Raw genomic sequence first — 121975 nt, 5'->3', positions numbered from 1 at the left:
TTGATATTTTCCTTTTATTTATTTGATATATTAAGTATTTGATTAAATTGATGTCATAAGTTAATTGAGATTTTTTACAAAAATAATATAAAAATAATTAATTACGAAAATAGGTTAGAGAAAAATTATTTACGAAATGTGTGTTTTGAATAGTCCCTGTCGGTGCCACTTGACACACCGATGACACCACCCCATTTTCCCCATTCATTAAACAATTATAAGTTTTTTTTTCTTTTAAAATGGTTCTACCAATATAGGTTGAGTACTTTTTGTGATATCCTAAAAATTTCTACGGTGAGATATTATTCTTGATATAGTAAAATAAGGAAAATGGATGAATTAAGACCAAATTGAATAGATGAAGAATTATGAGGGACTAAATTGTAATTTTATCAAATTAAATAATGACTCGAGGATGAAATTTTAAAAATTATGAAGGGCAAAATGGTCAATTAGAAGAGAGAAATCTAGAAGATAATGATGATGTTGGAGATATTTTAGATTAATTAAATAAATATTAGTTTATTAATATTTTAATTTAATTTTTAAATGATATTTTATTATTTTATTATTATTTTATTTAGTATATATAAGAAAAGGAAGATGAAGAATTATCATCAACCTCCCATGCATTCCAACGTATGGGGAGAATTGAAAGAAAGAACTTTCTTTTCTTTACAATTTGGTCCTTTACTATGAAATATCACATTTTCTCTAAAATTCTTTGAAAATTTTCATAACCACCCAAAAGAAGAAGTGAAGTAGAGACATTAGAGAGTTAAAATATCATCTTGGAAGAGAGAAATTGGAAGTGAAAGTGAAGAAAATGGTAGAAAAAGTGAGGAAATTAAAGAGACAAGGTAAGTACTTTAAGAAATTTACTTTATTTAATTTTAATCAAGTCTAGAGTATGCTTAATTAGTTGAATTAATTGTGAATGTGCTAATATTATGTATGAAAATTAAAATGGTATATTGAAGTAGTAGAAAACGAGAATAAATTGTAAAGTAAACAAAATAGGTTATGTGAATTTGAATGTTTAAAGAGAATACAAATGAAGTTTGATGATATAAAAAGTGAATGTGTGGGAAAATTTCAAATTACATTAAATATTTTATAATAAGGACTAAATTGTAAAGTGTACAAAAATTTATGTGTGAAATAAAGTATTGTGTTAGGATGTTTAAATGGAATGTTAAGTTTTAGTGAATTAGTTACAAAATCAAGTTAAAGATTTAAATCAATAGGACAAGGTAAGAATATCAAGATTTCAATATATTTTTAGTTTGATATTATTGAATAAGTATGAAATTGATGTTAAAGTAGAGTTTTATTATATAAGATTCTGTGTTCTTGATATGTTAGTGAAGGAAAATAAAAGGAAGTGATGGAAAATATTGTAGAGAAAGGAAAGGAGGGTGTTATAAATTTGGTTATCAACATTTTACACTAAAACAGTTTTGGACAGCAACAGTAGTTTGAATTTGAAAATTCACCAAAAATAGTAGAAATTGAATTAGAGGTCGAATAAAATATGAAATTAAATTTTATTGAGTCTAGTCTTCCATAGAATAAAAAGTGTAAGCAACGGAATTGTAAATTATGAGATATAATAAAATTTGTGAGACAAGATCAGAATGATTTCGGGTTCCCTTGTTCTGACTTTGGAAAATCATTAAAATTTTTTTAAAAATAATTATGGGTTATAATTTATATGTTTCAATAGAAACAAACAAGAACATTATACGAATCCCGTACGAGGAAATAATTAATTTTTAGTGAAGAAGGGTCAAAACTGTCAAACAGCAGAACAGGGATGACTTTAAAGAATAAACTGTACTTATTGGCTAAACCATAAATTCTAAAAATTTTATGGTAAGAAGATATGTGAGTCTAGTTTCAGATAAAATTAGCGGATCTCAATTCGTAGTTCTGTAGCTTAAGATATAATTAATTTAGTGACTATGACATCAAGTGAACAACTTGTTATGAGTATGCAAGTAAATAGTGGCATTATGTATATCAAGGATGTAGAATGGAGTGGAGGAGGTGGAAAAATATATGTGAATATTCAGCTAATATGAGTTTATTTTAAAAATAGCTAATTTACATGTTTTAGGTTCAGGGACTAAATTGAATAAAAGTAAAACTTTAGGGATAATTTTGTAAAAATGTTGAAAATAACCAAATTGAAGTAAATGAGTTGTTTTATTGTCTATATTAATGTATGGAAAGAAATTATAAATATCAAGTGAGTTTAGAATGCTAATTTTGTTGTATAATGGTGTATAATTAATTTCAATTATGAATGATTGATAATTACTGAAATGATGTGATATTAGTTAAATGTTGATGAATTATTGTTCTGAAATGAGTTGCAAGTCCGGTAATCCCTCTTAACCTATTCCGGCGACGATTACAGGTTAGGGGTGTTACACTTTTAATGCTTCTATTTTGTTGTTCAAATTTCCATGTTAAAATCCAGCTTATTTAAAATTTGACTGACAACTTGAATAGGATTAAAATCGTGGGCTTCATAACTTTCCTTTCTTTTATTTTTTTCTTTCTTTTTCGGTTCATGTTGAATGCTTCTATTTTTTATTTTATTTTATTTTCTTTCTCTTCTTCTCCTTAATTGAAAACCCTAGCTGACATATTCAATAGCCACCGATTTCAGTGGCCTTTTTTTACTAAGTTTTTTCATAAATCGAATATTGGTGCCGCATCTCTCACACCTTCCACCCTTAAAATATATATTTTTTATCCCATATCATTTTGTAATGATGTTTTGATGATTAAGTAAAAAAAAACATGTTGCCACATTTTCCATGCTCTCCACCCCTAACACTGTTGCAAACATACCACTTTAGTAAAAATTGTATTGGCATACCATTATGGTATTTAATTATTTATTTATATTACCTGTAAAAAAGCCACAATATTATTTAACTACATGAACAATATAATAGTTTTGACTTTTAACTTTAAAAAGGTAAACATTTATCAAAATGATGTAATAACTCGAATTGCGTATTTCATGTTTGAGTTAAATTGAAAATTTTGATTTTTATTAGAGTTATCCGAATAACTCAAATAACTCGAATTATTTAAATCAAAATTTAAATTTTTTATCAAATTTTTTGATTGAATCAAATTTTACTCATCCTTATATTATAATATAAAAAAATAAACTCTTATATTCGCAAGGGCTTCAAATGAAGTTGGGCAATACTATCTAGGGCATAGTACCAATAAAGGCTCATTTCTGAAATTATTTATGGAAATGGGTTGCTTCTAAAAATAATTATAGGTATAGATCGAAAACCCAAAAACGTGCTGACAAGGACACGTTTTTCCTCGTGTCTGGCAAACACGCGCTGACATAGATGCAATTTTTTGAAAATTTATAAGAATAAGTCTATATAAAGACCCAAAGTGGCAACATTATTTTTTTGTGTGCCACCAATTAATGTGGAAATAAAACTTACAAAACATATCTTTATGTAGATCCAAAGTCTCATTCCCCTTGTTTTCATAAAGCAATGTGGGATGTTTATATAGATTCATGAATAAATTTGCAACTTGTTCCTAAATAATGTAGAATTCCTTCCTCTTTTAACTAACAACTTAATGATACATTATGTTTTATATCTTTTACAAAACAATTTCTCTTTTTTTATTTTGTTAAATTTTTCTCATATTATAAAATTACCTTTTGAGGTTTTTACCATAATAAAAAAGAAAAGAAATACAAATTGCACATATGAAACTTGTACATGCAATAATCTTCTTATTTAAATGTTCAAGTTAATATTCATGCAATTCTATTTTTAAAATAATTTTCCATTATTTCAATTTAGAAGTTATACATAAAATATAATAACTATTTTTCATATTTTTATATCTACATTAAATTACATTAGTAATCACTTAACTATAATTTTTTACCATTGAATTATAAAACTTACAAAATGATCACTCATTATTAGTATTATTTTTGGTCACTCAATTATCCTGAACTTTGAGGTATGCAGCAACAAAAAATAAAAGAGGAAGAGAAATTTGAATAATTGAATGACAATTTTGTAACTTTTTTATAAGCAGATGATTTAAAAGACATAATTAAATGACTATTTTATAATATTTTATAATTAAGTGATAAAAAATTTTAAATATTTTTATTATTTTATTATACTCATTAATTTTAATCTAAAATTTAAAAAAAGAGATCAATTTTTAAAATTACAAAAAGAAAATACTATCTTTGTACCAAACAATTCTAAAATGCAACAAGATTAAAGATCTTAAAAGATAATTTTATAATATGAGAAAATGTTAACAAAATAAAAAATAGAAATTATTTTGTAAAAAATATAAAATATAGTGTAGCATTTAATCTTATGTTGTTAGTTAAAAGAAGATGAAATCTTATATTGTCTTGGAATAATCTCTAAGCCTATTCATGACTATATAAAAATTTGTTTTGTAAGTTTGTGACACCAAATAATTAACAAAAGCAGTGCTATCACTTTGGGTCTTTATAAAGATTTATTCTCGTAAATTTTTAAAAAAATTAGTCTATTATTGTAATATTTTAAAAAATGAAACATTTATTAAAAACTCAATTTGAAGTATGTCCATCAGTACGTTTTTTTAGTTTTCGGTTCGTTAATAATTTTGGAAATGGATCTTACTATGGCCCAGTATCTGAGTTGAAGGTGACGCATCGGGTGTGCACTTGAATGGAAGGTGAGTCATCTTGGAGAATCAATGGAGAAGAATGCAACAACGTGCAGACTGCTATTTTTATATTTCATTTTTGTTGACTGGGGAAACTGAGATAGTGATGTTCTTCTTTTTAAATTGGAGCACATCTATCAACATATTTTTAAATTTTAACGATAATTATTTTTGGAGGGGTCCATTTTGGTAAATAATTTTAGAAATTGACATCATCGGTACTATGCCCCTACTATCTAAGTGGAAGGTGAAGCATGGATGGGTCGACCAGCTCTGCCCTGTATTGAGTAGGCGACAGCGTGCAGACTGCGCAATTTCATTTTTGTTGATTGTTTATCTTTTCCTTTTTCTTTATATTTTCATTTTAGTATTTCTTTATATATTAAAAAATATCATTCCATCCCACTGCCTGCTTATAAAAGGAAAAGAAGAGTGGCAGCCTATTTACAAAGCCATCCTTGTAATTTCGTATTTGCACTCATTAGCCTGTCCCTCATGGAATCCCATCTTGAGAAACAAAATGGAGATGTGCTTCAAAAATCTTTCAAAGAGATGATATCTACTCTCCCTAAAGAGAATCGTTGGGGTTTTCTTGAAGATTATTATCAATATCAAGGTTTTTGGATCTCCCCGTCTTTTCTACAAGGAGCGTTGTCGGCTCAACAACAATTCCAGGCTCAACCCACTGATGTCATCCTTTGTAGCTCTCTAAGAACAGGCACAGCCTGGTTAAAATCCCTCACTTTTGCCACTATTACAAGAACTTTATACAATGATTCCCCCACCCCTTTACTTTCCAAGCTGCCTCATGATGTTGTGCCTTTCATGGAGTTCAAGCTTGCCCAGTTTTCCACTAATCGACATCTTGGAATTCCTCTTTTAGCCACTCATCTTCCTTATTCCTTCTTACCCAGATCTATAATTGATTCTGGTTGCAAAATTATTTACATTTGCCGGGACCCCAAAGATACATTTGTTTCATTATATCATTTCATTGCACGGCACTGCAAATCCCAAAATGCTCAACCCATTCAACTTGATGAAGCGTTCGAATTGTTTTATGAAGGTGTAAGTCCGTATGGGCCATATTGGGACCATGTTTTGGGGTACTGGAAAGCAAGTTTGGAACATCCAGACAAGTTAATGTTCTTGAAATATGAAGAACTGGTTGAAGATACTGTTTTGTATCTTAAGAAAACAGCAGAGTTTATGGGTTATCCTTTCTCGTCAGAGGAACAACAACAAGGGGTGCCTGAAAACATTGTACAGCTGTGCAGTTTCGACAATTTAAGTGGCTTGGAAGTAAATAAAACCGGGAAACATTGTCGAGGGCAAGGAAATTGGGAGATGGAAAATAACATTTTCTTCCGGAAGGGGAAGGTTGGAGACTGGAAGAATTATTTGACCACTGAAATGGCTCAACGTTTAGACCAACGAACACTGCAAAAGTTGAGCGGTTCAGGTTTAAGTCTCTAATTGAAGATCTATAATCTATTTATCATCCATTGTTGACTTAAACTTGATCAGAGTTCGTATTTATCTCTTTTAATAATATTACTTTCAAATAAGGTCATCTTGGCCGGAATTTGTAATTAATATTAGTAGTCTCATCTAAATCTATTGTACTATTTCTTCAATCTTTAGTTGAAGCTCGTTGGCAGTTAAATAACTTCAAAAAAAGCTAAACATATAATAAAAAGTTGTCTTCCCCATATGAATATTGTAACAAATATACAAATAGGACAGACAAATTATAAGGTAAAATCAACAATCTACTAATAACAACTCCACCTATCCCTTCTATATAATAATAAATTAATAATTAATTAATATTAGATACAAAGAAGAAAATTTGCAAAAAAATCACCAAATCTTTTCCCCTTTGTTTTTCCACTTCAATGCCCTGTTGGTGAAAAGAAGCATCAAAATTAAATTTGATAATCTCCCCCTCTGGTGGCTTCCAACTAAGAGGCCTTGATGTATGCACAGGACAAGAAAACTCATTTAACTGCTCTATTTCTAGCATGTATAAACCCGATAACATCTTGGATCTGATCCCTAACCCCCTCATTGTACAGGAAAATTTTGTTACGGTTATGCCTGATAGCCCAAAAAGAAATAACAAGCAATCTACATACCATTATACTGCATTTCATTACCTCCTCCTTTAACCATTGTTTCCAATTTTGTTGCATGTTTACTGCTAAGAGCTTCACCCCAATTCCCTCCAGCACTTGCTTTGATGAGGCACAATCACGAAACAAGTGAGCCATCGATTCCTCCTCTGCCTGACAAATAGGACAAAGCACATATAGATAGCAAGCTTTCGCAAAAAATAATGATTTTTTTTTTTAAATTTATATTGCTTGTGAAATTTAGAAATATATATATATATATATATATATATATATATATATAAAGAATGAGTGAGGTGAGAAAAAGGTGACTCACTTTAATGATTATTCATACAATACATTCAATAAATGTGATTTTTAAATATATATATATGAGGGTGAGAGAAAATAGCAAAGTGTGTGTTTTAATATTATTTTAATATATAATTACTTATATAACTCTATTGATATTTTACTTTTATTTATTTGATATATTAAGTATTTGATTAAATTGATGTCATAAGTTAATTGAGATTTTTTTTACAAAAATAATATAAAAATAATTAATTACGAAAATAGGTTAGAGAAAAATTATTTACGAAAATGTGTGTTTTGAATAGTCCTTGTCGGTGCCACTTGACACACTGACGACACCAACCCATTTTCCCCATTCATCAAACAATTATAAGTTTTTTTTTTAAATGGTTTTGCCATTATAGGTTGAGTACTTTTGTAATATCCTAAAAATTTCTACAGTAAGATATTATTCTTGATATAGTAAAATAAGAAAAATGGATGAATTAAGACCAAATTGAATAGGTGAAGAATTATGAGGGACTAAATTGTAATTTTACCAAATTAAGTGATGACTCGAGGATGGAATTTTAAAAATTATAAAGGAAAAATTTTAAGAACATCAAGATTTCAATATATTTTTAGTTTGATATTATTGAAAAAGTATGAAATTGATGTTAAAGTAGAGTTTTATTATATAAGATTCTATGTTCTTGATATGTTAGTAAAGGAAATAAGAGGAAGTGATGGAAAATATTGTAGAGAAAGGAAAGGAGGGTGTTATAAATTTGATTATCAACATTTTATACTAAAACAGTTTTGGACAGCAACAGTAGTCTGAATTTGAAAATTCACCAAAAATCGTAGAAATTGAATTAGAGGTCTAATAAAATATGAAATTAAATTTTATCGAGTCTAGTCTTCCATAGAATAAAAAGTGTAAGCAACGGAATTTTAAATTATGATATATAATAAAATTTGTGAGACAAGGTCAAAATGATTTCGGGTTCCCCTGTTCTGACTTTGGAAAATCATTAAAAATTTTGTAAAAATAGTTATGGGTTATAATTTATATGTTTAAAATTCTTGATGAGTCTATTTTCAATAGAAACAAACGGAACATTATCCGAATCCGGTACGAGGAGGTAATTAATTTTTAGTAAAGAAGGGGCAAAACTGTCAGATAGCAGAACAGTGATGATTTTAAAGAATAAATTGTACTTATTGGCTAAACCATAAATTCTAAAAATTTTATCGTAATAATATATGTGAGTCTAGTTTCAGATAAAATTAGCGGATTTCAGTTTGGAGTTCTTTAGCTTAAGATATAATTAATTTAGTGACTATGACATCAAGTGAACAACTTGTTATGTGTATACAAGTAAATAGTGACATTATATATATATATCAAGGATGTGGAATGGAGTGGAGGAGGAGGAAAATATATCTGAATATTCAGCTAATTTGTTTTAAAAATAGCTAATTTACATGTTTTAGGTTCAGGACTAAATTGAATAAAAGTAAAACTTTAGGGGTAATTTTGTAAAAATGTTAAAATGACCAAATTGAAGTAAATGACTTTTTTATTGTCTATATTAATGTATGGAAAGAAATTATAAATATCAAGTGAGTTTAGAACGCTAATTTTGTTGTATAATGGTGTATAATTAATTTCAATCATGAATGATTGATAATTACTGAAATGATATGATATTAGTTAAATGTTGAAGAATTACTGTTCTGAAATAAGTTGCAAGTCCGGTAATGCCTCTTAACCTATTTCGGCGATGGTTACGGGTTAGGGGTGTTACACTTTTAATGCTTCTATTTTGTTGTTCAAACTTCCATGATAAAATCCAGCTCATTTAAAATTTGACTGACAACTTGAATAGGATTAAAATCGTGGGCTTCATAACTTTCTTTTCTTTTATTTCTTTTCTTTCTTTTTCTTTTCATGTTGAATGCTTCTATTTTTTATTTTATTTTATTTTCTTTCTCTTCTTCTCCTTAATTGAAAACCCCAGCTGACATACTCAATAGCCACCGATTTTGGTGTTTATGGTGGCCTTTCGTGCCAATTTTGACACCAAAGAAGAGATTTTCTTCTTCTCGTTGACTTCTACTGTTCAGATCTCCCAATAGCCGGCTCCAAATCTTCTAAAATAATGACCAAAGCTTCGAACTACTCTTTCTTCGATCTTCATTTTGCACTACCGAATCTTCACCAGTGGGAGATATGTTGTTCCCCGCAGTTAAACACACCGCCTCACCGTTCAAATTATCGAATGAAGTCACGACGCTTTGAACCCAAACAGAGTTACGGGCTTCGACCCCTAACACCTTTTTTTTTTCTTTTTTTCATTTCAGACCACTTTTTTTAAACACATCGATGCCACTTGACACACCGATGACACCATTAAAAATATATTTTTGTTCTCTAGTATTCGCATATTTTCTCGGGTATTTTTCAAAAAACACATAACTATGCCACCTGACACAATGGCGGTGCCAAAAAATTTATTATTTTTTAAAAAAACTCATGATTGCCTTGATTTTTTTTAAATAAATATCCCGTTTTCGTAAATAATTTTCCTTTGACCCATTTTTGTAACTATTTTTTTATATTATTTTTGTAAATAAACTGTTAATTGGATAGTTAATTGTATTATTTTGGGTTTTTTTACCCCAATAATACAAAAAAAAGTTAATAACTTAAATGGTACGCCCACCAAATTATTTACCAAAATGGTATGGCTTGAAAAGTAACCCAAGCTAGTGCTTGAGAAGGTGGCGACACCACCCAACTTTATCCCTAAAATCATGATGCCATCATTAGGCCATTATAAGGTTATTAAAAAACAAATATTTTATTGATGGTGTCAGCCTATACGACGACATCAGTATGAAGAACAACTGGGTAAAATACAGGGAATATACATGTTTTAAAAATTTGTTTTTAATGGGTGGAGGGGGAAAGTCAAGTGACACCATTGTTTGTACAAAAAATAGTAACTCGAGACAAGGAAGCATGAAAAATGGGAGTCAAAAGGGGAGATTTCAAGCTTGAGAAAGAAGAAAAAGGGGTGACCCCGTGATTCCGTGATTGTTCGGTCATGTTCACCGTAGGCGGTCAGACCAGTGTCGCCTGACCCAATTTTTTGTGTTATTTTTTTATTCCCCTTAACCCACTATATATAACATGGTAAGCTATCGGGTTTATAAAACAGACATTTTAAAAACACTTGTTTATTTTTAATTGAAAAAAAAACCTTAGCCTATTTCTGAAAAACTTAAGAGTTATAAGAAAACCATTTAAATTTGCAAACTTATGTACATAAGTTTACCTTGTTGGAAACACAGTTTGAAAAACATAGTGGAAAATAAAGTTAGCGAAAAACCAAAGTTTTAAAAATTTTTCAAAACAAGATTTTGGTTGTAATATCTAAAATAATAAATACTTAATCAAAATTGTACCTTTTTTATTTGTTTAGGATGAACGCTTCGACCGAGTAATCTTCTCTGCTATCCTAGAGCTCACGTCTGCCGAGTGTGGGCTCACTTCGAATAAAAAATTCAAAAAAATTACCAGTGGGGTAATTTCATAATTTCTCTAAACTTTTGGGTCAATTTGTAAATCAGAAAAATATCTCTAGAAATTTTCTAGAGTAATCTCCTTAGAGAATTTTATTTCTACAATTTTCTCTTGAATTCAAGTGTGTCAAATTGTAACGCCCCAAAAATTTTGAGTATCTGATGGTTGGATTCAAGGGTTAATGTGTTTGAGGTCAAGGGCTCAAGTCAAGTTTTAGAAGTTTTGCTATTTTAATTTAAACTAACCTCTATTCCTAAGCTATTGACTTAAATTTAATTCTATGTGAATTTATATCAAGAATGAGCTTACTGGTTTAATGGTAAAACTTTTGTGTATCCTTTAGTCTGGTGCTTGAGTCTTGGTGTAAGCGTTAGAGAATATTTTTGCTAAATGTCAGAATTTGGATTGGTGGTTAAATTCAAATAATGTTTTTCCTTTCCTCCTGTTTTTCTTTTCTTTTTTTTTGTTTGTTTCTTTTCCTTTGATTTTGTTTTAAGATTTGAAATGATATAACATCAGTGACAAACTTACAGCATACAAGACTGCAAAAAGCCCAAATTGTGTTAGACTTCAGTATGTTGATTCATTCGTCATAAGCAATGTTGTTGCTACCATCAATACAGCACCAAAATGATAGGATAACACGGTGACAGATCCCAAAACAATAGGATAACAATTGGTCTCGCCTTTCCTACGGGCACCACCACCCAAACCCGTATTTAACCCATGTAATCGCATGGGAAAAATATTTTGGTGGTGCCTATCAACAAGGCTGCACCATTTAAAATTTTTTTAACTGTTAGTTGTTTGTGTCAAAATTTAGGGTGCATCACCCTCCACCACCCCAAACACCTCATTTCCATAATTAATCGAGGTGGTGTTCCATTTTAAATATTTTTATATTATATATGTAAAAAAAACCTCGCCTATCTCTCTCCCTCCACCCCACCTGCCACATTACAACTCCCCATAAATTTATTTTGTATTTAATGACCGTATATGGTCTTTTTTCATCAGGTTTTTTTATTTCCCGAATAATGGTGCCGCCTCTCTCACGTCCTCCACCCTTAAAAAATACTTTTTTACCCCATATAATTTTATAACGATGTTTCGATGATTAAGTCAGAAAAAAAAAAAATTGTGCCGCCTCATTCTTGCCCTCCACACCCATCACTTTTGCAAACATATCATTTTGGTAAATAATAATATTGGCATACCATTATGGTATTTAATTATTTATTTTATATTACCCAAGTAAAAAGGCCACAATATTTTTTTTTAAAGAAAACGGCTCGAAAGCCACAACCTCAATTAACAAGAATCAATAATTACAATATTGTGGATATCGCTCGGATAATCCCATTCAAATGACACATTACAATTCTTAGCTAGAACTATCATACTAAGATAATCTGTGGCCTTATTTCTAGACCATCCGACCCATTTGACTTCAACCTTTGAAAAAGAATCAAGCATACCCACAATATTATTTAACTACATAATAATATAATGATTTTACCTTTTAAGTTAATGGGTAAACTTTTATTAAAATAATGTAGTTTTACCTTTTAACTCAATAGTTTTTACTTTTAACCTTAGAAAAGATAAACATTTATCAAAACAACGTAGTAACTCGAATTGTGTAATTCATATTTGAGTTAAATCAAAAATTTAATTTTTTCGAGTTGATCCGAATAACTCAAATCATTTAATTCAAAATTTAAATCTTTTATCAATTTTTTAATCAAATCAATTTTACTCCCTCTGATATTATAATATAATTTTTAAAAAAAAATAAACGCTTATATTCACAAATCCTTCAAATGAAGTTGGGCAGTACTATCTGAGTATGATGCATCGGGTGTACAATTGAAAGGATGGGTCAGATCAGCTCTGCCCAATCTTCAATAAAATCTTATATTCGCAAGGCCTTCAAATGATGGAATATAAAATATAATGTAGCCTTTAATCTTATATTGTTAGTTAAAATATGATGGAATCCCACATTGTCTAGGAACAAGCTGCAAACATATTCATGAGTTTATATATACACATATCTTACATCCCACATTACTAAGAAAACAAGTAAAATGAAACTATGGGTCTATATAAAAATTTCTTTTGTAAGTTTTATTTTTCATATTAATTGGTGGCACCAAAAAATTTAAAATAAAGGTGTTGCCACTTTGAGTCTCGTAAATTTAAAAAAAGTTGATTTTTTTATAATATTTTAAAAAATAAACTTTATTAAAAATTTAGCTTGGAGCAGGTCTATCAACTTATTTTTAAATTTTCAATCCATAACAATAATTATTTTTGGAGGAGTCCATTTCCATAAATAATTTTAGAAATTGACCATCATTGGTACTATGCCCCTACTATCTAAGTGGAAGGTGCTGCATGGATGGCACACTTTTCAATTTCTTTTTTGTTGATTGGGGAAATAATTCAGATAATGATGTTTATCTTTTCCTTTTTCTTTATATTTTCATTTTAGTATTTCTTTATATATTAAAAAATATCATTCCATCCCACTGCCTCCTTACAAAAGAGAAAGAAGAGTGGCATCCTTGTAATATCGTACTTGCACTCATTAGCCTGTCCCTCATGGAATCCCATCTTGAGAAACAAAATAGAGATGTGCTTCAAAAATATTTGAAAGAGATGATATCTACTCTCCCTAAAGAGAATTGTTGGGGTTTTCCTGAAGATCAATATCAATATCAAGGTTTTTGGTTCACCCCGCCTTTTCTACAAGGAGCATTGTCGGCTCAACAACAATTCCAGGCTCAACCAACTGATATCATCCTTTGTAGCTCTCCAAGAACAGAGCATGACTGGTTAAAATCCTCACTTTCGCCGCTATTACAAGAACTTCATACAATGATTCCACCACCCTTTACTTTCCAAGTCGCCTCATGATGTTGTGCCTTTCATGGAGTTCGATCATGCCCGCTTTTCCACTAATCGACATCTTGGAATTCCTCTTTAGCCACTCATCTTCCTTATTCCTTCTTACCGGATCTATAATTGATTCGGTTGTAAAATTATTTACATTTGCAGGGACCCCAAAGATACATTTGTTTCATTGTATCATTTCATTGCACGCACTTTGCAAATCCCAAAATGCTCAACCCATTCAACTTGATGAAGCGTTCAATTGTTTTATGAAGGTGTAAGTCCGTATGGGCCTTATTGGGACCATGTTTTGGGGTCTTTGAAAGCAAGTTTGGAACATCCAGACAAGTTAATGTTCTTGAAATATGAAGAATCGGTTGAAGATACTTGTTTTGTATCTTAAGAAAACAGCAGAGTTTATGGGTTATCCTTTCTCGTCGGAGGAACAACAACAAGGTGCTGAAAACATTGTACAAAGTATGCGTTTCGACAATTTAAGTGGCTTGGAAGTAAATAAAACCGGAGACATTGTCGAGGGCAAGGAAATTGGGAGATGGAAAATAACATTTTCTTAGGAAGGGAAGGTTGAGACTGGAAGAATTATTTGACCACCGAAATGGCTCAACGTTTAGACCAACGAACAACGCAAAAGTTGAGCGGTTCAGTTTAAGTCTCTAATTGAAGGTTCAATAATCTATTTACCGTTTTACCCTTTTAATGTCGTTTTAATTAGAGTTTGTAATTTTAATGATATCGTCTTTTAAAATTTTCGAAATATTGTTTTTAAATCATTAAATTTATTTGCTTGGTACTAAATATTATATATTTTAAAAATTAAAAATTAAAATAATAGTATAAAAATAAATTGCCATTGAAGTAAAAACTAAGCATATAATAAAAATTTGTCTTCCCCATATGATTTATTTTGATTTCAATTTTATTTTTTATTTTTAATTATGTGTTTTATTTTTCACGAAGAAATTGAGATTTTGCATGAAGAGGTCCGAGATAGTTGTCATATCGCAACAAAGAGGAGATCGCCCGACATAACTAGAGGAACTTTTCAAGCTAATCGGGTAATCTCCGAATAAAGTTTGTTGGGGGGGGGGGAGTATGTTTTTTTAGTTACTTTTTGTATGTGTTGTGTTTGTGTTCGAACTTGTAGAAATATGTGCGATTGGTTAAGGAGAATGTAAATAGGATTGATTCGAGGTTATTTAATTTTAAACTAATTAGTTCAATTTATTATATTGTGAATAGGTAAAAGTGTGTTAAGCATACCAAATGATAAATAAATACACAAAAAGCACGAAGGTTAATTGAATTGTAGGTTCTAAAAATGGATAAATTCAGTTAATTGAATCCATGTATTGAATCACCTAGGGATGACCTAAAAAATTGTTTGGTAGACATTTTCGAGCTAAAAAGCTAACCCGATAAAAAGCTCAACCCAGATTAAAATGCTGAACTCAAGCTTGATCCAACCCACCAGTATTAATTTTTTTAGATTATTTTTTATATAAAATAAATTTTAAAAATATAATACATAAAATAAAACTAAAAATGTTTTAAAAAATGTTTCCCAACAAATTGAAAATATTAAAAAAAAGTGTTTATACTTAAATAACACTAAGATAGTTGCAACTTAGCAAGCAAATTACTCTAAAATAGTAGCAAAAGTAACAATAAAACAAGAGTTATACAATATACAAACAATAATACTAAAATAGTAGTAATATAATAGCGAAATGACAACAAAACAACAACAAAACAGAAAGTTTAAGCTGATTCAAGTTGGGCTAGGGCCAAAAATCCTACTTGAGGCTCGGGCTTTTAGAAAATGGGCTTAATTTTTTTCCAAGCCCATTTTTTGGGGGCCTATATTTTACCCAAATCCTCCCACTTTTTGAGCGGGCTTTGAAGCCTAGGTAGGTGGCTCAGCCCATGATCAAGTCTAATTAGTACATATTAATTAATAGAAGAAGTAAGGTTGAAAATAAACAGAGCAGTTGATGAACAGTTTATGAATAATGCAGTTTTTGTTCATTTATGTTCGTTTATTAATCTAAATAAATGAACATGAACAATATTTTAAGGCTCTTTTATTAAACGAACTAAACACGAACAAAGCTTGTCTTCATTTATGTTCCTAAACAAGCTTGTTCATGTTCATCTGAAACTTGTTTAATAGATCATTTAAAGCTCGTTTAATAAATCATTCAAAGCTTGTTTATTGTTCCATTGATATAAATTAATAAAATTATTATGGTTTGTGTGCTTATTTTTTAGTTACAATATAATTATTAATATTTATATTTGATTATTTTATATTTAAAAATTATATATATGTTTATTTATTGTTTGTTTGTTTGCTAATATTCATGAATATTGTTTGCGAATATGTTCATTATATATTCAAGAACATGTTCGTTTAACTTAAACAAACGAATATAAATACACATAATTTTAAATAAACAAACACGAACAAGCATTTTGAAAGTCTTAACGAATACAAACTGAATACAAACAAGCTTAAAAATAAAGAAACGAACATAAATAGAGATTCATTCGTTCAAGCTCGATTCATTTACAGCCCTAAGAACATACCCTAGATTCAAGCTCGATTCGTTTCCTTTCCCAAAATTTTTTCTCTTTCCCCAACTCGTGAACGATTAGTCATTTCCGCCACAGGTGGACAATGGTCAGTGGTTTCGCTCATCTCTCTCCCTCTACCCCACCTACCACGTTACAGGTCCCCATAAATTTATTTTGTATTAAATGATCGTATATGATCTTTTTTTACTAAGTTTTTTCATAACTTGAATATTGGTGCCACATCTCTCACACCTTCCACCCTTAAAATATATATTTTTATCCCATATCATATTGTAATGATGTTTTGATGATTAAGTCAAAAAAAAAACATGTTGCAGCATTTTCCATGCTCTCCACCCCTAACACTGTTGCAAACATACCACTTTAGTAAATAATTGTATTGGCATACCATTATGGTATTTAATTATTTATTTTATATTACCTGTAAAAAGCTACAATATTATTTAACTATATGAAAAATATAATAGTTTGGACTTTTAACTTTAAAAAGATAAATATTTATCAAAATGACGTAATAACTTGAATTGTGTATTTCATAGTTGAGTTAAATTAAAAATTTTGATTTTTTTATTCGAGTTAATCCAAATAACTCGAATTATTTAAAGCAAAATTTGAATTTTTTATTGATTTTTTTGATCAAATCAAATTTTACTCATCCTTATGTTATAATATAAAAAAATAAACTCCTATATTCGCAAGGGCTTCAAATGAAGTTGGGCAGTGCTATCTGAGGAGTAGTACCAATAAAGGCCCATTTCTGAAATTCTTTATGGAAATGGGTTGCTTCTAAAAATAATTATAGATATAGATTGAAAACCCAAAAACGCATTGACAAGGACATGTTTTTCCTCGTGTCATGCAAAAACGCACTGATGTTGATGCAATTTATTGAAAATTTATGAGAATAAGTCAATATAAAGACCCAAAGTGGCAACACTATTTTTTTTTGTGCCACCAATTAATGTGGAAATAAAACTTACAAAACATATCTTTATGTAGACCCAAAGTCTCATTTACCTTATTTTCTTAAACAACGTGAGATGTAAGATATATGTTTATATAGATTCTGCTTCCTAAGAGCAGCGTGTCTACCGATTTCACCATAGCGGCTTGCTCGAAATCATAATAACCCATTTTTAGTCAATCGTCGAGATTGAAGGTGAAGGGGTCAATTCAATGTAAAATGTCAAATTTGTTAGGAAGCATTTAATTTTTATTGATAAATAACAACTCGTTGAAATAGCAATTTGAAGGTTCAAAAGGAATCTTTAGTATTTATTGTATCATTTTATTTATTTAATTATCCTTTCTATTTAATTAGGTAGTCAATAGAGATTTTTAGTTTGTGTTTTCCTAAAGAGAACTCCTTTATTGTAACTAAACTAACTAGTTGTAACTTCAATTCATAGATAAAATTCAACAAAACAAAAAGGGTTCTTTATCATTTTCATTTTTAACGATTCATTTCTCATTCTTTTGTATGATTTTTATGAATCTATAAAAAATGCTTATTAATTGACTGAATAAATGAATGAAAAATATGATTTGTAGAGATCACAATTTCAGCACCACCCCAACAATTTCAAAAGATTTAGGTCATTTTGTATTAATCGTTAGCATTTTGCGTTTGTTTTAAGGATTTATCAAACCAACTAGATATTGGGTTGTACCATTCGTTATATAAAAAGCGTTTGATTCTGTCATAATTGTACCATACTTCAAAAAGTATTTCAATTTTGAATTCCAAAATATGTCTTGATTTATTTTCTTACATTTTCTTATACAAACATAGGATTTCTTTAGATCACTTCAAATTGATACATTATTTGTATATCCACTAAATTAGAAAAGGGTTTTCTCCATTGGGTTGAAAACAGGGAAAGAGATATAGTAATTGGAGAAATAATGATTCATAAAGTTACAAAATTGAAACTAAATGGGTTAGTTTCGACAACCCGATTAAAGCTCTTATATATATGTGCTCATGATTCGCTATAGTATAAATAGAAAAAAAATGATTATTCTATTATTTAATTATTAAAATTGAATATTATAAAATAACAAATTATTATAACCCTAACATAACAAATACAAATGGGCGATGGGGAAAATAAGAATCCCCCACGGAAATGAAAAAAGATATTCAAAATTCAAAAAGTAAAACCTTTGTATCTTATTCGAGTTAAACCAATTCAGATTACTCCAAATTTATTTGGCGTACAAAAAACTTTTGAATTCCCGTAGAAAGAGATTTGGCTAATGAAAAAGCTTTCAAGGCCGCCTAATATCCTTTCTTTTTCCAAACATTTTTCAATACGCTTTTTGATGTAGAAATACGTTTTTTGAACCGCCATTCAAAAAAAATGAATAAGTTCTGATTTATTCCTAGATAATGTGGAATTCTTTCCTCTTTTAACTAACAACTTAATGCTACACTATATTTCATATCTTTTACAAAACAATTTCTATTTTTTATTTTGTTAAATTTTGTCATATTATAAAATTACCTTTTGAGGTTTTTAATCCTGTTGCATTTTAGAATTGTTAGCATATACAAAACGACCATGATAAAAAAGAAAAGAAATACAATTTGCACATACAAAACTTATACATGCAATAATCTTCTATTCATTTTAAATGTTCAAGTTAATATTAATGCAATTCTATTTTTAAAAATAATTTTCCGTTATTTCAATTTAGAAGTTATACATAAAATATAATAATTATTTTTCATATTTTTATATCTAGATTATATTACATTAGTAGTCACTTAACTATGATTTTTTACTATTTAATTATAAAACTTACGAAATGATCTTTCACTATTAGTATTATTTTTGGTCACTCAATTATCTTGAATTTTGAGGTATGTAGCAACAACAACAACAAAAAAGAAGCCAAATTTGAATAATTGAATGACAATTTTGTAACTTTTTTTTCGTAAACAGATGATTCAAAAGACATAATTAAATGACTATTTTATAACATTTTATAATTAAGTGCTAAAAAATAATTTTAAATAATTTTTTATTATTTTACTATACTCATTAATTTTTTAATCTAAAAAAAATTAAAAAAAAGAAATATCAATTTTTTAAAATTACAAAAAAAAAATTATCTGAGTGCCAAACAATTCTAAATGTAATACTTACTTCTGCTTCCGACCGTTGGTCCAATAGAAGCCGTATATCTTCAAGTTCAGACGGTAATCCACGATAACTCGCCGGATGGTTCCACCTAATTAAATAAATTTTTAGCATACTTTTATTCTTACAAAATCTACATAACAATTTCAAAATGTAATATAAAATTTACCTCGTTACGAGTGGGAATGTATATGGGTGGTTCACTCGAGGACGTAGAAATGGAAAGCGAAACCGTGCCCATGATTGCAGTAGTGACAGGCATCCTCCGATTTTTGCTCTCATCGGTTTGGTCGCCCCGTACATCTCCCGATATAATGTTGCCAAAACGGCAGACCCCCAACTAAATTCACCGGCTGCTCTAAAATCAACGAGTTTTAGTAGCCACCTTAGATGTACACGACTCCGTGACGTGTCGGCCATGAGATAGCCTCCAATTATTTGAAGAATGTATGATCGAGCATATCGGATTCGTTCAATTTCGGTTGAATTTTCATTCAGACCGGGGAAGGTGGCACGTAACCAGCCCATCTTCACCTTACCTCCATCCATTTTATCCGGAACGGCGCCCAAAAGCTCGTAGCACACCGCCTCCCAATTGTTAGATTGGGCAGACCAAGTGACTAGGTGCCCGTCCACCGGCAATCCCAAATGCAGATGGACATCTTCTAGAGTGATAGTGCACTCTCCACATGGAAGATGAAATGTGTGCGTCTCAGGTCTCCACCTCTCGATCAACGCACTGATCAGTTTCGTCTCCAACTTGCATCCCCGGCCTACCGTCGCCACGTGCCAAAATCCCGCTTCCCGCAGGTAGTTCTCTACTAACGGTGATGGAGGAGCATGCATATTCCGAATATTGCATTCCAATACCCGATCTTCAGCCTTTTATAAGAAAAAATAAATTAATAAATATCTAAAAATACATAAATTAAAATATCTTAAATAAAATTTAAAATTTAAATTTAATACTTACCATTTTCATTTGCTCCACCGAGATGTGATTCCTATCAAGACGAATCAATGATCCGGCCATTGTTGAAAATATTAAAAATTTTAAAATTATTTTAAAAAATAAAAAATTTTAAAATTTTCTTAAAATAATGAAATTTAATGAAAAAGAAATTTAATATGGATTTGGAGATTTTTTGAAGGAAATTGAGAGGATTTTAGAAGGAATTTGAGAGAATTTTGAAAGGAATTTGAGAGAATTTTTGAACGGAATTGAGAGAATTTTTGAAGGATATTGATATTGAATTTTTTTGTGAAAATAAAAGGGGTGGGGGTTTATATAGTAAAAAAAAATTACCGTTGGGGGGGCAACGGTCAATTTTTTGACCGTTGGGCACTGTTCACGCGCGCGGCCACATCGCGTCCACGTCAGCAGGTCGCGCTGACGTGGACGCGATGTCCGTCTCATCACTCGACATCGCTACCGGCGTGGACGCGATTTCCCGGAAAATGGCCCATTCCGGTAAATAATTAAAAAACCGGCCTATTTCGATAATTTTTTTAAAAAATTAGCTTTTTTTGATAAATTAGCCTACCATCAGCACGTTTTTTTAGTTTTCGGTTTGTTAATAATTTTGGAAATGGATCTTACTATGGCCTACTATCAGAGTTGAAGGTGAGGCATCTTGGAGAATCAATGGAGAAGAATGCAACAACGTGCAGACTGCGCAATTTCATTTTTGTTGACTGGGGAAACTGAGATAGTGATGTTCTTCTTTTTAAATTGGAGCACATCAACATATTTTTAAATTTTCGATCCATAAAGACAACTATGCCCCTACTATGTAAGTGGAAGGTGAAGCATGGATGGGTCGACCAGCTCTGCCCTATCTTCAAGTCCTTACAAATGGGTATTAAGTAGGCGACAGCGTGCAGACTGCGCAATTTCATTTTTGTTGATTGTTTATCTTTTCCTTTTTCTTTATATATTAAAGAATATCATTCCATCCCACTGCGGCACTGACTGCCTCCCTATAAAAGAAAAAGAAGAGTGGCAGCCTATTTACAAAGCAACCCTTGAAATATAGTATTTGCACTCATTAGCCTGTCCCTCATGGAATCCCATCTTGAGAAACAAAATGATGATGTGCTTCAAAAATCTTTCAAAGAGATGATATCTACTCACCCTAAAGAGAATCGTTGGGGTTTTCTTGAAGATTATTATCAATATCAAGGTTTTTGGATCTCCCCGTCTTTTTTACAAGGAGCGTTGTCGGCTCAACAACAATTCCAGGCTCAACCCACTGATGTCATCCTTTGTAGCTCTCTAAGAACAGGCACAGGCTGGTTAAAATCCCTCACTTTTGCCACTATTACAAGAACTTCATACAATGATTCCACCACCCCTTTACTTTACACGCTGCCTCATGATGTTGTGCCTTTCTTGGAGTTCGATCATTCCCAGTTTTCCACTAATCTACATCTTGGAATTCCTCTTTTAGCCACTCATCTTCCTTATTCCTTCTTACCCAGATCTATAATTGATTCTGGTTGTAAAATTATTTACATTTGCAGGGACCCCAAAGATACATTTGTTTCATTGTATCATTTCATTGCACGGCACTGCAAATCCCAAAATGCTCAACCCATTCAACTTGATGAAGCGTTCGAATTGTTTTATGAAGGTGTAAGCCCGTTCGGCCCTTATTGGGACCATGTTTTGGAGTACTGGAAAGCAAGTTTGGAACATCCAGACAAGTTAATGTTCTTGAAATATGAAGAACTGGTTGAAGATACTGTTTTGTATCTTAAGAAAATTGCGAGTTTATGGGTTATCCTTTCTCGTCGGAGGAACAACGACAAGGGTGCTGAAAACATTGTACAAATTGCAGTTCGAGAATTTAAGTGGCTTGGAAGTAAATAAAACCGGGAAACATTGTGAAGGGCAAGGAAATTTGGAGATGGAAAATAACATTTTCTTTCGGAAAGGGAAGGTTGGAGACTGGAAGAATTATTTGACCACTGAAATGGCTCAACGTTTAGACCAACGAACACTGCAAAAGTTGAGCGGTTCAGGTTTAAGTCTCTAATTGAAGATCTATAATCTATTTATCATCCATTGTTGACTTAAACTTGATCAGAGTTCGTATTTATCTCTTTTAATAATATTACTTTCAAATAAGGTCATCTTGGCCGGGATTTGTAATTAATATTAGTAGTCTCATATAAATCTATTGTACTATGTCTTCAATCTTTAGTTGAAGCTCGTTGGCAGTTAAATAACTTCAATAAAAGCTAAACATATAATAAAAAGTTGTCTTCCCCATATGAATATTGTAACAAATATACAAACAGGACAGACAAATTATAAGGTAAAATCAACAATCTACTAATAACGACTCCACCTATCCCTTCTATATAATAATAAATTAATAATTAATTAATATTAGATACAAAGAAGAAAATTTGCAAAAAAATTTCAAATCTTTTCCCCTTTGTTTTTCCACTTCAATGCCCTGTTGGAAACTCACAATTCCCATATGCTGCAATTAAAAAATAAATAAAGAAATTAGAGGTGTTTAAAAGTCGAATCGAGTGAGAAAAAATTATGAGAAAAGAATAACATACTAGGACGTTGGGTGACCACATAAGCCGCACCATCGAATTCGCATGTGCCAGTCGCACGTGTGTTCTTCTGATAATAACTATTGAAAGCGTATGAAGCATGTGCTTCGAGTGTGTTCGGGTTATAGCACGTCGCGCCAGGTTGAATAGGGCTACAATCAGCCTCACCCTCTCCGCAAGCATAATCCAACGCCGCTTGTAACTTCTTCTCATCGGCTTTCTCGTTCGCAACGCACCACGTCTGACCTACTTTTGCCTTCGATACTTCTCCGGCTACAGGAGCCGGACTCGTGTTGGTGTTGACCGGCGTTGACTCACCGGTTTTCACCTCCTCTTTGGTTAATGGTATGGTATATACCTTTTGTTCATTAGGGTAAAATAAACCGTAATTCCTTTCGGAAGTTGGACCGGGTTTTTGATTCTCATTAAATAAAGCAAATAAATAAACGTTAAGTGGATCTTGAGGTCTTAAAGGGGTCCCATTACCAGTCAATACTTTCCGTACTAAATTACCATTATACGACGCCGCATTGGATTCACTAGCACCTTTTTCGTCTTGATCTCCCATTGAAGGCCAACCCGTTTCGGTCACAATCATCTTTACGTCGTCGTATTGAATAGCCGACATAGCTGCAAAAACGGCGTCGATTTGAGCTTCGAAAAGGCTAGAATATTTCAACCCGTTACCCGAATCCACTACACCCGGGTTTTCCTTAAACAAAGCATAATCAAGTGAGATTTGATCCGAATTAGCCGTATAAGCAAAAAACGGGTACGCATTAACCATTAAGTAAGACCCGGTTTGTTTCAAAAAATCCAACATGGGTTTAATAACCGGTTCAATCAATTCCGGCTTAAACGAACCGGCCGATGAAGGGTACGAGGTTTTCAAAGCACTGAAAGCTATTGGAGAAGAGATTTTAATGGCGGAATCAAGCTTGGATTTAACTAACGAAGCGTGGATGTTCTTCATCGCCGGTACGAGGTATTTGGTCGTGTTGGCCGGATCGACAAACACTTCGTTACCGACAGCTATGGCTTCGATTTTTGTCTTTGGATAAAACTTTGTTATGTTTGCTTCAACCCAGTTGTCGGCAAACGACTGATCAGCGGCGGTGGATGAAAGTAGTTCATTAGGAAGTGCGACGACCACGGTTATACCGGAATCCGCTAACGCCGTCAAAACCGTCGCGCCGGTATCGTAAAGCTTCACTTTGTTTATTCCCTGTGATTTCAATAGTTCCACGACTTTTTCCGGTGACGGTAAGTTGTTTGCTACACGACCGTAGTTAATCCCGACCGAACCCGAACCTGTAATAAAAAAGGTTAAATTCTGCTATTAGTCCTTATACTTTGCAAAAGTTATAAATTTAATCCCTATACTTTTTCGAATAGAAATCTACGTACAATTGTTATTGAGTTCTCACATTTCGTTACAACTGAAATTTTAAAATTTCGGAAAACACGAACTCGACTTATTAGGCTTGTATTCAAACATTAAGAAAAGAAAAGAAAGGAGCTTCCTTTTTTGAAGCTTTAAAAGTTCATACCTGAGACAACAATGGCGGATAAGAGAACAATGATTGAAACAAGAAGATAAAAAGCCTGGGAAGCCATAACCCAGAGCTTGGAACAAAACAGAGATGAAAATTTATCGAAGAAATGAATATTTTGAGGATTTAAACGCTGTTTTATAGGGGGGAAGAGGGGGGTAAGTGGGGGATTGAAAATAATGAAAAGTGGGTTAGAAATTTAATCCAACGACACCCACCAACTCGACCGTTTTTTCGTGTTTTTTTCTTTCTTTAATCTTGGATTCAGATTTAGATACGGATATAGCATCAGGACCGTACACGTGTTTTGTTTATGATGATTTAGCAATCGGACGGTGATTAAAAGCCGTTCATTTTTGTCTTTATATGGATGGGGGTATTTTAGCAATTATAATGTTTCTGAAAAAATGTGAAATTATTTGCTTAAGCTTTATTTTTGTTTTGTTTTGCTCTAAATTTGAACGTTAGATTAACAGCTCTTTGTCGGGGATTTTTTTTTTGGATTAATGTGTGTAAATTCTTCAAAAACATGCTTAATGATGGGTAATTAAAAATTAAAAAATTTAGTCGATTGACTTTTAGCTCGATTGGTATATATATTGTTATCAATGAAAGGAGACGTGAGTGCGTTGAAGTGTATTATCTTGCTATTTATGGGTTGGGGTGAGGTTATCGGTAGTTCTAGGCTTTGTGTCAGAAAGAATAGATATGATCAAAATCTGTAATGAGATTATTTAAAAATATTAAAATAAAATTTATGTTTCGTTTAGTAGGAGTAGGAAAAAAATTTTACGAGGAAACAGTTTTTGAGAGATCAAAACATTAATTTATTATGTATTAATTTACGATTTCATCAATTTTAAAAAAAAAATTGGAGGAAGGGGTATTAGTGGATTAATCTAAGTAAATTCTTCCAAAGCATTCTTAATGATGGGTAATTAAAAAATAAAAAATTTACCGATTGAGTCTTGGTTCGATTGGTATGGGTATTGATGCTAATGTAAGAAGACGTGAGTTCGAGTATGTTGAAGCTTATTATTTTCTTATTTATGGGTTGAGAAGAGGCTATGAGTAATTTTAATTATTATGTCAAAAAGAGCAGATATGATTAAAAAATTTAAAAATTAAATTTTCTTATAATTTTAATTTTAAATTTTAATCCAATCTTAACAATTTATTTTAAAATTTATTTATTTATCAAATATGCTTATTTAGTTGGTAATGTTTTGCTTCCAATAAGTTGGAATAATTGCATCAATATATTAATGACAAATTTTAACCAAAAAAATTATACAGTTTTAAACTTTTAATACTGTTAAATTTTAACAAGGTCGTTTTTTAGTTACATACTCATTGAATAAGTTTTTTTTTTTTCAAAATATCATGCTAACAGATTTAAAAAGAATAACCGTTTTAGAAATTGAATCTGAACTTTGAAATCTATACAGGAACTTATCGCAGATTTTAACCACTGCGGATTTTTTAAACCCGAAAAAGATTGATTAAATGATACTTAAATATGTGAGAATTTATGGCGTAATCATAGCAAGTAGGCGAAAATTGCAAGTCAAGGAATGGCAATAAAATTTTCATTTTGTCCCCACAATACAATAAAGTAAAAGCAATTTTTTCTTAATTATACACTTAATTCACACTATAACACCTTATCTACAAACTATCTTAATCGATAGAACCATTTGTTCTATCCATTATTGCATGATTTTGATATATATTTAAATAAATATTAGAATATAACGTGTCGGTTAAGTCTTAATTCGATTGGTATGGATATCATTGTCAATACAAGAAGACGTGAGTTCGGGTGTGCTGAAGCGCATTATTTTCATATTTATGGGTTGGGAATGAGTTATGAGTAGTTTTATATATTTTGTAAAAAAATAAATATGATCGATATGACGTATTGACGATATGGGATGATAAAATTAAAATTTTACGATTTTAGTGTCTTAAGTTCAAATGAAGGTAGTTACAAGCGTACGGTATATTGTTTTCAGTTTATCGATGTTTTAAATATTTTTCATATATATATATTCATAGTTTAATTTTAGTTTCTTAATAAATTATATATATAAATATATCTCAGATACATCTATATAAATATTTATATGCAAATATAAGTTTTAAAATTATTAATTAGGTTGTATAACTTAATTTAATAATTATATTTTAATTTTAAATGTCATTATAAAAAATAAAAGTTAGGTTTAAAGTATCAAAACGATGTTCGATTAACTCGTGATATCAACTCAATCAAAATTTAAATATAATATAAGATATAATAGCATATTCATTGTAGGGTGAAATTTTAAATATATATTAATAACACATGAAAAATCAATTGAGTCTTATCTCGATCTTTAAGCATGTAATAATTTTTTTATTTTAAACATTAAAATTATAAGTAATTTAGGCAAGGACAGATCTAGGGGGCTGGCAAGGCTCTCGGCCTTCCCTAAAATCTTTTTTTTTCATTTAGGCCCTTTATAATAGTGAAAGACAAAAATGTCCTTATATGAAACGATCATGAGTAATTTGGATGTGGCTTTGGAATTATCAATCACTGCTCCAACTCGTATCATATCTAAAAATAACAAATTAAAATTCAAGGAAAGAAAAATATTTTCTAAAAATTACATATTTTATCATTTTTATATGAAATTTTCAAATTTTAAGAAGATATTTAATAATCGGGTTATATCGGTGTAAAGTCTGTATATTTTTGTACGATTAATAATTTAATAATCAACTTGTTGAATTTATTAATATAATTATACTTGTTATGCATGTAAATTTCGAATCGATCGATATTTTTATCATACCGATCTAAGATATGCATATATATATATTAATATTTATCGAACATCTAAAATTTTAACTTGATGCTAAACTTGACTTATATGATCTATATGAATGAAATATTAAACATTACGGTTGAATCGTTAAACTATTAATTATACAAAAATATACATACACGATGTAAAAAAAAGGGTAAATTTCATCGTATGTCACTAAACTATTAGTAAATTTGTATTTTGCCCATTTAACTTTAGAAAAGTTATAAAATAGTTATTAAATTATTCGAAAGTTTTCATTTAGATTACAAGACTATTATTTTATTTTTTTTAAGTTTAGCTAGCGAGCTCCGTGTGATAATTTGACGATTGGTATAATGGATCAGAGTACCTATCGATGAGTAGAAGAACATACATTGGATTAAAGAAGAAAGAGAGCTTTCGATTGGGACAAGTGGTGCGAATAGAAAAGACCATACGACAGAGATTTTTTTTAATCGTACAAATATTAAATTAATAAAACCTTATTAATCATATTTTATACTAACAATTGGCAATTAATTAATTAATAATCAAACAATTAGGTTATAATCAAATATATTTTCCTTCTTCAAGTTGAAAGCAATCATCGATCCGTACAAATTGAGCCGACTAAACAAAAATAAAAAATCTTACGTCTGAACTCAATTTGGCCACAAGAAAATTAGAATGGTTCGTGGATAGAATTAGATATAAGATTATTTAATTAATAAATACAGCTATTAATATTTTAATATATTTGAACCGATAAAATTTTTTGACTAATTAAATTTAATATTTTGTCGATTGAATCTTACCTCAATTGATATGAACATCGAGTGCGCTAAAGTACATTATCCTCCTATTTATGGGTTAAGGATGAGCTATGGGTAGTTCTAAGTATTGTGTCAAAACAATCAGATATGAATCCTATAATTTAATCTGAATTTTGATTAATGATTTATTTTTTTATTTTTTTAAATTAAATTAATATAAATTTACTTATAATATCAATTCAATGCGAAAGTGTTTACTTAATATATAAAATTTTAATAATAACCCTACTTTTTAAAAAAAATTAGGTTACTTTTGTCAATGCATAACAACTACTAGGTTTTCTTTTAATGGCTGAAATTATAAGTTTTCTAAAGACAACATTTTGGACTGACCATATATTATAGAGTTGCAATCTTTCACTCAATGTTGAGTTATATATGTGTCATATCCCATGCTTTTTTTTTTTTGTGTGTTTATATTGGACAATAAAATTTATAAAATTTCATATATGAGATTATACAAGTGAATTGTCGACTGAGTCTTAGTTAGATTGGTATGTGTATTATTGTTAATACGAGAGGACGTGAATTTAAATGCGCTAAAGCGCATTATCCTCCTATTTATGGGTTAGGGGCTATGGGTTGTTCTAGGCATTGTGTCAATAAAAGCAGATACGATCAGAACTTATAATTAGATTTATGTTTAAAATTATTAAATTTAACAAAAATAAATATATTTTTTTAATGGAGACCTTAGAATTTGGTGAATTTCAGATAAGAAAATTAAAAAATATTATTTTTTTAAGAAAGAAAAAATGAGTTGCTTCTCAACTCCATATTTGACTTGTTTTGAATGTTTCACACTTAAGACCCATTGTCACATTAGCCTTTGAAATTTATGTCCTTTATTTGGCAGTCTTAATAATAAAGTAATTTCATATAATAATTAATTGGTAGATAATGTTGTAGGGAATTAGGGCAGGTGAGCACTGGGGGTCCTTCAATTGATAATTTCAATGCCTAATAACACAAGTAGGCACATTTTTGTTCAACAAGTTTATCTTTAAAGGGTTGGCTTCTATGTTGACTTTATTCTATATTTAATTTCTAGGTTGGCTAATTGTTCCTAATTGTAAATAATAGTATTTATAAACTTAGAGTTCGAGATGATGATGAGAAGGAAGATAGGTCATTCGCAATTTGATTTTTTGTACATCATTGATACAGTGGGTCTCTTAGGGCTCTTGGCAATCGTTGGTCTGATGATGGTAGGGGTAGAATGTAATTTTCAGCAATTTGATCAAGTTAATGCACCAATCTAATGTTTCTGAATTCTTTTAGTGTTGCGATTACGGTAATTTTATTATTTTGCAGACATGACACTTATGCATCAATTTGTAAGGACTTATTTATCAGTTGTACTATGCGCCATATTTTTATATTATTATTAATAGTTTCTATTAATGATAGTATTTGCTTTTAAGAATTTTTTTTTTAGTTGGTTTAATGATAACGTTGAACCTCATGTGTTAGCCTCATGGTCAGGGTGTTCACTGCCTCAGGTGTGGCCTAAGTTCAAGTCGCATTATTATTAGAGCCTCTGCCCTCTTCTTGTAATTCACCGAAAAAAATTTGTTAGAATTTTAAGTTATTAGATTCGAGTTCCCGTCTTATGTAAATCATTTGTGGATTCTATTTATACGTTTATAATAATAATTATTCGAGTGTGTATTATTTTCGTTTATAATTGATATTTTTAAAGCAATTTCAACATATTCATTTGAACATATGTGAAACGTTGAGTTTAGATGACATATGTTTAGGTGGCTAATCTTTTAATTATTAAATTAATTGATACAATAAATATTGGTTGATGATTATTTAATTAATATATTAAAACTTTTTTAATATATTATTTTCTGAATTAAAAATATTTGATCATGTGTTACTTAATTATGATTGATCCATGGCCTCAAATGAGATATTACAAAATTGCTCACATCATAAGCATTTACAATTTTGTATGAAAAAATTTTCATATGAGTTTTTGTGATAGATATATTTTTTAGTATTTTGTGATCTAGAAATTAATTTATTATATTTTTAAATAGTTTTTTAAGAAATTAATTTCAATTATTTTTCAAAAATGAAAAGAAAAATAAATTCCAATAAGTCAAGTGTGGTACCTTAACAAAAAAAAAAAAGAGTAGTACCGAAGAGTTTATGGGCAAAACGACTCGGGTATCAAACCCTTTTGGAAAAAGGGTATGGTACTACCAAAGAGTGCGGTACCCAATATTTTCTTGTTAAATGCTTTTGGTTTCATGCTATTTAAGTTTTCTTGTATAAAAATCTCAACTTTCATATTTTTCTTAGACTATACTTTCATGGTTACCTTGTTTTCCTTTGTTATATTTATTGTCTTCACTTTAAGTAACTAAAGCTTTAAGGAGGTTGGTTGATGGATATGTGGATAAACTAAAATCTTTGGACAAATGACTAAATCGTAACAAATTGGATGAATTTGAATAGAACTAAGACTGTAGGTAGTGACGCCCTTAAGGGAATAGCAAGATAAAGTGAGACCGAGAGAAATGTTGTCCCGCACTCGTTCGTTAGTCCTGGATTAACTGGCGAGATCAAGAGATAAACTGGATTTAATTCATCTAAATCGATGAATCGATAGATAAAATGGAGTCACTTGATAATATAAGCGATTTATGTCCTTATTTTGAGATTTGGTGAACCACATCGAAGTTAACCAACCCCCATTAGTTATTTGCTGGACAGTCCCGTTAATTTACATTTTTTGCAATTTAGTCCTTAGAGTGGAATATTTAATTTTCTTGCAAAATCTTATTTTATAAATCAACGTACTATAAAATTATATTAATAGCCACTTAGACTTATTGTGCATGCATGCTAATCATTGCTCAATTGCCTCTTCCTTTAGGTTGGATCATTGGAATACTTTGGTGTTTTATTGTAACACTAAATATTATAACTGACATTGTACGCTTGTAGTAAAACTAGAATTCAAAAATATTTTCATAAATTCAGTGTTTTAATGCGCATGCGCGTAGCAAGTCAGAAACCCAGTGACCTTTGAATTGAACCGAATTGACCTGTTTGACCAAAAATCAGTTAGGTATAGGTCTGAAAAATAGTATTGGATTAGTTAAATCGCAAATAGGTATGGACCAACCAAATAACTGAAAAATCGATTAAATCAGATTTTTTAATTTTTTTTACTTTTCATATTTTTAATCATTTTTTAACCTAACCAATTGGATCTATTGAACTGATAATCTGACTTATTCAACCATCAATTCTAAAAACACCGGGAAATCAAACTTTTGTGGGGCTTATTCATATAATGGACAATAAATTTGAAGGTAAAATATACTAACAGTCACTCAACTTTTAACTCAGTCGCTCAACTTTAAAAAAATAATAAATCAGTCACTCACATTATCAAAAAGTGACAAATTGTCACCCACTAACATTTTTCATTACAGGCTTAACAAGGCAGGTAACATAATTAATTAACTAGCTGACATGACCAGTTAACTTGCCACGTTGGACATGAGGAGCAGAGTGTCTTATTCTTCTTTAACTAACCATTAAAAGTAAAAAATTGCCAAACAAAACCTATGGCATTTTTAAGGTCGCTAACCCCTACCAGTGCCATAACCACTATCGCTGCTCTACCTACCGTCTTTGTTTTCTCTTCTTCTTCTTCCTTCTAATTTTTTTTTCATTTACGCTCAATAATCATTTCTATTTTATCCCCATTGTTTTTCCCTTCCCAGACCGCATTTGGTAGAGTTTGATTTTGAAGTTGAAGGTTGGGGTTTTGTTAAGAAAAATCTAGAGAAATTTTTGAGTTTGCAAAACTGAAGCAAACTCCACTTCTACTTACTTTCTCCTCCATTTCTTTAAAAATTGTAAATTCTAGGGGAAAACCAAGCAAGAATATTCAACAATGAGACAGTCTTTCCAATTATTGTCTTCCCTGTAAGCCTATGGTTTCCGATAAAAATGTCAGCTACTTCTCTCTTTTTGTATAACTCTAGTCTGAATATGTATTTTTTTTAATGTTTACTGTCTAACAGCAAAAGTTCTCAATTATGCAGTTGTTGGAAATAGCTACAATAATGAAATGAAGAAGAGATCCATGTATTTTCTATTTTTTTTTTTAGAAAATTAAAATTGAATGTTTGTTGTAGCCAGGGGTGATCATGGGCTGGGCTAGGTCGGGTCCAGATAAAATTTTAGACCCGTTTTCTAGGCTCGGGTCATATTTGATTAAAAATAAAAAATATATATTTAATATATAATTCGGATTAAAAGTTCAAAAAAAAATATATTTAATAAAAAGTATATTTGATTAAAAATAAAATATAGATATTCAATATATAATTCAGGCCAGGCCGGGCCCGGGCCAAAAAAGTCTTACCCGAGGCCTGGCCCATTTTTTAAAGTGGCATTGTTTTTTTTGCCCAAACCTATATTTCGAGCTTATATTTTTACCCAAACCCTCCCATTTTCGGGCAGGCCGTCGGGTCGGGCAGGGTAGCCCAACCCATGATCACCTCTAGTTGTAGCCATTGCTAAGTAGGGGTGTTCATTCAGTTAACCGACCGGTTAACCGACCCGAAATAACATTAACCAAATTAACTGACCTTTCAAAAATTTTAACCGTTAACCGAACCGAAATTTTTTCCGTTAATTCGGTCGATTAACCGAATTAACCGAAAAATATATATATTTTTATTTTTGGTTAAAAATTAACTGAATTAACCAAATTACCCGAATTAACCGAATTACCCGAATTAACCAAATTGAATCACTACATAATTAAATTATTTTTAGACTTTTAGACTTTAGTTTTAGTTTTAGTTTTAGAATTTTATTTTTATTTATTAAATTATTTGTAATTTTTATGGTTGGGTTGGGTTGGGTTGAATACTTGGGTTTGGATTGGGTTTAGGTGAATAGTGGGCCTATTTATATATTATAATTTTATTTATTAATTTTTACGGTTAAACCGAAAAAATTCGGTTAACCGACCGGTTTCGAACTGAATTAACCGTTAACCGAAAAATCAAAAAATAATTAACCAACCTCCGACCGAAAAAATTAGGTTAACCGACCGAATTCGGTAATTCGGTCGGTTAACCGAATTTTTTCGGTTTTACCCGAATTTTGCACATCCCTATTGCTAAGGTATTGTTTTCAGTTTCGTTTCCGATGATTGGTTTTCAAGAGTGAGGGATTGGACAACATCTTCATTTTTTCTTCTTCTTCTTTTACTGCCCAGCTAGGTTTCTTAAATTGGGGGTGTTTAAATGACGGCATAGGCTTTAACGTCTGTAATGAAAAATAGTTACTAAAACTGATTTATTATTTTTTGAAAATTGAGTGATTGTTAAGTGATGTATTTTTCCCTAAATTTAACTAAACGTGGGTTATATTTCCATTTCACAATACAAAATTCAAAAACTAAAACTGTACAAAAACGACATCGTATGCTAAATGAAAAATATTTTAGTCCGTCGGATCTATCTCAGCTAAAACAAATCCTAACCGTTAATTTCCTAATCCGACAACCACTATAAAACAAAATCCCCCTATCGCGTGATTATCCAGCCAAGCGAAAAAAGGAAAAAGAAAAAGGAAAAACAATAGCTGATTCGGACCCCCGAAAACCGGATTTCGAAACCCTAATCGGATCTCCCAAATAGCTCCGTAGAAGAAAGAAGATGACGGGAGTAACCAATCAAGAGGAGGACAAGAAACCCGCTGATCAAACGGCTCACATCAATCTCAAAGTCAAAGGCCAGGTTCAAAAAAAAAAAATCAAATCCCCCTTTTTTAGGGTTTAAATAGATTTTTGCTGTGAGTTTTAGGTTTTAGGGATTTCTTCCTTTAATTGTGACCAAAATCTAAATTTTGGGATTTTTTTGAGCATATTTCCTTTTTGTGGGTTCCTATTTTACCTTAAATTGGACAAATTATGATTTGAATGTTTTTTAATCTATCAATTATTATATTTTTGAAAAATTTAATTATTATATTTTTTATTTTACTTGAATTGGTATGTAATTACAAAAGGAAATTAATTGATTCTTATATATGGAAGAGGGAAAAAGGGCTAAATTTAGATATTAGAATATATTTGAAAATTTGGAATTTTAATTTTATAAACATATTAGAGTATATTCTGGATAAATTATTATTATTTGGTTAAACTATGCCAGTCCCTGTACTTTTCATATATTTGAAATTTAATCCTTGAATTTTTATTTTCAAGAATTTAGTTAAAGCTATTAATTTTTATTCAATTTATTGATGTGACATTTTGAAATCTAAAAGCAAAAGTTAAAATCCTGAAAATAAAATTATAATGACTAAATTTTAAATTTACAAAGAGTATAGGGACTTATAATATATTTTAGCCTTATTATTTTTTTGTTCAATGATGTAAAATATGTGAAGTTACAAAATGCTAATCCATGTATGTTGTGTAGGACGGGAATGAAGTGTTCTTTAGGATTAAAAGAAGTACTCAACTAAAGAAACTTATGAATGCTTATTGTGATCGGCAATCGGTGGATTTCAACTCTATTGCCTTCCTTTTCGATGGTCGCCGTCTGCGGGGCGAGCAGACTCCGGATGAGGTATGTTTCTCATCCCTCTCTATATGTAGACCTGTTGATCTTGAACCAAAATGATCTAGATGGATCCAACCCAACCTGTCTGATTGATAGATTTGTCTTGTTCCTTGGTTTATATATATGTATATTTTATATATAATATAGCCTCCTCTCTTCATTGTCTTATGTGTTGTTCCTTGGTTTCTAATATGTGTTTGTGTTGATACAGTTGGAAATGGAGGATGGGGATGAGATCGATGCAATGCTGCATCAAACTGGTGGTACCATGGCCTAACTAGCTAGCTTATTTATAGGTTTACTACCTAGTAGGATTCAAATGGTAGTATTTGTAAGATTAGGATCTATATATATTAAACCTCTTGAAACCGTGAGGTCCGCTAGTGCAATGTGCCTCACCACTACTCTTCAGTATGAGTATTTACGAACTCCGAGTTAGGTAGACGTAGTTCATGTATTTATCTTTATGAAATAATACTCAAGAAGTTTGAGATAAAAGACTATCTATATGCACTAAGTCACATTTGTAATATGTGTGATATCAACTCAGTAATACACTTAAATATAATTATATAAATTAAAATATCATAAATTCGTAAAAATTGCACCTAAAATCTAAAGAGTAAAGATATAAATTCTAAATTTATAAAAAGTACAAAGATTTATAACATATTTCAACTTATATATTCTTATTGCTTTTCATGGTTTAGTTTGTCTCCAGTCTTGTGGTAGTCAGCCCCTGGTTCATGGTCCTTGTACCTATCCTTGACTGCATCAACCTTGGGATGACTATTGAGTGCCTCGGCCGCACCGTCTTGTACTTTCTCCACGGTCTGGCTAGCCAACCCTTGGTCTTGGTCGGCCATGGCTTCCTCGTTGGCTTTTCTTTTTTGGTTCAATTTCGAATCGATTGAACTAGTTTTCTCTGTTAGTGAATCATTGTTTCGGGCTAAATGAAGGAAATCCTCTTTGTTTTCTTCACCATTGCTTTGGTGGCTAAATCCCTGAAACTTTTTATCAAGACATTATAAATCTCAATAGTCACCTTAATTCGAATCGATTTAAAGATCATTACCTTAAAGAAATTGCAGTGATGGGCTGTGGAAAAAGGCATGTAAAGTGAAGGTCGAAAGGATTTTTGGAGGAGAAAGAGATTGCTGCTACCCATCTTTAAATAATCATCAAACTCCAAAACAACAAATATATATACACACACATATGAAGTTTTCATCATTGTTGTCGTGTAAGAAGATGAATACAAAGGTGAAACAACGTGTCTGCTTAGGCATGGATTTGGGTTTGGGTAGGCACGTGGTGGTGTAATGAAATTGATACGTGTATAACTAACAAAAGTTATATATTTTGATATTCAAGATTGACAGTGTTAACTTTTTAGTGTTTAATTTGGGTTTTAAGGTTGATTCAATGAATCTTATTGCTAAAATTATAAAGTTTGAAATTTTCATGATTCTGTTAATAGAATAAATTTAGTTTTAATTGTACAATTTGATAGATGTGGTTTAATTCGAGTTTTAGGGTTAGATTTGATGAAAGTTAATTGTTATTATTATTTTTATACAATACCTAAAAGTACTTATAACATGGGCGAAGCCCTGCTAGCGAAGGAATGCATCCAAGAGTGTTCTGTCTCATTGGTCCTCTCATGCCATAATTTTCTTCTCATAAATCCACTCCCGGAAATTTGAATACATGACTTATTTAATTAAATAATTAAAACTTTCGATCTGAGACCTATCGATTCTATTTTCCAACCTTTGAAGATAAGGTAATTGCTAATATTATTAGCTATATATTTTTATCAAATTAACTTTAAAACCCGAATTGAACACAAAAAAGTTAATGTTGCTGCTTTTGGGTACCAAAAGATGAAACGTTATCAAATATAGATACTAAATTGAACAAAAATAACATAAATACCATATTAAAAAAGTTAAACTTAAATATCAAATGATATATTAAACCTTAAAATTTTAATGCTATTTTATTAGTCGCAATGGATTAATTTTGGATGTTGTATTTGAAGAACCACCACAATCAGTTAAAAATTTAATTGAGATGGATTATGTTCTTGCTTTGAGTCATTAGTGTAATTTTTGAATTTTCGTTTTAAGCTGTTTTTTTTCTACAAAAAAAATCTAGGATGTTGTATATATATATATATAAAGAGGGTGGTATATGAAAACAAATTTATGATGAAACAAATCAATATCTAATCGGCTTATATGTAGCAACAGTTTCAAATTATTAAAATCATTTGATAAAATCCTTGTGGGTAAATTTTTTATTTTTAATTTAATTGATGAAATTTTTAATTTGTTTGTTTTGAATAGTTTAATAATATAAATTAACAACACAGCTCATATAATAATAAATTTAACGCATAAAATTCGATTAAAAATTTTATTTATTACATATATTATAATAGTTATACATAAAATAAAGAATAACGATCTGATTTAAAATTAGAAATATGAGTAATAGTTATTGTAAAAAATAAGGCCACGAAGTGGCTAAATATACTAGTTGAAATAGTTCATTACTAATCCATATATTAAAATATATGTAAAAATAATATTCCTATCAAGCGTAACATTAAAGTTGTAGTTATCACTAAATTTTTATATATATATATATATATATATATATATTACAATATTAGATTTTAGTTACCATCGAACCAATATTAAACTATTTGTTTTGAGATTGAATTTCAATATTCTTCTTCGTGTTGTTTCTGCCACCAAAAGAAAAGAATGATTTTTGCTCAAAGCTTTTCCGTTTGGAAACACTATTTATAGCAGATGCATTTTTTGTATGTAGATCATATTTAACTAATCTTTCAGTTCTATCAGCTGATCTAGATAAAAAAATCTACATGCCTACACATAAATATTAAAAACTTGATTAAAAAATTATATAAATATTCAAAAAAAATTTTGAATGGTTCAAAGGTTGATTTACCTTTGAACCCTCCCAAATTTAGGGCGGGCCATCGGGCCAAGCCGGGTCGCCCGGCCTATGGACAGGTCTAGCGAGCAATGGGGGTCCTTCAATTGATAATTTTAATGTCTAAACACAAGTAGGCACATTTTTGTTCAACAAGTTTATCTTTAAAGGGTTGGCTTCTATGTTGACTTTATTTTATATTTAATTTCTAGGTTGGCTAATTGTTCCTAATTGTAAATAATAGTATTTATAAACTTAAAGTTCGAGATGATGATGAGAAGGAAGATAGGTCATTCGCGATTTAATTTTTTGTGCATCATTGATACTGTGGGTCTCTTAGGGCTTTTGGCAATCGTTGGTCTGATGATGGTAGGGTTAGAATGTGAGCAATTTGATCAAGTTAATGCACCACTCTAATGTTTCTGAATTCTTTTAGTGTTGCGATTACTGTAATTTTATTATTTTGCAGACATGACACTTATGCATCAATTTGTAATGACTTATTTATCAGTTGTACTATGCGCCGTCTTTTTATATTATTATTAATAGTTTCTATTAATGATAGTATTTTCTTTTAAGAATTTTTTTTTTGGTTGGTTTAATGATAACGTTGAACCTCATGTGTTAGCCTCATGGTCAGGGTGTTCACTGCCTCAGTGTGGCCTAGGTTCAAGTCGCATTATTATTAGAGCCTCTGCCCTCTTCTTGTAATTCACCAAAAAAAAATTGTTAGAATTTTAAATTTTACATTTTTGGGATTTTTTTTTAGCATATTTCCTTTTTGTGGGTTCCTATTTTACCTTAAATTGGACAAATTATGATTTGAATGTTTTTTTAATCTATCAATTATTATATTTTTGACAAATTTAATTATTATATTTTGTTATTTTACTTGAATTGGTATGTAATTACAAAAGGAAATTAATTGATTCTTATATATGGAAGAGGGAAAAAGGGCTAAATTTAGATATTAGAATATATTTGAAAATTTAGAATTTTTAATTTTATAAACATATTAGAGTATATTCTTTATAAATTATTATTATTTGGTTAAACTAAGCCAGTCCCTGTACTTTTCATATATTTGAAATTTAATCCTTGAATTTTTATTTTCAAGACTTTAGTTAAAGCTATTAATTTTTATTCAATTTATTGATGTGACATTTTGAAATCTAAAAGTAAAAACGTTAAAATCCTGAAAATAAAATTATAATGACTAAATTTTAAATTTACAAAGAGTATAGGGACTTATAATATATTTTAGCCTTATTATTTTTTTGTTCAATGATGTAAAATATGTGAAGTTACAAAATGCTAATCCATGTCTGTTGTGTAGGATGGGAATGAAGTGTTCTTTAGGATTAAAAGAAGTACTCAACTAAAGAAACTTATGAATGCTTATTGTGATCGGCAATCGGTGGAGTTCAACTCTATTGCCTTCCTTTTCGATGGTCGCCGTCTGCGGGGTGAGCAGACTCCGGATGAGGTATGTTTCTCATCCCTCTCTATATGTAGACCTGTTGATCTTGAACCAAAATGATCTAGATGGATCCAGCCCAACCTGTCTGATTGATAGATTTATGTCTTGTTCCTTGGTTTATATATATATATATATATATATATATATATATATTATATAATATAGCCTCCTCTCTTCCTTGTCTTATTTGTTGTTCCTTGGTTTCTAATATGTCCTTGTCTTATGTGTTGTTCCTTGGTTTCTAATATGTGTTTGTGTTGATACAGTTGGAAATGGAGGATGGGGATGAGATCGATGCAATGCTGCATCAAACTGGTGGTACCATGGCCTAACTAGCTAGCTTCTTTATAGGTTTACTACCTAGTAGGATTCAAATGGTAGTATTAGGATCTATATATATTAAACCTCTTGAAACCGTGAGGTCCGCTGGTGCAATGTGCCTCACCACTACTTTTCGGTATGAGTATTTACGAACTCCGAGTTAGGTAGACGTAGTTCATGTATTTATCTTTATGAAATAATACTCAAGAGGTTTGAGATAAAAGACTATATATACCCACTAATAACTCAGTGAAACACTTAAAACTCAGTTTGAAGTATGTCATTTTTGGTTTTCGGTTTATACACATAATTATTTTTTCCCGTGATTCATTTTCGTAAATAATTTTGAAAATGGGTCTTACTATGGCCTACTGTCTGAGCGGAAGGTGACGCATCGGGTCCCTTACAAATGTGTGTTTAGTAGGGAGAATCAAACGGAGAAGAATGCAACAGCGTGCAGACTGCGCAATTTATATTTTATTATTTTTCTGTCTTTTTCTTTATATTTTATTGTTTTTTATATATATAAAAAATATCATTCCATCCACTGCCTCCTTATAAAAGAAAAAGAAGAGTGGCAGCCTATTTGCAAAGCCATCCTTGTTATATCGTATTTGCACTCATTAGCCTGTCCCTCATGGAATCCCATCTTGAGAAACAAGATAGAGATGTGCTTCAAAAATCTTTCGAAGAGATGATATCTACTCTCCCTAAAGTGAACTTTTGGGGTCTTCCTCTAGATCTTTATCAATATCAAGGTTTTTGGATTACCCTGCCTTTTCTACAAGGAGCATTGTCGGCTCAACAACAATTTCAGGCTCAACCAACTGATATCATCCTTTGTAGCTCTCTAAGAACAGGTACAGCCTGGTTAAAATCCCTCACTTTCACCACTATTTCAAGAACTTCATACAATGATTCCACCACCCCTTTACTTTCCAAGATGCCTCATGACGTTGTGCCTTACATGGAGTTCGATCATGCCCAGTTTTCCACTAATCGACATCTTGGAAGTCCTCTTTTAGCCACTCATCTTCCTTATTCCTTCTTACCCAGATCTATAATTGATTCTGGTTGTAAACTTATTTACATTTGCAGGGACCCCAAAGATACATTTGTTTCATTTTATCATTTCATTGCAGGGTACTCTAAATCCCAAAATACTCAGCCCATTCAACTTGATGAAGCGTTCGAATTGTTTTATGAAGGTGTAAGTATGTATGGATCTTATTGGGACCATGTTTTGGGGTACTGGAAAGCAAGTTTGGAACATCCAGACAAGTTAATGTTCTTGAAATATGAAGATTTAGTTGAAAATACTGTTTTGTATCTTAAGAAAATTGCAGAGTTTATAGGTTATCCTTTCTCGTCCGAAGAACAACAAGAAGGGGTGCCTGAAAACATTGTACAGATGTGCAGTTTCGAGAATTTAAGTGGCTTGGAAGTAAATAAAACCGGGAATATCGTGAAGGGCAAGGAAATTTGGAGTTAGAAAATAACGTTTTCTTTCGAAAAGGGAAGGTTGGAGACTGGAAGAATTATTTAACCACTGAAATGTCTCAACGTTTAGACCAACGAACACTGCAAAAATTGAGCAGTTCAGGTTTAAGTCTGTAATTGAAGGTTCTGGATTTGGGTTTGGGTAGGCACGTGGTGGTGTAATGGATTTTCCATTTCAGCTTCTTAGCTATAATCATGCATTTATAAAATTTGCTTAATATATCGTTTGGTATTTAAATTTGAAGTTGATACGTGGTACTTATGTTATTTTTTAGTTCAATATTGTACTTATAACTGATAAAAATTATATATTTTGATACTCAAGATTGACATTATTAACTTTTTAGTGCTTAATTTGAGTTTTAAGGCTGATTCAATGAAACTTATTGCTAAAATTATCAGGCTTGAAATTTTCATGATCCTGTTAATAGAATAAATTTAGTTTTAATTGTACAAGCCAATAGATGTGGTTTAATTCGAGTTTTAGGGTTTGATTTGATAAAAGTTAATTGTTAATATTTTTATACAATACTTAGAACTGCTCGTAACATTTTTAACCCTTGAAGATAAGGTAATTGCTAATATTATTAGCTATATATTTTATCAAATTAACTTTAAAACCCGAATTAAATACTAAAAGTTAATATTGTTGCTCTGGGTACCAAAAGATGAAACGTTTATCAAATATAGATACTAAATTGGACAAAAAATAACATAAATACCATATTAAAAAAGTTAAAACTTAAATATCAAATATCAAATGATATATTAAACCTTAAAATTTTAATGCTATTTTACCGCTCGCAATGGATTAATCTAGGATGTTGTATTTGAAAAACCACCGCAATCAGTTAAGCCGTTTTAAGCCGTTTTTTTAAATTTTCGTTTTAAGCCGTTTTTTTTCTACCAAAAAAAATCTAGGATGTTATATATATATATATATATAAAGAGGGTGGTATGTGAAAACAAATTTATGATGAAACAAATATCTATAAACTATATCAATATCTAATCAGCTTATATGTAGCAACAGTTTTCAAATTATTAAAATCATTTGATAAAATCATTGTGGGTTAAATTTTTATTTTAATTTGATTGATGAAATTTTTAATTTGTTTGTTTTGAATAGTTTAATAATATAAATTAACAACACAACTTATATAATAATAAATTTAACGCGTAAAATTCGATAAAAAATTACTTTATTACATATATTACAATAGTTATACATAAAATAAAGAATTACGATACAAATTTAAAATTAGAAATATGTGTTATAGTTATTGTAAAATAATAAGGCCACGAAAGTGGCTAAATATACCTTGTTGAAATAGTTCATTACTAATCCATATATTAAAATATGTGTAAAAATAATATTCTTATCAAACGTAATATATATATATATATATATATATATATATTACAATATAAGATTTTAGTTACCATCGAACCAATACTGAAATTGAAATTTAAAAAAATTAAGAATTCTCATAAAAACTATTTTTTAAAAAACATAAACTTTTAAAATAACAATATAAGGTTTTGTAACCTCACTACTGAAATTAAAATAGCAACCTAAAGTTTTGTAATCAAATCAATATTCGATTAACCTCCCTAATATTACTAATAGAATGAAAACTTAAAATTTTAAAATGGCAACATAACGACTAATATATAAAGTTTGGTTAACTTCGTTAATCTCACTAATAGAACTAAATATATCTTCACCGTTTTCGTCCAATTGTTTTAAAAATTGTCATTCTTGATCGTACTTAATTCCTATCGGATTCGGAACATCATCATTGGCTTCTCCAAGCCTTCCTGTATTCAAACAAAGTTACCCAAAATTCTCACTTTTCATTCATCTAATATTATCAGGAATTCTAGGCAGTTCAATATACACTTCAGGCTCAAAACTATTTGTTTTGAGATTGAATTTCAATATTCTTCTTCGTGTTGTTTCTGCCACCAAAAGAAAAGAATGATTTTTGCTCAAAGCTATTCTGTTTGGAAACACTATTTATAGCAGATGCATTTTTTGTATGTAGATTATATTTAAATAATCTTTTAGTTCTATTAGTGATCTGGATAAAAAATCTACATATCTACACTTAAATATTAAAAACTTGATTGAAAATTTATATAAATATTCAAAAGATTTGAATGGTTCAAAGATTGATTTATTATTTTAGATTTTATCGTAATTTATAAATTTAAAAGAAAAACATACCTTCGTTGAAGAGTAATACTATTATCTGTAAAATAGATAACTCTTTTATTACTATCAATATCTAACCCATTAGGTTTAACTATGAGAAGACCAAAATAAACATCACCAGTATAAAAATCGCAGGTTGCAGGGTCAAATTTCAAACCCAGTGGCCTTCCACATATTGGTTCAAGGTTAGGATTTGTAGATCCTCACACAACTCCCTAATACCATCTAGAATTTAGAGAGAAATAGCAGAAGAAAAGAAGAAAGAAATAGGGAAGAAAAACGTTTTTGTAATTCAATTCCAGATTTCACATAACCACTACCTTAACACCTAAAAACTTAAAGAGAAAAAGAAAACGGTTTTGGGAAATTAGTTAGATTTGCCAGCTAAGATCATTATTACGGGACACAGTTTCATTAAATCCTAGCCTAGGCTTGAAACTCCCCGTTTAACTAAAATTGAAACACATTATTTTAAACAACAAGAACTTCCTCTAAACTCATTGCTTCATCCCTATTATTTTATTTTCGAATTTTACCCCATAACACTCCCTTTTCCTAATAAAAAAGAAAGAAAGTCAATCCGTTAGTGAACTATTTTTACAAAAAAGATTATAAGTTGGCAAATGTCTAAAGATTATAAGTTAACAAATACTTAATTTACGGGAACACTTTTATTAATACACAATATAATTACAGAATGATACACGCTTATCTCACTCACACTCTATTGCTTATGGCTCTCTCTTATACATTATAGCAAGAATGAAAATTCTCACCCTTATTTATAGAGTTTAATGGTAGTTCGATTATTGACACATATCAACATCCTTGCCATTAATTTTACAAATATCTAATAGTTAGAATATTCATTTAGAATATATAATCTTCTAGATAATATCCTATTTCTTTATTTTATATTTTAGAATCTTCTCAAAGAAATATCTCTTAAATGATAAGTTTAGATTTTATCTAGAAGTTGTATCGGCACTTAACATGGTTAAAATAGAATTTCAATCCAAATTAAAGTACTAAATATAGTTCAAGTTGGTTTAGATATAATATATATTTTTATTATTTAATATAACAAAATGTTATTATAAAAATTAAAAACTTTGCAATATTTGTATAACTAAATTTTAAGTTAAAGAAAATAAATAATATATATTTGAAAACAAAATAAATGATATAAAATTTTGGAAAATTATTTTATAAACATTTTGAATTATTTTTAAAGGGTTTAAATTGCACATTTTCAAAACTATTAGGGACTCCAAGAGTATTTACATTAACTTATTATCTGGGTTATACAAGTAAACTCGATTCCAACTAAAAAATTTTAATTATTTATTTGAGATGATTAAAGAAAATGTACAACCAATTCTCTAAATTTATTGGATGTGATTTTAAGACAACCTTGTAAATAATTTGGTGATTGTCCCTCATAATTTGATTATTTGGGATTTTGATCCTCCAATGGAGAGCTTGCATCCATGGGCTGTGATATTTTCTATTTGTTTCTCAAATTCATTATTCTTGTTACTCTTTTGGTTGCCGCATAATTATAAATTTAGTTCTTCATTATTTACATATTTTATTAATTTAGTCCTCATTTTTTTAAAAATAAAAATAAAAATAAAAGTTCATTTTTAATAAAAATACATAAAATTTTATAAAAAAATACATATAAAATCATAGATAAATGAATTTTCTCTTTTTTTTTAACATAAAATTTATTTATTAAAATAATACATTTATAAATAAAATATTTTTTTATAAAAAAACCTACAAACAATACTTAAACCGAACTCAAATATTCATTTTTTTAGGTTATTTTAAAAATAATAAATTTTATTATATGTCTGGCATTACTCTTTAGTCCTCATCAAATTTGCTGAGCATTGCTCATCGCCTTTGCCCACAACCATTGGCATCAATAACCATTACTCTGAATTACTCAATTTTCACATCCTCCATCATTGTGCCATCAAACTAAGAATTGGTTGTGGAGCTGCCCATATGGCCTTACAACTACTAGATCTCCAAGACCTCTTATACATCCCTTATCATGCTCGCCCTCAAGCACAACCTCAAATGGAACAAACTCGTTCTAGGAAACAACTTAAAACATCGATTCTCACCCTTTTACTTTAAGTTGTAGTTTTTGACCCAATCTAAACATGGTGGTTATTAATATTGAAAAAAAAAAACAAGAGAAAGTTGAATTTGCATTAGTCTTCTTCATGGTTTTTTCCCCTTAAATTGTTTTATTTATAGGATTATTTATTTTTATATAAATGTAACCTTCCTAACCCGGCCTAGACATTACATCCAGATTTTAAAGGCTATATTAGCCACCGAGATGGCCTAGTAAAGTTATCAGAGTTTTTAAAATATTCTTTCTTTTTTTTTAACATTTGCTAACATTAGAAGTAGAGCTTAGCGTGTTATCTCCTTTTCACTAAAAGATACAATTTTTCCACAATAAAAACTGATTACTTTTAATGTTTATTTCGCGAAAGCTGTTTTCCAATTTGATTTTCTACTCAAAAATTCATTTATAATATTGCAGCGGAAAAAGTGATAATCAACAAAGTTTTGACTAAAAACCAAATTTTATGCTTCCTAAATTCAATTTTCAAATTTCAAAAGTCTAAACAATTATAATTCCATGCATGCCAAATTAACCCAAAGTTTAAGTTTCATGCAAAATTCATGTCGAACAACACAATTCTCAAATAACAAAAAATATAAATATCATGACTAGAATTCTTTTTTGAAAACTATCCGAGACAAGCCCCCTAAATGTTAAGTCTGTGTCCTAACCTTTCGGGTTATCTGTAAAGAAGGAAACTAAGGGGTGAGCTTAAGAAGACCGGTATGAGTCTAAACACAAGAAAATCAATGGAAAATAGTAGACATGACATACAAAATAACAGTTCACAGAACAATCACAATCGTATAGCAAAAACAATGTTTGACGGTTTATTTGGGCATGCTTATGAATGTCAATGCAATTCGTTTTAACAGAAAAAGTTCCTACCCATTATCCGCTGCACACCGCAATAAAAGTTCCTCAAAACTCATACATATACACCACAATATGGATAAACCACTAGTAATTACAGATAAATTTCCAGTAAAATAGTTGATGAACCATAATAAACTTTTAGATAAAAAGATTACAGTAAACTACCAGTAAGTTGTGGATAAATCACCAGCGTTTGCATATTTAGAATTATCAATACTTATTTATTTCATATCGTCCTAATCTCCATGCTATGCAATATGGCATGCTAGTAATAGTACAATATAGAATCAGTAGTCATGCTTATCATGCAATCAGTTTAACAGTAGTAACAATAGGCATGTTGATCATCCAATCGATAATATAGAAGTAGTAGCAACAGTAACAGATCATCGAATATACGATGACGATAGACACGCATCATTCACTTATCACATTATAACATAAACTATTTAGTCATTCAAATCACAAATTTCAGAATATTCATAATATCAGGGTCTCAATTGAGTGTACAAAAACTCTAAAAACAAATCGAGGGCTATACGAGGACTGAACTGAACATATTGTAAAGTTTTAAGAAAAAAATGTAAAATAGGAGTTACACAAATGTGCGGTCAGGCCGTTTAACAGTCTGATGTCGTGTATGCAACGTGCGAGTTCTCAACGATAAGGACATAGTCATGTGACAGGCTGTGTAACAGGCTATGATCGTGTGTTTCACGAACGTACCCTAACGTAACAGTAGCACATGGTCGTCTGCCCATCCATATGGCTCACACACCCATGTGGGAAACTGTGTGACCCAAAACTACACACAATTTGCTATCGATTCACTTGGCAAAGAACAAACACCTTCCACGACAAATTCGATTGACACCCCTCACGATCAATTCTGATTTGATTCACCTAGATCAGACCCTTCAAATGACAACATATGAGTATTTACATATTAGATTTGGCAGAATCCAAATGAGGTTGATTAAATGAACCAGAAAGATTAACATCGACTATGCAAAATCTAACCATTGAAAGCAAATAGTATTTAGCGTCCTTCGATAAAGATAGCGAACGCTACTGATGACAATCGAAATACTAAGAAATCAAACAATCGGGGAATGATTCAATAAGAGAAAAGATTTGGCAACACAAAAGATGAAAATAGGGTGCAAGAAAGAGGAAAAGAAAAGAAAAAGAAGATGGAAAGAAGATTAGGGGGATAAAAAAAAATGAAGGGAAGCGTTTGAACTTAGGTCTTTAAGATGGATATACTAACACTTAACCACAAAACTTATAACTCATTTCATGCTTAATTAGTCAACTAACTTGAAATATATTTGGGTGTGACAATAAAATTAGTTTTAATAATTAAATTTTAGGTAAACGAGAAAATAGATATTTATTTATATTTTTGTATTTTATTGAAAATGAACTTTTAAATATATTATTTTTATTTTTAAATTGTTTTAATTTCTAATTTTAAGAATCAAGACTAAATCGCAGAATCAGTAAAGTTGAGAGCTAAATTTGTTAATTTTTTAGATTTAGAACTAAATTGATAGAATTTGTAAATATTTTAGGCTTAAATTTGTTATTTAGCAAATTGGCCCTTTTTAAAAATCAAGCAATTTAATTCTTATCAATTTTAAAAGTGAGTAATTAAGGACAAAGAATCACAATGTTAATATATTCATCAATTTACATATATTTGATTGGTATAATAACAAATTTAGCTCTCAAAATTTTCGCATATTGTCAATTTGGTCTTAAATTAACATATTTAGCTACAACATTTGTGTAAATGCATAAATGTTGAGGCTAGGTTTGTTATTTTTATAATCAAGACCAAATTAACAAAATATGTAAATATTAAAGTCTAATTTTGTTATTATACCAATTAAAATTATGTACAATTGATAGGAAACATTAACGTTATTAAAGATAAAAATACCCTTATAATAATAATAACCCATTAAAGTAAGTGTATTTTAATAATTTCATAGCTAAATTGGTGTTGAGTTTACTCATGACTAGAAGTGCTCATATGTCGGGCCTAGGCATGATATTAACACAATTTATGTTTGCTCAAGCCTAGCACAATCCGAAATATGAGCTTAAAAATTTGTCGAAGCTCGTCCATATTTGTAAATAGTTAACACAAGCCCATTTTAGCCCTTTCCATATTTTTAAAAAACTAAAAAATATATATTTATATTATTATTTTAATATTTAATAATTTTATATATTTTTTATTTATTAAAATTTTATATATAATTATCTTAATATTTTTTAATGTTTACATTATAATACATTAATTTACATGTGTTATTAATTACATAATTTATAAAAATAGCACAATATAAAACATTACAAATTTAAAAACGAGTCGAATCGAGCTTGGGATTTGAATATTCAAGCTTGAGCTCAACCTATATTTTTAAATAGGCCTTTTTTTTTTTTTGCCCAAGCTTATTCCCGAGCCTAATATTTTAACCCAAACCCTCTCAAATTTTGAGTTAGTGTAACAACTCGTTTTCAGTTGTGTTAGAAACAGTGATTTCGGGACCATAATTCTGACAAGAGAGTCGATAAATATTATTAATTTAATATTTTTGAGTATTTATTAATGTTATACTAAATTTTTTCGTTAAGAAATTTTAAGGTTTGAATAGCTAATTAAGTAAAAAGGACTAAATTATAAAGATACAAAAGTTGATTTCTATTAGTTCAAAGGGTCAAATGGTTATGAAATCTTTTACTAGTGGATTTGATGGGTAAAAACACCATATTATAGGTTAGTGGATAGTTATGGCATGTTTTTTGTGTAATTTTAATGATTTTAAAGGTTAATATTGTAATTAGGTAAATTAAAAAAATTAACAAAAGATGATAAAAAAATTATCATCATCTTCTTCCCTTTTCTTTTGTTTAAAACCGAAACACCATAGCCAAGGGAGGAGCTAGCTTCGGTCAAGACATATTCAATTGCATGGTATGGTATTTTGCCTTATTTTTAGTAAATTTTATGTTTTTGAGTTTGTATTAGCTTAATCTAGCTGGTCTAGGGTCAATTTGTTAAATTTTTAAAGGTTAGGGACTTTCCATGAATGAGTTTGAAGTGTTTGTAGATTATTTAAGTTGGTTGTTAAATGATTTTAAGTAACTTTAATGTTTAGGGACTTATTTGTGAAAATAGTAAAATCTCATATAGATAGATTAAAATGAAGATAAATATGGGCTATTTGGGAACCTATTAAAAATCGGTTAGTATGGTTTTTGTTAAAAATGGTTAATTTGCAAGTTTTGGGTTTAGGGACTAAATTGAGCAAATGTTAATATATTAGGGGTAATTTTATAAATTTACAATAAAATGAGTTAAAAGCTTAAATTAATTATTTTAAGCTATCTGAATGATTTAATTGAATGAAATTATTATTTAGATAAAGAAATGAACAAACCAGACTTAAATCGAGGAAAAACTAAAGTGCCGGATTAGTCGCCGGCTTTGTTTTTACAACTATTTTTGTCGAGGTAAGTTCTTATAAGTATTAAAGTTATTAATTGATGTTTTGATTATATGTTAATTAATGTTATGCTATGTATAATTTAATTTGATAATTGCGATGTTGATTAAATTGGATGTTTAATGGTCCCGTTAGAACCCTGTGAATACTTAGGATACAAATGACATGTCATTAGGGATTATACAGTTTCAGATGCTAGTCTTGAATGTCTTACCCTGCATTTGTTGCGAATTCTAACTCTTTAATATAATAAAATTTTAATTTAGTTGATTTAGAAATTATAAAATTATAAGCTTATAATAAAAATTATTATTTAATTTTGATTTTTTAAAAATTCTAATTTCGTCCCTGAAACTAAGACCTGTAATCTAAAAAACGAATAGGTCACCCTTGCAACCAATGACTCATTCGCGTTGACACTATCATTATAGAAGTAGAGAGGTGAAATTAAATTTGAAGTATAGATATAAATATTGAATTTGATCATAGTATAGGGACCAAAACTAGAATTTGACCTAATTTCAATAGTATAAGATTCAAAATTCAAATGGACAGAACTGCCCTTGACCGGTCAATTGTAGTATGGAACTAAACTGAAAACATACGTTCAGCTGCTTGCTGTTTTAGGGTTTCTCTTTTTACTTTTAATTTCTCTCTTTAGTCACCGGAGCTGTTAAAGGATGGAGTCCAACGGCGGTGGCGCGTCACCTATCCGTCGAGAAATCGAAACTTTGAAGGAGGAAAGAGCCCGGATTGAGCAAAGGATTTCGTTCCTTGAAGCTCAGCTCCAAGAAGAAGCTTCATTAGCACCTCAGCAGCAGCAAAACGACGGCGTCTGCAATGGTTTTTGTCCTTCGGAAACATCCACCGTCGATGCCAATCTGGCTCACGGGTTATCTGCGGATAGTATTTACCGTTACAGCCGTCATCTTTTGCTTCCTTCTTTTGGAGTCAAAGGTAAAACTTTGGATTTTAGTGTTGAATTTTGTCTAATTTCTCGAAATTATGGCTGATTATGGCTAATCACGTTAAAAATTTAATGATAAATTTCTTGAATTGACTGCCTTATGCCCAGCTGTGTTTAAAAAGGGGAGGTTATTTGAAAGAAATTGGCTTCTTTTGTGTTTTGCTATAGAAGAACATATCTGGGTTTATTTTAATTCTCTTTGAGTTCAATCAAGGAGAATTTTTTTTTACTTTTGAGTAATTTATCTTCTTGGTGTGGTTTACAGCACAATCAAATCTCTTGAAGTCTTCAATATTGGTTGTTGGAGCTGGAGGTTTGGGTTCGCCGGCTTTATTATATCTTGCAGCTTGTGGTGTTGGTAAGAATAAGTCCGATTAGCTCTGTGACGGCATGACTGAAAAGCGATTTATCGTGTTTTTACTTTTTTCTTGTTTTGTTTTGTTCAATTTGTAGGTCGCTTGGGTATCGTTGATCATGATGTTGTTGAGCTTAATAATATGCATAGGCAGGTATAAGTTTTAGATTTATGTTATTATTTAAGGTATATGATGGCACTGTTTTTCCGATTCAAATAATATCTGGTTACGTTCTAATTGTGTTGTACTCATAACTCATGAATCATTCGAGATCTATGTACATGCCGTAGACATTTTATCCTTTGGCTTCCCACACATTCTTAAAATCAAACAAGTTGCACATGAGGGTCCATTTTAGGTAAAAGTACTATGGAGACCCTTAAAATCAAACAAATTAGTCCATGTACGTTAGATCGCCGAGCAAACTGATCTTTCTATTAAAAGTTTCATCCATTTCCGCTGTTAAAAACTGGCCCCTGTACATCAGTATAAGGTATATGTGGCATGTCACGTGTATTGTCTTGTTATTCTGTCAGGTACTCTAGTTTTAACCGTAGAAATGGATGAAATCATTAACAAAAAGGACCGGTTTGCTCTTTAATCTAACGTTCAGAGGCCTCTATGATATTTTTACCTCCATTGTACGATATTGAAGCATTAACTTAGTGCTTCTATTTATTTTTGTTCAGACAACATTTTTGTATCAGTCCGCATAATATTTCTTCCCTATGTTTCTTGAACTGTGACTAATGGTTGTTTATATCACTGTCGGTCTACTGTGCTGCAGGTTATTCACACTGAAGCATATATTGGTCAGCCAAAAGTGAAGTCTGCTGCTGCTGCTTGCCGCTCGTATGTTACAATAGCCTCGATTTTATGTTTTAGTGTTGAATAAAGCTTCGCTGCTTGTAGTCTCTCATAATTCCTTTTGTGATTTGGCTTTTATCTAATATAGAGTTAAATTCCAGGATCAACTCCACCATACAGATTGTTGAACACAAACAAGCTTTGCGCACGTCTAATGCTTTGGAAATTTTGAGCCAGTATCCTTTTCGACCATAGTGTTTCTTCATTCTTTCTTCATTTCTTGTTAGGTAATTCATGTGAGGTGTGATTTCCATGACTGTGGACATTTCTTAGATATGACATAGTTGTCGATGCAACAGACAATGCTCCTAGTCGATACATGATAAGTGATTGCTGTGTTGTGTTGGGAAAGGTACCAATGCCATTACCATCTCCTTAGGTTATTAAATATTTTCAGTGCTAAAGAAAGGTGAATTTACATGAGTGGTCCCTCTATTATAGGGACTTGATCAAATTAGTCCTATTATTAAATGGTTCAATTTAGTCACTGTACTATTAAAAAGAATCAAATAAGGCAAAATTGGATAGGTTTAACATTTACTATTTAAAAAATGCCATTTACTGTTTAACAGAGTTAAAATTTTTAAAGTTTTTATGGTTCTGTAAAAGAAATCTTTTGTTTTGAATTGAACTGCAATTGAAAAAAGTAATTTTCAAGACATTTTTTATACAATAAATGTTAACTCTGTTACAATTTGGATGTATTTGATTCTTTTGAATAGTATAAGGACTAAATTGATCCATTTAATAATAGAAGAACTAATTTGATCCAGTCACTATAATACAGGGACCTTGCAGGTATTTTAACTGCTAAAGAAATGTATCCTCAATTTGCAAGCTAGTTCAGCTGATATCAGTACCTATCTTACTTAGACTCGGGTTTGGATGTCAGTAGGTTGAAAATTTTTTTTCAAGTTTTTCCTTGTATTTCGATGGTTCTTGGAGGGTTATATCCCCATACTCATGTACAAATATGCATTGGTCATAGGTACTTAAAAGAAAAATAGAAAGTCGGAGTAACAAAGATTAGTACCATGTTTCATATTTTAGGTTATGTATACGCATGTGCACTGACTGGCTCAAGTACTAATTGTTTTGTGTTTACATGCAGCCTCTAGTATCGGGTGCTGCGCTAGGATTGGAAGGGCAGGTATGCTATTCTTGAGTACATGAATTAACTTTGATTTATATGTGTTTGAAACATCTTGCTCAGACCTCAAAGCCAATTACGCTGTTGGTTTATTGTATAGCTGACAGTATACAATTACAAAGGAGGTCCATGTTATCGATGCTTATTTCCGACTCCACCTCCTACAACTGCTTGTCAAAGATGCTCAGATAGTGGGGTTCTTGGAGTTGGTATGTGAAGATAATGTTTCTGTTTTGCAATTCAAGTCCAAAGAAACGACATTCATATTCATCTTTTTCCGTTCTAATGCTTATTATTCTACATTTTGACAGTTCCTGGAATTATCGGCTGTCTTCAAGCTCTGGAAGCCATTAAAATAGCCAGCGATATTGGTGAACCACTTTCAGGACGGATGCTTCTTTTTGATGCATTATCAGCTAGGATTCGAATTGTACGTCCCTGGTCCACCAATCCTTTTCTTTAAAATACCAATATCGGGCCATATGTTCTTCTTTCTAATCGTAAATTTCTTATCGCATATAGGTCAAAATAAGAGGCAGGTCTTTACAATGCGAAGTTTGTGGAGAAAATACGACATTTAACCAACAGCAATTCAAAGAACTTGATTATGAGAAGTTCACTCAATCGCCATTGTCAACCGTAAGTTTCCTTCTCTGCTCTCTTTGTTCTTAAGTCGCACAACCATAGAGGCCCCTATAATAGAAGTCAGATTGCAATTTATCATTTTGCTCAAAAAATGGGCAAATTAGTTTCTGTATGTTAGATTAAAGAGCAAATTGGTTTTTTTGTTAAAAATTTCACCCATTTCGACAATTAAAAATTGGTCATTGTACATCAGCATAAGATAAACGTGGAGCCTTATGATACTTTTACCCATTTTACTTGTCATTTTAATTTCAGGCTTAACCTTTACTTCGTACGGAATCACAATTTGATCCACACTCCCAAAGTGAACATTCAAATGAGATGATTACACCATGCCCCAAACAATAAGTTTTTCCAGTTTAAACAACGATACTGAATATGTTTGCCCTTGATTAAGAGCTTGTATTTATTGCTTGTACATGCAGTCTCCGCCAAAGTTGAAACTACTCGCCCCGGATTCTAGAATAACCAGTAAGGAGTACAAAGAGAGGATCATAAGTGGGGAGCCACATGTTTTGGTGGATGTTCGACCAGAACTTCACTACAAGATAGTTTCTATGCCCAACTCATTGAACATTCCGCTCGCGAGCTTGGTGACTCGACTGCCCGAAATATCTTCCGCACTTAAAGAACAAGAGAAGGAAGGCACCAGATCGGGAGCTAATCTATATGTAATATGCAGAAGAGGTAATGATTCTCAAAGGGCCGTCGATTACCTCCGAAACAAGGGATTCGATTTAGCTAAGGATATTGTCGGGGGCTTGGAGTCATGGGCCAATGATGTTGATCCCAATTTTCCTATGTATTAAGTACAAAAGCTGTTCCAGTTTTGCCTGTTAGAACTGAAATGTCTTGTTATAATCTCGGATTTATATTTATCTTCAACGAACATCTTTTACCTTCAAAATACAATCTGTTCCATCCCATCTCCTTAATGCCAGCAATTCTTGAGCAGCAAGCCATAAAAAGCTCGATTTAGACTCTAAATCTGAAGTTCAAAGTTGTGGCAATTAAATTCATTTTGGTATTTGTATACTTTTTGGGTTCTCCTTGGTACTTTAATTTAACAATTAAGTGCATTGTAATTTTTGAGCTTGAATCAGGCTCAAGCAATTTTTGGGTTAATTGGTTTGGTTTCTTTGTTCAAATCGTTACCGACTGATGAAGAATCAACGAATGAGTTGTGGTTAAGCATGAAATGCCACTTGAACTCAAAAGCTAATTGATTCTCCCCGAAATGTGTTGAGGCGCAGCAATTTGCTAGACATCTACCAAATCGAAGCAAACTCTGAATACTAAATATGACCTCAAAATAATGTCAAAATCGGCCAGTGAGACGATGGGAGATAAACTTCATCTCTGAGAGAGAAACAGCCCGGATCACCAACTAAAGCCCCTAAATGATCACTCAAAAGAGGGGGTGCAAAGACAATTAGGAGGTTTGTCGTATTAATCAGTTCTCGATCTATCCAAAACAATCTCGTTTCACTCGTATATGTCACTATCATATATTGACAAAGATCAAAGATCAAAATAAATCTAATTGTCAAGTTCAAAGACCAAAGTTAATAAAAACTACAAAACTCAAGATAAACTTAGTTGTCAAATTTTAGAGAAACAATTATATTTTTTTAAAATTAAAGCTAAAGTTTGTTTTCCAATAAATAACAAATTATTTCAACTTGAGCTCAAATTGATAATAATCAAATCGAATTTCAATTCCAGACTCGAAATTTATTAAATATAAAAAATGATTACATGATCTAATTCCGAAATTCTAATCAGAAAGGCTCAATCCAACTTAACATAAAGGAAATATTAAGAAATTGATCCTTTTTTTAGTTATTTGCTTCAGTTTCTCAAAAGCACAATGATTACCCTAATCAAGCTGAATTAAAAGATGCCAAATTTCCCAAAATAAATCCAAAAATAGCCCCTTCTTCTCCTCACCATCCAACAAGCAACAATTTTAAAAGAGCCATCCTTATATAAAGACCATTCTTTGCTTGTCTAAAATAAGCAGCTCTCGGATCGGCATCAACATCGACGGTAATCTCATCAAGCCTCGGGAGAGGATGCATTACCACAGCATGACTCTGCATTACCTTCAACACATTCTCATCCACTATATACTTACCACGAGCTTCTTCATAAAGATTGATCCTTTCTCCAAACCGTTCTCGTTGAATACGAGTTTGGTATACCACATCGCACTTAGACGCCACTTCCATTAAATCACCACTTTCTTCCCACTCGACACCCCTCCGTGTTAGATACTTTTTAATGTCGTCCTACAAAAAAGTAGGAAACAATAAGTGAAAATGAACAAAAATATGGTTAAGTACGAGTCATGTACAATACAAACCTTCATTTTAACGACGTCGGGGGAAACAAAGTATATCTTCACATCTTGGTACTCTGCAAGTAAGTAGGCAAGAGAACGGACGGTTCTCCCATTGGCAAGATCTCCGACAAGCCCAACTCTGATGCCATCTAGTTTTCCGATCTCTCTTTCTATGGTGTAGACATCTAAAAGGGCCTAAAACAACATCGAAAAAGAAACAATCTTTTTGCAATCAACGGTTCAAATATACGGAAAAAAAAAAACTCAGAAAATGTTAAACATACTCGTAGTAGATATATATCCGTATATGACACTCAACCTTAGATTCATGTAACATAGGATGCCAAATTGCCAATTAATATACTAAGAAACAACAAACTCGGATGTATCAAATAGAGAACAGACTTACACAAATTACATGTAAAAGTATCATGTAGGCTTTTGTACTAGGGTCAATTACATTTTGCCCCCTCTACTTAAAAAACGAGCAAATTAGTCCTTTATGTTAAAAATTTCATCTATTAGTACCGTTAAAAACTAATGTGCCTGACGTAATAACCAGATAGCGACACGTTACATACATGTGTACATCATGGTGATGTACAAAGACTAATTTTTAACCGTAAAAATAGATGTAATTTTTAACAAAATGAAGATCAAATGTACAGGGACTAATTTGCCAATTTATTTGAGTAGAAAGGGCAAAATACAATCTAACTCCTACCATAGGGGCCTCCATGGTACTTTTACCACAAATAACACAATAAGGAAATCAATGAGATACTTAGATTATAAGGTACCTGGGTAGGATGTTGACCCGGACCATCACCAGCATTAATGATGGGAATGCCTGCGGTAGCTGCCGCTCGTTTAGCAGCACCGCTTTCAAAGTGTCGCATCACAATTATATCAGAATACCCTTCAACAGTTCTAATAGTATCTGCAAAACACATTACTTTGTTACCGGAAAAACACCATAATCAAACAACTTCAAAGAACATTAACCGAAAAAGGTAAAGAAAATAATTTGCCTTCAAGGGTCTCCCCTTTGGCTGCCGAAGAAAATTCTCGAGCATTTTCAGTTGTTAAAACTTCACCACCCAATCGTTTCATGGCCGACTCGAATGAAAGCCTAGTTCTAGTTGAAGGTTCATAAAAAAGGGTGGCCATCAGGTAACCTTTGAGAATTTGACTTCCGGGTGAGTTCTTTTTGATATTCTCCATCTCTTTCGCAACTTCAAATATAGCATTTAAAGTTTCCCTATCGAATTGTTGAGCTTCAATCACATCATCGAGTTCAAACTTCTTCCCCATTGGATACCCAGGCATGTTCTTGACTTCCACTGCACAGCATTGCATTCGATTCCTTAAAAGACTCTCGTTTTGTCCCCATTTCAACGAGTTCTCACCGGTTAACAACAATGTAGGACTCGTAACAGGTAGCTTATCGAAGGAATTCGAAACATTAAACTTGAACTCTTTGTTCGAAGTTATCGTTTTCATAACAAACGAATCCCTTTTCATCGTGCTCATAGAAAATAATGGTGAAGAAGACATTCTAATTGAATATAAACAGCTTCAAAGTCACTGAAACAAAATATAAACCAATGGTTAAACCCATATCATTTCAACAGTTAAATTCTGCTCTTAATTTTGAAATTTTAGTCTGACCCAAACAGTAACAAGTGAAGTATAAGGACTCAATCAACAACCTTCGTAAAGTACAGGGACTAATAACAGAATTTAACCTATTTCTACACATAAATTTCTATGAAGAAGTGTACTAAAAATACCCACAATTCTCATTATTTGGATAATCAAAACCAAGAATATATATATGAAGTATTAAAATACACTATTTTTATATGCTTAGTAACATAAACCATGATTTCCAAATTGTAAGCATATTAAAAATCATAACTTTTTTTCAAGTAATCATCTATCACCATATCAAAAAGAAAATCCCAGTTTAAATTTCCATTATTTTTACTTTTTTTTTCTCATCAACCAAACAAACAAAAAGTAACCCAATAACATAAAACAAGTAAACATCACAAAACCGATAAAGAAGAAAGAGAAAGAAACAAGGCACCTGGGAAAGTTTTTTTTCCGGGAAAGAAAAAGAGTTGTGTTTGGATGCTAAGAAAAACAAAATAAAGTAAAAGAGGAGATAAGGATTGGGTTTTTTTACGTCTTTGGAGTAAAAGATACTATAAATAGTAAGTGAAGAAAATGAAAGCGAAAAAAAAGTGGAGAATCTTTAGAAAGAGTGAAAATTCATTAAGTTTTTTTTTGGCTGAAAATATGTAATATATTAACTTGGTTTTTCCAGTACTAAAGAAGAAGAAGAAGAGAAAAAGAAAAAGAAAGGAAAGAGCCGTACCTGGCAGTGGGGCGGTGGAATCAGCGGCGGAGCAAAGATGGGGTGGCGGCAGTGACAGAGGAAAAGAACGAAGAAGCCTATTTTTTTCGAGGGAAACTAAATTTTGGCTGAAAAAGATAAAAAAAAATGAAAGAATATATATGGGCTGGCTCAAATTAAAAAAAAGGTGGGTCCAATATTATATTTATTTTATTTTATTATACCCCATGGCCAATTTATTATTTATATCTTAAAATTTTATTTATTTTTCACTTAATCTTAATTTTTAAACAATCAAATTATTTTGTATGGAAAAGTTATTGAATCATTAAATTTTATTAGCACCGATATAGTAGCCTGCATGGTCATCTACGCGTACTTCATTATTGATATTGATAATTTTAAATAAATTTTTAATAATTATTATTTATTTTTATAGAATACACTTTGATCTCAAATTACCTTGCTAATATCGTTAAGCAAATTATGATATATAAATTTTCTCCATATAAAAATAAAATCAATATGACCCAATTATAAAATATAAAAAAATTAAGGGCATATCCTTAGAAATTATAGTATATATCAAAATATCTAAGGATATGCGCTTAAAATTTTGATATATCATAATTTTTAACGTTTACCTTATAAATTTTGGTATATACCAAAAATACCTAATTATATAATATTAAGGATTTTGGTATTTTGTATTTGAATCATACTAAGAATTTTTTCATATTAAGATTTTTTTATATCATTTGATTAAATAGTCATTTTTTAACTTTTATTAATCAAAACAACATAACTTTCTCTGATTTATTATTAATACTAAAATCTTTTAAAGCATTGAAAATTGAGTTCTCATTAGAATATCAAGATTTTTAATAGCATATCCATGAAAATATTGGTACTTCATTAGAAATTTTAGTATAAGCTTGTAAATCTGATTTTGGTATACTGAAATTTCTAATGAGATTTTATAGAAATATCTATACTCTATTAGAAATTTCGACATTTTATTAGAAATTTGATTTAGTCTTGTAAATCTGGAATTTGGTAAGGAGGTTCTATAAAATATTTGTGTTCCTTTCAAATTTTGGTATATACCGAAATATCTAATGATATGCACTTAAAAGATTTTGTATATATCAAAATATCTAATGATATGGTCCGGGAGATATTGGTATTTTGTTAAAATTTTGGGTATAATTTTGGGTATACAAAAACTTCTAATGACTTTCCTTAAAATTTTGTAAAATATATAAGGATATACTCTTAGAAATTTTAGTATTCCTCTTGAAAATTTTAAAGTTTTTCTTAGCTTTTTTTTTAAGTAATTAGGAAGTCCTCATAGTATAAGGATTGTATCAAATTAGTCTCTTTATTATTAAATGAATTAATTTAGTCCCTATATTATTAAAAAGAATCAAATAAGTCCAAATTGTAACAAAATTAATATTTACTACCCTCCCAACATTTAAATAGGAGAATAAATGTGCTTCACACACTTAAACCTACATCCTCCTATACTAATAGTAACACTAATGCCAACTAAGCTAATATTCACAGAAATTTGGGTCCTCATTAGAAATTATGTTATAAGTTGAGAAACCCATACAAAATTTGTAAAATATATAAGGATATACTCTTAGAAACTTTGTATTCCTCTTAAATAAGTTAAAAGTTTTTCTAAGCTTTTTTTGGGTAAAGTAATTAAGAAGTCCCCATATTATAAGGATTGTATCAAATTAGTCTCTTTATTATTAAATGAATTAATTTAGCCCTTATACTATTAAAAAGAACTAAATAAGTCCAAATTGTAACTGTATAAAAATGTCTTGAAAATTATTTTTTCAAATGCTTAAAATTAAACATAGCCCTCCCCAACATTTAAATAGAAAATAATACATTTCACACACTCAAACCCACATCCTCCTACACTAATAGTAATGCTAATGCCAACTAAATTGGCATAAATACTTAAAATATATTAACTCTATTAAACAGTAAATGGCATTTTTATAAAAAAATGTCAACTTTTAATCTAAAATAAACAATTTAATTAAAATTTTAAAATCAAAAGCTAAAGTAATAAAAAATTAGGACTAAAGTGAAAAATAAAACTAAACGTTCTCGAGCCAAACAATGGCATTAAAAAATCGTAAATTATTTTCATTATAAATAAAAATATATTTTAAAAAAACAAGAACATATGCCAAAACAGTATAAAAAAGAAACCCCAGATTTTTTTTTTATTAACGTACCATAATTATAAATAAAAAAGAATCCTATTTTTAGTTCCATATCCTCGATTTTTCATCAGTTTGGACCGGTTTTCTAATTTTTTAAAAATTCAATTTATATAGTTAAACCCGCACACCAACTAATTCCCGATTCAACAAGTTAAACCGGCCGCTTTAATCTAGTCCGATTTTTAAATCCATGCCCCCCAAGGGTATCAATTTCCACATTTACAATCGATATAACTTATGTTACTCGAACTCGAATGTAAGCATTAGATTCAAAACCCTAAACCTAAAACACAATAGTTAATGCCGAAGATAATGTCAAAAAGCACGGTGGGGACCTTGTTCCAGCATGGAGATCCAAAACCCTAAACTCTAAAACACAGTGGTTAACACTTAACACATGAGATAATATAAAAAAACTGGTCGTGAAGGACCTTGTTTTGGCCTGAAAATCCAAAACCCTAAACCCTAAAATACAGTAGTTAATGCCAGAGATATGTCGAAAAGCACGGTGGTGACCTTGTTCCGGCATGGAGATCCAGAACCTTAAACTCTAAAACACAGTGGTTAACAAGAGCGGTAATGTAAAAAACCTGGTCGTGACGGACCTTGTTTTGGCTTGGAGATCCAAAATCCCAAACCCTAAATCTAGCCCTACATGAGCTCATTACTTTCATACAGAACAAACAATTGGCTAAACAACTCATTTTAAGATGCAGAAAATCAAATAAGAATGTGGTCATATATAGGTAAAAGGGCAAATCTCTTTCATTAAAGTTTGAGGGTCTTACAAGCACTCATCGAAAGGAGGCCGAAAACCTCACCTTGATTTGGTTTTTGATAATGCATTTGCCAAAACAGAAGGGAAAAGATGCCCCATCGTTTTGATGACCTTCAAAAAGTCTACAAGAGACGCAAACTAGAAATCGATCGGTCCGACAGTTTCAACTTTCAACAATAAACCAGATAACATGTTTCACAAAGATCAACTTGAGACATTGACGAACTTATAAGCCAACTGAAAGAAATATCGATGCATAGAAGAAAGCATATGAAAACAGATAACCGCAGAATGCAGGTTATGGAACATTTACCAACCAGACAAAGCCCCAAAGTACACTATACAACACACAAAATCCAAGACTTTGAGGTCCAAATCTATGGATTGCATCATCAAGAACATGAACAAGATGAAGAACAAGATGAAGAACAAGTCAATTGATCACGGACCTGGATGCCAAGTCTGGATTAAACATGATCATCGAAAAATCAATTCATGGAAACATAATAGTATTCAACTACATTAACATTCAATTTCCATCCAATGAAAATCTGAGAAATGAAGAAACTTTTATAATATTATATATTAAAGCAGCAAAGCATCAAAAGAATGATCATCAAGCCACCTTCAAAACACTATTCTATGAAACAAGATGATGAACAAGTTGATCAATCACAGGTCTTGATTGAACCGTATTACTAGTTATCCCCAAAATGCCATTGAGTCTGGAACAGACATGATCATCAAAAACTCAAATGAATCATCAAAACAAACATTCGAATAATATTCGACTATGTTAACCTTCAATTTCCAAACAATGTATCAAATGCTAAGCATGCATCATAGTAAAGAAAGAACAAAGATCTGAAAAATGAGCATCTTATAAGCTACATTAAAGTGGCAAAGCCTCGATTTATGACCTCAAACCACATTTGAAGCACTATTTTATCAAAAAGGGGAAGTTCTAAGAACGAATGAGCTTCAACTAACTAACAAGAGTCAAGTTATTCCACAACATAGATACTTAAATTGAGCTATAAATGCCCAACATTGCATACCATGCATTTTTCATTTTTCATTTTTCTCGGGGTCCTCTGAGCCCTCCTGCTTCTCCAGCCCATACCGACGGTTGAACTTCGCAATTTGTCCTACACTTGCAGCCATTTGACGTTTTGCCCTTAAGTGATAAACTTTCCCGACACTATGTATTTTTGTCATCATGAAATTAATCAATCGACCACTCGGAGTCACATAAGATACCCATTGCATCTGAGGGTGCAACCCTTTCTTCATTTTCAATAAAACTACAATTCCAAAAACAAGCTCATTAGAAGAAAACTATGACAACGGTTAAATTGCCAAACAAGCCCCCTGTACTATAGGTTGAAAGCAAATTAGTCCCTCGACTACAAAACCAAGCAATTTAGCCTCTATACATTTAAATTTGAATAAAAAAGATAAAATTTTAAAAGACGGTAAACTTTAAAGGTTTAACATTGCTAATTTGCGGTGTTTTAAAGTGATTTGAGAAAAAGAAAAACCAAAAACAAAAATCATCTTTTTTTAAAACATAACAAGGACTAAATTGCTCAACTTTTTTCCATATCTAGTTCAATATTACTCCCATTTACAATGTCACCCATTTGCCACTAAATTGCTCACTTTTATAGTAGAGGGATTTAATTGCTTCTAAGCCTAAAGTACAGGATCTCCCAGGTAATAAGAACCAGTCAAAATCAACACTACAAATGCTCATTGCAAACAATTAATTGGGCAGCTTTTTTATTTTTTTATAAACCAAAAGCAGTGATTAAGGGGGGAAAACATCAACTTTGAAACTCAAAATCAAAAGTTAAAAACACTCAAATTCAACTGAACTATAGAAAATATGCTTACTTCGATTATGAAACAAATGTTCAATCCTAAGGTACCAAAAAAAAAAAAAGAACCCCGTGTTTTTTCTTAATAAATTTTAAGATTAACTAAACCCTAATTCTCATCTTTTTATACAAAAAATCTGGGTAAATAAGAATAAAAAGGGGGATTGTAAACAAGTTTGAAGTAGAATAGAAGTAAAAGAAATATATATTAGATTTAAAAGAAAATTATGAAAAGAGAAAAAAGAAAGAACTGTACCTGGAGGTGGAATCAGCGGCGGAGCAAAAAGGGAGCGGCAGCCGTCGACAGAGGAAAGAAGAGCAAAGCCTATTTTTCACTAGATTTTGCCAGAAAATAAAAAATGAAAGCATGTATTTGGGCTGACTCAAATTAAATTTAAGGTAGGCCCAATCTTATATTTATTTTATTTACCATATACACCCCATGGCCCGTAATTGAGAATTTAGGATTAATTGATGATTTGACCCCTGAAGTATACATTTTTCTCACTTTTGTACTTAGAGTTTTTTGTTCAAATTGGTACCTAAATATCCAAACATTAAGGTTTTTAGTCCAATCCTTAAACGAGCGACAGAAAAAGGTTTAGGTACTAAAGTAGGAAAAGTAATATACTTCAAGGGCTAAATCATGAATTAGTTTAAGAATTTATTGCAAAAATAAGCTAATGTCCCAATTTTTTGGGGGTAAATTTCATTGTTGGTCACTAAATTTTCATAAATTTTTTATTTTAGGCATCAAAATCCATTTAGGCACTGCGGTTAAAAATTTCGTCATTTGTCCTTAATTTAAGGTTTATTGGTATAATAAACAATAAACCCTCGAACTTTCTCAATAAATTCAAATAAACTCCTCTGAACCTTTTACAATATTAAACTTTTGAATTGACAATTTCGATCAACAAGACCTTTTTGACCAACTTAATCATTAGAAACTACTGGCAATGTTAACAAAACCGTTAACAGACGCCACGTCAACAATAAAAAATGTTGACATAAACTACTTATAATGTCACATGCTTTGTATATAATTTTGCATATTTAATTATTGGGTAGACTATAAAAAATTCTATTTTTATCACTTAAATTTAAAAATTTCTATTTTAGTCATTATCATTATCGAAATTTAATAATATTTGGTCATTCCTCTATTAAATCAGACTTTTTTTTATTGAATGAATAATAAATCAGCAGCAAAACAAACACTATAATTTACACAAATCACATGCATTTACTGCCCATAATGAGGGCACGCATTAAGTTGTAATTTACATCATCTAATAGACTTACTCATGATGATGAAGCAAATAAACATAAAAGTTGCACATAAAGAGTAACATCCTTAGAATACATACTCATATCTAACACTCAAATCTGAATAAGATTGCTTCTAAACATAATCCTAATCCTAGACACCAAACCGATATAATAGAAACCGAGCCCCAGATCCGATAAGCTGGAGCTCTAGTTATATTCCAGATTGTTACTGCAGAACAAGGCATTGTTGTGTGCCAGCCACCATAGCACCACGGTGGGAGCTTTTGGTGATGGCATCATCTTCTTCGAGACAAGGCTCCTCTAGCAAAGTCTTGGTACCATTTTTGATAACATCTTTGCTGCCTGCAATGGCTTCGAAGATAAGTGCATTGACTTCACAGAACCTCTCGTCCGAAAGGGAAACCTCAGCAAGGAGCCTCCAAGCATTTCCTTCAGATGCTTCATCATAGTCCTCCCTCCGTTTTAACACCATATGGCCACTAATTTCCCACACAGCTGGGTTTACCTGGGTGTCCAAAAGCTCCGGACTCACTTCCCCAAGAGCTTGTTTCTCAGCATAACACTGTGGAAGGAGAAAGATCCGTTTTCCACAATCGGAGATGAGGACGTTGTACGGTATGTTGTTATCTTGGAGGCAAATGCATGCATCAGACACAGCGTCGGACAAGTCCTGAAGGGTGTTACCACCGTCGAAGACAAGACCTTTGACTGGATACTTTAAAAGCTCCGAGACGATCACTCCATCGCTCAAAGTGGTTAACTCCTTTGTCGGAGCTCTCTCGATGGGAAAAGGCACAGCCAAATAGTAAGCCTGGAAATGAAGGTGATTGATCGTAGCAAACGCGCCCAAGCTGTTATAACCCAATCTGAAATATGGATTCCCAGCTTCAGCTGCCATATGAAGTGCAAGCAAGAAGCTCTCCCGGTCAATCCTCTGGGGCAAGCATTCAAATATCCGAGGGATCAACAGCACATGTCCGTATTCAATGGGACTAACCTGTTGAAACGTATACAAATGACATTAATCTTACCGAGTCTAGCACTCTTAGTCAAATCATTATTCTCTACAGAGAACAAGTAAAACTAACATACATTAATGGCAACGACACTAGGAGAACTTTCGACATCAATGGGAGCGTTAGGATAGAACTGAACTTCACCATCTTCACTTGCTTCAAACTGGAAGAGCACCTCTTCTTGCCCAACTTTGGTGAAGTTGAATTTGTTTCCATCAAAGGGCTGAAGTACCTTATCAACACGGAACTCAGTCGGCCTCTTCTTAAGGTGGCGACCCTCGTTCAGCTGGGCAATAAAGCCATATTCGCCAGGAATCACCTAAATAATGATAAACATGGAAAAAACTTGAGATAGTAGAAACAACTTTATTAAACCGTAAAATTCTATAATTTTAACTAGACAGACAATCCTGACCTGAACCCAAACCTGGTTTGACTATAAAAAATAGAAACTTGAACCTAAAATGACTGAATTTATTCAAATGATATGATTCAAACCATAATAATCAAGCCAGAAAGAAGAGCCTCAAACCCAAACACAAAGCAACTCAAACAAGAAATGAGTTGAACTCAAAGTGACCCGAACTTGAAAATCCAAATCAAAATAACTTGAAAATTTTGAAACCCGAATTTGACCCGATCTAGATGGAAGCAACCTACTCCAGAATTGAAATAACTATTTGCAGATAAACAAATAAAGCAATGTAATGGAAAGAGTAAAAATATAAGACCTTGGTTTCGCAGGCAGTGACATCATAGCGAAAGAGCCCTCTTTGCATCCGATCCTCCCACTAACATAAAAAACAAAAATTTTATTTTTAACCTCAAAAATTTTAAAACTTGAAAAAACTACTAACGGTCACGAGCTTAATACCAAAAGTTACCTCTCCAAGAACGAGTGAGTCAAGAAAAGCAACTGGAGGCTCTGTGTTCACCATTTTCAGCACATCTTCTTCACGCTCCATGTTCACCTTCTTGAAAGCATATAAAGGAAGCTTTGCTCCTATAAACCAAAACCCAGATCCAGTTACACCTCATTTATATTAAAAAACTCATCAAACCAAACGAGTTTTTTTTTTCCTCAAAGGAAATTTAACAAATACCTGGTATGCAACAGCTTTTAAGGCAATTCTTCCCACAGCCAGCGGTACGACGAGCAGTATCGTCCGCTTCATCCTTTTGGTAATTAGAAACGACAGTCGGAACCCTCTTAATCCTAAGCATCATCTTTGCTACTATTTCTTTTCTTCTTATAAGCGATCTAAAAAAGCTTCTTCAATAGAATTTTTTTATTTATCTATGGAAGACTAAAAGATATCTATATATGTGCAGCTGAAACTCTAAAAGACAATACCACCACCAGCGAGGAAGAGGAGATCGGAAGGACTACCACCTTCAGAAGGCAAAGCTCCACGCCCACCGTGCGGCGAAGGGTTGCTCTCGTTCACACAACCCTTACGTCGTACAGTACGGACATGAATAAGAGCCCGAGAAACTCCGTGTATAGCCGTGATGCCCACAATTTGTCTAAACCTGGGTATTACCCCCACCAAAACGAATTAAACCCAGAATTCGAAACCCCTTCAAAACTACCTTAACCAAATACCCAACCTCCACGCTTCAAAAAAAAACAGTATCGGACTTTTATCAAACACCTAGAGTATATGTAGAAAAAGGAAGAAGAATATTCCTATGGGATGAAATGAAAATGAAGGAAGAAGGGATGATATATATAATGAGAAACTTAAGGGGAAAGCTAGTGGCTATGGTGAATTGTTCAATTTGATATGTATATACGGTGTAGATTCTAACAACAAAATTTGGGTTTTCTTTACTTAATTGAAAATAAAAAAGGGTTTAATGTAAAAAGGATTTTTTTTAAATCCCCAAATTTATTTGGGGTGAAATAAAGGTTTCTTCTTTATAGGAATCCTTTTAACTGTTAACCACAAATCTCATACGCAGGACCTTGAAACTTGTGTCCTCTTGCCTAACCATACAAATTTTTTTGGTTGAGATTTTTTTTATTTTTTTATTTTTATCTAATTAGTATGAATACTTTTTTTTTGGGATATAATTTGTGTAAACTATTCGAGTAGTCCCTCAATTATTAGTAAGTTTTTTTTAGTTACCTAATTATGAAAAGTTACAAAATGATCACCTAACTATTGGATTTTATTCGTTTGGTCACAAGCCGTTAAATGGCTAACGAAAAGATGACATGACAGCTTTTAAATTTGACACAATAACAACTTTACGTATAAGTATTGAGGGTTAAAGTTGTTATTACTGGTGACTAAAAAAGAAAAAGTCGAATAGTTAAATGATCATTTTGTAACTTTTTATAGTTAAGTGAAAAAAGAATACTAATAGTTCGGTGACTTCCAGTGTAGTTTACCTATATAATTTTAAAGGTCAAATTTTGGATTTAGTCCCTCTATTATGCTTAAATTTGAGATTTTAATTAATGTATTTTAATCTGGGTTAAAATGTAGTCTAAATCCCTGTACTCCTCATATTTATAATTTAGTCCCCTACTTTGATTTCAATGAATTTGATCTCCGTGCTTTTCAATTTTAAAATACAAGTCCATTGTTCAATTTTTATATTAAAGTTGGGTTTGTTACAACGTTATTCTATTGTTATATGGCTACCAAATAAATATTTTGTAATTTTAAAATGTCACACCAACAAATTGGACATAAGAATTTCAAGGTGATGTTAACAATTGGGCCTAATTTCTAAAATCTGAAAAGTGTAGGGATTAATTTCTTGAAAATAAAAGTAGAGAAATTAAATTCTAAAATTACAAAGAGTACAAGGATTTAGAGCATATTTTAACCATCAATTTGATATCTTTAAAAATATTTTACGTCAACACTTTAATTGAAATAGTTAACGATACTAATTAATTAAACCGACTAAAAGTATTATAAAAACGAAAATAGCAAATTATGCCAAACTAAATTACAAAAAACTAAATCCTATATTTGAGTATAGTGAAAGGATGAAAATAGCAATTTAACCATTTTAGAATGCGAAATAATTTTATGAAAAGATTACGTCACAATCTTTTAATTTTGTTTATGATTTTCTTAAAAAAGTTGACTAACAAATTTAACAAAAATATATGTAAAATAGCTTTTTTAATATTATTTTATAATTGTTTAATTGTCAACCAAAATGAATAACACGTGTTATATTTCTTCCATAAGTGGTTAATTACCAAACATAAACCATTTATTTTTCCAAATATTAAAAAGGATAATATTTTTTTTTCTCCTCATCTTGGCAACTAGATTCATTTTAGCCCTTGAACTTAAATTCCGCCAATATTAATTGAAACGGAAAATAACGATCTGATTGGTTCGACTACTAGTTTGATTATTAAAACATTATATGTGCCACTCTAAGATAGTACCACATCACTACTTGAAAATTTATATAATTTTTTTAATTTTCAAATGATGATGTGGCCAGGGGCGAATCTAAGGGGGGTTTGACAGGGCCCCGTCCCCCTAAAATTGCACTTTGACTCCCCTAAAAATGATAAAATTTTGATTTAATCCTTTAAAACTTACATGTACCAAAATGAACTTAATTATCAAAATTGAGAGCTAAATTTTATATTATCCTTAAAAAGTATTAGAATTGATTTTGAATCTCATATTCTAAATTTTCTTTTAACAACTATTAAAGAAAATGAAAAAAAATGGAATTTTGGGGGTATCAAAGCATATTTCCAATAGAGTACATAATAGGAAATTTCTTGTGAGAGTAAATGACAAAACCAAGTTGAAACTTTATTGGATATACTCACAAATCCTATGGTTTAGGGTTTCTCCTCCACCTTTTTACCCATACCACTCATCCTATATGATGATAAGAATATACAGATTCTTCCCATGTGCTTTGTTTGGTTTGTTTTTTAGTATTTTTTTTCACATGATAAAAATAATTTTTATTTGAATTTAATTACAAAATATGTAAATAGTAATATGATTTTTAAATAATAAAATTGATTTTCTTGTTGGGTTAGATTTTGGGAGTAAAAAGAATGGGTTTAATATAATTTTATGTCCTTAATATTGGTAATTAGAATTATTTTGATACCTGTATTTTTTTTGTTTATTTTGGTATTAAATTCGACAATTAGTTTCATTTTGATTCTTGAATTTGGAAAACTACAAAAGATTGATAGCGTAACATTTTGAGGTTGTGTCACGTCATTATCTGAAACAAAAAGTAGAACTAATGATATCAGACAATCTCAAGGTGTCTCGTTATCAAACTTTTATATTTTTTTCAAGTATAGAGATCAAAATAGATATAGTTGCCAAGTTCAAGTACTAAAGTAAACAAAAAAAGTATAGGTACCAAAGTGGACATAATTGTCAAGTTTAATGGCCAAAAATTGCATTAACCCTAAACAGAATTGATCGAGTTTTGTTTGATTTGATTCATGCATAAATTTATTTGGGTTAATATTTAGTACACTGGCAGGTTACATTTTTTATACGTCAAGCAACCTTGAAAATTTGACATGTATCTCTATTTTTTAATATTTTACTATATCCCTATAGTACAAATAGGGTTAAAATTTAGATGATTAATATTTGGTATACTAGTAGTGTATTTTTTCAACTCTACAAATAGAATTAAAAAAGTTATCATGTGTCGTATTTATTTTTTAAATACAAACTAAAAACAGATGATAAAATCTCAACCCATCTACAAATTTCAGCTAGGATACCAAATAATCATCCAAAGATTTAAAAAAATATTTAAGTATGGATAGACACAGACCAATTGAGTCTTAGTTCGATTGGCACCGACATTGTTGTCAGTGCAGGAGGACATAGGTTTGAGTATGCTGAAGCACGTTATCCTCCTATTTAAGGGTTAGAGAATGACTATAGATAATTTTAAGCATTGTCTCAAAAAGAGAACATATGATAATAAGGATTTGGTGAATTATTTTTAATATTAGAAAAAGAGAGGAAAAGGACACTTGAGCTTAGATCATCTAAAAGGGGATATATTAATCTTTCACTTTATGAGGATGACATTGGAAATTTCTTGGCCACTCAACTTTTTTGTACCCTTTTGAATAAAGAAAATATAATGTAAAATAATAAGAAATTGGACTTTGAAGCACTCAAAATTGACCCATTTTTTATATAAATTAAAAGAACTTTTAGTAAAATTGATGGATCACTTAAAGTCTGAATCATAAATAATTTTTATATTTTATCAAATTTTCATGGTAATGAAATTTAATTGTATTTTGTCATTTTCAGGTATGATTTAAGAAAACTAGTTAAGATAGTGCGTTTCAACGCACTCAAACTCATGTCCTCGTGTATTGACAATAATACCCATGCTAATCGAGCTAAAACTCAATCAACTTTAATAAGTAGATATTTTTAATTCCATGTAAATGATGGTATTAAAAAAAATTCCACGTGACATATTTTGTTCAATCTACGTATTGACAGTTTTTTTTTAATGGCGCCAAACATCAAGGGTTAAATTGGTGGATGGAATTAAATTTTAAATATTTGAATAAAAAATTTTAAATATCAAAATAAAAAAAGTATAATTAAGAGATTTCATTAATAAAGCCTATTGTAAAGAATAAAAGAAAGTTCCTATAGAAAACAATAAAATAAAGTGTAAGTATATTTCATTATTCATAGTTCATTTTCAACCCTTAAATAGGAGGATATTGCGTTTTAGCGCATTTAAACCTACATCTTCTTACACTGGTAACAATATCGATGCCAAATCGAGTTAAGATATAATCGGCACAGTTAATTGTTTTTAAACCTATATCCTCAAATATATTGCAGTAATAATGATACCAATCAAGTTTAAATATCAATTTATTAAATAAATAAAATATGTCAAAATTATATATTTTTTTTCGTGGTAGTTGTTCTTTATCTACAATTTCTATACTATCTAAATCCAAGTATTACTATTCAAATATGAATAAATTAAAATTTTCATCGGATATTTTAAATCATTGAAAATTCAGTATTTAATAAATCCGAAAGATATTTTAAAATAAGAATTTTAGTAATTAAAGTAAAGGAAATAATGGATATTGAAATTTAAATATGTAATTCACAAAAATAAATTGGATTCGAATATCAAAATCCATTTTTTGAAAAAGTTTAATGTAACCGCTCTATTTTTCGGTGGTTTTGATATTATAAATTGACGAGTGAGTTTATATAATTAATATTTAAATTATACGAGTCAATAATAATTTTATATTGAATTCTGATTTGAGCAATTTTAACTAACTGAATTAAAAGGTAATATAAGTGGTTCGGTTCAAAAGTCAAGTGGTAATTGAAAACAAGGTAATTGGACCTCGTTTTCGTAATTTAAGGCAGTAAATATTTTTATTAAGTATTTATAGAGTCGTATTATATGTGAATTGAAGTTTGGTTTGGTAAATTTGATGATTTATTGCTCAATTACGATAAAAGGATTAAATTGTAAAAAAGGTAAAAGTTAATTACTTTTGATTTAAAAATAGTAAAGGGACCAAAATGGCAATTAAACCATGGTCAAAAAGTCTAAGAGTGGTGACATGATTAAATCCACTAACTTTTGGGCTATTTCTCATTTAGTCCTAATTAGTTTAGGATTAAATTGAAATTAAGCTTGTTTAATTAAAATTTAAAATAATTGAAGGACCAATTGTAAAATTAAACCCTGCTTAAATGGCCAACGGTAGAAATGGTGTGGAAATTTCTAGTTTTATAGTTAATTGCTATTAGATCCTTATTAATTAGTAATTAAAGAAAAAGGACTAAATCATAAAAGTTGTAAGTTTCAATCCCTATTAGTTCAAAGGATTTAATATGGGGGATTAAAATGGTATTTAACCCATAGTTATATGTTAATTTTATATTTTAAAGAATAAATAAATTAAGTTAAAAGGAGAAAAAGAAGATAAATACAAATTATTACTTATGTTGTTCTTTCCCAAACTGAAACCACCATTTTTAAGACATGGGAGGTTGGGCCAAGCTTAGGCCAGTCGATTTGGTGAGTAAATTTTGCCCCTTTTTAGTAATTTTTATGTTTTTGAGTTTGTATTAACTTAATCTAGTTAATTCGAGGACTAATTTGTAATAATGTCAAACGTTTTGTATTATGCCATCGAGTGATTTTAGTATATCCTTGAAGTTTTATGATAGATTATTAAGTTTGGTGTTAAATAGGACTATTTTGTAAAATAATTTTATTAAATTTTAATGTAAATAAAATATGAAAGTGATAGAATTGCAAGGACTTAGTGTGAAATAATAGTAAGTAGGGGCTTTAGAGAGGTATTGAATAATTCGGCTGAAATTAATTGTGGTTAAAAATGATTAAATTGCAAGTTCGAGCTTAATGACTAAAGTAAAATATTGGGTTAATTTCGTAAAAATGTCAAAATGACTTAATTGTATAAATGAGTTAATTTTGCTGTTGGAATTAGTGAATTGAATAAAATTATTGTTTTAGATAAAAAAACGAGTGAAAGACCAAGGAAAAGAGAAAATTATCGAATAGCCCATGTACCTTTGTCATTGCTGTAATTTAGTCAAGTAAGTTCGTAAGTTATTTATACTTCTAATGATTCTTATATTCTATGATAATATATAATTTTTAAATGTTATATTGTACAATAGTATGACCTTGAAAACAAAAAATGGAATACCAATTATACTAAATGTTTGCTCATACGAGCATTATCCACTAATTATATTAATTGCTTGCTCAAACGAGCAATATCCATTAATCATACTAAATGCTTGTTCAAACGAGCATTATTCATTGATTATACTGAATGCTTGCTCAAAAGAGCAATATTCACTGATTATACCGAATGCTTGTTCAACGAACATTATCCACTGATTATACTGAATGCTTACACAAACGAGCATTATCTACTGATTCTACTGAATAAGATTTTCTGTACCAATGATTGGACACGAACACTAAAATAATGCTCCGAATATTATTCATTTGATGAAAGTTGTGATTGTCAGGAATTTCATTGCCTAAATGCAAAGTTTGATTTATAATGTTTAAGTGGGTAAAAATTTATTGATTATTCAGACGAACTTACTAAGCTTTATGTAAGCTTACTTGTATTTGGCTAATTTTTGTAGATTCGAAAGATCGGATCAACACGAAAAATCACACTATTCGGGAATCTTTGGTAGACTTTGATTTTGGTTTGATATATATGACATGTAATAGGACCCTTTTGGATATATTGTATTGGTACTTAGTTTTGTGCAAGTTTACACTTTAGCTTGTGTTGTTATGTCCGATTATCTGTGGAAATATGCATGCTTTATCTAAGTTGAATTATGGTATGAAATGAAAAGTTCCAACTTGGAAGGTAACACTTTGCAACTATCTTCCGGTAACGGACTAGATGTGGGTGTTACATTTAATACATTATTTGGTATTCAAGTTTAACATTTTTTTTAATGTGGTGTTTATGTTATTTTTTGGTTCAATATGATACCTGTATTTGACAAAAAGTTACGTATTTTGGTATTCAAAAATAACAATATTAATTTTTTAGTGTTTAGTTTGGTTTTATGATTGATTTAATGAAAGTTAATTGCTAATATTATTATATTTAAATTTTCATGATTTTGTTAATTTAATAAATTTTGTGTTAATTGTGAATTTGTATAGTTGTGCATTTAAAATGTCAAATCTAATCTAATGGATGTGATTTAATTAGGTTTTAGGGTTGATTTGATGAAAATTAATTGCTAATATTATTAGCTAATTAAGAAATTTTCATGAAATCAACTCTAAAACCCAATTGAACACTAAAAAATTAATACTGTTACATTTAGGTATCAAAATGTAAGACTTTTGTAAATACATGCATCACATTGGACAAAAAATAACATAAGTATCACATTAAAAAAATCAGCCTTAAGTACCAAATTATGTATAAAGCCTTACATAAAATTATAGCGAAATTCGAATAATGGATATTTGATAGTTAATATCAGTATCCAGTTGTTAGTAATGCAAATTTGTTTTAGCAGTTACAAACCATTATTTTCAACAGTTACAAACTGTTTTTTACAGTTACAAAAATATTAAATATTTTTCAGACCGTTGCATAGAAATATTACTATTCTACCCTTACTAACTTATGTTTTTGTCCCTTCCAAAATCCTATAAATAAGAGGTATTTTTTTCTTTCATTTGATACACAATTGAAAAACAAAACTTCTTCTACCCTCTCTTGATTCTCTCACATTCTTTCTAAAACTTTAGAATTTTTGTCTAGGAATTTGAGTTTTAAGCGAGGCCGTCTATGAACCCTTCAAACTTTCCTGAGAATTAATCCTAGTGTTATTTTTCTGATTAATTCTATATTTAGATCATTTCAGAAGAGCAATACCAATTGAGTTCTACTTTCCTTATTCAGGTATACGAATATCGAAGAACTGTGTTAACCTTGGGGGACAACGTTTACTATATGAGTACACCAATCGGGACGAATTCATTTCTAAGGCAGTGGTTCTTCCACGACACAATAATACTTTATTCATTTAATCTTGGTTTATTTTCCAATTAGTGCTAACGAGTTTATTTTGCAGTAGTATATCTTCCAACACCACTTTGATTAGTATTTAAAGTATCTGAATCCAAATATTATTTGCAATATCTAAATTCACATAAAACAACCCGAATACGACTATCAACAAATTGAAAAGGGAAAAATATTCTAAAGGGAGTGAATTTGACCATAAAATATAGTTTAACCCAAGCTAGTATAGACCATACCTAGTGAAAAACATGGTTTGAATCGGTTGGTCAGACTTGTTAAATCGAGAATCGACCAAAGTATTCAGTTAGAGAAAGGCATCAAATTAATTATTCTCTGAATCGAATTAAAAATCGTTTAAACTGTTTTTTAAATATTTTATTTTTAAGAATTTTTTAATTAAACCAATTAGATCAATAAAACAATACGTTTATCAATGAACAACAATCCCCCAAAATGTAATTGAAATGTAAAATTTATTTTCTTTTAATTCATCTTTTAATAAATAACTCTTTTATTTATAAAATCAAATAATTATTTCAAAATATATAAATAAAAAATATATTTTGATAAAAATAATATTTATCATTATATTAGATATATTTTATTTTAAAAACATCAACTAGCTTTTTCTTTTACATATTTTTCTTTATATAATATTTATATTTCAAATATTTATTTTCTCCAATTGCATCATGCGGTATAGTGATTTCTAATAATATAAAATCAAATAATTGTTTTAAATATCATTATTATTTTTATATGTAAAATATTTTAAATATCATTATTTTTATCTACATTATGGGTATGATTTTTCAAATATTTTTATATGTGAAATATTTCAAATACACGCATAAAAAATATATAATACTAAAATTTACTACACTCATGATATGGATTGAAAAATAAATATTACACATATAAAAATTATATTTACTAAAAATAATAATATTTATAAATAATTATTTAATTTAATAAATAAAATATTTATTAATTAAAAGATGAATTAAAAAGTAAAAAACTTTAAATCAATATATTTATTAATTAAAATATTAATTAAAAAAAGCTTGAAACAACATGAAATAAAAATTCAAATGTGAGTAGGAGAAGAACCAAACCCTAAACTTAAGGATAAAACCACTAATATTCAACCATTTTATAAAAAAATAAAAATAAAAAAGTAAAAAGAAAAAGTAATTTGTACGACGTGTTTTCACTTTCTTCCTCTAAAATCGACCTATTTTACTGAATATCCCAAGAAGTGACCCATTTTCCTAATTTTTTCTATTTTGGCATTTTCAGCAATTTTAGCCCCAAAGATTGGGTATATTTTAAGCTTTTAAAAATGGAATTATGGACCACAAAAACACTAAATTCAAGTGGGGGAAATATTCTCTGGGGATCCAAAATGAATTATTTCCCAATCTCGAATATCCTTAAAAAAAAAAAAAACAAAGGTAGTGGGTCCAAATTTATGCACATAATCTATCTATTTAAATTGGCATAATATCAAATTTAGCTCTTAACATTTATATTTTTTTTGTTAATTTGGTTCTTATTTTTGAGTTAAATTCAGCTCTCAATATTTAAAAAAATTAAATTTGATCATTAACCTTTTGAAAATGATACGAAATGATTTTTTTAACAAGAATACAAATTAAAATGTTAGATTTTAAACATGACAACTTGCATGACTATCCACGTGTACCACATACTATTTTTTTTAATTTCGATTTTGATTTTTTATTTTTATAAAATTTGAATTATCTATTGATGTGACATATAAGACAAATGATGTTATTTTACCATAACGTGCACATGGACTGCTATGCGAGTTGCCAAGCCAACAACATCAAAATTTAATGTTTTAGTCATCATTTCTATTAAAAAATAATTTTACATTTTTTTGAAACGTTAAGGGTTAAATTTAGCTCAAAAAAGAAACAATGATCAAATTGACAAAAAACGTAAATGTCGAGGGCTAAATTTATCATTATGCCATTTAAAATTATATCTATACTTATTATTTAAGCCCTTGACATAGTTTGTGTCACGAGCTAACCGGGCACCAACTCGATTTGGAAAATTACGAAACTGTTATCTGTAATAAAAATAAATTATATTATTAGAAGATATTTTAATCTTTTTATCTTAAAAAAACTAATAAAAAATTTACATTTGGTGAGATTTGAATCAATGCAATTTATATAAACAATACATTAATTTTACAAGTGATAATATAATATTTACATTTTAATTGTCTTATGATACTTTATTATTTTCATCATTATATATCTATATTTTATTATATGTTATTTTAAACACGCATTCATATTTTAAGTACGCAGTTTTCACATGCATATACATATGACCAAATTTCTAGTTATATTAATATTTTGATAAATTAATGTCACCCATCAATCGGGTTTTAACATAATTAAAATTATCAAATGATCATTATTTTTATAAGGAAAACTTATTATCCACCTAATTATGGGTTGCGAATAGGCTATTTATTAGTGGAATGTTTTTTTTTTAACAATCTCATTATAGGTTTTGATCATATTTGTTCTTTTTGACACAATACTTAGAACTATCCATAACCCCTTCTCAAGCCATAAATAGGAGGATAATGTGCTTCAACGTACTCAAACCCACATCTTCTCGGATTGTCAATAATATCCATACCAATTGAGTTAAGATTCAATCGACACAGTCCACTAATAAATTAATATAAATTAAGATATTAAATAATTGTATTAGCGCGCAAATTTTTTACAAACTACCAATGGCGTGTCATTTTTCTATTGGGTTATACGGTGGCGCAGTTAAAAAATTCTTTATAATTTTTAAAAGGTTAAATTAAATTATTATTATTTTTAAGGGGTCAAAGTATAATTTTATCATTATTAATTTAAAATTTTATAAATTAAAAAAAGTATAAATTAAAAATCTACCATTTTAAGACGGCCATAGCCTCCTGAGGCTATAACTCTGACTATATTAAAATAATAAAATATTGAACTTCTTAGATAACTAAGAATATTTACCATTCAATATTTGATTAAGTCAAACTATGATTTTGACTCTGCTTTAATTAAATAAATTATTAAAAATTTATTAAAAAAAACGATTCATGTCTTTCTTCAAATTGATTGAGTTGATTTTGAGTTTGGATCAACAACTACCCAAATTATCAATTCGGAAAAAGACTTTGGACCAATTGAACTGAGAATTGTGTTAAAAAATTAGTTGAACCAATTTTTATATTTATTTATTAATTTTGTAATAATTTATTTAATCAAATTCCACATATTAAATGTACCATTCAAACTGATATAATATATGAGAACTTGAAAATGTGCTTCCAGACAAGATAAAACATAGAGCTCATTGTTTGCTCTTTGGAGCACTTTGTGTTCCGGATCGAGAGATGCCGAATACATTCGGAGATCGACAACAAATATAACAAAATTTGCCCGGAAACTAGAGATCGTCGGAAAGTGAGGACCCGAATCACAGATATCTCATTTCTTTAAGGGATTGAATCAGACACGAAGCCGCGGAGTTCTCCGCTTCTTTTACTCTCGACTTTTTGTCCCCGGTGATATAAAAGATGCCATCTTCGGTCGGAATTTTAACCGCAGATACGAATTTCTTCTCGTGTGGGGGACCTTCGTCTTTCTCGAGCCTGAAAGTTGAAGCAATAAAGGGTTAAAGGATTAGATATTATCACGAAACGGATTCGACAATGGCCGAGAATATCGTAACAGAGGCACAACATGGAATGAACATCTATATCATACACTAGGTTACCTGGAACCCTGCATTGTTCTTCGGAATTTCGTCAAGACAATAACAACACAAAATCTTTTAACATAGGCAAAACATCATATGAAGATATGTATCGAGAACGGTATCTAAACTCCGAATCCGGATTCGTCCTTCAATATTTTAACATAGGAGAAACAAGGAACGAACATATGCATCGAGAACGACAATACAAGACATTTTAAGATAAGCAAAGCATCAAATGAACATATGTATCGAGAACGGAATCTGAACTCGCAACCTGGATTTGTCCATTGAAACTGCATCATGTCAATAAAAAGACTCGATATTTTAACATAGGAGAACCAAGGAATGAACATAGGCATCGAGAACGGTATCTAAACTCCGAACCCGGATCCATCCTTCAATATTTTAACATAGGAGAAACAAGGAACGAACATATGCATTGAGAACGACAACACAAGACATTTTAAGATAAGCAAAGCATGAACATATGTATCGAGAACGGAATCTGAACTCGCAACCCGGATTTGTCCTTCGAAACTCTGCATCATGTCACATATTTTAACATAGGAGAAACAAGGAACAAACATAGGCATCGAGAACGGTATCTAAACTCCGAACCCGGATCCATCCTTCAATATTTTAACATAGGAGAAACAAGGAACGAACATATGTATTGAGAGCGACAACAGAAGACATTTTAAGATAAGCAAAGCATGAACATATGTATCGAGAACGGAATCTGAACTCGCAACCCGGATTTGTCCTTCGAAACTCTGCATCATGTCACATATTTTAACATAGGAGAAACAAGGAACAAACATAGGCATCGAGAACGGTATTGAGACTCCGAACCTGGATTCGTCCTAAAAAGTCACAATATGACAATAACAATACAAGACATTTTAACATAGGCAAATGTATCAAACACTATCTGAACTCGGAACCCGGATTTGTCCTTCAAAAACAGCATCATGACAATCACAAAAACATCGGATGAACATTCGCATTAAGAACCGTATCCGAACTTGGAACCTGGACTTGTCCTTCAAATTTGCATCATGAGAAAAAAGAACACAAGACATTTTAACATAGGCAGAACATAGAATGAACATATGTATCAACAACGGTATTTTTGGAACTCAGAACCCGGACTCGTGTTTCGAAATTGCATCATGACAATAAGAATAAATGCCTTACTCGTAGATAGGTTTGGGCCATTTCTTTTTCATGCAAAGCTTGTGCAGTTTTTGCTTCGCTTCTTTGATTTCTAAAGACCCATTAATCTCGTCGATTCCGAGTGAATCAACATCAACAACCATGGATGTCGATAACCTTTGCAAAGCTTCCCTCACCGCATTAAGCTTCGCAATGTCTTTTCGATCCGAAGAACCGGAAGCAATAAACTCCCCGTCAACAAATACAGTAGCAATGTTTTTTACGCCATTCTTCCAATGCTTTATGTCAACGTACTTCCCTTGCTTTTGACATATCTCGAACAATGAGCTAACAGGTTGAGGTTGTTGTTGTAAAGCTTCTGGCGTAACTATCGGCTCTAATAAACCTCTAAAGATCTGCAACATATACTTATAAGGATATCATCAGCATCGACATCATAAACACCAACCGAACACGAATCATAACAACGGCAAACGTTGAACTACATAATAACATACCACCCAGAGTGTTGTTAGATCAAATCTGATGTCAACGTAAACAGCTGCAGCCAGAGCTTCGACAATATCAGCTAAAACCTTGGGTGCTTTCATCGATCCACCATGAGCCACGAATTCATCCTCTTGAGTAACAGCCTCAGTAAATACTTTGACCTTACATTAGAAAAGAAAAACCAGTTGAGAGGAGGTCAGGCTCGTTCCAGGAGAAAGTCTGCGAAGTTTTGTTTGCCGGAAATTGACACAGGTATCCATTTTACCCACAAATGTAAGGTAAAAGTACTATAGGGGACTCTACAGTCACATTACATTTGATCTCATTTACTAAAAAGTCTGCATATTAATCCCTATATATTAAATCAAATAGTAAATTGATCCTTTTTTATAAACTTTTTCTTCATTTCTACCATTAAAAATGGTTAACAAAAGGACCAGTTAGATTTCTATTGTTAAAAAGTAGTCACTGAATGTAATTATCTAATATACACAGAATAATTTATTATTATTTTTGACGCCCACATACTTTTTTTCACAAATATTCATATTTGAGTGAAGTGGTCCTACTCTGTCAACCTATTATGTGAACCTCTAGAGGCTCTCTACGAGTAGGAAAACAAAACCCAAGTAGGCATAATAGTGATCACCATTGAGGGATCACCAGCTCGACCATTCGAAGACTAGAACCTCCACTAAACAACATTCAAATAATTTCTCATTCACATGCTTGAAGTTGTGGATATTGTACGGTCTCTTTTCCACAGTATTTCAGTCTCAAATTTCTACATTATAAAAGAAAAACAGAAGATTGAAACATAAAAAATAAAACAGAACATAAACGATGAATTACCTTTTGTGCAAGACCCACAGCATTGTGTCTTACAAACTGAAAAAGGCCATGTTTAACGGCAACCCGAGCAAGTTTCTCGGTACTAATATTTGCAGCTCGGATCAAGGACAGTTGACCGGGGTCAAGCATGGGGTAAGCCAAGAAAACATGGTTGGTAAACGCAAGGCCAAGAGCGGCGTCGCCGACGAACTCAAGACGCTCATACGACGTCGCGTCGGAGTACGATGAGTGAGTCAGGGCGTCTTCGAGGAGGCGTTTGTCTCGAAACCTATAGTTGAGTATCCTCTCGACGGCATCTACGGAAGCTCCCATGTCGGAAAAGGAAGTGGCGGCGTTGGCGGAGTATGTAGCGGCGACACGGCGGAGTAAGAAGAAAGGTGCGGGCAAAGAAGAGAAAAATGAAAGCAGAGTTCGAATAAGGAAAAAGAAGAGTAAAAACAAGTAAACGTCAAATCGAAATCATGTAATAAAGTAAGTATTTTTTATTCTCATGTCTTGTCTTATTGGATTATTTTATTTTACTTTTTAAAATTATAATATTTTTATATTGTTCATAACTGTCGTTCCGAACAACAACAACAACAACATAGTCTCCAATATTTAAATTTATGTTCACCTCTTATAAATGTAACGTGCTTTATCATTACACTCAACCACTTATTAATAAATTATAATATTTTTTATGCTGGTGATCATCTCGAGCTTGACTCAATAGTTATATAATGAAGTTCAAATTATTTTGAAATATAACTCAAATTATTTGTAAGTGTCGATATCTCATTTGCACCAGCGATATAGCGACAACGCTACTCCCTCTGGAATAACTATTTGTAGCCATTGCCAACTTGCTTTCCTTCTGCGTCGTTCCAAGTTTATCAACCATTATCAACTTACGCGCTTTTTATTTGCGTACACAATTCCTATACAAATCTTAAATATATTACATTAATTTTTTTATCCATGCGATGCACGAATATTAATAAAATATATTACGATATATTATAAATTTTATTAATATGTAATTCAACAAATTTTTAATAGTGAAATATAAAATTTAACTTTAAAATTTCAATTTTAAAAAAATCATTCCAAGTGTTTTAATTTTAAAAGATACTAATTTTTAAAGAAAATAATATTTTAAGAAAGACATTAATTTAAAAAAATTATGGTATTACAATATTTATTTAATTTAATATATGATTACAATTATAATATTTATTTGATATATGATTTAAAAATATTTAAATAATGACAAAAATCCTTAAATTATATTTAAAAATAAATGAATAAATGAAGACATGAAATCATTTTTGTGAAAATTGTTTCATGATTTATTAGGGCGAATTTAGGGGGGCTAGCAGGTGCCCAGTCCCCTTAAAATAAGAAATTTTTTTATTTTGGCTTTTTAAAATTTTAAAGTAATAAAGGTAAAAGTATACTTTGAACTCTATAAAAATGATAAAATTTTAATTTAATCCTTTAAAAATTATATTTTACCATCGTAAAAATTATAATTTAATTTCGACTCCTCTAATAAATTTTCTAAAAAGTTATTTGACTTCACCCTGATGATCTATTTAATAATAACCCTTAAAACAATGAATTAATTTTTATTTTTTTACAATCTCATTATAAATTTTAAGAAATTTTTTATGTTATAAAAATTATCTTATTTGAAAACAATAGTATATATAATATGGCTAAAAAGTAAAGTGTGAATACACTATTTTTAAACCAACATTATATACTGTCAAATATCATTTAATTAGGAGTAAAACAATAATAATAGTTTACCTTACAGTTACATTCGTTAATAAAAATTTTCAAAAACTTTTTTTTTTGGCAAAAGACAAGTTCAAACTTACAGTTAGACCTGGGCTGGACTATTCGTCCTGACCTGAAGGTAGAGTGTTCAATTGGTTAACCAACCCGAATTAACATTAATCGAATTAACCGACCCTTTTAAACCCTTATCCGTTAACCAAACCAAATTTTTTTCAAAAAAATTAACCAAACCTAACTTTTTTGATTAATTTATATGTTTTTTAACTTTTAGTTAAAATAAATATAAAACATATAAAAAATTAACCGATGGATCAACCTTTGCTAGTAAAAAACTTCAATCATTGAATTGCACAAAATTCTAACTTAAATTCAAATGCAGCAAACAAAATAGAGGTGTTCATGGGCCGGGCCGGGCCCAGAAAAAATTTCGGCTCGTGTCCTAGGTCTAGGCTCGACCAGAACTATGGGCCTAAAATTTTGTCCAGGCCCAGCCCGGGAAAAAATCTTAAGCCCGAGACCTGCCCGACCCATTTTTAAAATAAACACTAAAAATTTATTTTAAAATTAAAAAAATAAAAATATTTATTTATTTATGATATTCAGGCCGGGCCAGGTCAAAAAAGTGGTGCCAGAGGCCTGGCCCATTTTCTAAACGGGCCTAATTCTTTTTGTCTAAACCCATATTTCGAGACTCTATTTTTACTCGAACCCTCCCATATTTCAGGCGAGCCGTCGGGCCGGGCCGGGCCGGGCCACCCGACCCATGGACACCTCTAAACCAGAATTTCCCACCAATCTACAACATCAACAAATTTTAATTCAAACCCAAAAATATCGGGTGAAAAAAAATAGATATAACTCATAAACATGGACCAAAAAGGGAAATTTGAAAAACTTACCACCATTCCCCTATCAACAAATCTTACCCACAATCAACAATTAAGAATCAGAACTCACCAGAATGTCTATTCTTTTCACTTATTGCTCATGGTCATCAGCCTATAAACCCAGGAGCATTATTAATTTCTAAATCCAAAACATTAATATCAGCATCCAACCCTACAATGATAGCCTTATTGACTCGATTAAACAAGTTTCCTTTGTCAATCTATATCGAGAAACTAAGCTTGGTGTTAACAGAAGCAGGATGTCGACGGTGGTGGGCGAAGTCTAAATCGAGGGTGCATAACTGCGATGGCCAATGGCGAACGAACGTCGAACGATGATGGTGACCTGGTGGATGCTGGACGGTGTGATTGGTGGACGCCGGACGGTTCACAGAGGTGACTAACACTGGCAGTAGAGATTTTATGAGATTTCAAATTAGAGATTTTAAATTTTGAGGGTTAGAGATTTCTCGTTTCTGTGACTGTGCGTGATTTTTAATTTTAGTTTTAGGGTTTTTATTTTTATTTATTAAATTATTAAATAATTTAAATTATTTTTGGACTTAGAAGTGTTGGGGGTGGGCCGGTGGTTGGGGCCTGAGTCTGGGTGGGCAGTGGGCTAATACTTATATATTATAATATTATTTATTAAGTTCGATTAATTTAGTTAATTCGGTTAACCGATTAATTTTGAACTGAATTAACTGTTAACCGAACTTCCAAAAAAATTATTAACCGATCCCCGACCGAATTAATTCAGTTTTACCCGAAATTTGCACACTTCTACTTGAAGGTTCACTCGAAATTTAGAAAGATTTTGATAAAAATATTAGGCCTAAAAAATGGGCTCAGGTAAAAAAATTAGACCCATTTGAATATATGGGTTGGGATTAGGCTTGAACATTCAAAGCCCGAGCCCAGCCCAACCCGATCTATTTTTAAGTTTATAGTACTTTATATTATGATATTTTTATATACTATGTAATTTAGAGCATATTAAAAAAAACTCATACTAAATATATCATACTATAATATAAAACATTAAAATAATTTTAAGATGACTATATAAAAAAATTTAATAAATAAGAATTGTATAAAGTTATTAATATTAAAATAATATACTATAAATAAAAAAATAAAAAAAATATGGGCAACCCTAAAATGAGTTTGAGTTAGTATTTTATAAATATGGGTGGGTTTGAGCAAAATTTTAAGCCCATATTTCGAGTCGAGCTGGGTTTAGAAAAGTATAAAGTATGTTAATATCATGCTTAGGTCCAACCCGAATACTACCCGACCCATGAGCACCTCTACTTACGATAAAAGTAATATGGGTATTTTTTTTTATTAAAAATCAGATTGTATTTTACCCATTCTACTCAAAAAATGACCAAATTAGTACCTATTTATTAGATCAAAGTGTAAACGAGTTATTCTGTTAGAAAATTCATCCATTTCTGCTGTAAAAAATAATCCCTGTACGTTACCATAAGGTACACATAACAAACCACATGTCAATTACTAATTATTTTGTCAGCCACACTAACTTCAACAACTATACAAATAGATGAATATTTTAATAGAAAAAACCGCTTTGCTCTTTTAACAATTAACACTATGTCTAGAGATTAATTTGCTCATTTTTGAATAGAGGGACAAAATGTAATTAAATAAAAATTTATATTAATTAGATCATGCATGACAAATTGATATAAATTAAAATTCTCAACTATTTATTTTGCATAAAAACTTTCACCCGCTCAATAAATATTAATATTTATACTTTTTTAGATTGATATGATAGACATTAGATCGGTTTGAAAATTTACATGTACAATCATATTGATACATTTAACAGTTGAATCGTTAAAATATTAATCGCACAAAAATATAGTAAGGGTATAAAATTATAGTTTTACACTGTGTAAGTGGGTTACTCTTCTATACATATATGCTGAAATTCTACACTAACCCCTAACAAACCCTTCACGATTATAACCTATATTACTCATGGTATGTTCGTTGAATCAAGATCGAACTTCTTCCGAGAGTAAAAACTGTCTTCATATTCTCAAAATCCGGCTTAACTTGTACACCTGCAAAAACCGGAATGCCGATTAAGATTAAAAAAAAAAAAAAAAAAACTCCCCAGAACTTGACTGACATGCTGGATTTGGTAGAACAACATTTGGCTCAATGAAGATTTCTGTTCAAACGAGTCCAAATCTTTGCTTGCACCAAGGTTAACAGCAGCAAATACATAAAGTCGGAAAGGTTTCGATCGAATGAACTCATAAAAATGAGAAACAACACCATAATTCATCCGAGTTTTACCGACCTGTGCAGTCCTACTCGGCAGTGAAACCTCGATGCAGTTTCGTAGACCATCAGCCCTGCGAAAATTCAGATGATAGATTGTTACTATAAAATACAGTAAGAATATATCAGGGAAGTCGATAACTACCTTTTGCTAATGGTTCGTTGAAGATACTGTTCCTCTTTTACAATCCCCTGACCTCCATATCTTCTTTCATCGGTGTTCAGTATGACCTGTAACACCGTACGATATTTGAGCTCCATTTTGAAATGCATAGGGTGGTTACTAGACCGTAAACTATTCATGCTGCATGAGCTCAAGAATTCCTCGAAACAAACAAACACTAAACGTACACGACCGCAAACACAAACGAAGTTATGTCCATTAGTTTAGATTTCCCTCTTCGTTTATCTGTGGTCATGCCTAGTTGTGAAGAGAAACTATATCTATTTATAAAGAAGAAATTTCGTAACCCAAGAAAAGGGTTAATGTATCATTTGGTACTTGAGTTTGGCTTCAAAGTTTAATTCCGAACTTGAGTTTTTTTTTTTTGTTCCAATTTCGTACCTGAGTTTGATTTCAAGGTTCAATTTGGTATCCAAATCAAATAACATCATGTGGCGCAATAAATGTTTGATGCGCGTGCTTTAGTAAAAAAAAAAGAAACATAGGTACTTAATTGAGACAAAGAAAAAATCTTAAGTACCAAATTGAACATTGAAAAAGCCAAATTAAGGTACCAAATTGGAATAAAAAGAACCTTAGGTACCAAATTGAAAGCATTCAGGTAGCAAAGCCAACATTGAAGCCAAACTCGGGTACCAAATTGAACATTAAAGTCAAATTTAGGTATCAAATAGTATATTAACCCCCAAGAAAACTTATTCCTTACCTGATACTCGCCAGCTTCGTCCACACCGATGCAGTATCTTTCATAAGAATCTGTGGGGTGAAAATTGAAAACGAAGAGAAGAGGACCTCTTAAGTAGGATATTACCTGTGTATATACGAGTAATTAAATTAATAAGAAAATTATATTGTATTAATCTGTCAAATAGCTGAGCTGAATACGGGAGAGAGATCGAAGGCATTATACCATATTAGTGTCGTTCACATGGTGGATGTTCGGCAATCCTCTCGAAAGTACCCTTTCGTTTTTGTCCAATTTCATCATGTCCTAAAAGTTGCAAAGAAAAAAGTATGATTTCGTGACCAATGCCTATTTTTGCTTGAAATTTGCAGCCAAAGGGAAAACGTAATCGAATTAATGGATACACATTAGTAGTTCTAGCACATTTTCCGATTCTTAAGTTGCAAGAAGCGTAAAGAAACCCGAGCTTAGAACACGCACGTGTCAATAAAAAGGGCTCTACCCTACAGTAATTGGGTTCTGTTACCTTATCAAACCGAAATAAATCCTGATATACTCCTTCCTTTTCTAGAAGATCCCAGCATCGGTTAGCCAGCGAAAACGAGAAGTTGTTGCTCGGCATTGGGAACTCAACCCTCTGGAAAATCGAAAGACCGTTAATCACAAGAAACAAAGTCTTCTAGGAAAAGTAAAAGGAAAATCATCCTCACTCTTCTAGGAAAAGTACAAGAAAAATCATCCTCACTTTTGGATGCCCGAACTCATTCCCCATGAAGTTCAGATACCCACGGCCACCGATTGTGAATGTAATCAGTTTGGTCATCTAGTTAATGGAAACAAAATCGATTAGGAATCAACATACCAGATAAAATCACTGAAGTTACTCGGACTATGTTAAAGTTAAGTTACTCGGACTTTAGAGTGAGTCTCTCTTAGAGGTATATGTTTGGCAGAGATATACTCATTATAAAAAATCGTTCTAAAATAATGCTTGATGATTTAACCGGTACGTCTTATATTACGGAGACAAAAAGGGCTAGTTAATACAAAAGATCAACAAAGATGAACCAAATACGTAGCAAAGAGTAAAAAAGCAAGTGGAAATATCGAATACCTTGAGTAACGAAGATCCTCTTAGCAATAATTCATTTGATTGAGGAGCTTTGTCATTTCCTTGACTCAGTAATATCTCTGCCAATGACTGCCCTCCGGATATCGACTGACATACAAGATATTAATGGCTTGTTAGCATCAGTCTAACATATTTATAGCTCAAGAACTTAATCCATTCAAATAAAGCTTTTGATATACAAGAAAAGACGGGTACTTGGTTGTGATTTTCGGCATAGACAAGCATTTTATCTGCATAATTTTTGTTGCCTAGCAATGTGCTCGTGATCTGTTGCAAAAAGGGACGTAGAGTTACTGCCGATAATAGAAAGAAAAATATATACTCGGAAAGAATGAACCCCTGCTGCCTCACGTTACTTGAACTTGGGTGTTAGTGTCATACATGAGTATGTTAAACTTTATCCAAATATGTATCAAACGCGGGTGTTGGAGATGAGTATTTCAAGAAAAATTAAGATTTGGAGAAACATAGGCGATAACAACATGATGCTGAGAATCTATACTAATCATATAAAACAACCAACACAACCTTGCTCATGCTCCACTCATGGTCAGGAGTGTTCTTGAGCAAAGACAACCACATTTCCGATGCAGAGAGATTGACGTGATAATCGAATCCAAGACCACCTTGAGACGTCGGTTCACATAATCCAGGGTAAAACGTCGCCTGAGCATTAAAGGAGATGGGAATTAATTTTTAAGTCCACAAATGATATAAATAAAGCTCGATATGAAAATGTTCTTGAGAATAAACAAAGTTTAACTTAATGAAAGTACAGAACAGCCTGGTGTTAAAAAAATAAGAAAGACCCGAGTTGATTGAAGCAATACCATATCCAAACATACAGAAAATAAAGGTACCGGAGATAATATTAAGACCATACATTATGAACAATCAACCAAGCCAAACACGGTTTAGCTAACAGAACAGTTTCGTAGCTAGTTCTGTCTAGATGAAAATTTTGGTTTCCAAAGATAGTTTAGAGAAAAAAACAGTGAAACAATTTGGCTTCACTGGAAAAAGACAGCAGAAAAATCATGATACTTACATCTTCAGCAATGGTTATTATATTAGGATGAAGAGCATGAAGTATCTCATTTGCCAAAATGAGGTACTTTACGGCATCATTGTCAACATATTGATTACAGTACCTGCAATAAAGCACATAAATAATCAAATAATTCCTTCTAGACATATATAATCAAATAATTCCTTCTAGAGCACAGGAAAGATTACAGAACAATGGATTAAATAGTGGACTTAACTTCACCTAAGTTTTACATAAAATTTCTCTGGTTTAGGTGTCTACGGTAATTTTCCAGAATGAATAATATGATGTTGATTTAACGTCAATAAACATAAACAACATATCTTTTAATATTTACAAATATACTATTATATTTTTAGTTTCCATATGATATAAATTACATAATATATAAAAAGAAAATTAAAATATTATTAAAGTGAAAAATGGGTTAGGTTGGGCTGTGAAAGTTGGAGCCCAAGTCCGGCACATTTTAAACGGGCTTAAACTTTTACCCAAACCCATTTTTCAAGCCTAATTTTTTTGCTTGAACCTTCCCAGATATCGGACAGTCTACATGCAACCAACTACTTTCTACCTCGGGAAGGAGGTTGCTACAAAAGAAAGATATTTGATATCTTACTCTTCCAAGTCACCGGTAAATGAAGCAAAGCCATTGTGTGTATACAGCATTGACGCTAGTGAATGGAAATGGAAACCATCAATCTTATACTCGGAAATCCACCTGCTCAAGGATTATCTCATCGTCAATGCTAATATGGCCTTCCAAAAAAGGAACATAAGTTACTTCCCGAAAGATCAACTTACAATTCACGAAACCAAAAAGCAAAAAACAAAAGAAGAAAAAAAAAATTCACGACATTTACCAATTCAAATTTGAAAGGAGAAAATGCAGTACATCAAGATCACTGTATTTAAACATTCGGGTGCCCCAGTACTTGTGATGTCCTCGTTTACCTAGAAGTGCAGATGGTTCGAAATAACGAAAGAAACTGTCATACACCAAATAAAAGGCGATATTCTATCCATACTGCAGTTATATGCCAATCTATTTCATTCATATAAATTCCTACAGAAAAAGCCAGAAAAGAACTACGAAGATCACGAGTATTATGTCTCATATCAGCATCCCAAACAAAAATCCCAAGATGTCTGAGAAGGCATCATACTAAATGCGAGTTTATTACGTAAATGAGATCAAGAACCGAATACCAAACACAGCTTGATTATTGAAAATGAAAACGAAAAATGTTTACCGGTATGAAAGTAACAATCATTTGATCCATCGAAACGTGATAGTCCAACCATCTCATCTGCAGCAGAGTAGGAATGCACTATGTCTAAAAAGACCAGCAATCCAAGCCCTGAAAAAGGTTTGAAAAGGCAAGGTATTACATTTATTAACCAGAAAAAAGATTATTATATGCTGAGAGAAGCAGTATTCATTCCTAATATAACATATAACGAGCCATGACAAATACCTATCTCATGAGTATTTCTATTATAAGCATAACTTGTATTTCTCTTCAGACTACCGTATGTCAATTCAATTCTACCGGTTTAACTTATGACATTCGGGATCTTTAACACTAAAGCTTATATACCACATCATCTAAATTCTTGTCAATCATTGATTCACTTTTTATCGTTATAGTCATAAGAGTTACTTTTAGTAGATAGAAGCAGCTTTAGATGCAGTTAGTTCATCACTTGCAAATACAACTAAAACTTTAAGATTGATGTAGAAATGAGAGAATTGAAGAAAATAGTGACCATGTGCTTCATCGACCAAACGCTTGAAGTCCTCTGGTGTGCCATATCGGCTGCTGACTGCGAAAAAGTTCGTGACCTGCATCACCATAAAAATGTTAGACATCATATAACTATAAAATAAAGGTGAGAAGCATGAAACAAGAAGATTCTCAGTCCACAATTCGGAGTTTTGAAACAAAGAAGTGGAGATCAAAGTCAGATAAACATGTTAAATCTTAGAGAAGAAAGGGAAGGGGAAGAATGTTTAACTCACTCTATAACCAACAGTGAAATAATCTTTATGTTCAACGATCCCAATCAACTGGATTGCATTATATCCAGCTCTCTTTACATGAGGAAGAACCTGCAATTGAAAAGCATAGTGTGAAGGAGAGGAAAACAACAACCAAATCACAACACATACAAATGAAGAATTCAACAATTGGAGAGGCACCCTCTCTGTAAAATCATTGAAAGAAGATATTTTGGGCTCTGATCCACTAATTCCAACATGACACTCGTAAATGCGCAATGACTTTGGGGGTTTTATTGCTGTATGTTTCCACTTGTATGTGTGTTCAGGTGGCGGTTCCCAGTGAATTGCATAAGCTTGCTTCCCCTCTGCATCTGAACATAATAAACAAAGTGCATAAAAACTCATTTGGAACTGTTGGAATGTTGCTTTTCCGGTCAATTTTATCGATCCGAGAGTACTTACCTGGTTGAATGAAAGTAGCCCAAGCTGGAACTCGTTCTAAGGGCCCATCAGGAGTATTGAAATACACCCTGTACTTGCTTCCATGAGGAATAGCTGGAGAGTACTTTTTCAACCATGCCTTTCTTCCTTTGCGAATCTCGGTCCAGTATGCCAGGGGAGGCTTCTTATTTCGGAACTTCTCTTGCCAAGCAGGATCAGCCACGACATTGAAAATATCATATTCTTTTCCATTATCAATCACATCAAACGGAGGTAAATTACTTGGTGGATCATCTTTATGCAGTTCCTTATGTGCCTTATATCTGGTTTCTGCATCTGGTATTTCTCCTAACTCCTCTAGGGTTTGAGGTCCATTAGGCCCAAATAGTCGCTCATATAACTTAGCTGGCAATTCAAAACGGTTTTTAATAAAGCGGTCTTCTCCAGGTTCCCAGTACTCATCATTTGCTCTCTGAAAAACCTCATCAATGGTAACACCACTATCTCCTTTATCATAATCATCAACATAGTTATATTGCTGAAAATACAGTTCATCCGGTTCTTCTCCTTCCCTCAATTTATCTTCAAGAATTATAAACCAGTATCCATAATCATCATGGCCATAAAGACCCTCTCTTGCAGCATTCGTTGTAGGTGACCAACCGTTGAAGTCACCAACTAGTGCACAATACCGAGCACCTGTTTATAACACACTCAGTTTTTACAAATGACAAAGAATACAACATTGGCTTGAACACAAAAATGAGTAGGTTTATTTACGGACATTCTCAAGTACATACATGTTGAGAAACTAGCTATGAAAAGTCCCATCAGGTAAATACATAATCAAGTAAACTGAATTGTGACCAACTATTGATAAGACCTAAACATATGGAAAAGCTCATGTGATCAAAACTAATGTAAACATATTGAAAAGCTCAATAAAAGTACCACAGAGGCCCTTGTACTAGGGAGTTCAATTGTATTTTGCCCCTTTTATTTAAAAAATGAGCAAAATAGTCCCTATAAGTTAGATCAAATGGCAAATTGGTCCTTTATGTTAAAATTTTCATCCATTTGTACTATTAAAAACTAACATGGCTGACGGAATAATAAACAGTGACATGTGGTGTGCCGTGTGTACCTCATGTTGACATACAATGACCAGTTTTTAACAGCAAAAACGATGTAAAATTTAACAAAAGGACCAGTTTGCTCTAAGGTATAGGGGATAATTTGCTCATTTTCTAAGTAGAGAGGGCAAAATACAATCCAACTCCTACTAAAGGGGCCACCATGGTACTTTTACTCGAAAAGCTCATATGATGGGAGTTATACAAAGAATCCCATCCAGTAACATACTTAATCAAGTAAACTGAATTTTCAACCAAAATTAAACAAGAGCTAAACATAATAAAAAGCTAATATGATAAAGACTGATATAAACCGAATGGTCAAAACTAATATAAAGGTATTGAAAAGCTCATATGAAAAAAACTAATGTAAAATCATGGTACAAAGAATTCGATTCACAGGTAAAATCAAGGTTCGAATTTGATAAGAATATAAGCTATGGCCAAACCTGGTGCCCAGTCCATATAGTCCACTCGATGCTCTTTGTGTCGATGCGTGCCCAATATCTCAAATCCAGAAGCCATCTCTTGAAGATTGAGGTGGCGTGTAAAGATTTCAGCTTTAAGATCCTTCAATGATTTATACCTACAAAACATATTTAAAAAGATAATAACAATAAAATGAAAAACACTATATAATCTAAATAGACAGTAAAAATAAACAAAAATCCAATGCTTAAAGAATGGAAAATAAAGGGACTTAGTTTTCTTTAACAACAAAAATAAGGGATAAATAGCAAAATTATTCATGAACTTCGATCCAATATGCATTATCATTAATGAACTTTGCTTCATAAATCACTAACAATATTATCGGATTAGCATCCACTTTGCGTTGATATATTACATACCAAATAATTCAAGTTTCATGATATATATATATATATATATATATGAACACAATTCAAGTTTCAAGTATCAAATTACAGATTAGACCAAAGTTATTTGATATTTATCCCTAAGATTAATGACCGTAAACATACACCTCAAGCATTCCAAGTTTTTTCCTTATAAATTCTTTTCAGCTAATAAAACCATGCTCTTTTTTCCTTCACTTTCTTGCTAACCAAAAACTAAAAAAACCCATACCTTTCACGAAGAAACTGAGCAAAGGCCTTATGGGTAATTCCTAATTTCGTCAAAAACCCAACTGGGTCAACTCCTTTCTCAGTTTCAGTCACACTTTTCTTTTTCCTGGTGAAACTTTCTCGTTGCTTTTGTTGTTGTTGTTGGGGGTCTATAGAAGAGCATTTTGTTTTTGTTTTTATTTTTACTTTTCTGGTGAAGAAGATTATTTGAGGTTTGTTTTGGGGGTGGAAATGGAGAATTGAGTTGTTTGGATGTAGAGAAAATTTGGGTTGGAGAGAAAGTGAAGCCATTTCTGAGAAAATTTTTGGGTTTTGAGACAAAGCTAGAGAGTCGAGAGAGTGTTTCAGTGAGGTTTAAGATAAGAGAAGTCGGGTACCGAGTTAAATCAGAGGTTTTTGAGTTGACTCGGGCAAAGAAATCCCACCCCTTTCTTTAAAATTAGTGTTAAAATAGGGCTTTTGAATGTGGTACCTCAGTTTTACTTTTGAATGTGGTACCTCAGTTTTACTTTAATATTCAAATTGATACCTACTATTTTTCCAGCTCTTTATTCTTAGTAAATTTAAAATTTAATTTTTTTTTATTCAGATTTCAAAATTTAAATTCAATTGCTAATGATATTAAAATTATTTTGTTAAATTTAACTTTATTACGACATTGTTAACAATTAGACCCCTAAATTTAACAAAAATAATTAACAATGTTAACGATTACATCTAGATTTTAAAATCCAAAAAGTAGATGAACTAAATTCTAATAATAAAAATATAAAATTTGAATTTGAAAATGGTATATTTGAACTCTAGACCCTGAAAACAAATGTACAAAAGAAATCATTAAAAGAATAAAAACTTGATAACTTTGTTTATAATTTTCTCATTGGCATAAGTGTGATTGAAGTGAGTCCCATCATAAGTGAGCCAATAACTACAAAGGCTATACAATACACTTCATATAAGTAAAAAGTTACATGGATGTGGTAATTTTTGTCAATAAATGATAGAATGGAATTGGATATAAATATATATTCAACAAATTCTTTAGCCATCAATTTGGCTGCTTCTTTGAATAGTCCCTTGGTCCAAAAATGGTGGACCCAATCCTCACATTTGTACTCCCCATTTCAATCTGCAAAAAGACTAGTGAGTGACATTCACCAATGCTGCAATCGGCATAGAGATGTTTAATCAAACACGAGATGTATGTATCGACGACAACAAAACAGATGATATCCACATTCTAGCCTTTTCTAAAGAGTTTTCAATCAATCTTTGAGTCATGATGAAACTTTTAGAAGACTTGTATCTGCCCCCATACCCCCCCGACCTGACTCGACTTAAACCGACTTCTACTTTTTTTAGAGGTATTCCTTACCGCTTGTTCAAAGTCACCGGACATGCCCATCGATAGCTCGCATTGATCTTCTGTCATTCCAAGTGCCTTACAAACCTCAACTCTACACTTCGATAGTGTCTATTCATCACAAGATACAAAACAATGCCGAAGCATGTTATCCAATGACAGAATATATGAAAGGAAGGAATAGAAGAAAGCCTAATTCGGGTTCAGGAGTGCCAAAATAACGAACAACATCAGAGAAAAAAGATATAGGGACTAATTCATTACCCTGAAGTTCTCCGGTGTTGATGTGTAGTCCGGCATCCCTATCGTCATTAAACCAGAAAACTCCAAATGCGGACAATGCAATTTAACATGTTCTGCAAGCCGAACACAGCCTGATGGATCTATCCCAGATTTTGCTGAAATGACATCAAGGCAATCAATTGATTGGTCCTATCGGCTTTTAGACAAGGTTTACATATGGAAAACATATGATTCGAATACAAAACGCTAAATGATATTCCTACAAAGGTCAAAGAAAATCGAACTGAATATTCGAATCTTAAAACTAGAGGGACTCACATGGTTCTCCACTTGTATTTACTTGTACAAAAATCTTCAAAGGGTTTCTCTCAAGGCTCAAAACTGCACGGTCAAGATGGTTTGCGATCTAAACACAAGATGTATGATTGCTCAAAACTCGGCCCGGACGAAAACTGAATACATAACTTTCCCTTACATACACAAAAAATAAAGAACAGAGATAGGGCTAAGTCTTCACCTTCTCATTATCAACACCCTGAAAAAAGGCTAGATTTGGCACTCCACCTGCATTTAGAGAAACAACAAACTTAAAGGGAAAGAAACTATTATATTGGTAAGCTATGTTGCTTCGATTCTTCATTTTCCTAAACATACTCAAGTGTTTTATTGTGTATCCAGACATGAGTTTCGAGATATGATACTTAAAATATATATATATGGAGAAACAGGGGCAAAGACAAAGGGGGACAGGCAGTGGCCTTGGCCCTCTCCCCCCAAAATGGTAGATTTGTCATTTAATCCCTTAAAATTTTATGAAATTATATGCTAGTATAATGGTAAAATTGCACTTTGGCCCAGCAAAAATTTATGATTCATCTCTACCCCTCCTAAAGCAATTTTTTGGCTTCGTCCCTGTGGAGAAACTAACTTAAAGTTGAATATACCTGTGCCGGGTACATATCAGCATCCAACACTCACATGTGAGTCTGAATAGCATAGCTAATAAGAGCTTCATGAAAATGCCTATAGGCAGCATTTAAGGATTGTTTAATTAAAATTTATTAAATTTTAACATGTTACTTTTTTTTTTCTTTTTTGATTTATCAAAGTCTCAACTGGAGCGAGCACAGTAATTAATCCTCCGCATTCTGTAGGCCCATTAAGGGGATAGATGCTGCTCCATACCCAAGGCGAGAATTGAACTCTCGACCATTGGTTAAGGTAGGAGAGATCCTAACCATCTCACCTAACTTTGGTGGTTATATGTTACTTCTATTTGATTCAAGTAAAAAGAAAAACAATGCATTAAAACACCTTTCCAATGCTAAACATAAATGAAAATGGCAATCTTATGCTATTTTTACAGCTAAAACCAAAGCACACAAGGAATTATCAGTAAAAAATTATAAATAAATCCTAAACATAAAATAAGTGTTTTACTAGTTGATGTCATGAGTAAGCAGATATCAACTCATATATGAAATTACTAAAATACCTAATCATATACAAATTAAATTATATTTTATGAGATTGTTTCTGTCTTTTCTCATATAATAAAATTAATAAAATTTGACCATTTAAACTAAATAAACGAATTACATAAAGATTGAAATTTACTTTCAAAATTTGAAGATACAAATTTCAATTTCACAATTTTATGTTATAAATTAAAGAACAACTTTAAATTAAATCGTAAAAAATGCTTGCAAAAATAATTAAATTTAATCTCAATAAGAGAAAAAATTTGGGAAATTTTACCATACCGAGAAGGGTTTTAACTTTGTTGCTCTGTAAATGTCCAATAAAATGCCACTCAATATCCTCAGGCAGCTGCCAAAAAAATTAATAATAAAAATAGAAAATTAGGAAGCAATTTTTTTCCAAATTGGATTTATATTTTCCAATAAAAATACCTGAGGGGCTTTTTGAACAAATTCTTGGACATAATTTTCACCGAAACAGCGGTGACCGGCGTCGTAAATTTGGCGGATGAGTGACACGGGTTTAGTCTTCGAAACGGCCACAACCCGGACCCGTTCGGGTTGAGTAGCCGCCCGTTCAGCTGCCTGTCGGACTCGGAGTAGGACCGATCGGAGGGCCGTCACGGCTACTCCCTCCACCGCCGGAGCCGCCATTTTTGGATTTTGTTAGAGAAAAATAAATGTGAAATATATCTCTTCTATTTTATTGGTTTTTATATGGACGAGGAAATTTAGAAATGGAAGCTTAATGTTTGGTCCATCAAAAAAGATGATATGAATTTAATTAATTATTTTACTTTATTTTGATTGGTAAATTTTATTAAATTATTAGTAAGTTTACGTTTTGCTCATTTAATTTTAAAACGTTATAAAATAGTTATTGAATTATTCAAAAAAATTTATTTAAGTAATTGGACTGTTAAAATTGTTGTTGTATAGCTTTTTCTATTCACATCATTTGATTGGAACGTCATGAATCTGTAAACCAAAATTCAAATAAATTTCTTCTTGGATCTCTGATATTGTTGCCATATCAAATTAGATTTAAGATATATTCTACTTGTCGACAAGTACCGTACAAATTGTCGAATCGTAGCTTGGAGCTCACTAGTCAGGCTTAAAAAAACTTAACAATCTAGTGACTTAAATAAAAACTTTCAAATAGTTTAATGACTTAAATGAAAACTTTTGAATGGTTCAATAACCATTTTGTAATATTTTAAAGTTGAATGACTAAAACATAAACTTACTAATAGTATAGTAACCTTGGGTGTAATTTACCCTATTTTGATTGATATTTGTAATTACACTTTAAGAACATAAGTAAATTTACCACTTTAACTTTTATATGATTGAATTTTGCCTTTAAACTTTGAATTTTATTAAATTTTACCACAAACTTTTATTTTTTAATTTAAATTTACCATTTGATATTGATTTTGGTGGTTTGAAAATAAAATATAATGAAAAAATATTATTCAAATATTTTTATTTTAATAGTTAACAATAAATTAATTTATAAAAATTAAAATTTGATAAATCAACTTCCAATTTTCATTTAGGCTAAGTAACAATTTTTGAAAATGATTTCTGAAAAATGGATTAATTTTCTAGAAAAGCAAATGTTTTCGGTGTTTGGATGATAATGTAAAATATTTTTATTGTTTGGTAGATTTTTCTAAAATCATTTTTAAAAGTTGTTATTAGTGAAACAAATACAACAAAAATATATTTGTTACAAAATATTATAGTAGCATTTCTTTTTACAATCGAAATTTATTTTATGATAAGATAATATTTTATAATAATTAATATAATATATAAACTTAATAATAAATATTATCTAATTAAAACTTAATTTAATTAACATATATTACATATATTAGAGTAAATATTAACACATTAGAGTTGGAAGTAGACCTGTCCATGGGCCGGGCCGGGCCCACAAAAAATTTCAACCCGTTTACCAGGCCCGGGCCCGGCCCAGCCCGGCCCGAAATATGGGCCTGAGATTTTGCCCAGGCCTGGCCCGGAGAAAAAATATGAGGCCCGAGCCCGGCCCGACCCGGCCTGTTTTTAATTAAAATTATTTTTTAATAAAATTAAACTAATTGTTCGTAAAATTATCAAATTATTAATTGTTAATTGTATTAATTGTTGTAATAAAATCTAACATTTGATTAGTAAATTTATCAAATTATTAATTGTATTAATTGTTGTAATAAAATCTAACATTTGATTAGTAAATTTATCAAATTATTAATTGTATTAATTGTATTAATTGTTGTAACAAAATCTAATATTTGATTAGTAAAACAAACTTGAATTATTATATTCAAGAAATGATTTGTAACATGGATGTCTAGTTGGAAGTGATTAGACTGCCCATGGGCTTGACTACCAATCAAATATGGGAGGGTTCTAAAAATATAGGCCCAAATATGGGTTTAAGAAAAATTTAGGCTGCTTAAAAACGGGCCGGTCTCGGCAAGATTTTTTTTGCCTCGGCCCGCCCAAAAATATTAAATATATATATTTTTATTTTTAAAATATAATAGTTTTTATTTTAAGTTTATTTACTTTCATTTCTTGACTAGTGTTACAAAATAATAATAATAAAACATCAAGTTTGTTTTACTAATCAAATGTTAGATTTTACTACAACAATTAATACAATTAATACAATTAATAATTTGATAAATTTACTAATCAAATGTTAGATTTTATTACAACAATTAATACAATTAATAATTTGATAAATTTACTAATCAAATGTTAGATTTTATTACAATAATTAATAATTTGATAATTTTACTAACAATTAATTTTAATAACAATTAGTTTTAATTTTATTAAAAAATAATTTTAATTTTAATTTTAATAAAAAACAGGCCGGGTCAGGCCGGGCTTGGGCCTCATATTTTTTCTCTGGGCCGGGCCTGGGCAAAATCTCAGGCCCATAATTCGGGCTGGGCCGGGCCCGGGACTGGTAAACAGGCTGAAATTTTTTTGTGGGCCTGGCCCGGCCCATAGACAGGTCTAGAAGTGATATAAAACTAAATATTATTTAAACAAATATCCATATTTATATAATTAAAAATTAATATTTTACACTATAAAACATTTATTATTAATATATTCATAATTTTAATACATATCTATTATTAAAATATAAATATAAATATAAATATAAATATTTTCAACAATATATGAATAATATTATTTAAAATTTATTTTAAAATAAAATTTTAATATTAAATAATTTATTAAAATAATTAATTAAATTAATAATTTATTATATTATTAAATATAAATAATTAAATATGTATTTTTAATAATATTGGAAATTAAAATATTTGATATTCATATATTATTTATTTTTAAAATTAAAATTTTATTATTAATATAATAACATTAGACTTGATTCAAGTTAATTTTTATATAAAAATAAAATTACCCATAAATGAGTTATTTTCTGAAAAATAATTTATGCTTTTTAAAAGTGTAAGTAATTTTACAGAAAAATGAATTAATTTCCATTGACCTCTAAGTTATTTTCCGTTGATCAAGCTATTTTCTATGAAATAAATATAACAAAATGCAGAAATATTTTCCTTCAAACAAACACATAATAAAAGAAAGACTTGAAAAACAAAAATATATATTAAAAAAGAAAATTATTTTTATTTTTGAGAATATAAGAGATTTTATTAATATTTAGATATATTTGACTATGATTTATTTTTATTAACAATAATTCTAAATACTAATATACTTCCTCATGCAATCAGAGCATGAGAGCAGCGATGAAGGTGATTGTGTCAGTCAGTTGACTAAGAAAGTTCACATTTGAGAAGCGAAGGGAGAATTAGATATGGTTATGAAGCCAATCCCGATCACAGGAAAACCTAGATCATGGAAGGATTGTTTGGTGGGAACTGGCTTTAGGGCCGAGGAACGATCAGAAACATCAGGATCTCTTGATGACGATAGGGACTTTGAGTTTTCAGAGGCTGATATTGTGCGCTCATTGGTTAATGGGATTCTGTCAATTAAGTTCTCTGAACGGGTGAACCAAATTCTCACCAAAAACATGTCTCGTATAGTGGTAGTCAAGCTCCTTAGACGAAGTACCGGATATTTGATGCTTCACAATAAGGTTTGTGCCCTCTAGAAGCCTTTTCAGCCGTTTCGCTTAATGAATGTTGAAAACAGTCGCCTCTTGGCGAAATTTCAGAATCCAGAAGATTTTGAGAAAGTGTTGTGCCAGGGGCAATGGATTGTGTATGGGCAATACCTAACGGTTCAACCTTGGACAATGGATTTTAGCACATTATAAGTTTATCCAAGCATGGTTATGTCTTGGATTTAGCTCCCAAATCTGCCTGGGCATATGTACAAAAAGAAGGTTTTGGGGGATATAAGGAGGACAATAGGGAAAGTTGCTAAGCTCGATTTTAACAAGGATACCGGGGTTCAAGCGAGGTTTGCGGGGATGACGATGTACGTAAACTTGGAGAAGGTATTGATATCTCAAGTGCTGGTCAATGGGGTTTTGCAGTGGGTAGAATATGAGTATCTACCCACTGTTTGTTTCTCGTATAGGCACTACGGCCATGTGAAAGTGCTCTGCCCTAATGAGGTAAAGAGACTAGAGGATTCAGAAGCGAGGGGTGCAAATGGCAAGGAAGAACATAGGACGAACTTAGCCTTGAACCTGGTTGAATCGACGATAGACACGAGCAACTATGGCCCGTGGATGCTAGTGGAGAGGAAATGTAGGCAACATTCTAGAATGGCGAAGGGAAACAACGAAAAAAATTGCGCGCCTCCAGGTTCCAAGCACTGAAAACCTTAGTAAAGGAGGAAGGGGTGCAAGGGAAGGGTACTGGGTTGAGGACTGATATGGGCCAAATGAGAGCTGGCCCAGTAGTTCAGTCTCTAACAATAGTAAGGGGCTTATCTCCTTCGGCTTGGAACAACAGAAAGAGGGTGATGGTCATTCAGCTGATGGGGGAAGGGGAATCCAGGGGCCTATGCATAAAAGTGGACTTGGAATAATTATGGGCCAACAAAGGTCAGGCCCGTTGGAGCTGGGAATCGGAGAGGGGGTCAATGCGTCGATTATGAGCCTTCAACAGTAGTGGGCCCATAAGAAAAAGTCAGGTTATTTGGAGCTAGGGCATTATTGACTCATTGGAAGGGAACGACCCAATGAAGTTTACAAGGACGAGTCCATAGCAATTGGACTGATGCAAACCAAATTAGGTAGGGAAAGCCCGGTTACATCTCTGATTAGGGTTAGAAAGCTGAGGAGCTCTTACCTGACGCAGAACGATGAACTCCCGAAGGAAGCGCGAACAACCCCTATTCCGATGGACCCTGAGGTAGAAGAGAAAGAGGGTTTGCGAATTGATGGTCACTCGCGCAGCACAGTGATGACTGAAAATTTGAGAGAAGTGTGGGGGCTTCAGGGCTGTGGCAATGAAAATAATTTGAAGGTTATTCGTCTATCCAAGCCTCGCTTGGGCTTGAAGATCTGTAGGAAGTGCTAGTGACCCCGACGGAAGGAATCCTCGATCCGGGAAGACATTCAAAGAATATGTTCGCCCCAAGCCTCTGATTATGGTAGCAGCGAGGTACAGGGGCTTTGGTATTTCGAGTAGACTCTGGTAGTTTGAGGAGTGGAGGGGGAAGATCAGTGGGATTAATAATAATAGAAGACTTAATAAGACCATAAGGGAGAAATGGAGCCCCTTTAAGGCCTCAGCCCCCAAAGTTCCCTTGACAAAGTCAATTAGTAACATTGTTGAACTTCTCCAAAGTCAGTTGCAGCAAGGTTTGGTAATAGAAGTTCTTACAGATGTGGGGGAGACTAAGGATGTGCAAGACAATGCCCAACAATAAAAAAGAGTGCCATCTTTATTTAAATTAATGGATTTTGGAATTACTATATTTACGTGGAATTGTCAAGGGTGCGCAAACGTAGAGTTTCCACGTACTTTTAGAAAGTACGACTCAACATTGTTAGTCTAAGGCGATAAAGCAGATGGGTAATTGCAAAAATAGGATTTCAATATTCGCAGCGAATTGAAGCAAGAGGCTTTTTTTGGCGGAATCTAGATTGGATGGAAAGATTTGGTGCGCCTCGACATTATTTAGAATTCTGAGCTACTTGTCGACAGCTTTAGATTTTCCTTTCCCTCTCGATCAATCACGTTCGAAGTTAGCTATGGGTTGACACAAAACATATAGCACTATCAACTATCAACCAATTCACAATTAATTGTCAACTCATACAATTTTTTCAGTTTAGTCCCTAAAACTAGGGTTAACATAACTTTCAATTTAAAACTTCAGTTTGAAATCTAATTTCACAATTATTTATTACGGACCTTCTAGTTCTTATTCCTATAGTCAATTTTACATTTTATTCAATTTGGTCCCTAATGTACAAAACTATCAATCAAGCTTTAGAATTTAGTCCTTTTCTTAAACTAAACTTAATTTCTATCAATTTAACACCTAAAACTTCAAGAAATTAACAATGAAATCTCATCAAATTTTCAAAATTGATCCTTGGGTTAGGTTAATCAAACTTCCAAGATAAAAAAAAACCAAAACTTACTTGAAATTTAAAGCTAAAACCCTTACAAAGATGGCGTTCCTTATTATTTTTTTCTTTTTTGCACGGTTTGAAAGTGAAAATTTTTGATTACTTTCCTTTTAATGTATCTTTTATATTAATATTAACCACTAATTAATCTTAATTAATTTAATTAAACATAAGTTAATTAGTATAATTAACCTTTAATCATAATTTAGTGGTGTCATCATAATGAACTATCACCTATTGAAAAATGATTTAATTTTCATTTTGGACATTAGGTTAATTATAATTTAAGTCCTCAAGCCATTTTCTAATTAAAAATCTATGGCGATTAGATTTTATAATTTAGTCCCTAAGCCCTAATTAATCACAATTTCGGCTAAATTGATTATCCAAATTTCAATTCACCTATATAATAATTCTATAAATATTTGTATTTAATATTTATGGACTCGCTTTACAAAAACAGGATCTTGAAACTGTAATTTTTAGTAGTACTGAAAACTGAGTCATTACAGGTAAGACATATAAGACAAATAGTGTCATGTCAGCATGAAATATACATGGATTATCAGACAGGTTATCATGCCAACATCATTAAAAGATTATTGCTTCAATCGACATTTTCATAAAAAAACGATTTGATTATTTTAGAAATATTAATAACTAAATTTAATTAAAAAAATAAAAAACAAATTATAAAAAATAATAAATTACATATTATAGGTTTGTCAATCATGTAAAACCATTCATTGGTTTCGAATCCCCAAAGAACTACTTCATTCACAAGTAAAAATCGGGTATTAACATTCTACATAAGACAAGGCATATAAGTGAAAGTCATGAATCAAAGCTCATTCTTCAACTTCAGTCTTCCTTGGACTTGATCCTTCATTAGTTTGCCCCTTACTATCTTCTTCAATTTCAACCCTTCTTGGACTTGATTCTTCCACAGTTTTTTTACAACATTTTTTGTATAAGAATACAGCCCAAGTGAGAATCTCAAAAGCCAAAACCACCACTCCTAACAACACTAAGATCCCATTGTATGTCCATTTCCAAGTTATATTATCAGGCTTTAGTAACTTAATCCCTTTATATATGTTCACTGGGATCATTACAAGTAATGCATACCCAAGGAAATGGTGATAAACATTCCAATGCTTTCGATACTCGTCTTCTTGGGTCGGCTTGAATTGAAATGCTAATATCTGCAACCGTTTAAAAAAAGTTAATCAATACTGATTCAATTCAAAATCAATTCGACTCACCCAATTAACAGATCTATTTGCATTTAATGAATAGAATGACAACAAAAAAAAAAAAGGAAGAGGTTACTTGGGTTACTTGCAAGGTAGTGAACCCGAAAATGCAGATGCCGAGGACGCGGTGCGAATGGAAGGTATAGTATTTGGATTCATGTCCTAGGAATAGTCCAAGTCCCCAGCCAGCGGTTCCAAGGATGTAACCAACAACTTGGCAAGAGTAATGAAAGTAGTACCAGCAAGGATCAAGTTTAATTGGAAATTGTTTGAAGTACCTTGCAACAATCACTCCAATAGGCAACAATGTTCCCCATCCTATGATGTTCAAAATCCCATGGACCTATCAAATGGAAAACATAAAAGAGAAAAAAATTAAAATCAATGGTAGTTTATTCAAATGAGACATGTTCAAGGATTGTTTAACTCCAATAATTAAGGTTCCAACCTGACCCAATTTGTTTTTGAAGTTTAAACCATGTTGTTTTCTTTTCTTTTATTTTTTCGATTCAATGTTTAGAATTACCCAGAGCCTCTCAACCCTTAAATAAGAGAATAATGCACTTCAGCGCACTTAAACTGACGTCCTCTTGCACTGGCAACAATGCCAATGTCAACTGAGTTAAGGCTCAACCAGTTGTTTTCTTTTAATTTTATATAGGCATAATAATAAATTTAACCTGTAACGTTTATCTTTTTTTTGTCACTTTAGCCCTATTTTTTTATTACTTTGGTCTTCAACCTTTAAATTTTAGTCACATTGTTTGTTTTTTTTTATGGAAAAGCTGACTGAATTGTTAAATTTTTAATGGCACTAGCATGACAGCATAGTGGTCTATTACACAACATATTTCATTACGAGTGTGGATAATATTTTTAAAAATATTTTATGAACTTTTAATATCTTTTATGCTTTTTTAAAAAAAAAACTATGAAGCTTAAATGGACTATTACACATGCTACCATGTCATCGAATCATTAAAATTTAACAATCTAATAAGAATTTCCATTCAAAGAAAGTAATTTGACTAAAATTTGAAGGCTAAGGGTCAAAGTAATTAAAAAAGAATTAGGACTAAAGTGACAAAAATAAACATTAGAGCTAAAAATATAAATATTAAAAATATTTAAATTGTTTATGTTTAAAAAATTAATAAAAGAATATATATATGACGTTGGTAAAAATTAAAATTACTAAATATAAAAATAATTTAAAAAAATGGATAGCCTTAAACGAATTTGGAGGGATTTGTGCAAAATTTGAAATCCATATTCTGTCTGTACGTGTGATATTAATATTAATACCAAACATGTCCCAACTGAGAAATGATTGTATGAAACTGTGATTCCATGTCATCCTTATTCCTTTCCAATGGAAAAATGACAAATCAAGAGGAAAAATTTGATTTGTCATTTTTTTATTAGAAAATGATAGGGGTGACGTAAAATCATAGTTTCATACAATCCCTTCTCTGTCCCAACTCTGTCCATAAACACCTATATTTCATTCAGCCAATAATTCCAAAGTTCTTAAATACAAGTTTGCCAATGAACCAACTATTAGTATTTAACTATATGGTCCGTGTTCTTTTTGTCAAATTTTGATTCTCGTCCTTATATTATCTACTGAAAGATTTGTTGTCAATAATTTAACAATTTAACAATTTTGAAGGTTGGGAGTCAAAATAATTTGAAAAAAATATTAAGACTACGCGACTAAATAAATAAATGTTAGAAGCTAAATTTATCATTATGCCTTTTATAAATTATGTAATGTATACTAAAATATAAATATTTAAAATATATTAAATTATTTATTTTTAAATTTAATAAAAGAAAAATATATGAAAACAATAAAAATATTAAAATATTAAATAAAATAATATTTTTTAGAATAATTAAAAAAATTAAACTTAAGCAAGTTTGGATTGACCATTTACAAATATAGATAGACTTTATAAAATTCAAATCCATATTCTATATCGAACTTAGACAACTATTTGTTATTGACACCATTCATATTCCAACCTGATCTCGACCCATTAAAATCTCTACTACATTGTCTATAAATCATTTTTTTATCAAATTTGGGTTTTTGTCTCTATATTATATTCTACTTAAAGATTTATTATCAATATTTAATTTAATATAATTTAGTCTTCCTATTATTATTAATCATGGTTGAATCTAAATCATTAACACCATTAGATGACTATTTAAAAAGTACATCTATATCATTAATTACATCTATATAAGTTAATATTGGTATTATTGTCGAGCAAAAGAACGTGGATTGAATAGGCTAAAATGCATTATTTTCTTTAAATTAAAGTAATATTAACTAAACCCATCCCCAAGGCAAGTATATTACAATGACTAAAACCCTAATAATTTGACCCTTTTTCCTTAAAATATTAATGTTCCTTTCACACTCAAAATATAGAATAATGTAATATCTGTTAATTTTGAAAAACGAGCAATTAAGGATAATTAATTATAGTATTAATATTTTTCGTCAATGGTTCATAATTTTGATTGGTATAATAATAAATTTGGCTCTTAATATTTTTTATTTTGTGTAAATATTGACAAAATGTGTTAATGTTATGAGCTAAATTTGTTAAATCAATGCCAAATTAATAAAACGTGTAAACCTTGAAAGCTAAATTTGTTATCAAATCAATAAAAAAATGGACAATTGACGAAAAAATATTAACAATGTGATTAATTTGTTCTTAGTTGTTTGCTTTCGAAATTATCAGGGATTAAATTGAAAGATACAAATTTAATCAATATGAAAACTGAGAGGGACTAAAGAAGTTTTGATTTTACCTTTCTCATATGTCGCCTATGTTGTCCAATGTTCTGACAATCCCCAGTCTCCAAATCCAAAACCTCTTTGCTATCTAAATTCCCCAAACTCGCCTCATGCATCTTGGGTTCCAATCCATCTACACAATACCCAACTTGCCACACATGGTTCAAACTCGAAACATTGTATCTTTGAGGTAGAACCAAAGTAGCAAACACAGAAAAAAACCCAACATCCTTATCATCAACAACTGTCATGTTTTGAACCTTGAAATCAATGCCCGAAGGTTGAAGCTTACACCCAAGTTGTATGTCTTTGGTGATATTGTAAGTGTTCACCGATGGAGTAATTTGGTTTGGGACTTTAACAGCAATTATAGCTCTAGTCCCAACCATTCTTGGTAAGTCAGGGTTAATGCCCCATGCTAACCAACCCGTGCTAGCGATCAACTTGGTGCCTATGAGGATGTTGAGTTGGGTTTGGTTGTGACTGGTTTTGTGGTAGTTCCAAGCGAATTGAGCTTGTAATGATGAGAGTTTTTTGCATTGGGTGGTGTTTGTTTGGTTTTGCATCTGTTTGTAAGCTTGGATGTGTAAGAAATCACCATTGCATGGATTCAAAGGTTTGGAACTAGAAACAACAATGGAAAGAGAGGACAGTGAGATCAATATGAAAATGGTATCCAAAGCAAAGGATTGCATTTTTGTTTTTCCTTTTTTGGATGGGTTGATAATGATAGCCCTTCCCTTTTATATATATAAAAGTGTGAGAGAGATATATGTTTATGTACGTCATCAACATCCCATCATCTCTTGTTGAAACAGTGGTTAAAGCTACCATTTGGCACTCAAATACCATAAGTCCAAACCCTGTTAATAATAGTGGATTTTGGTGTCAAGATTTAGGGGTTAAAATTTTCAACACTTTTAAAGGGATTAATGAAAATTTCTAAAGAAAATTGTGGGAGGTTTAATTAAAATTTTAAAAAAAATTAGGGACTTAATAAGAAATTAAAAAATTTTGAAAATCCTAATTAAACTCGATTTCCAAAATTTTGGCATGCCTTGGCTGCCACCAAGATTCACCTCTGCCTGGTAACCCTCTCCTCCAATCATAAAATCCCATCATCCCTCCCTCTTGGTTGCTTCAATAGGCTATAGTAGAATCTTAATGTTACTAAATCTTAGGGACTAACCGATTTAAAATCGAATTCGATTAAATGAAATCATTTGAAAATTTTAAAATTTGGACCGACCCAATTAAAATCGATTCGACCAAAATTAATTTGATTTATTTAATTGATATGTTTAATTTCGTAATTTCACCCTTAAGATACATTATTCTAATATTATTGTATATTTTCACAGTTCGATCAATTAAAAATCAAAATTGATCAAATGATTTGAATCGAATTGATTCAAAACTTTTAAAATTTAGGTTAACTCAATCTCGATTGATTCGACCAAAATCAACTCGACCTACTCAATTAACCTGTCTAGCTTCACACCTAAGATACATGGTTAGTATTTGGCAACAAATTTAATATTAGAGTTTGAACTTTTTTTGTCTAAATTAGTCCCTAAACTTAGTATTTATTCCCATATTGGGACCTGAACTTGGTAATTGTTCTCACAATGAGGCTTGAACTTTAGGGTTTTCAAGGAAATAATAGGGACTAACTTGGACAAAAAAGTTCAAATCCCAATGTGGGAATAATTATCAAATTTATGGACTAAATTGATAAAAATAAGTTAAAAAAATCAAACTCAAAAAATTCGATTAAACACTAAAGTTGAATGATGAATTATCCCCAAAAGTTAAACCAAGTTTAATTCCAGAACAAGAATCCGTAAGTTTCGGCTGCCTTTAGGTGACATATGCTTTGCCCCTTAAACTAAGAAATCTCTTGAACGCTTTTGCTTTAATCACACAAAAAAATGAATTTGCCTTTAGCCTTTTTACCCTTTGTGGGTGCTCCTGAAGCTTAAGGCTATGAGTAGAGATGTTACTTTTCAATTTAATTTAATTTAATTTATATTTATTAATAAGTTAAAATAAATTTTAATAATTTAATCCTATTTTTAAAAATTTTAAATTCAGATTCAACTGTTAACACTGTTATTATTTTGTTAAATTCAAATTTATTACAGTATCAGTTTTTTAGTTACATGATTGCCAAGTAGATGTGCCCATAGGCTGGGCCGGGTCGATCCCAACAAAATTTTAGGCCTGTTTGATAGGCTAAATTTTGCCCAAGTCCGACCTGGATAAAAATGCTAAAACCCGAGCCCAACCCGTATTAAAATTTTTTATATAATTTTTTTAAAATATAATACAAACCCTAAACCCTTTAATAAATTAATACAAACTATAAAAGCAAATTGACTCAAATATATTTATATTTTGTAAAATTTTAAACTTAAAATATATTTTAAAATCAACTTTTAATGTCCATAATTTTAAATTTTTTACAGCAAATTGTTAAACTTCAAATATATTTTAAAATAAGGACATATTTTAATAACATTGATTAAAATATATTTATATGTTTTTCAAATATCATTAATTTTTTAAATAATTAATTAATTTAAAAAATTAAAATTATAAAAATATTACAATATTAATACACACAAACAACTCAGACATCGCTCGAGACTCCAAACTGATTATAAGATTGGATTTATAAAATTGGTTCTATAAATTATTCATAGTTAAAAATATTTCATAAAAAAAGTTGGCCAAAAGTAAATTATTCACAAAGCGTAATCATTAGGGTAGTAATTATATTCTCTTGTAATTGTAAAATCGTATTTTTTAAACGTGTTTGGTGACAAAGTATAATTACATTGTACTTCTCTATGTTATGTTTGGCAATACAAATTATAATTACACGGTTACATGATTTATATTTTAAAAAACATTAATTATCATAAAAAATTATTAAACAGTAAGAAAAATTAAAATTAAATCATTATATATATTATGTTAGTCCAAAATAGTAGTTGATGATACGATTGCTACTAGAAATAACAAGAAAAACAAACATTATATGCAATTTTATCTAATTGGAACACTAAATAGTTTGTAGCTCGAGCCGAAGCCAGAAATTTTTTTTAGGGGGGCCAAAATTAATTTGTATATTTTTACGATAGTAAAATGTAATTTCACCATTTTAATATCTATATCTTTATAATTTTAAAAGATTAAATCATTTTTTTATCATTTTTAAGGGGGTCAAAATGTAATTTTACTTTTACTAATTTAAATTTTGTAAACTTTTAAGGGGCCTAAATGAAAATTTTTCCATTTCAGGGGGGATCGGGGCCCCTGGCTACGCCCCTGTTTATAGTTTTAATTATAAAAACTTATATGAACTTAATTTAGAGAAAAGATTATGCTAAGTTATAACTTTTTTATAATATATAAATTAAATAAAAATTAATATAAAATTTATTAATATATAACCTTTATAAAAAATTATAAAATACTACATTAATTTTTTGAAATAATTTTCTTGATAGATAGAATTACTTAAATTACTTCTAATATCTTTATTAATCAATTATTTTTATGTTGTTGCATAGAAAATATATTTTATGTTGAAAATCATCTTTTCCTACAAAATTATAATTATTATTTAATTTATTTAATTTAGAAATAATATATATATATATATATATATGTTTTAAGAAGAAAAGTTTTAATCATAATTTAAAAAACATATTATACAATTAAAATTAAATAAATTTCAAATAAAAAAGGATATATATCAAATTTATACATGAACTTTGATCCAATGTGCGCTTTGATACATGAACTTTAATTTGGTGTAATTATACATGTGAAACTTAAATTATGATTCATATATATTCATGAAACTTTAGTTTTGATTCAATATATCGACACAAAATGGTACTAATTGGATCAAATCAAAATTTTATTCATAAAATCACACAAAACTAAAATTTATACATGTAACAGGTTTAAAATTTTATATCATTAATGGATTTTTTTGTTTCTAATTTTTCTTAAATTCTCTTATATTAAAAGTTTATGTATTGTTAAATCCTTTCTTTTTAAATTTATTAAAATTTCATCTATTTTTTTAGTTTTAATTTATCCACCTTAATCCTTAATGTAATTCTGAATTTTTTTTATTTAAGTCCTTATTATGTAGGTTTCAATTCATTCAATTTGGTCCTTGAAAATACCAAAAACGACACACATGCATAAATCAAACTAAAGTGTCATCCAACACACTCCTGTGGATGACATCCGGATTATTCAAACCAAATGATAAATCAATGTTCTCCTCAAGGGGTCAATGGGCCAACCGATGCGCAACCCCATTAACCAACCTATAGGCATACTGAAAAATCATATAAACAAAGGCAAAACCAAACATCAAAGTATGAAGTTTATTAACAACAAAAAAGCAGATGGACTCAATAGTAATGTGGTGGAATCCATGCTCCCTACCCATCATAAGACCTCCAACAATAAGGCCTTAGCTGAATGAGCATCACAAGCTCCGTGCGCAACAGACTCCTTAGAAATCTAGGCTGCATCAACATTGATCTTGAGCTGCTCACCAAGCAAGGCTTCCCACCTCAGAACTCTTGGCCTCCTAGGCAACATGGGGGAGCAAATGAAATTGTGAACTCTCAAGTCTTTCTGGGGGGTCGGGGCACTACTAAGATCATCTTGTGGTACCATTGCCTTTCCTTGAAAAAGCTCCATGTCCTAGCATGCCATAGTTACCAGAAGACCACCAAGAGGCTTGTGAAAGCCTAAGTCCTACTAATTGAGACCTACAAAGTTATGAATGGCGAGAATCTACCAGTCTCGTTTTGGATAAAAATGAGAAGTAAACAGATAACAGCTAAACACACGCAAGCACACAAAATAATCAAGTTAAAGCCATCACGATTTAGAAGCCTTGGCTGGTTTTTTCATGCTAGTGGAAGAAGTCATTTCTTTGGCCTTTCCTGAGGGTGCAGAGGTGGGTTTAAATTTGAAGTTACAGGCCTCCATAACAGAGTAACTGTACCAATCCAAAGCTGCCCACCACTCTAATTCTCCTCTGATTTTCTTCAGGAGATCTACACTTTCATTGTCAAATGGAAGTTGCCTCAAACATGGGCACCGAGATACTTCGATCTCTATAGCAGAAGAAAAGGGCTTGGTGTAGCGGCAAATGGTTTCCAGACTTGGCAAACAAGTCAGAGAAAGCATCTTTAACTTTGGGAAGACTTTGAATAGTACCCTCCCCTCACTTGTATCTTGTCCATCTCCTGCTATCTCCTCCTCACTTATAACTTGTTTCATAGACTGACAGTCGAGAATTGTGAGGATCTCAAGATTTCTAGCATAAGCAAGGCAATTCAGGTTTGGCAACAGTGGGCAAACACCTACGTGAACCTGACGAAGGTTGTGAAACTCATCCCGATATGAAAATCTGATTTCTCGAAGTGAACAACAACGAAATATCTCAAGTTTCCCTAAATTTGGTAACGCATGGACAGCACGTAGTGAAGTCAATCCCGTGCAATCGATAAGTTTTAATTTTCTAATGCATGATCGTTTGGAGTATGAGCTGAATATCTTTTCAACAGAGGGGTGACAAAATATGGTGATACAAATCTTATTCATGCAACTAAATCCCTCCAACACCTCCAAGAAAGCAAGTTCATCATCAACTGAAACTTTCACTTCATCAAAGTACTCCATCACCCCATTCATTTTACTATACACCTGCAACAGTGAAAGACAAGACATCACCTCCTTCGGTGGGATCTCTTTAAGATGCATAGTATAATCCAGTAACAAACACCTGAGGTTTCTCAAATTCGAAAGGCCCGTAGGTAGCTTGGTTATGCTTGTTAATGACAAATTTAGGTACTGCAGGATTCTCAATCTTCCAATCTCCGGAGGCAACTCAACCAATTCTTGATTACCCGATAAATCTAAAGCTTTCAAACAAGTCATGAACTCGAAGAAGCCACCAGGAAATGCGTTGACCAGTGTATCTCTTATGAGCAGAGTCGAGAGATTAGGGCAAGTTGGTGGGTAATGGATGATCTCTTTGTCACTACTACCCCACACGGAGACCCAACTTGAGTCTGCCCATTTGCTGAACTCTTGATCGGTAAGCGTCCCACTTCTTGCTACCAAAACCTTGTTCTTATTTTTCTCTTCGTCACGGGCTAGCCACAGTGCCATGTCTCGGATCATTTCATGCATCCAAACAGATTCCATAGATTCATCACCTTCCAGCAAACATGAAAGCTTTAAAGTCCTAATAATGAATTCTCCTTGCCTGCGTGGATTTGTTCCATCTAAAAGACCCTCTCCTATCCAAAGGTCGATAAGCTCATCGACGCTAATCGTCCAGTTCTCTGGGAATATAGAACAATATAGAAAACATTTTCTAGCGATTGGAGAGGTGAGGCTGTCATAGCTAAACTTGATAGGAGGAAACACTAAATCTCCCATACCTGAAAACTCTGATGGGTAGCTTTGTAACATCTCAACTGCACAGATCCAATCATGGTAACTCTTCCTACTAGCCATGACGCTCCCAACAGTGAGCAGTGCAAGTGGCAAACCACTGCACCTTGCGGTAACAATTTCAGCCAACTTCGGAATCTCTGGATTAGAATTTAAGATGTCCTCCCCTACCGTCATCGAAAATAAACTCAGGGCTTGTTCTGGTGGGAGACATTCCACTTTAATTCTCCCTTGAGCTCCTAAGTAACCGCACAACTCCTCCGAACGGGTAGTAAATATTATTTTACACCCATTTCCCTTGTTTGGTAAGGGGATGCCTAAACTGGTGAGTTGGGATTTGAAGAACCCCTTCCGCACATCATCCAATAGCAACACAAACCTTGTACGGCTCAAGAGCCTGGATATCTCACACGCTCTGTCGTTCTCGTTTGAACACTTTTGCCATGTGTCATCTGAGATTTCCAATTTCCTCCGAACGATATCTTGAAATTCCTCAACTTTTGTTGCTTCAGATTGTGTAACCCAAATCACGCTATCAAACACAGGGTCCCGGATAGAGAATTCATTGTTGATTTTCTTCAAGAGGGTTGTTTTACCAACCCCACCGATTCCGTATAAACCAATAATCCCAACGTTTCCATCCTCAAGTTTTTCCCATACGTCTTCAACCTTGGAGTCTAGGCCAACGGTATTCTCCATAGGAAATTGAGCCATCATCTGAGGGCTACCCGGGGCGGTGGAAGGGGATGATAGGGGGGACAGCCTTCTAGTGAGTGTTGCAAAATACCCATTCTGTAACAGTTCCTTCACTTCTGCTGTCTTGTTTAACACTTTCCTCCCTATCTTGTAGGCTTTCTGCAAATTCCTGGGACAGCAGCCAAGACATTTCCTCTCAACCTGAAGATTTCCTTCATGGATAAGGGCAATTACTTGCTGCTCAATAGTTTCTACTTTGCTCAACCATTTTTCCACTCGCTTCGTAACCATCTCCCGTTGTGACCTCACACCCATCTCTACCCTTATCCTCACATCATCTCTGTGGTCACCGAGGTCATCCATTGCAGTTCTCAACTCTTCTAGGCGTTTGCCGAGGTGTTTCACATGCGCCACATGCTTAACACCGAAATCCCACAAACGAGCGACGATGTCAAGGACTGGGCTCACGAGATCCATTTCTCAACGATTCACTAGAGTTTATCACCAAGAAATGAATGGAAGAGATGACATCGATAATCAAATGAAGCAAAGCTAGAACTGATTTTAACAAGTTCGTCGTTATCAATATCACAAACCTTCAAGTTGGTTTATATTATTATATTTTACAGCTAACCAGTGTCGGAACCGGCAGCGGGCAAAATGGAAATTTTTTTATTTAGATACTTTATAATTTATAAAATTTTAAATTAGTAATGGTAAAATTGCATATAAATGTCTTAAAAATAAAATTTTTTTAATTTAATCTTTTAAAAATTATAAAGATATACACTATAAATGTCCAAAAAAAATTAACTCTCCTACTGCAGTTAATATATATTGTCTCTAAAATTGTAATAATTTGGTAATTCCACACTAGCACTTTAGTTTATTTAATATTTTTTATTAATTTTTATTTTTTAAAGATTTTTTATTTATGTTTAACATGTGGCATTCTAAGAGGTTGCTGTATGTCACCACTGAATGGCTATCAATGTTAGATCAACCCAGATTAACGATATTAGTGCAGATGCACCAAACTATATGACAAAATACAATGGATAAATATTGAGAGTTATATTTTTCAGAATTAAAACTAAATTGACATAAAATATAAATACTAAGGATTAAAGTTGTTATTATACTAATATTAAAAGCCACCATACTAACTAGCTAATATAACTAAAAAGATAACTTTAAATAATTAAATAATTATTTTGTGATTATTATTATAATAGAAACCAGAATATCAACCATTAATAATAGCAACAGCCATCTCTTATGACCTTACCATAATCCCATTTCCACATTGAGATAAATATATTTGAATTAAAAAGAAAAAATAATATAATTATCATGAAATGTGTTTTATTTTCATTTTGATTAGTGGGATTTAACTCTCGACTTACTATTATTATTATTAAAAGAATAAACGACACCATAATCACTAAACCATGAATAATAGCAAAACCATTTTTTTATAAAAGGGTCGACTTTTTATTTAAAAACGAAAACGAAAATGGGAGTCGCCACCAATCTTTTTTGATGAGGTGTGATCGGGTCACCTTAAAAAGTGGTTTTTTTTTATAAACGACTTGATTTATTAAAACAACGGTTTTGGTCCACAAAATTCAGAAAGACGGGTTCGGGAGTCGGTTACGCACAAGAAAGGATTAGCACCCTCGTAACGCCCAAAATTGGTACCTAGTTGATTAATTAGTGTCTTAGCGTCGAGAATTGAAAACTTTGAAAAGATTTAAAATATGATCCTTTGTTAAAATATTAAAAATTTTCGAGAAAAGGGGCACATTTCATGTTAATTGAGAAAGAGAATTATATCCCGTAAGTTAGGACACAATTGAGAAAAGGGCCAAAAAATTACTTATTTGAAGTTTATTCAATTCAATAATTCGGGTTTGGAAAAGAAATCATGTCCCGTAAGTTAGAACACGATCTTTTGCTAATTCCCGAGATCGTTTAAAAAACTCATGTTTGAAAAGATTCGTGTACTTGGATTCATCGAGAAAAGTAAAACCCCGTAAGTTAGGGTACGATCTTATCGAATCAAAATACAAGGTTTTACTTGTTTTAAAGTCATGTTCTATGTATCGAATAAAATTAATCTAACGCGAAACGGCAGAAATAAAACTCGGTGTTGATATGCGTAACAAAACAATAATGAATACGATGATGTAATCATAAATAATACGAGCAACAACAACAAAAATAAGATAAATAAATAAAATAAAAAGGACAAATCAATAACATACAAAATAAGAAGTACATAATCACATAAAACTAAAATGTCTTTAAAATAATATGGGCACATAAATAAATAAGTAATCGCCAAGTAAAACAATAATAATAAAGAAGATAAATAAAATTATAAAATATATAAAATATGTATGTACATATATATTTATATATATATAACAAAGTTTGAAATTAAAAAAGGTATAAATGAGTAAATAATAATAATATTATTAATAATAGAATAGCAAATAATCTAAAGTTTAAAAAAAAGAAAAACACAAAAGATATAAGTAATTACATAATAATAATATATAATAAGATAAAAGATATTTAAACTTAGATAAGTAAATAAAATAGAAATATAATAACAAAATAATACAAAACTAATGGCATAATATGATAATATAATAGTATTGAAAAAGTAAATATAAAAAGAAAATACAAGTATGATAGTAACTAGATTAATTAATAAGATAACAAAATAACAAAAAATGGACTAAATCGGGATAAAATGAAATTTAAAGGTATAAATTACAAATAAAAAAAGAGCCAACTAAAATGCGCTGAAAAAGGGCAAGGACCGGATGGGAAATTATTCTCAGCCCTTTAAACGGCGTCTTTCCAGGCATTTTTCCTTTTAAAATGCAGTCTAAGGACCAAATTCAAAGAAAAATGAAAATTTGTGGCAAAATTAAAAAACATAAAAAAAGATAGAACCCAATTGTAGCCAGCCTCAAAAGCAGAAGGACTGAGAGCGCAAATAGCCCTTTTGTCCAAAAACACGAGGATCCTAAGCGGTTCGGGTCGGGTAAGTCCGATCCAAGTCAAAACGACGTCGTTTTGGGGCTTTTTGAACCCCTCCAAAACGACATCGTTTTAACACCCTATATAAGTTAAAAAATTTTCAAAAAAATCATTTTTCTCTTCTTTCAACAAAAAAATTTCAGAAACCCTCTCTTCTCTCTCCCTGCTCTCCAAAAATCCGGCCAAGGATCCGGCCGAGAGCCATTGCACCGGCTGCCGGTCGCTGACGCCGTCGTGCACGGCGATGTGGAGTCGAAAAGTTTCATTTTTTTTTCTCCGATGCAGCCTTTCAACCCCCCTGAGTACTCCGGCGACTGCAAATAGGTAAAAAAGCCTTTCTTTTTATTTTATTTTATTGCTATTTCGAAAAAAAAAACAAAATGTAAAGTCACATTTGTTTCTTTATTTTTTTTGAATCTTTTTTATTTCTCCAAGAAAGAACCCCCCTTTCATAGAGATTACATTCGGTTTTTTGCGTGTCTTCTTCCTTGCAGGTAATTGACAGTGGCGTGGCAGTGAGCAGGTGGCGATGGCAGAAGGTAGGTGCACCACTTGCATTGATGATGCGACGGCGGCGACGCTAGGCTAGCTAGGGTTTTAGAAAAGTTGAAACCCTAGTTTGACTAATAGGTTATTTGTTTTAGGTGTAATTTGGGGTATTGGGCCTGGTTTGGGTAAATTTGGTTGTATTGGGCTGGTATTTTGGGTTTAGGTTTGGGTTTCAATTGGGCTATCTAATATTGGATTTGTTTGTTATTGTTTTGATTTGGGTCTGGGCTGAATTGGCCTACAACAAATAAGATTTTTATTTTGTTTTTATCAAGAGACTATCAAGTGACATTTTCTTAGTTGGTATAATAACAACTTTAGTTCTTATTTCTTAACTGTTATATTTTGTTGTCAATTTGAACTTGGTTCTATATAAAAATTATAAAAGAAACCAAATTTACGTAAAAATAGAAAGTTCTATATAAAATTTCTAAAAAATAAAATCTCAAAAATGTTGTTGTTGAAGAATTAATATATGCGGAAAATAAAGAAAATTATTATTCAATAGAATCTAATAACAAATTAAAAACAGAACAAATAAAAAAAATTAGATCATTACATGCTTCCTAAATGTTTCTCGAAACAAAATTAGTAATATCTACAAGTTAAGTTCCATGCCCCTAAAAGACATCTAGAACAGATATTACAAAGACTTGTGAAATCGACTTTGATGCCATTTTAAGCAAAAATACAAAATATACCACGAATGTTTTTCAAACTCAAAAATACAAAATATACTACAGAATGTTTTTCAAACTCAATTCAAAAATTCAATTAATTTAAATTATTTTTAAAATCCAAATTGTAAAAATAAAAATTATATTCGAATATTTTCTTTTCTTCTGACGAAAAAACCTTGTCAAGCAACAAGATGAGATAAAAAACGGAGAACCAATAATTTTGCTTAACATTGGGTATTGAATATTTCTATATAGATAACGCAGAGAAATTTTGGAAGGTTTAAAAGTAAATTTCCATATTTTCTCACTTTATATATTTTTGAATATTTTATTTTATTTTTCATTTTAGAATTGTTTAAATTTAAAAAATTATCATTTTATATATGGTCGAGTCAAATTAGCGAGAAAATATAAAACTAAGAACTAAAATTATTATTATATCAATTGAAAAAATATCACTTAATTGTCATACAACAAAAAAATAATTTCGGGTAAGTTTGTTGAATAATATAGTTGTGTAATTAATATTATTCAAGTAAATTAATTCGTTTAACTAGAGTTAAATCAAAATTGGAGTACCTAAAGGTGGTTAAAGTTTTGTCCATAAAGAAGTCGGCAGGTTCAAATATTACCTTACTCAGAAGGATTTAACGATTTAGGAGTTCTGAAGGATAGTGGTAGATCAGACACATGATAGGCAAGCTTACAGATTTTTGAAGTGCCTCCTGATTCTGTGTCTATGGCTCTTCAACAAGATAAAACATTTAGTGTTTTATAACATTTGAGTTTATGTAATTTTATTTTATTTTTTTCTCACTTTTAATTTATTTAAGGAAAATATAAATTGGTTGACATGGCATGTTCTTCTTTGATTTAATGTTGTTAATAACAGGGTAAAAGTGATAAAATTTGAAAACTTCAAGGACTAAATTGATAAAGAAAATACTAAAGTAATGATTGGGTGTAACTTTGAGGGCAAATAGTACATTAACCTTTTAATAAATTAATACGAACTATAAAAACAAGTTGACTTAAATATATTTATATTTAGTAAATTGTTAAACTTAAAATATATTTTTAAATAAGACATATTTTAATAACATTGATTAAAGTATATGTTGGGGATAAATCCGTGTATGCAACAAACAAGAATGGTAAAGAATAAATTGAAAAGATCGAATATACAAATTTACATGAAAAATTTACTCTAAAGAAGAGGACAAAAAACCACAGGCAAAAGAGACTTCACTGAATGAGTAAAAACCGAAAGAGTACAAGATAAAAATAATCTCAGTAAACACCCTAAACACCGAAAGAACAAAGCACTTTGACTAAAAATTTGAAATTATCTAAAACTCACAAAACTCTCTCAATCTCAAAAACAATAAAGATGATTAATCTAAATTACAACAACTCCTTTTATAGGCTAAATTCGTAGGTTAAATACAATTAAAATAAACCTAAACTAATAAGAGTTTAACTGGGAAACAATAGTAGAGTTTAATTAGGAGAAGAAAACCTACTTGAACTGGGAAACACGTCGCAACATGGCAACGTCGTATGTCCCTCGTCGGGACGTCATTCTTCGAGTTGTCGGGATGTCGAGTGTCACATCGTCAAGATGTCGGCTCTTTCTCGTTGCAACGTCGATTTGTAAATACGAGACACACTCCACAATATATTTATATGATTTTCAAATATCATTAATTTTTTAAAATAATTAATTAATTTAAACAAAAACCAAATTTATAAAACATTAAGATATTAATATGCACAAACAACCCGAGCATCACGCAAAAATCCAAACTAGTTATTAGATTATATTTATAAGATTGTTTCTATAAATTATTCATAGTTAATAATAGTTCATAAAATTTTTTATTTACTAATATTTAAAAAATCATAAATATATTATAATACTTTTATACCATATAAAATATTTTTATAATAAACTTTATGGTCGTAATTTTATAAATACACATAAATTATTTTTATAATATAATAAATTTTTAGTCATATATCACAAGCACTCATATACATTCATATTTTTATATTTATATTTATTAATAAGTTAAAATAAATTATAAGTCATTGTACTCTTTGTAAATTTAAAATTTAGTCCCTTTATTTTTATTTTTAGGAATTTAATCTTATTTTTAAAAATTTTAAATTCAGATTCAACTGGTAACACTGTTATTATTTTGCTAAATCCAAATTCATTATAATATTATTTTTTTAGTTACATGATTGCCAAGTAGATGTACCCATAGGCTGGGTCGGGCCGATCCCAACAAAATTTTAGGCCCGTTTGATAGGCTAAATTTTACACAAGCCCGACCTGAATAAAAA

General features: G+C 31.1%; 15 protein-coding genes and 1 pseudogene across 22 annotated transcripts; 4 read left to right on the top strand and 12 right to left on the bottom strand.

The window, feature by feature from the left end:
• Positions 1-5235: 5235 nt before the first annotated feature.
• Positions 5236-6216, top strand: LOC105767329 (flavonol sulfotransferase-like). The gene has a single exon (XM_012586827.2). The coding sequence runs from the start codon at positions 5236-5238 to the stop codon at positions 6214-6216; it is 981 nt and encodes a 326-aa protein (XP_012442281.2).
• Positions 6217-6834: 618 nt separating this feature from the next.
• LOC128041164 (protein MAINTENANCE OF MERISTEMS-like) lies at positions 6835-20277 on the bottom strand. The gene is made up of 4 exons (XM_052630529.1): positions 19570-20277; positions 19386-19491; positions 6900-7028; positions 6835-6840 (listed from the first exon to the last, which is right to left on the bottom strand). Exons 1-4 carry the CDS (start codon positions 20244-20246, stop codon positions 6835-6837), a joined length of 918 nt encoding a protein of 305 aa, XP_052486489.1. The 5' UTR covers positions 20247-20277.
• Positions 20278-21350: 1073 nt separating this feature from the next.
• On the top strand, positions 21351-41327 carry LOC105768482 (flavonol sulfotransferase-like). Of its 2 annotated transcripts, none has more exons than XM_052630580.1 (2): positions 21351-22171; positions 40925-41327. In XM_052630580.1, the coding sequence occupies exons 1-2, from the start codon at positions 21463-21465 to the stop codon at positions 41068-41070; spliced, it is 855 nt and encodes a 284-aa protein (XP_052486540.1). In that variant the 5' UTR covers positions 21351-21462; the 3' UTR covers positions 41071-41327. The 2 variants fall into 2 exon arrangements, with proteins under 2 accessions (XP_052486540.1, XP_012443868.1); XM_012588414.2 differs by lacking the exon at positions 21351-22171 and adding an exon at positions 40147-40438 and having other exon boundaries at positions 40721-41327.
• LOC105768485 (glucan endo-1,3-beta-glucosidase 12) lies at positions 22653-24692 on the bottom strand. Its single transcript, XM_012588419.2, has 3 exons — positions 24524-24692; positions 22977-24284; positions 22653-22891 (listed from the first exon to the last, which is right to left on the bottom strand). The coding sequence occupies exons 1-3, from the start codon at positions 24588-24590 to the stop codon at positions 22857-22859; spliced, it is 1410 nt and encodes a 469-aa protein (XP_012443873.1). The 5' UTR covers positions 24591-24692; the 3' UTR covers positions 22653-22856.
• Positions 33761-39644, top strand: LOC105768484 (small ubiquitin-related modifier 1). Of its 3 annotated transcripts, none has more exons than XM_012588418.2 (3): positions 33761-33979; positions 39114-39263; positions 39524-39638. In XM_012588418.2, exons 1-3 carry the CDS (start codon positions 33899-33901, stop codon positions 39587-39589), a joined length of 297 nt encoding a protein of 98 aa, XP_012443872.1. In that variant the 5' UTR covers positions 33761-33898; the 3' UTR covers positions 39590-39638. The 3 variants fall into 3 exon arrangements, with proteins under 3 accessions (XP_012443872.1, XP_052486542.1, XP_012443871.2); XM_052630582.1 differs by lacking the exon at positions 39114-39263 and adding an exon at positions 34667-34816 and having other exon boundaries at positions 33764-33979; positions 39524-39644; XM_012588417.2 differs by lacking the exons at positions 39114-39263; positions 39524-39638 and adding exons at positions 34667-34816; positions 35022-35308 and having other exon boundaries at positions 33765-33979.
• On the bottom strand, positions 35427-35984 carry LOC105768483 (hypothetical protein). 2 transcript variants are annotated; one of them, XM_012588415.2, is made up of 2 exons: positions 35886-35984; positions 35427-35820 (listed from the first exon to the last, which is right to left on the bottom strand). In XM_012588415.2, the coding sequence occupies exons 1-2, from the start codon at positions 35976-35978 to the stop codon at positions 35500-35502; spliced, it is 414 nt and encodes a 137-aa protein (XP_012443869.1). In that variant the 5' UTR covers positions 35979-35984; the 3' UTR covers positions 35427-35499. The 2 variants fall into 2 exon arrangements, with proteins under 2 accessions (XP_012443869.1, XP_012443870.1); XM_012588416.2 differs by having other exon boundaries at positions 35427-35814.
• Positions 41328-42877: 1550 nt separating the features above from the next.
• On the bottom strand, positions 42878-43690 carry LOC128041163 (protein STRICTOSIDINE SYNTHASE-LIKE 10-like; annotated as a pseudogene).
• A 6722-nt stretch (positions 43691-50412) lies between these two features.
• Positions 50413-54862, top strand: LOC105768478 (adenylyltransferase and sulfurtransferase MOCS3). The gene is made up of 11 exons (XM_012588408.2): positions 50413-50799; positions 51075-51167; positions 51263-51318; positions 51953-52017; positions 52134-52208; positions 52306-52384; positions 53144-53182; positions 53283-53391; positions 53494-53612; positions 53705-53821; positions 54253-54862. Exons 1-11 carry the CDS (start codon positions 50523-50525, stop codon positions 54634-54636), a joined length of 1413 nt encoding a protein of 470 aa, XP_012443862.1. The 5' UTR covers positions 50413-50522; the 3' UTR covers positions 54637-54862.
• Positions 54863-55540: 678 nt separating this feature from the next.
• On the bottom strand, positions 55541-58702 carry LOC105768480 (aspartate carbamoyltransferase 1, chloroplastic). The gene is made up of 5 exons (XM_012588412.2): positions 58555-58702; positions 57203-57758; positions 56972-57111; positions 56193-56366; positions 55541-56118 (listed from the first exon to the last, which is right to left on the bottom strand). The coding sequence occupies exons 2-5, from the start codon at positions 57726-57728 to the stop codon at positions 55774-55776; spliced, it is 1185 nt and encodes a 394-aa protein (XP_012443866.1). The 5' UTR covers positions 57729-57758; positions 58555-58702; the 3' UTR covers positions 55541-55773.
• Positions 58703-62319: 3617 nt separating this feature from the next.
• On the bottom strand, positions 62320-63857 carry LOC105768481 (hypothetical protein). Its single transcript, XM_012588413.2, has 2 exons — positions 63700-63857; positions 62320-62867 (listed from the first exon to the last, which is right to left on the bottom strand). The coding sequence occupies exon 2, from the start codon at positions 62854-62856 to the stop codon at positions 62632-62634; it is 225 nt and encodes a 74-aa protein (XP_012443867.1). The 5' UTR covers positions 62857-62867; positions 63700-63857; the 3' UTR covers positions 62320-62631.
• Positions 63858-64669: 812 nt separating this feature from the next.
• LOC105768479 (GDP-L-galactose phosphorylase 1) lies at positions 64670-67534 on the bottom strand. The gene is made up of 5 exons (XM_012588409.2): positions 66856-67534; positions 66637-66755; positions 66484-66543; positions 65829-66071; positions 64670-65733 (listed from the first exon to the last, which is right to left on the bottom strand). Exons 1-5 carry the CDS (start codon positions 66977-66979, stop codon positions 64942-64944), a joined length of 1338 nt encoding a protein of 445 aa, XP_012443863.1. The 5' UTR covers positions 66980-67534; the 3' UTR covers positions 64670-64941.
• Positions 67535-78659: 11125 nt separating this feature from the next.
• Positions 78660-82289, bottom strand: LOC105767326 (ribonuclease 3-like protein 2). The gene is made up of 4 exons (XM_012586823.2): positions 81660-82289; positions 80816-80968; positions 80340-80713; positions 78660-79035 (listed from the first exon to the last, which is right to left on the bottom strand). Exons 1-4 carry the CDS (start codon positions 81969-81971, stop codon positions 78861-78863), a joined length of 1014 nt encoding a protein of 337 aa, XP_012442277.2. The 5' UTR covers positions 81972-82289; the 3' UTR covers positions 78660-78860.
• A 3854-nt stretch (positions 82290-86143) lies between these two features.
• On the bottom strand, positions 86144-94811 carry LOC105768475 (1,4-alpha-glucan-branching enzyme 3, chloroplastic/amyloplastic). Of its 2 annotated transcripts, XM_012588405.2 has the most exons (20): positions 94368-94809; positions 93728-93864; positions 92167-92844; positions 91903-92075; positions 91723-91812; positions 91470-91545; positions 90953-91060; positions 90563-90653; positions 90319-90420; positions 89700-89802; positions 89180-89317; positions 88847-88918; positions 88634-88738; positions 88265-88342; positions 88046-88156; positions 87745-87825; positions 87541-87645; positions 86796-86881; positions 86670-86724; positions 86144-86427 (listed from the first exon to the last, which is right to left on the bottom strand). In XM_012588405.2, exons 1-20 carry the CDS (start codon positions 94655-94657, stop codon positions 86395-86397), a joined length of 2712 nt encoding a protein of 903 aa, XP_012443859.1. In that variant the 5' UTR covers positions 94658-94809; the 3' UTR covers positions 86144-86394. The 2 variants fall into 2 exon arrangements, 1 of the variants encoding a protein (XP_012443859.1); XR_008195849.1 differs by lacking the exons at positions 86144-86427; positions 86670-86724; positions 86796-86881 and having other exon boundaries at positions 87569-87645; positions 88230-88342; positions 94368-94811.
• A 408-nt stretch (positions 94812-95219) lies between these two features.
• Positions 95220-98179, bottom strand: LOC105768476 (uncharacterized). 2 transcript variants are annotated; one of them, XM_012588407.2, is made up of 7 exons: positions 97886-98179; positions 97736-97802; positions 96490-96536; positions 96291-96378; positions 95994-96127; positions 95742-95840; positions 95220-95529 (listed from the first exon to the last, which is right to left on the bottom strand). In XM_012588407.2, the coding sequence occupies exons 1-7, from the start codon at positions 98105-98107 to the stop codon at positions 95521-95523; spliced, it is 666 nt and encodes a 221-aa protein (XP_012443861.1). In that variant the 5' UTR covers positions 98108-98179; the 3' UTR covers positions 95220-95520. The 2 variants fall into 2 exon arrangements, with proteins under 2 accessions (XP_012443861.1, XP_012443860.1); XM_012588406.2 differs by having other exon boundaries at positions 95220-95495; positions 97886-98175.
• Positions 98180-104759: 6580 nt separating this feature from the next.
• LOC105768474 (cytochrome b561 and DOMON domain-containing protein At4g12980) lies at positions 104760-108844 on the bottom strand. Of its 2 annotated transcripts, none has more exons than XM_012588402.2 (3): positions 108158-108844; positions 105402-105668; positions 104760-105274 (listed from the first exon to the last, which is right to left on the bottom strand). In XM_012588402.2, exons 1-3 carry the CDS (start codon positions 108836-108838, stop codon positions 104918-104920), a joined length of 1305 nt encoding a protein of 434 aa, XP_012443856.1. In that variant the 5' UTR covers positions 108839-108844; the 3' UTR covers positions 104760-104917. The 2 variants fall into 2 exon arrangements, with proteins under 2 accessions (XP_012443856.1, XP_012443858.1); XM_012588404.2 differs by having other exon boundaries at positions 105411-105668.
• Positions 108845-113060: 4216 nt separating this feature from the next.
• LOC105768472 (disease resistance protein SUMM2) lies at positions 113061-115820 on the bottom strand. Its single transcript, XM_012588399.2, has one exon. It carries the CDS (start codon positions 115818-115820, stop codon positions 113061-113063), a length of 2760 nt encoding a protein of 919 aa, XP_012443853.1.
• Positions 115821-121975: the final 6155 nt, after the last annotated feature.

The sequence above is a fragment of the Gossypium raimondii genome, chromosome 5 (genome assembly GCF_025698545.1).
Source record: "Gossypium raimondii isolate GPD5lz chromosome 5, ASM2569854v1, whole genome shotgun sequence".
Classification (NCBI taxonomy): Eukaryota; Viridiplantae; Streptophyta; class Magnoliopsida; order Malvales; family Malvaceae; genus Gossypium; species Gossypium raimondii.
This window is presented reverse-complemented; position numbering and strand designations above follow the sequence as displayed.

Coding starts and splice junctions, on each gene's coding strand:
- LOC105767329 (XM_012586827.2), top strand. CDS start 5,236: ATGGAATCCCATCTTGAGAAACAAAATGGAGATGTGCTTCAAAAATCT.
- LOC128041164 (XM_052630529.1), bottom strand. CDS start 20,246: ATGCATGCTCCTCCATCACCGTTAGTAGAGAACTACCTGCGGGAAGCG. Junction 19,492..19,569: donor ACATTCCCACTCGTAACGAG/GTAAATTTTATA, acceptor TTATTTAATTAG/GTGGAACCATCCGGCGAGTT. Junction 7,029..19,385: donor TAAGTATTACATTTAGAATT/GTTTGGCACTCA, acceptor CCTATTTGTCAG/GCAGAGGAGGAATCGATGGC.
- LOC105768482 (XM_052630580.1), top strand. CDS start 21,463: ATGGAATCCCATCTTGAGAAACAAAATGATGATGTGCTTCAAAAATCT. Junction 22,172..40,924: donor GTATCTTAAGAAAATTGCGA/GTTTATGGGTTA, acceptor AGAAAATTGCAG/AGTTTATAGGTTATCCTTTC.
- LOC105768485 (XM_012588419.2), bottom strand. CDS start 24,590: ATGGCTTCCCAGGCTTTTTATCTTCTTGTTTCAATCATTGTTCTCTTA. Junction 24,285..24,523: donor ATCCGCCATTGTTGTCTCAG/GTATGAACTTTT, acceptor TTTTTATTACAG/GTTCGGGTTCGGTCGGGATT. Junction 22,892..22,976: donor TGTGGTCACCCAACGTCCTA/GTATGTTATTCT, acceptor TTTTAATTGCAG/CATATGGGAATTGTGAGTTT.
- LOC105768484 (XM_052630582.1), top strand. CDS start 33,899: ATGACGGGAGTAACCAATCAAGAGGAGGACAAGAAACCCGCTGATCAA. Junction 33,980..34,666: donor ATCTCAAAGTCAAAGGCCAG/GTTCAAAAAAAA, acceptor TATGTTGTGTAG/GACGGGAATGAAGTGTTCTT. Junction 34,817..39,523: donor GCGAGCAGACTCCGGATGAG/GTATGTTTCTCA, acceptor GTGTTGATACAG/TTGGAAATGGAGGATGGGGA.
- LOC105768483 (XM_012588415.2), bottom strand. CDS start 35,978: ATGGGTAGCAGCAATCTCTTTCTCCTCCAAAAATCCTTTCGACCTTCA. Junction 35,821..35,885: donor ATCACTGCAATTTCTTTAAG/GTAATGATCTTT, acceptor CTTGATAAAAAG/TTTCAGGGATTTAGCCACCA.
- LOC105768478 (XM_012588408.2), top strand. CDS start 50,523: ATGGAGTCCAACGGCGGTGGCGCGTCACCTATCCGTCGAGAAATCGAA. Junction 51,168..51,262: donor TCTTGCAGCTTGTGGTGTTG/GTAAGAATAAGT, acceptor TTCAATTTGTAG/GTCGCTTGGGTATCGTTGAT. Junction 52,018..52,133: donor GCTGCTGCTGCTTGCCGCTC/GTATGTTACAAT, acceptor GTTAAATTCCAG/GATCAACTCCACCATACAGA.
- LOC105768480 (XM_012588412.2), bottom strand. CDS start 57,728: ATGTCTTCTTCACCATTATTTTCTATGAGCACGATGAAAAGGGATTCG. Junction 57,112..57,202: donor CAAAGGGGAGACCCTTGAAG/GCAAATTATTTT, acceptor TGTGTTTTGCAG/ATACTATTAGAACTGTTGAA. Junction 56,119..56,192: donor CCGACGTCGTTAAAATGAAG/GTTTGTATTGTA, acceptor ACTTTTTTGTAG/GACGACATTAAAAAGTATCT.
- LOC105768481 (XM_012588413.2), bottom strand. CDS start 62,856: ATGAAGAAAGGGTTGCACCCTCAGATGCAATGGGTATCTTATGTGACT.
- LOC105768479 (XM_012588409.2), bottom strand. CDS start 66,979: ATGATGCTTAGGATTAAGAGGGTTCCGACTGTCGTTTCTAATTACCAA. Junction 66,544..66,636: donor ACTCACTCGTTCTTGGAGAG/GTAACTTTTGGT, acceptor TTTTTATGTTAG/TGGGAGGATCGGATGCAAAG. Junction 65,734..65,828: donor CTAGTGTCGTTGCCATTAAT/GTATGTTAGTTT, acceptor ACGTTTCAACAG/GTTAGTCCCATTGAATACGG.
- LOC105767326 (XM_012586823.2), bottom strand. CDS start 81,971: ATGGGAGCTTCCGTAGATGCCGTCGAGAGGATACTCAACTATAGGTTT. Junction 80,714..80,815: donor ATCTAACAACACTCTGGGTG/GTATGTTATTAT, acceptor TATATGTTGCAG/ATCTTTAGAGGTTTATTAGA. Junction 79,036..80,339: donor TGGCCCAAACCTATCTACGA/GTAAGGCATTTA, acceptor TTCAACTTTCAG/GCTCGAGAAAGACGAAGGTC.
- LOC105768475 (XM_012588405.2), bottom strand. CDS start 94,657: ATGGCTTCACTTTCTCTCCAACCCAAATTTTCTCTACATCCAAACAAC. Junction 87,826..88,045: donor ATTTATTTCGGTTTGATAAG/GTAACAGAACCC, acceptor TGCAACTTTTAG/GACATGATGAAATTGGACAA. Junction 86,725..86,795: donor CAACGAACCATTAGCAAAAG/GTAGTTATCGAC, acceptor GAATTTTCGCAG/GGCTGATGGTCTACGAAACT.
- LOC105768476 (XM_012588406.2), bottom strand. CDS start 98,107: ATGGCGGCTCCGGCGGTGGAGGGAGTAGCCGTGACGGCCCTCCGATCG. Junction 96,128..96,290: donor AAATACAAGTGGAGAACCAT/GTGAGTCCCTCT, acceptor ATGTCATTTCAG/CAAAATCTGGGATAGATCCA. Junction 95,841..95,993: donor CAACACCGGAGAACTTCAGG/GTAATGAATTAG, acceptor TGTGATGAATAG/ACACTATCGAAGTGTAGAGT.
- LOC105768474 (XM_012588402.2), bottom strand. CDS start 108,838: ATGCAATCCTTTGCTTTGGATACCATTTTCATATTGATCTCACTGTCC. Junction 105,669..108,157: donor ATAGGCGACATATGAGAAAG/GTAAAATCAAAA, acceptor TCCATTTGATAG/GTCCATGGGATTTTGAACAT. Junction 105,275..105,401: donor CTACCTTGCAAGTAACCCAA/GTAACCTCTTCC, acceptor AAACGGTTGCAG/ATATTAGCATTTCAATTCAA.
- LOC105768472 (XM_012588399.2), bottom strand. CDS start 115,820: ATGGATCTCGTGAGCCCAGTCCTTGACATCGTCGCTCGTTTGTGGGAT.